This window comes from Prunus persica, chromosome G2 (genome assembly GCF_000346465.2).
Source record: "Prunus persica cultivar Lovell chromosome G2, Prunus_persica_NCBIv2, whole genome shotgun sequence".
Taxonomy (NCBI): Eukaryota; Viridiplantae; Streptophyta; class Magnoliopsida; order Rosales; family Rosaceae; genus Prunus; species Prunus persica.
The window spans coordinates 28,312,892-28,441,649 of NC_034010.1; the positions used below are offsets into that span (position 1 = coordinate 28,312,892).

Genomic DNA, 128,758 nt, shown 5'->3' on the forward strand with positions numbered 1-128,758 from the left:
TGACTGAGTACCATACCATTCGTCCTCCTCCTCCTCCTCCTCCTCCCTTCACAAGTAGTAATAATTATAACAATTTTTTTTAAATTTTCATAACCTATATACCTCTCTTGGATCAAACCACAATATTAACAAAATGTAGTACGTATAATATTCTTATCACAAAATATAAATATAAATATATGTACAGCTCCTGTGACAGAGAAATTCTTGTATAACATAACATATGCAGCCTTATATATATGTGTGTGTGTGTGGAGTTTCTATATATGTATATATGTTAAACCTTAAACCATCATGGATCAGAAGACTGTTTACACAATCCTAAACAGCGTTCTTCACTGTCACAGGGGGGGGGGGGGGGGGGGGTTAAATAGTCATGAACACTAATTTCCATAAGTTTGAAGCTATACATAATTATGAATACTGCAAAGATTGTCAGTATATTACATTTACATAGAAAACATCCCAATTTTTTTTTTTTTTACTTTTCTCACACACAGGGATATGAAGGTTGTTGGCCAGTCTTTACCTTTTTTTTATACGTACCATTGCTAAGTTTGGATTGTTTGTATACACAACAAGTACGCAGCAGAGCCTATATATATATTGTAAAACGACCCAAATTTCGTTTGAAATTAAAATCATGCACTGTGACTGTGTTGTTGCTATAGCCACTCAGCCACTCAGTCACTGAATGAACAGAGAAATCTCACCCGACATGGGAAGGGCAGTGGAGGACAATTGGACAGATGAAACCAAACCATATGGCAATGGCTGCCATCATGCCATGGATATGGACCCCAAAAACTGTGCATAGAGATCCCACTTGACTCAGATTTTTCGGTGACTGGCCAGAGCGTTTTCTGAGATGTATTTTGGGGACCACAAGCATGGCTTAAACCTAAAATGCTTCTATTCTTTCCTTGACATGACACCTGGCTTTTTTACGTACTGAAATTATTCAAGTTAATTTTATGTTGCAAGAGAAAAATAAAAATAAATCATATATATATATATATATATTGGTCTTACCCAATTATCAGAATTCTATAAAGATTTACAATGTTATCATCAAAGTTAAAAATGAAGTTAATTCAGGCGGGCCCTAAAATCGCAGGAAGTTATTTGAAGCATCGCTTCATTGTATTTGAGCTCTCTATATAAGTGCAGTGAATTTATATTGACTTTTTTTATAATATTCTTATGGTGTTTAACAAGATTAAAATTACACTAGTATCAATGATGTGTTTAAGAAATGGGTTTCGACCAATTTCAGGCTCACATGCTGATGGTAACATGATTAGCACAATGATATAGTATATTTACTAGGTAGTGGGAAAAGTAATTTTTTATTATAAAGATTATGGATATTACCTTATCCTATCTAAATTTTGTAAGAGTATCTGGTAAAGGGGTGAGGTCATCTGATTCAGATTTTGCGCAAAACTTGGTAGATTCCTCTCCTACATCATATTCCTGACGACTTACCTTTGCTCTAAATTCTAAATTGAATCAATCAGAGACACACAGAGACACAGAGAGAGAGAGAGAGAGAGAGAGAGAGAGAGAGAGAGAGAGAGAGAGAGAGCTATTTCAAATTCAAAGTGGTCCTCTTCCCGGGAATCCACAAATATAATAAAACAACTCAGTCCCTGCCTGTCACATTTAACTCAGAAAAAATAGGAAAAAACCAAATTCAGTGCCTAGCTAACTAGGTCATATGATTATCAACTATGTCTATACTCTTTAGTTAGACAGAGAGGAGCGACTGGTGAATGATGAAATGGTGATGGTGGGCTTAGCGTTGGACAGGGTAGCTGGAAAGAGTAGTGGGGACTTTTCTATAGGGTTGTTTGGACATATTCCATATAGACAGACAAAATAAAAAAAGAAGCTAATTATTGAAGATGGGAAAACAAGGAGAAACATACTGTGACGGAGACTTAGATAGAAAGAGGTCCCATTCCTTTTTTTATTTTTGTGCATGTCTAAATCATGTTGCAGCAGGCAACCATTATTAAGACAGCGAGAGAAAGATACCCAAATTTCCTCTACGAAATTCGACCCATGTAATGTAAGATATGAAATTAGGAAAAAGGAAAAAGGGAAAAAAAAACTCATCTAAGCCCCAAAAAATAGTTCTTATCAGTTGTGGTTTGGATGGATCTGTAAATATAAAACAAAGAAAATCAGTGCAGTGCAATTCCAATCATGCATGAAGCCCAATTTGAATGAATTTTAACAACTAGCTTTTGGGCCAGCCAAAGTTATAGAACCCAACCAATCCTCTTTCTTTTTAGGAGGTAGGTACAAAGCTAGGCAAATCATTGTCATGAAGTTGAATACAGTTATATATAATGTTACAACGTCAAATTTTGCAATATATACATACAGGGTGAAAAAAGGAGTCGGAGGAAATCAATTCCTTCCTGGATCTTTTATTGTTCGACCTTATTATTTGAGAGCACGTCCTACCAAAGATGCGTGATCCATATTACATTATTTTCTTGTTTATTTGTAATTTTGATGGCATTGTCTAGAGATGATTGACGAGCATTAATATTATTATTATTTTATCTGATGTTGACTTAAAAGACGATTGGGCGGCTGTGATCTCTCAACAGCGCGTTACCGGCGGTCCGATGAACAATTCAGTCTCCACCTCAGAACTCAGGCTACTTTGACTCCAGTAGCTCACAGCTCCTTTTTCTTCAACTGAAAGCTGCTGCTGCAGCAGCAGCTGCCTCGGCTGTGCACCAAACTATCATAATAATGCAGAAAAATATAAGACAAAAACCAGAAAACTCACAAGGGACCATGGTGGTGACGGTAGCAGTAATGTAAAACAACGGTTCAAATTTGAAGGCTCACCTCTTCACTTAACTTTGCATTCTCTTCTATGAGGAGCCTCTCCTGATTTCAGAGAGATAAAGATATTGGTGTTAATTAGAACCAGTGAACAAAGTACTTGAGCGCTATACGTACAAATTACTATTATTAGTCTGTTGCACTTGAAATAAATACCTTTGCCCTTAATTGTTCCATCTGCTCCGCAAATAAATGAGCCTGGAATGGAAATCACTTCCAAGTTAACTTAACCTCTCCTCTCCTATTGAACTGATAAAAATGGCAAGAAATAAGTGAACAGGTGAAATATATATACCTTTCTCTCTCTTATTTTGCGTACACTTCGCTCCAACTGGCCAGTGATCTCTTGGAGCTCCTCGACAGAGCAAGAGTCCAAGCCATGTCCCAAAAGCTTCCTGAGATATACAAAATTCAGGGTTTAGGAAGACCTGTCTAGTTAAATGTTAGATGCGTAAAAAAGTACAGGAGAAGAATCAAACTAAGCAATAAACCGTTGAGAAGCTTCTAGGTTCTCTATCTTCTTGGCCATAGCAGTCGATTCATGCTTCAATTGCTGCATGCAAATAGGTTTAACTTGTCAACTGTAAACAAATAAAATGTCATGAGCGACGTGCTTAACATGTGATATAGGACATGCCAAAAGTTAACCCAGTTCAACAACTTGAAGCCCCCCTTCTTCCCTCCTCGACTTCTCTTCTTTTACCCTATTTGATTTGATGATCATTTATGTACCAAGTGCCATTGTTGATAAATAAACATGAATCTTAATTACATGTAAGAAGACGGACGCGCAGGTGTAGCTGAACTTATGAAATCCAAGAAATTATATTTCACGAAGCAACAAGTCCATATTTGTACATAAACAAATGTGTCTGCATGTTTTTAACACTACATATGTCTGGACTAATAACTAGGTATCAGAACCAAGTAGGAAGTAGGAAGAAAAAGTAAGAATAACCCCAGAAATTCATTGGCATAGCCTCTTTCACGCTTACCTGTGACAATACATGATTCCCAGAGCCAAAATACTTGCAACTTGTTCAATTGTATGCCTAATTTTAACAGATTTTGACATTTAGCATCTTGTTCATTTACTCAACCGGAGCATCTTGTTCATATACTCCTCCGTTACTTTTGGGAAACACTACTTGGTCGCATTGAGTGGAATGCTCTAAGTTTCAGTCTTTAACTCATGTATATATCATATATTCTTCTTTTTACACCATGCTTTGACACACCATTTACAACCCTTTTCTCTATCTATCAAAGGATTCCAAATTAATTTTTGTGAATCTAAAAGGCCGACTAGGATCCCTTCATCATAAATAGGTGTAGAACTCAACTTTAGGTCTGTAATTATAAGCTTCTAGCCTGAAATAAATCATTTCCGCTAAAGGAGGTAATTGTCATGAAAAATAAGTTGTAAAGTTACATACTCGTTTCTATTTAATAATGTTTACTCATCTGAAAAAGCAAAAAAATGTAGAAGTTTTGTTTTTACCCTAATATCAATATGACTAAATTAGTCTTTACATCATACTTGTTTCTATCTAAGTTACTAAGGGTCCGTTTGGTGAGTTGTAGTTGGATAGGATTCGTAATCCTAGTCAAAATGTTTGGCAGCTTAAAAACAACATGGATTGTGTTATGTCTAAAGAGAATTGTAAAAACTGAATTTCTCATTATGCAATAATCATTACAAGGAGGCTTTTATATAGCCAATGAGTGAAGCTTACATTAATAACTAAAAGGATTCTCTTCTAACTAAACTAACAGCTTAATCCTAATCAGTTAAACAATCACATGTGTATTAACAATCAGACTGGTCATGTGTATGTTGATTGAGCCTATGATCCAAAGGTAACGATTGCTCTAGAGATGTAACAGTGGAGGGCTGTACGGCTTTAATGTCTAATCCTACTAGAGCCAAAAGGTTGAGATTAAGTTAGATTGGAATATGTCTAATACTAAGTCATGTAATAGCACATTTCAATTAATCCAACCTCTTAATCATGTGAAGTATCGAACACATCATTGGATTAGTGTTATCATTTCCAATCCAATGGAATCTAATTCTATCTCCTAATCCAATCCCAATCCCAATCATCAAACATGGTCAAAGATTATTCATCCATCTGTTTTATAACAACTTCTCAAAGATGGATTAATCCAAATTCCAAGATAGAGTTTCTAACCTCCACATATTCTTCCACTTCAATCTTGTTGGTTTGCCCAGCCTTTGCATGTTTGTGGTATCGTTTTATAGTATCTTGCATGCTGTATCAGAATACAAAAAAAGGTCAAAATCAATCAATGAACATTAATGAAATTAAATATAGTACTGTAATCACAAAATCCCTAACATGATATTTTCAAAAAATTCAGCCTTGTTTTTTTTTCACCATCAATGATGATGTTCTGTGATTATTCAGGTTTCCCATATAACAAGACGATTCATTGTGTTATGCTCAATGCCAGAAGATAGAGTGTATAAACTAATAGGCACATGTACTATGAGTCTATGATCTTAACAGTACTGGGGGCCGGAAAGAAAGAACTAATAAGAACAACAATTTTGTTTTGGACTGAGAATTAGCTAGCTAAGAAACCCCATTACACTTTATACATCAAAGAGAGATTAGATGTTGGGACTCAAGATTCCACATTGAAAAATTAACATATCCTAGAGTGGTTTAAGACCTCTTGGGCGCCCTTCCCTTACAAGCCGGTTTCTAAGGGCAAGTTCTACATATGTGCTCTTAACAATTGGTATCATAGTCTAGTTTAACCACCCAACATGGCCTAAATCCACGTGAGCTCTTAAACCACTCTAAGGATACACTATTTTCCAATGCCCGCCAAACAAAGAAAGATGATCATATCAAGTAGCTCAACAAGTATAACCAAATAGGAACTTAAAATTTTTATTCACCCCACATAGAACCTCAAGGAAGATTTGTATTGCAAATAGAAATGACTGAAATATACCCCCTCAATTTGAAGCTGCATATAAGAACGATTATACATAAAGATGTAAACATGCTCCCCAATTCAAAATATAGCTCATTCTGAAGAAATAAATATGGTTAAAACCATGACAACCATGTTCTTTACCCCAATGACCATGCTCATGATAGCGCAGTTTCCATCTTTGGGGACCTCTACGGTAGCTCCGTCCCTCTATAGATATGGTCCTTGCTGTGTGTGCAAGACTTGACTTCTTCACCATAGGGGCTTAAGATTTTTGGGTTGAATTCATCTTCTACTCCTTTATTTAACAAAACTTAAAATGCATATATTAAGTGATGAACTTGCACATGAATACCTACAAATCTAGAAGAAGTTTTAGAATTAGTTTTAGCTGTTTTGTCAGTTGTTATATCATGAACTACCAATGAGAGCTTTTTGCCGTGATAAATCCCCATATTGGGAAATTGAAAAAATAAAATACAATACATAAGTGAGTGGTTCTATACTAATAGCACCAAGCCCTAGTATGATAAAATGTCACACACATGTTGAGTTACACAAGTGATTAAGTTGAAGAAAATATCTGTGTTGGACCAATTAGTAGTGAATATTGATCCATTCCCTAATGTAAGCCTAGGTTCAATTGTTACAGTTCTTGATGTGGCAAAAGCAAATGAACATGGGTTGAAGTTTGAGGTTTGAGCATATAAGGGTTGCATGCACAGACAAGTAGTCCATGAAATGATGAAATATTGGATAAAATCATTAGTTAGTAGAATGAGAAGTTGAATTGCCAGAAGTTAAGCACAAAGGCATTAAAACAAAGAAGCACTAGTTTCAATATTTTATTTAGGCAGAAACGCTAAGTTGAAACTTGAAAAGCCCCATGAAATCTCATTCAATATTAATGCAAACATTAATAAAGCGTACATAAATTGTTAGAAAAGACATAATATTAATCCCCTACACTCAATTTGATTGGAATATAAACGAGCACTCAATTTGATTGGAATATAAACGAGCACTCAATTTGATTAGATTATAAACGAGCAGATGTGTAACTTGTAAGATGCGGATGGTACAAATAAAACATAAAATAGAAAGTCAAGTTTTGATTTAAGACCAGAGTGGATAGAAAGCTAGAAATCTATATTATATATATATATATGTATCATCGTACACACTGGCCTCAAAACCAGTACAACAACCCACACCTGCTCATCAACACCATAAAAAGTAAATGATGTTTCCATCTTTCAGAAACAAAGCATATAGACAGAAAAAAAAAAAAAATGGGGCTTCAAACATATATATATGAGGTATACATAAAAAAAATACAGAAACATACTCAGAGCTGGAGAACTCATATAGCCTGCCTTTCTGAGAGAAGATGATGACGGAAACTTGAGCATCGCAGAGAACTGAAAGCTCAAAGGCTTTCTTCAACAACCCATTTCGACGTTTGGAGAAGGTCACTTGCCGGCTTGTGGCATTTTCAATTCTTTTCATCTCAATCTTCCCTCTCACCATGTCCTAGCCTAGATCATCGCCATCATTAATTACAAGATCATCTTGAGATAATAATAATAATAATAATAATAATACCATCAAAATTGGTAAAGATGCGCTATACATATATATAGCTCAAGAAATAAGCTAGTAGAGAAGAGTTACACCTGGAAACCCCCTCGAAGATTTGAAGTGCTCGAACACTAGCTAGTAGAGAAAAATGTAGAAATTTGTGAAGGACCTTTGACAGCCGAGCAAACCCAGGAGAGGTTTAGTTTAGAAAATCCAAACAAAGTATCAGACTTTGGCTCTGAAGAAGCAATTAGCAGATGAAACCCCAGGAGGATTCATAAAAGAAAGCCCCCAAAAAAGATGTTAAATTAGGTTTCTAAAAATAGAACCCAGAGACGCCACCCATGGACATGAATTACCCAAAAAGAGCAACAAAGGACACAACACGAGGGTATAGGAGGATGATAGAATACAAATATGGAAAATAGATCAGAAACCCTAGAAATAGTCCAGAGTGCAGTGCAGAAGGGAAGAACTTTCTTTTTTTCTGATTGTGGATGTTCCAATTTCTTTATCCTCAGGCCACCCGACCCCTTTTTTCCATATTGATCGATAGCTCACTTCCATTATTCTCTATGCCTTCTTTTGTCTTTAAAATTCTACCCCACTAAAAAAAAAGGGATAAGAATTAGAGGAAAGAAACACAGTCAAAATATTAGATAAAACACTACTTAAATGCTCATGGCTTCTCTTTTTTGGCAAAATTAAGAAACAAAGAAAGAAGTAAAAGAGGGAATATATTTTTATTCATCTTTTTCGGAACCGCATTGGGAATTAAAAAATGGCTTTCGATTTTATTCATCTCTCATTGTCTTGAGATGCAGCAATGTCAAGATCATCGTACAATCACTTTGCGTGACGGGCTAATGAGAACGGGACAGCACATCGGCTTTTGTCAGCATCCCATCGTCATATTTCCCAATGGGAGACGACAGTGTCACGTGGCTAACCTTGAGTGGCGAGTCTAACTTTTTTCATTTTCTTATCATTTAAATTTGTTTAGTTTTTGGGTGCTTATTAGTTAATGAAGCAAGCAGGCTTATAAGGTTGGAAATAAAATAAGTGGGAAAGAGAGTATTAGCAACGAGAATAGGACGTGTTTCCATTCAAGGAAGGATTAGCATTGACTAATGATAATCAACCGAAAAAATACTGGCTGTGAAGCCTGGAATCTCCCCTCGTTGTCAAGCAAGGGCAAACACATCTCTTGCCTGAAAAAAGAAAACAGAATACTCATTCTAGTTAATTATCTTAATTTTATCATAGTTTCTTGTCATGCAGATTAGCTCTTTTTATTTGAGTATTGTTAAACGAAACCTAAAATTAATTGAGTACACTTTATGATCTAAATGTATCATATTATTTAAATCAAAATATAAAATTAACTAAGTACATAATATTTAATTATCGAAAATACCCCTTATACAAAATTTACCACCCAATAAAAAAATATTTCACTATTTGCCACCTAAATTTCAATTTTGGTGCTAATCTAACACCTCCATCAATTTCCGTTAAATTTTCTATTAAAGGTGGGTATGTTTTTATTATTAATTTTAATTCATCTAAAAATTTAAATTAATAAACAAATTCTTAAAATAATTCTTTTTAAATATAAAAATTAAAGATAGCCTGTCCGTGATCTCCCCCTCCTCCCACGGCAGCCCCTCCCTCCTTCCCCACACTTGCACTCTTCTTCTATGGCCTAATCCCACAAATTGGCTTGCCCATTTTTCATTACAGACATTCCTACAAGTCCATAACATAATTTAGTCTAGGAGCAAAGAGGAGATATATTAGTTTATGGAAAGTATGAAACTCCATAAACTTCAAAAGAAAAGAGGAACGACGGTGGTGCTTTCAGGAGGGAGGGAGACGAAGATGTAGGGGGAGAGAGAAAGGCAAAGAGAGATGGAGTGGGGGAGGGGAAGGGGAATTATGGTGGGGATGGAGGAGGAAGGGGCTACCGTGGGTGGAGTGGGGAGATTAGCCCATTTAACAAGCCCGCATAATTTTATTTTAGGATTTTTTTTAGTATTATTAAAAAATTTCGCTTACGTTTGATTATGGTTGAATATGATGAGTTTGTTATACTTATTAAAATTACATTTGTTTCACAATTCAATATATCCTTTTTTGTTATTTTATATAAGGGTAAATTAGTAATTCACTAAATAGTTTAGTAGTATGATGTACTCAGTTAATTTAGGGTTCGTTTAACAACACCCTTTTATTATGTACTAGCCTTTTCACACGTGAGAACAAATCTTATTCATTTTACTTTTCTATTGCCTTTTTAAAATTATATTTATATTTTACTAGACTATTGTGTTACATATTTGTCTTTTGAAAATGAAGTCGTTACGTTTGAAATTTTTTTGTGAGGGAGGAAATCTTGCTGTTTTGATATAGAACAAGGTGTGTATCATTAAGTTCCAAACCTTTAGTGTTTGATGATCAATTCCTAATCCTAATTTTGATTTTTTTTTTACACACAAAACCCTAACCGCTAATAGAGAGAAAGCTTCAGATCCGAGGGGTTTTCCTCTGGATTCCGTCGGATCTTCGATGTTCTTCGGCTTTTGGTGGACCTATGTTAATCTCCTCTTATTTTGGCATATCTATTGTATCAGATCTTGGTTGGCTTTGGTTATACCTCATCTTGCAATGTTGCTCTTGAGGTGTTGCAACTTGGTTATGGTAGATTCACTATTCATTGGTGCGGTGAGGCCCTGGAGTAACTATGTGGCGATCTTTATGTCATGTCTTAAATGACGATTAGTGGCGGTTAGTTTTCCTTTTACCGGCTTAGTTTTTTTATTTTAGTTTAGTCTATTTAGGATAGTCATGCCAGTTGGCGGCTAGTTTTTATTAGGAAATAATCAGTAAATGTTTTATACTATAGGATCACTATATTATTGCACAACTCTTAAAATATAAACAGTAGCAAAATTACGAAATATGTATAAATGTGCAAATATAAATTAAGTACAGAATACTGACTTTTATTGAAGATAGAGGCTTGCGTATTCGCAATATCCTAAAGATAGAATTTTGCCTCTTCTCAGTGCTTGAAGTTCAACATGCGTCTATCTCCCAGGATTCAACTATCTATAATTCAAGGGTCCAGCACCGGATCCTTGAATTCTGGCGAACGTTGGTGTGCTTCTTCTCTCCAATATAGTAGGTAACTTTATAATAGTATGAGATAGTTCAAGAAAAAAGATTATTTGTATTATGGCCTAGGACTTGTGGTTTTATAACAGAATTACACCCCTTCAAAATAGCAATTAGTATACAAAAAGATAAGTCTTTCTGGTTTGAATTTAACTTCTGCCAAAAGAAATCCGAAAAATAAAAAATAATTATTTTATTTTCGGGCTAGGTATATTTCTTTTATTTTTCAGAGACCCCAAGAGCCCCAAAGCCCCAGACCCAAGTCTTGATTATTTAAATATTAATATTAATCAAGCAAGCCAACCATGATAGTCTTCACTACCAAGCCCATCAGCCCACCAACCTTTATTTAATTGATGTTAAGGTTTCATGCTTATAAAGCATATGAAACCTTTTGTTTTTTCCAATGTGGGACATTTGCTTTCAAACTTCCAACAATTTTTGTCATTGATATCATTGGACTAGATTTGGAGAAATTATGGTGGTTGAAAGGGATTATAGAAGTTATTTTCAAGAGTGATTTATTCAAGTCGTTTTAGCTTTTTGGTTGGCTCATATCATTAAGGAAGTTTTACCCATGTATGTCATATGGTTATGGAGATTTGGGATATAGGTTTTGATGAATAAAAGAAAAAGGATATAGGAAGATTTCCTAGCTATCTAGTGGCAAAAGAAAAATAGAGAAACACTAGGCTGTGATCTGGGATTTGATGATTGTGGTGCTGATGGTGAACGATGCTAGGTTGCAATCAAGTCGCTTCAATTTATGGCATCTGAAATGCGCAAATAATCATTGTTTTTATTTTTTATTTATAATTTTTTTAAATATAAAATCCTTCTAATTATATTTGCTACCGGCAATGCAATATTTTACGGATTAATATTTACTTAGCTGGGCTGAAATATACTAACCTTGAAAATTATATCCCTTTGGCAAAAAATAAAAAATAAAAAATAAACTCCTGGGGTTTCTATGCTTTAGCTATAATTAATATTGTTTTATATTCTTCTGCAGTTAGTAAAGATCGTTCTCTTCGCTGTTCAGACCTAAGTTCGAAAAAAAAGTTTTATATTCTTCTAAAAAAATGTTTTATATTCAGTAAATCACTTAGATAAATATGGACAAAATTAAAGCGAAGGATCCAGATCCAGTTCCAGTTCCGTTGCATGGTGATGGTGTGTGGGTCGACAATGCATATATGCACGGTGGTGTAAAAAGAATAGGCAATGGACCAAATGGTTCATTGGACGGTAAAAGTAAGCTACAGGCTCAGCCCAATTACACCAAAGCCTTGACAGGCCACAACTCGAGAAAATGGGCCTCGACAAACCCATAAAACAGAGTAGGCGAGAAAAAACAGAAGGGCGAGCCATACTCGTATCGTATGGCTGAAACACGAACAAACAAGAGGAAAATGGGAGACAGAAGAGAAGCTGATTCCAGCAAAACAGCGTCAAAGTGGCCAACCATCAAAACAAAACCAAATCTTCAGATAACTTGTCTTAAAGATACTTATCTCTTTACTGTAAGAACTGTAAAAAGATTGCATCTTTTTGAAATTCAGTTTTTCTTCTGATATTTTGGCATATGGGTTCTTCTTAGATGGATACATTTTCTCTAACCATTGAACATTTACGCGTCTGCAAGATATTAATTGAGTCATGGTTGTTAATAGTTAGGCAATGTATTCAGGTGCAGAATTTCCTCACATCTGCAGAATCAAAGGCTTTCGTTAAAGCTGTAGAATCTGTTGGGTTTGTTCACCAGGGGAGTCTTGGCCCAACAAAAGGCGAAGCTTATAGAGACAATGATAGAATCTCTGTGAATGATCCTGTTCTTGCAGACACAATTTGGGAGTCTGGTCTTGACAAATTATTTTCTGATATCAAAATTCGAGGGAAGGCTGCTGTTGGCTTAAACCCAAATATCAGATTCTATAGGTTGGTAATCTCATTCTGTGAACACAATCGAACCAATTCAAAAGCTATTTCTAACTTTGGGCTGGTCCATTATCTGATTTCATTCATTAAGGGACGTGGATTTTACTTGTTCTTTGAGAAATTCTTCTCTGATTACAAACAAAAATAGAAAGGTTGAATTGGCTTGTGCACCTTGAAACTTAATTATTTTGGTTGCCATGTGTTTTCAGGTACAAGGTTGGGCAGCGCTTTGGAAGGCATATTGATGAAAGTAATGATCTTGGAGACGGAAAACGCACCCATTATACTTTGTTAATATACTTAAGTGGCGGTTTCAAACCAAAAGCTTCAAATGATAAGAGAAGTCCTAAGGATTCTTCCTCAGAGCCTCTGGTTGGAGGAGAAACTGTCTTCTACGGTTCGAGGAATACTGTTGTGGCAGAGGTGGGTTCTGTTTTTTGTTCATACCATATTGCTTTTATTCTCTATTATTCCCTATCATTTTTATCTTCAACTTTTTTCATGAATTAAAATCTTCTCTCTTTCTTGAATTAGTTTTATTGTAGCGTTTTATGGAATATGCAGCGCCCGTTAATCCTACTTAAAAATTCTGTAGGTGCCTCCCACTGAAGGAATGGCTCTTCTACACATTCATGGAGACAAATGTTTGTTGCATGAAGCCCGAAACGTTACTAAGGGTATCAAGTACGTTTTTCGTTCCGATGTAGTATTTGCTTGATGTGCTAAGTGCTTGATCGTTATCTGATATAAACATGTAAAAGCTGAAAGCCTTCTTAAGGTTTCTCCATAACTGAAAAATGTAGTAGCAGAAATGTGTATTCTCTTCACAAACACTGCTTCATTTTTTATCTGGAATTTCTTTGTTCTTAAGATATTACATGCTTCCAAAGAAATTCACTTGGAATACCAAGAAGCAAAGAAATTGAAAAAAAAATGTAAAAGATAGGATTATCTATCGGAATACCATTTGTCTTCTGGCTGATAAACCAGAAAGAGAAATAAATGTAGGTACATTCTTCACTATAGAAGAAAATGTTATTTCTGTTTTCTTACTACATTAAGAGATGATAGAACCAGAGTACCAGATCCTCCGCACCTCGTCTGGGCAATATAGGCTTATTTTTCTTTTCTTTGACAATTCTTATTTTAGTGAGGTTGGAAAGAACTTCTCTCGCCTGGTGATATATGTGTCTGATGGGTGGATAATCTCTGCGTGTGATATAGCGGATTGGTAAGGAATACAGATGGAAGCACATTGTAAATTACCAATGGGGATTTCACCACATGTTTTCCATTTTTCCATGTGATAGAACCCAATATGATTGGAACCTGAGTTATGTGTTGTCCATTGACATCCACACAGAACGAGTTCTTCTCTCCAATATCAGTGAATGAAAGTACAGATGGTTCCACATTAACCTTTATAGAATCAGGCATGACAATGCTGACATTGTAGGTTGAGTTGGGTTTACCAACATTTGTAACAGTCCTATGGAAATTGCCCTTGATCTCATGGCCATCTCCTACAGCTAGAGAGAAGGAGGGGTAGTTGAGGTCCCATGCTCTAGCAGGTTTGATGCCCCTGCAAACACTTTTGTCACGTGTAATTTTTCTTGCCGTGGTGGTGTTGTAGCTTTGTTTGCAAAGAAAGTCAACATAATCTTTCTCAGATGCATCAAAAACTAGCCCAGGATCAACTGCCTTGGTTGGGTTGAGGAGACCCGACCCGTAAGCAAATTCTCTTTCATTTTCGTGCTTTTTTGGGTCCACAACGTATGCTGTATTGGAAAAACATTAAGGTGTGTAAAGAATTTAGGAAATCAAAGAGTAGATTGTTTGACATACCTGTGGTCATAAGTGCAGATTTAATTGCTGTTGTAGACCAGCGTGGGTAAGCAGCCTTCACAATGGCTGCTGCTCCGGTTACGTGTGGGCAAGACATTGAGGTTCCATAGTCTACATAGTATTTGACACTCCTTGTGTCCTCACTGTAAACTGAAGCTCTTCCAACCGGTGACCAAGCCGCAAGGATATTTACACCCGGAGCAATCAGATCAGGCTATTAATTTGATTCCAGAGATCAAATTGTGAGAGTAGATATAAATTGAAAGTAGTTTATAGGGCAAAACAAAGCAATACTTTACCTTCAGAATATCAGGCACCATTAGGTTAGGTCCTCTGGATGAAAAAGAGGGTACATATGGTGCGTATAGATCCTTCCATGTTTCACTAACTAGAATAGTTGCCTCTCTGGATTCCTGAGGTTTTAGTGGTACAAAATAAGAACGAGTACCAAGTTATATATGTTTATAAAACTTTCCATAGGTCGGTTTGTTGGTTATTTACTTGGAAGTCTTAATGTAGTCCAGTACTTTGGGAATTTCTTCTGGACTGATGAGTGTTGTTGCAATGCGAAACGACAAGGCAGGATCGTCAACAGATTGAAAAGGCATTATAACTCCGACTCCATCTGTATGGAGAATGCCAGCACCGTTTGATCGGTAGTTACAGAGAACAATTTTCCCCTTTATTTTCTGTGAATCCAAATCTCCAGCATTGCAGTATTTTGATGTCTTGGAGTTTTAGTTTGAAGCATCTCCTCCTCAAATCAAGGGAAACATGTCTCCTTTAAGATCAAAGTTATTGATAGCACTCCCCTTTGTATCATCAAGAAATCAAGGGCTTGTTAGCTTGAGAAAAAAGTTTTAGAGATGAAAGTTTCTTGGACGACAAAAGTTAAAGAGTAGGGTAGGTAAGAATTGCTCACCATGAAGGTTTTTCCATTTCCAAGAGCCAATTGTGTCACAAACTTCCTGTCAATAGTGCTAGCCCCCACAGTAAGTAGTCACGGTGAGACATTACTGATAGAAGCACGCAGAGGTCCATAGTTCCCTGCAGCAGTTATGGTCAAAATCTCTTTCTTTAATGCATGAAAGGATCCAATTGCAACTGGGCCGTCAGTGAAGGTGTAAGCTGCAGACATCCCAAAAGAAGCTGATATGATATCAACTCCATCAGCAATTGCATCATCACAAGCAGCCAAGATATCTGCAATGCTACATCCCATTGCCCAGCAAACTTTGTACACAGCAATTCTTGCATTTGGAATTCCACCCCTTGCTTCCTTGAGCCAAACCAAAGACACTTGCTCCTGCCACTTCTCTACCTGCTGCAATGGAGGCTGTGTGAGTCCCATGTCCCTCAGAGGTATGATGTCCGTAGTATCGTAAAAGTTTTGGCTATTATAGTATCGTGCTCCGATGATTTTGCTGTCAAAATGTTGTACATTAGATTAGTTTCAAAGATAAGGACAATTAGTAAGAAGGACAAACTAGAAAAAGGGTTTGTTTCTCACTTGTTGCATGTGAAAGTTTAATTAGTATTGCACATTCCTTCCCAATTTTTTGGTGGAGGGCCAAATCCTTTGTTACTGAAACTCTCTGATTCTGGCCAACTTCCTGAAAATTAACTCTAAGCTTTGGAACACAAACACCGAAAAACTGAGCCTGAAAATGATTATTGGGTGTTAAAGAGTTTTGTTTGCTGTTGGTGATCATCACCTGAATCCATCATTCCAATGATTTCATCTCCCTCTTTTCTATGCTTGACATGGGACGGAGGTAATCCCAGGAAGTCCCATGATCTTCTTGTATGAAGCTGCAGCAGTGCGTTACTGAGGCAACGTCTTCCATCTCTGTAAATGAATGTGATTTTATCCAAACTCAAATAATATTCACAAGTAGTGACTCTTTTAATTGTTTATATTTACTTCACCTCCTAGTATTGTAGCTTCTTCATCTAAAAATTTAGCTACAAATCCATTAAAACTCCTGCTATAGCTGTATATCAGCGATTCCTTTGCAGCTAGAGTACTGCACGATGAAACAAGTACATTATAAGTCTTAATATATATAAATTATAGATAAATAAATAAGTGGTATTTTTTTATACGAAAAGATACTCCATTAAAAAAACCATGAAACAGTGCAGAGCATGTTAACATGTGGTTTGAATAACCTTTCAAGAGCAGTTTGTAGCATGGAACGATGGGCAGATTGTTGCTGTCTGAAGCCTCGTAAGCACTTGGGTTTTCTCCAATGTATACAACATAGACCTGCATTGATTTAGAATGGCAACCACTAAACAAAGGAACTGAAGAGAAGAAGATCATTTTTTATATATCCATTTCTTTCCTCAGAATCACAATTGATTATTAGGAGGAGAGCTGCAAATGAAAGGTAGAGAAAGGTGATAAGCATCTGTGGCTTGGCCATGCTTATAATAATAATTTGGGTTTTTCTGCCTCACTGAATTTCAAGTTTATTTATAGTTGGCAATTTTGAGATGAAGTATTAGACCGAAGGTTTCCTCAAATGGCTTTTTTCTGCAGCGTATGACTAATCACACATTGCCATTTTGTTGTTTTCGGTGAGTTGAGATCGTATGTATAATTATTTTAATTAGTTGGTATGTGTACGAACTATGTGAATTAAAGTGATCAAGCTCAGTGTTCGACCAAACAAAAATAAAAATAAAAATCTGTGATCGCTCAGGGGAACCTACATATCTTTTTTTTTTTTTTTTTTTTTTTAAATCATTAATTTTGCCTTTCATGAAAGGAAACACTTACAAAGTGAATTCGTGATTATTTCTTTAATAACAAAATTTGATATTTCAAAAAAAAAAAAAAAAAAGGCCTTTTAAAATGTGAAAACTTTGGATCTATAGATGAACAAATAGTTAATCAAACTTGATGGAATTTTAATTAATTAAAAATTAAAAGATCGTAATTTAGAGTAGTTTAGACTGTAGATTATATAAGAAAGAAACAAAGGACGTAGTACCAAATAGTCACCTTCTTTTTCTCTCTCACATTCAAAGACTTACCCATGTAGTATAAGGTAAATAAATAACATTCTTGAATAGAGTTTCATGTCACTAACCATTGTTGGGTTACTAAGCATTTTCCTTTTATTTTATTTTTAAAACAAGAAATCAAAGTTACATCATTGGTTATCAAATTGGGAACAATATAGTAAGAGAAAAATCTTTGGGTTATTACTCACTCTCTCTCTCTTTCTCTCTCGTTCTCTCTCTGTGATCAGTTCACCACTCGGCAATTCAGTCTCACTTCACCATCCTCAATCACGCCAGCATTTCCAAGTTTCACCATAGAAGCTGCAAACTCCTTAAAGAACAAACTTTGATCCTCAGCAAATGATTCAACAATCCATCTAGTCCTGTAATCACTAAACAACGCTTGATCCGATCCAAACACGCCCTTTCCTGCCACTACTTGCTTGTAATAATCATTATCAAACGTTGAGGAAGTTGAGTCCAACAACTCTCCGGCAGTGCGATCCCTGTTTGGTTTTGGGCATTTCTTTCTTAGCTTTTGAGCAAATTCATTGTTCATGCTTGGATCAACATCATGCAATGAAGTAAAATTTCGAAGCCGGGATTCAAAAGAAGAACAATGTGAGAACCCAAGAGTGTGGCCGCCAGATAGGGCAACCAATTCTTTAACACCCAAGCCCCTCCTAGCAAAGCTTTGGATCAATTGGGATACGTTGAAAGTTGGAGCTGGTAAGTTGATGGTCTCGTTAGCTCTCGAAACCCTGCCATCTTTCCTCCCTTTTAGCACATTCCAGTAAGGACCTCCGGACTATCAAGAAATAAACAATGTACATATTACTCTTGTATACATAAACATTTGTCAGGCAACATAAATTTAGTAACATAAACGTACGGGACGTACCATGGTAACTACGTCTCTTGCGGCAATGCCAATGATATCAGCACAAGAAACAGTGCGTGGACATGCCATTTCTAGCTTAGCTTTGGCATCGTCGATCACGTAGAATGATCGGACTGAGATATTGGGAGGACCATCTTTTTCTGCTTGGTTCCCTGGGGTTGAGTCTAGCAGCAACGATGCATCACATCCCTAAGTAACCAAAAAGCAAACACAAGCTAATTATACACCTAACCCTACATTAATATATATATATATATATATATATATATATATAGAGAGAGAGAGAGAGAGAGAGAGAGAGAGAGAGAGAGAGAGAGAGAGAGAGAGAGATTATACCCTTATGAAACAATCATGGAAAAACATCCTTAAGATACGAGCTGGGATTTTAGGGTCATGCATGAAAGCGTTATATACCGTCTGTAATATGATTTTCTCAGCTTGTGGACATGTTTGATGATAATAGTTGGAATTGAGCGATGCTTTTGATTGTGAAGCCATAGTTAACAAAAGACAGATTAATGTGTGGAACAAGATTGTTTTTGGTGCATACATTGCCATTTTGCTAGGGCAAAGATACAAAATTCCCAAAACCAAGAGATGTTAATTCGAGTGTGCTGAGAAATTCAATGGAACCAGTATATATAGTGATTTTAATAACAAGTATATACACATTTAAGGAATATTTTGTGTACATTATATATTGATCGTACTTTCAAGTTACTCAACGGAGGAACAACCTCAACCTGTATGTACTCCAAAATTGACCTAGAGCTTTTGGCCTGTGATCCACCTAATTATTAGGGCTACCTAAGCAATTTTTCTAGTAGGATCAACGTCTAGGACTCTAGTTGATTGATTCAAATTGAAGTATTCCAATTTATAAATATAAGAGCAGAAAGAAGCAAAACTCACATGTTACCATTAATGTTAAAGTGACTGTTGGCTTATATCTATCAAGTTTGGTTATGCTTATGCGTGGGGTTGGTGAGAGAGAGTACAACATTTTGGTACTGCAAATTACATTATATACTAGACTATTCTTTTTTTCTCTTTTTTCTTTCCTCATGGGAATTGGGAAGGTTCTTATTAATTTCTTGAGACTCACATAACTATATCCTAATTCAAATGCAAACAAGTTTAAAAAGAAAATAAGATATTGAAGACGGTGAAGTTGGACTTGAGATTCATTTTTTCATATCAAGGACAAAGCCCGTTTTAGGAGCCTCGAGACAAAAAAATATTGTTTGTATATATCATGACTTGTCAAATTCCATATCTACACCAAAAAATACCCTTTTCTCAAGCAAATTTCTTGTGTGTTAGTTGCTACATTAAAAATCAGGAAATTGAAAAGAAAATAAGGAAATGAAATTCTTGGAAAAACATCAACCAGTATGTGACCAAATCTGATATCATTCAAAGATACGACAATTGCTTACGAGCGTGTGTGTGACTAGTTGTCAATCGTTAATGTAAGTGGATTCCACCAAATTGGTTGCCCTCTCTAAAGAATCTTATGCGTGGTATGTGTGGGGCCCACAAGTGGATGAGGATGACTTTTGAGGGTTCTTGATGATGACTAGGTGGCATGACATGATTAGTAATATTCATCATCAAATGGACCGCGTTGCAGGCGATCACCTCTATGTAAGGCCCAATCCGGAGGTTCCGAACCCACAAAATCACACCGAGAGAGCAAATCACCAAGTTTTAAAAAACGTACCTTCTTAAACAAAATAGGACCCATCACGTGTCACCATCTCCATGGCCCAGGATGTGTGTGAAGAGTCTCGAACCGTTGATAGGACCCCCATCCGCTATAAATAAATAAATAAAGCGCTTGAGGGTCCCTCTTGGTGTTGGTAGGGCTCGCAAAGAGAAAAGAGGATAAGTGGGGCTCTTCTGATTCTCTAGGGTTTGTTTCTCTCTCCCCTTTCTCTGTTCCTTGATTTCATAATTGTTTTACATTACCAACAAATTTTGTTTTTGTTTTTTTGCTTTCTATTTGTTCAATTAGTCCCCTGCTCTAATCCTCCCCCTTAGTATGAACAGAGATTCAAAACCCAGTCAAAGTATCATGCCCTGTTCTTGCTCTGCTTCTGCAGCTAACCCAGATTTACTGATTTTAAATTCGTGAAATTTCCTCGTTCTTTTAGCTTGTTTTCGTGTGATTTTTTCTGGGTTTTCTTCTGCTTTCCAAAAATTTCTGAGTGTCTCTGCGACTCTTGAAATCCAACAGATTTTTTCTCTGAGACTTTCGTTGAAGATGGAACCGAATCAAAGGCAGAGCCTTGAAGAAAGCAACGAGCTTGAACAGCACAGCAATAGCAGTAGCAACGACAACACCACCTCAGCATCCGACCCATCAGTGGCGGACCCTCCGGAGAAAATATTTCCGTTGACGGCGCCGACGATGAAAGAAGAGCTAACGGACACAGTGCAAGAACTGGACGAAGGATCTCTGCCTATGGGTCTTATTCAGGTGCCGGTTCCTACGTCGTCGGAGAAACAAGTGGTGGCGGCAAAGAGGTCGTCGAAGGACCGCCACACGAAGGTGGAGGGCCGGGGCCGGAGGATCCGAATGCCCGCCACGTGTGCGGCCAGGATTTTTCAACTGACCCGAGAACTTGGCCACAAGTCCGACGGCGAAACCATAAGGTGGCTGCTCGAGCACGCCGAGCCTGCTATTATGCAAGCCACGGGCACAGGCACAGTACCCGCCATTGCCGTCTCCGTCGGTGGCACTCTAAAGATACCCACAACTTCACCGGCGAGACCCAACGGTGAGATTACTGAAATACCCAGAAAGCGACGGAAGAGAGGGTCGAACAGTGAGTTTGTTGATGTGCATGAGCAGAGCTCTGTGTCTAGTGGGTTGGCCCCAATGAGCTATGGCGGCGGTGGCGGTGGCAGTGGCGGTGGGGCACATGGGTTGGTGCCCATGTGGCAAGTTGGGGCAACTGGTGCGGCTGGGCCTTTCTTCATGTTCCCAAACAACGGGGCTATGAACACAAACCAGCCCCAGCTTTGGGCTGTTCCAGCTGCGGATGCTGCAACCCCGATTTTCAATTTCCAAGCAAGACCCATCTCCAATTTCTTGTCGGCTTTTCAACCAGGTGTTCACGTTGTTGGTGGGGATGTGCAGTTGCAGGCCTCTTCGGGTTCGATTTCGAGCGGTGCAACTTCGGGTTCTGGGGGGAGCTGTTCGTCTAGTTTGGGACCCAGTTTGGGCTCAGCCTCAGGAACCAGAGCTAATAAGAACACCATTTCTACTGGTAGTGGGACTGGTGCTAGTGCTGCTGCAGCTGGTGCTACAACAACTCAGATGTTGAGGGATTTTTCTTTGGAGATTTATGATAAGAGAGAGCTTCAGTTCATGGGTGCAAATTCACAAACACCATACTCTAAGCCTTAGATTGAGCTTTTTAGTCAACAAATTTCTAGGGTTAGGGTGTTTTTAGCGTTTTAGGCCTTTTTGTAATGCACAAAAAAAACTCATCCTGTTTGGTTTTGTTTCATCTGGGTTTTACTTATGCAAGTCCCCTTTTCTTTGCTTCTGTTTTGCTGCCAAGCAAGTTGCATTACTATTCAATTTTTTATTTAAACTCTAATCTTTCGTTTGCAAGCTCCTGGTCACGTGAAGTTGTGTTGCACGTGTGAGGTGAGACCCGTTTCGGGATATAGGGCAAAAAGGAAGCGAACAAGTCCACTTGAGGTTGGGTTGCGCAAGTGCAAGGTGGTGCTCTGGTGGGTTCCACAATAGTAGAGAAAGTTTTGGTGGGGCGTGGACCAAGCCGAGTGGCTCAGTGTGGGCCATGAAGTGCGATCATGTCCATGCGATAAAGGCACGTGTCCTTTGGTATGCGGGTCCAGCTGGTTCTATTTTTACGCTGACCCCTCGTGGTGGTCCCCGCCCATCCTTTTAGGTCATACTTTTTAGAATTCCAGGCTGGCCCTCGTTACACGCGTCTCATGTGTAGCTGCTCTTGTGATTGTAATTTTGTGGATATCCTAGCCCAATTTATTAGCCGTCTTAAAGGGCTCATAAACGTAATCCAGACCAATCCTAACACAAGACAGCATGGACCGTACTATGTCAAGCCCAGAACATTTTTCTTTGTGGGTTTACAAATAAGACCAAAACATGTGTGATGAAGCGTGTGTTCAGAAGTCCAAACAAAAATTAACGAAACCCGAGGATGTTCGATGTTGCTCGTGCTCAAATTCAAAGCAATGGAAGGGTCTCATCACAATTCTGGCGTTTGGAACTCACTCGAAACTCGAAACTACAATTGAATTGGATACTTCGGCAAAGTTTATGTTCCTCTGCAAATGCCCAGTTCACCTCTCTCTTCTTTTTTCTTCTTTTTTATCCTTTCCAGTTTTGAAGTCTCTCTCAAGTCGAAACTACAATTGAGTTGGATGCATCAATGAATGCGTTCTCTTTATGAGCACTCTTGTGGTTAACAATGGAATTCTCTATGTAATGCCTTTCAATTTGGGTCACAATAGTAAAGAAAGAGGTTATCTTTTCCTATCATTTGTATGGATGGGAGCTTTGGTAATGGGGAATTCAGAGTGCTGTTTCTCGAAATGGACATTGTGTAGCTGATATGATGAGTAGTACTATGCATTCTCTTAAATGGGTTCTCTTGGATTTGATTGATAGGTGCAGCGGCTTGAGATGTTTCAAGCAAATCCATGCACAAATAGTAACTTCTGGCCTAGCTTGCAATGACTTGGTTGCTAACAATGTTGTTGGTTTTCTCGTAAAAAATGTTAATTCTGTTGATTACGCTTGTGACTTTTTTAAACAAGTTGATTGGCGCGTCAGCTCTTTTCCATTTAACACGCTGATCTCTGGCTATGCCAATGGTGACAAGCCAGGGGCGGCGGTTTTGGTCTATAGAAGGATAGTGAGAGATGGGTTTGTGCCTGACATGTACACTGTTCCAGCGGTTTTGAAATCCTGTGTTAAGTTTTTGGGGAAGGGAGAGGGAAGACAGGTTCATGGGGTGGTTGTTAAGATGGGTTTTCAGTGTGATGTCTATGCTCAGAACTCGCTTGTGCATTTCTATAGCGTTTGTGGTGATTGTGGTGGTGCCACCCGAGTGTTTGATGAGATGCCTGTGAAAGATGTGGTCTCTTGGACTGGTCTGATATCTGGCCATGTTAAAGCAGGATTGTTTGACGAGGCTATATCTTTGTTTTTTAGGATGGATGTGAAGCCGAATGTGGCAACTTTTGTTAGTGTACTTGTGGCTTGTGGGCGAATGGGATATTTGAGGGTGGGGAAGGCGATTCACGGATTAATCTTCAAGCGTTCATTGGGTACAAATTTGGTGGTAGGCAATGCTATTGTGGATATGTATGTTAAGTGTGAGAGTTTATGTGATGCAAAGAAAATATTTGATGAGCTCCCTGAAAGGGACATTGTATCTTGGACTAGCATGATAAGTGGATTGGTGCAATGTAAACGTCCAAGGGAGTCACTGGAATTGTTCTGCAACATGCAAACCTTAGGCATCAAGCCTGATAAAATTATACTTGCTAGTGTGCTTTCAGCGTGTGCCAGTCTTGGGGCTCTTGATTATGGTAGATGGGTCCACGAGTATATTGATCGTAGAGGAATCAAATGGGATATCCATATTGGAACATCTCTGATTGATATGTATGCGAAGTGTGGTTGTATAAAGATGGCATTGCAGACTTTCAATGAATTGCCTTGTGGGAATGTCTCTACATGGAATGCGTTACTGGGTGGTTTAGCAATGCATGGAAATGGGCATGAGGCACTCCAAAATTTTGAAGAAATGACTAAGTCTGGCACCAGGCCAAATGCAGTGACATTTCTAGCTATTTTGACAGCTTGCTGCCATTCTGGTTTGGTTGATGAAGGCCGTGGGTACTTTTATCAGATGATAAGTCAACCTTACAATCTTTCTCCAAGGTTAGAACACTATGGATGCATGGTTGATCTGCTATGTAGGGCTGGACTCGTGGATGAAGCTCAGGAATTGATAAACACTATGCCCATGCAACCAGATGTGCTGATATGGGGAGCTCTTCTAAGTGCTTACAAGGCCAAAGGTGATGTTGAGCTCTCTCAAGAAATACTAGACCGTCTCCTGCAACTCAAGTTGCACGATAGTGGGGTTTATGTGCTCCTATCAAACATATATGCCACTAATGAAAGATGGGCTGATGTAACAAGGGTAAGGACGTTGATGAAGAAGAAAGGTATACAAAAGTCCCCCGGGTCTAGTGTTATAGAGGTGGATGGTAAGGCGCATGAATTTTTAGTTGGGGATACTAGCCACCCTCAACATGAGGATATCCATGTACTATTGAACATCCTTGCTAATCAAGTCTATCTTGAAGGGATATTCTCCATCCATTCCTGATAAGATAAGTATATACCTTCATGTTTTTCTCAGTTGAGGCCATTTCGTACTTTTTTGCATATTACTCTTTAAATCAGGACAAGTAACACTCCTGACATTATTAGTATCCTAATTTAAAGGCCCATGCATCATTTGTACAAGAAGTAGATTTGGATTTCCCCGCTATCTGAGCCTATGAAGATAATTTAATTCATTCCAACTCATAGCTGTAATAAACTTAAATTTGTGCAAGGATAAGATTTAGGTAACCAAATATAAGATTGCATAACAAGCTAATGAAATCTTTTGAAAGGTTCTGAAACTCTTATCTCTGAAAGAATGAATGAAACTGTACTACATTTTTGTTTTCCTCTTACAGTTTAAATTCCATATGTACAGAATCTTGTCTGTGAGGATGTTTAATTTTCCATACTTGGGGATCAATTAGATAATAAACAAATATATAAATATATGTTACTTAAACTTCAATGGTTTTCTGATTAAGAGCTGTATATCTCCATCTCTCCTTCTCCACAAAGTCTGCATCCAGGAACTGTGCAACAAAAGCCCAAAGCCTGTATGTGTCTTCAAAACTGGCTAGGAATCCAAGTGCAGCTGTAACCACGGATACTCCTAGATCAGATTTGGCCTTCAACTTGTTTGCATCCATTCCTTTCACTCCACCTTCTCTTCTCTCTAGGATTCTCCCTTTCTCTTCTGCATACTTATCCGAGAACCAGATATGATGTAAGAATCCATAGCTAAGAGAAATATTGTTTCTATCAGCAAGTTTCTGTACAAGAACAGGCTCAACCTTTTCTCCTTTCCAATCAAATACATTGAATGCCAGAGCTGGTCCCCTGTCAAATTTGATCTTTGGCCCATATATTTTGACCAAAGGAAATCCCTCTGTGTTAGGATGTTTAAGCTTTCTCAGTGAGCTCACCAGCCAATTGATGAGGTACCTTGCCCTGTTAGTGATCATCATTAGCCCCAGTGAATCCACTTGATCCAAGCCCCTGCATACAACCTCTAGGCTGTCCCCATTTCTGCTGCTTCTGGAATTTTTATCCTTTATTAAATTGGCATGTGTCTCTAATTCCCGTATCTCTGAAGTTTCTAGTCCTGTCCGGTTTGCACCTTCTTCTGCACTCTCATAGCCTTCTCGTTCCAATCTTCTTGTCTGTGTTGTGTGATTGGATATCAGACCAGAGAAAGAACTTGCTGTGCCCAATGCATCTAGTTGCAAGCCAAGTCTAGATATCTGTTCAAGCTCTGTGTCGGTACCAGAAGAATCCCCTGCTATCTGAAGCAATTTCTTTGCTGGGACAAGATTTACAATTCCTGTACTTGTAGAAGATTCTAGAGATGAAATAGCAGATTTCTTGACAAAGAGACATGCAAAGCCAGATGGGTTTTCCCCATAAATCTTGTAGAAAGAAGAAATGAGGAAATCTGGTTGAAAGAGAGAGAGGCCAAAGCTATCCATGTCCTTTGGCCCCAATGCACAAGCATCAACTAGGACATGCCACCCATTTTCCTGAGCCATGGTCATCCATACATAAGGATATCTGGAACCAGTTATCCTAGAATGCACTGGGAAGACAAAAAGACCCCTTTTCTTTTTCTTCTTCCTCTTACTCACAACCATCTTCCTCAACTTCGCCGACTGAATCCTCAGCCTCGGCCACGAAAACTCTGCTGACATGACTTTGGCTCCTCTCTTTTCTGAGTTATTAATCATTCCTTCCACTGCCTCACTCTCGTAGTCATAAACTGTCAGAAGCTTTCTACTAGTCTTGTACGGGTAAGATTCTGCCACAAGTTTAAAAGCTGATGTTCTGTTGGCTGTGAAAACCATGCTGTAATCATTTGCAGAAATATTAAGAAAATCCATGATTCTATTTCTCATTGCAGATTCCAGTTCTGATTCTTGGCCGCCATGAAGTAGCTGTGTCTTCAGATTCCCGGTCTTGTAGGATATACTAAAGAAGGGGAAATCTGAATTCAGTTGGGAAGAAGATTCCTGTTTGTGCAGCTGGGAAGAGGAGAAGAGGCCGATGCCAATATAATCAAGGCAGGTGTGGTTTGACTGTGAGAGATGGTAGTATTCTTGAGCTCTTATTTGGTCCACTAGGGCAGTCTCCTGGTATCGAGGATAAACTTTGATGAAGTCAGAGAAAGACTCTTGCAATGACGGGAGAGACTCATGGTTGGTGAACTGGGTGTTTGGGAAGATGGATGATGAAGTCGTGGCTGCAAAGTCACGGCGGCAAGCTGCTGAAGTGCTTCTGGACTTGGACATGGCATCGTGATGCGCCGACAACTTAAACAAGGGGGCGGGGCAGCAGCTGCTAAGGCAGACTTCTGAGACCTCTTTCAAACAAGGTGACTGCATCTCTCTGTTTTCTGTGGTATTTTTGTGGTTTTGGTTCAATCATGAAGCAATGGTTTATATTTATAATGACTCTTCTTCTTGTTAGAAACAAAGAAACTGCAGAAGTTTTACTTTGTCTTACATGTATGTTTTGGGCCTGGTTGGTTTATAGACATGGTATGATTAGTTTGAACTGGTCAGATCAGTCTAAAATACGATGCTTAACAAGGTGGCTTAGTTGACATTTTCTATCATTAATTGCATGCTTAACCACGCATTAAGCAGCAGCATGGTTTACTTTGCAAACTTGTCATGGGGGGGTCAATTGTTTTGGACCAGTCACTCAGTCAACAAGGTGTGAATTGAAGCACTAATTGCAGAGACTCTGAGAGGGAAAGTTCATGATGAACATGTGCATGCGGAGCAAGGACACTGGTAAGTAATTATGTAAAATGGATTGATTATAAGGAGCTCTCCAATTAAAATTAGAATTATGCAGTGTTTGTTTAACTTTAATGTAAAAACTAGAAGCACTAAAATTCTAATTGGTGTATGTCTTTTGTGAAAAGGAGAGGGTGGAAGAGAAAGCAACAGGCAAAAGTGGACGACAAAAAGCGCTTTTTGCATTGTGGCCGGCATTATTGGTGCTGGCCAACTTGCTTCAGGCTTAAGTTTTGAAGTTTTCTTTAAAGCCCCATTGATTGTGCCGCTATCGAAATTATGCATGCCAATTGTAATTGCCAATTTTATCTTTTTTTATTTTATTAAATGTACCAACTGTCTTTGCCTTCTTATTATTGTGTAAATCTGAGGCCAGAAATACATTAGCTCTCCATTATAATTTAGGCTAAATTTTGAATATAACAGTTTATTATGTGTAGGGTTTTATTTTTTTAAGGACTTTTTTTATGGAGAGAGACAATAATACCGAAACTTACACATACAACACACGAATGTTAAGACTCAAATCCATAACCTTGTCTGAATGAGAAATTATTTCAAATCATTACATTAATGAGTCTTTTGCATATGTCTTGGCATGGACTATGCTTAGGGACTGGTTTAGCTTGGCTTGGCTTGGTCTAAGTTGAATAACACTTATTCTGCGTTTGGTGTATGCTTGGACTAGGATTAGAATTTTTTTATTTTTTCAAAAATATCTATATATATGTATATATGTATTTTATAATATATATAACAGTCCCCTTCTATTGAGAGATCCCTCAAATAATTTTATTTGAGGGACGCCCTTTAGGGTACCCTACAATTTTTTTCCCAATGATCCAAACCATTTATTTTTTAGGTCTTCATTTATAGATCATCCTTACAAAAAATTAGACAAATCGGAAACCGTTTCGACATCCAATTGTGTCTTACAAAATCAATGAACACGGTACTTCAAGAAAATGCTAAAATTTCAATAACTTAATTGAGTGGTCAAATGATATCGGATTCAAGTGATTTTTTGTAGAGATGATCTTTGAATGAGTATCTATAAAATAGACGGTTTGGATTAGTGAAATACAATCCGGAGTGGGGCCTACAAAGGGTGTCCCTCAAATAAGCTTATTTGAGGGATCCCTCAATGGAAGCTCTCTGATATATATAATATATATGTGTGTATACATACATATAATATATATATGTATATAAGTATATTATAATAATATTATATATTTTAAATAATATAAATGTACATACATATATATAAGTGTATATAGGTGTATATATGTATATTATAATATACATGGGTATAATACATATACATATATTTATATACAATCTCCTTCTATTGAGGGATCCCTCAAATAATTTTATTTGAGGGACGCCTTTTAGGGTACCCTACAATTTTTTTCTCAATGATCCAAACCATCTATGTTTTAGGTCTTCATTCATAGATCATCCTTACAAAAAATTAGACAAATCGGAAACCATTTCGACATCTAATTGTGTCTTACAAAATCAATGAACACGGTGCTTCAAGAAAATGCTAAAATTTCAATAACTTAATTGAGTGGTCAAATGATATCGGATTCAAGTGAGTTTTTGTAGATATGATCTTTGAATGAGTATCTACAAAATAGAAGGTTTGGATTAGTGAAATACAATCCGGAGTGGGGCCTACAAGGGGTGTCCCTCAAATAAGCTTATTTGAGGGATCCCTCAATGTAAGCTCTCTGTATATATATACATGTATATGTATATATACATGTATATATGTACATTATAGTATATGTGTATGTAATAATAATAATAATAATATATGTTATTAGTATTACAATATAATATATGCATCTTATACATTGGTGAACATAGGACTAGTTAATTCTCCCTTTCTACATGGGCTTAGTAGTCTCTTCTTAATGAGATATTTTTGGTGGGCTCGGTATTAGCAATCTCATCTAAGACTAGAATTAAATGAAATAAACATGGTACTAAATTTAGTCCAAGCCAAAACTGTATACCAAACGACCCCGTAAGGTTTTAACTTTTAATGTTCAAGCAATACCAATAAATTAATAGTGTGACGAAGATGATGTAAATGTAAATTAGAAGATTCGATAAAACAAAAATTTGACATTGGGTTAAGAATGTCGGTGTCGGCAATCATCATAATTGTCTCAAGTTCTCAACCAAACAGTGGTTTAATCTTTATCTACAATTTTTAACGAGAGGTCCAAATTGAATGGAAACCTAAAGAATGATTATAAAACATCATTTTCAAGCCAAAATGATTAGAGGCATGATGACAGTGAACATTACTTGAACACTCTAATGTTTCATCCGCAGGTCGTTCTAGAAGAAACGACATCTACAGCTAACTTTTTTTTTTTCTTTTCTATAGAAACTTATTTAAAATTTAGAATATTTAAGATAACTGCTGAATAATTGTTGGGTTTTTAAATATAAATCATGTGCCAAAAAAAGTTGGAGCGTAGGAGCCATTCTTTATATCGTGAGGGAGAAAAGCTCAACTGAAAAAAGAGATAGCCAGTAGTTGGAGTGTCCTGGATGTTTTGGAATGAGGCAAAAAGCTATAGATAAAAAGATAAAATAAACAGGGAACAACAGTGGTGATCACACGCTTTACACTTCATTAAAATCTTTGATGGGAAAGAGTCGTACAAAGATTTTGTTATATCTCGCATATATTGACGGTAATGTACCCAAAAGAAAATGTCATATAATTGACTTCGGGCTGTCCAAGTTCAAAGATCACAATTTGAAAGCAGGAAATATGTGCTTGGAGTTTGAGGATTGAGAGAAGCATTGAATTGATCAACTAATTAAATCACTCATCGAGAAATTATTGAGCGATACAGTATTACTGCATCAGCCAGTGATATTTTCATCTAAAAGTTGTTGCATATATAAAATTTTGACAATTATCTCAGTCGTTGATCTTTTTTAGTGAAAAGAAAAATTATCATGAATTCTCTGGTAATTTCCAGTTGAAACTGCCTCAACTTGAAAAGTCTCCTAAGATAAACTAGCACCGATTTACCCCCTCTGATATTCCCAATGATATGTATGGCAAGTTAAAAATTTATGAATTCGATGGCAGCAGCAACATGTGTAGGTTGGGTTGCTGCCGTGCTACAAGTCTTCAACTTGTGGAAAGAGACAACTTATTATTATTGGGGGGCATTGTCTCACATCACATTCAAACTAATAGGCTTGTAATTTTCTGGGCTGCCTCGTGATTTATGGAGACAGGGACAAGTAGTCTACAAAATAAGAAGAGAGTGTGATCAACCTAAAATAAATAAAATGGACGAATGTGATTGCGTGTGAAATTAATTGCAAAGCAAAAACGACATGAATGAAAGGTATGGTTGCTTTGCTTACAATTGGGCCACAAAGCATATATGTATAGTCTTCTTATCAAAATATATATATATATATATATATATATGCGTAGTCTAATTTTTCATTGCTTCTATACATATAAAATTAAACAACATTTGTATATAAAAATGTTATGTATAATATACAAAGAAAATCTTAGTTCAAAGTTTCAAACTGATGAAGAATATGAACCTTAATTATGGTTTACCAGTCAATATTCACAATTTCTTAAATAAATGAAATAACGTTCACACTATTGGAATTATATCAGTCAGTATTAGGTTCAGGTTGCAGTTGAGATGTGGTTGTCTCTTCGCTAGACTATGGCTCCATTTGGGATTATTTTTTTTGGCTAAAAATCTGCTTCATTTTAAAGTTAAGCAGTTTAAGGTGTTTGGTAAAAATAAAATATCTCGATTATTTTAAATGCAATGGCCTTTTGACAGCAGCTTTTAAAAGCAGGTTATGAGTTGCTCTTCAAAGCTGCTTTTAAAAGAAGTAGAGATGAACATTTAATGAATTTTTTTAATTCCCAAAATATCATCATTAATTTTTAAAAATGACACCACCTCCACCTCCACCACCACATCCTCCTCCTCCTCCTCCTCCACCACCACCACCACAACCTCCTCCTCCTCCTCTGCCACCACCACCTTCACCTCTATCTCTTTCACCACCTCCTCCACCACCACCATTACCACTATATGCGCATAACGCTTTCAACATCATGTCTATTTTAATCCTTATTCACAGTTACAATAATTTTATATTCAAATTTACCAAACAGTTTTGAAACTACTTTTTATATTAACAGTACTTTAAAAATATTGTTTACCAAACATGGAGTTACTTTACTTTACAACTAATTATTTTCAAAGCTCATCATAAACAACTTTTTTTTAAAATGATAGCAATCCCAAAGTGGCCATATCTATCTAATTCTGATATCTAACACGAGTTTGGGTTCTTGATACCTCTGCCTGCCTTCAAAATTAAAATTCATTCATGAATCTTTGCAATCCAAGCCCATTTGGAAGTTAAAGTTTTATGGTGAAAAGAAAACCCACTTGTAATTTATGGACCTGGGTTGTTATGAAAACCCATCATCTTTTATCCCTTTGATCTTGACAAGGTCAAGGCCCATAAAACAACCCCATATGTGGTTTTAAAAGGACCCCATCAATGAAAGGAGATGCTACAGTACGGGGATTTAGTTGAATGAGGGCTTCAATCCAATCATTCAATTACTAAAAAAAGTATTAAGTTCAATATTTTCTCCCTCTTATTGGATAATGGGATTGAACCCTTTCCACAACTCCTTATTATAGTATTTCTGATGAATAAATGATGAAGGAAAAAGATTTTCAAATATGACATTTCGAGAAACAAGAGCCCTAAAAACACTTTCCAGACCAGGAATGAGGGATATCTGACTATGATCACAATTATGTATCCCAAACCAAATTGTATTTTGCTTCTTTGCTTTATCCAAAAAGAAGCAAAAAGAAGTCCATTACTTTGAAAAAGTGGCTTCATTGGTCGGCTAGACTTCCCTTCGGTGTCAAAAATAGCTGTAGAAAAGAAACCTCTACTGGTCTTTTATACAGAATTGTTTTATTTTGATATGCACTGTATAAGCACATAGCAAGAACATCCTCTCAGACAAAGCTATATCTGGCCACAATTGACAAAAGGGAGAAGGGAAACTAGTAATTGCTTGTATATATGGCTTCCACCTTCCATTCCATCTATATAAATCACACTATTTCCCAGCATTGTGCAAAGTCACTTTGCCTACTTGCTTAGTCATAAAGCAAAACAACTTTGTACAACAAAAATAACTTCAGTATTATAGCTCTACCTCTACCATTATTTTCAAATATGACAAAACCTACGTATATCCTTGGCTGGCCTAGCCTAATATTATACCTTGCCGTATATGTTTTGCATGACAGGGCTCTACTGCATGATCAGATAGGCTGCAAATTTCATTAAGCCAAAGCAATCGTAGGGCAACTCTTCTTTGGCAGGTCAATGAAAGTGATTGTACATTTGTAGCTGCATCAGTCACCAGTGCCTGCCAAGAAAGAGGAGCCCTATGACTGCTTTGCTTATTTGACAAGTATACTTCTTCTAGTATGTATAGCTGCTTCTGCTTGTGTTTCAATGATGGCCCGGCACAAGTTATATAAGGGCTCAAAGACTCCAAGAGATGGAATAAACCAGTAAGCACAAATGGCATATCCTGAGGATTATGCTGTGAACATCCATCAAAGGCTGCTCTTCAGGGATTTTGTTGGGGCCAGGGCTCATTCTGCTGCTAGATTTTTCTCCTCCTTATCCGAGCCTAGAAAGCGCTCTTTCCTAGCATATGAGATTCTTCCACTCTCTGTGTCCATGTAAATGTGCAATGAAGTTGAAAGCAGGAAAAAAGTAGATGGAAGGAGATGCCTCCCCATATAAGGGACTGAGAAAGAAGGGCTAACAGCATATCCTAATCTTATTCGTCTTCTTTTCTTTTTTGCCTACGTCTGTATACTAGTAATTTCTGTCTTGAATACAAAAGAGTCTCACTTTTATAGTGAGCCATCATTATAGGATCTGCAAATTAGTTTGACTTTAGTTAATCTGCTGCACTTTCAGTCCTTCTGTGCGTATCTCTTTCTAACCATGCCATGATTGTGCACAATGCCTCATTCGTTTATTTGGTAATCATTTTTCAAATATTTCTTTATCGAACGATGTACCCAAAAAAAATCATCACAAGTAAAAAAAAAAAATAAAGCCTAGCTGAAGGACTTCATGAAGTTAGAGAAGCCCATGTGATAAAAAGTTCTAAAAGTGCTTGCAGTTGTGTTGTGTCATCCTCACCTCCTTACTAATTTCCTTCCTAATTACGCTCTTAACAAATAAACAAAAACTAACTAATTATTTTTTAAAGCTAATTCAGTTTTAATAGTAAGGCATATATTTAATCACAGGAAGGCTAATCTAGTCAAGCAGAGTGCAGACAGTTTTGCTTGAACCAGGTAACCATACCTGATCTGATCAATTGACATCAACTATATAGATTTTAAAATTTTAGGTTCCAATATCTACAATATTAACCAAATGTCTCAGAGACATATATTCCAATAATCACTAATTGACTTCATGTTTGGGAAACATAAGTGACCAGATCAATTTTTCTTTTTTGATCCATGGACTATTCTGTCATGCAGAATCCTTTGCCCCATGTACCTGCACCACATGCACAACAAACAAAACCAAAATGAAGGTTTAATCAGCAATTAGTATAAGCTTTTCGAGAATATTATGTATATATGATATGTTTTCCAAGTATACTTGCCTTCCAAGCATCATGACAGTAGCTTGGGGATTAGCACCCGGGGTGTGATAAAACGTTGAACCATCAATAACCCTCAGAGAATCAATACCAAGAACTCTATATCCTTTATCAACAACCCTCCCAACTTGACACCCTCCATGATAGTGCCATATGGTCATCACAGTGTCTATGCAAAATTGTTCCAGCGAAAACGTGGCATTCGCGTGCTTTCGCCTCCTGTTCACCGGCAGAGTCAACATCAGGTCAATGAGAGCTTCCACTGGCATGTTTTTATAACGGAACTTTGAGTAGGCTTTTGAGTCCACAACATCTATAATGGTCCTCATGCCCTCAATGCACTTCCTTAGGTCCTCTGGTTCTTTGAAGTAGTTAAATGTGACAAAGGGATTGTCATCAGGGTTTGTGTTCCTCAAAGCAAGATGACCTGTGGAGAGTGGACCCATGATTTTTTCAAGTATGACTCCGGCTCTGATTGTTCTGTTCGCAATTCCATGTACCATCTCAGCAGCTCTGGCTATGGCTTCTGGTAAAACTCTGAAGGGCGGGTGCTCAGTCTGCAAGTGTAAAAATCAAACCCTCATTGATTAATTAGTTCCCTTTTTGCATATCTGTGCACATCAAATAACCCACATGGTTAATTAGGTCTCAATTAAAACTATGAAATTCATGTGGCCTGACCACATAGTTAACAACTAATACATGTGTGATGTGCCAAAAATGCATATGGTGGCAGAGAATGAGAGAAGTGAGAAATAGGAACCTGGCTCAAGAAGCGCTTGAAGTTATTGGAAAGCCTATGAGCCAAAGAAATAGAAAGGCTCAGTCCGCTAGCTCCTTCAATGTAGCTATTGAACTTTGTGATGCCCACAACTTGAACCAGGGAGACCTCAACTGGGATTGGTGAGGGAATGAGCAGAACATTCATCGGATTATCAGCCATCCCCTGGCCCACCATGGGGTGGTCCACCACCACCTTGATACCGTGGGCCCGGAGTTGGTAAGCGGGCCCCACGCCACTCAGCATCAACAGCTGTGGGCTCCCAATAGCACCAGCTGATAAGATTATCTCATTCTTATTGGAGTTCCTCTTTAGGTATGCTTGGTGCCTAACCTCATATGCATCTTTATATATCACACCATAAGCTTGTGGACTTGCTCTTCCTGCATCAAAAATAGATGCACATATATAACAAGTCACACCATAATTAAGCTCATAAATATTAAACCCAACAAAAATTCAAAACCAATGGTAGCTAGCAACTAAACATATATCTGCTTTCTTCTCAATTAAAAATGTGATTTTTCTAGAGTACAAATTCGCTTACCAGGAATATATCTAAACAAGATTTTCTGCACAGTTGCATGCAAATAGACAGTGATCTTTCTTGGGTCTGCATACTGAAGCAAATCTGCAGCAGTGTGTCTATGACCCTCTGCATCAAAAATAGTCCCTCCAACTTTAGTCCCATACAAATGATCATAGGTAAACTCATTGTTGGGCAACACTCCCACTTCAAGCAAACCATCTCTCAAGGCATTCTCCCACTGCAGAATCTCTGGTTTGAAGGCCACCACTTTCTCAACCCATTCATAAGACTGGTTGACCAAATTATGGTTCCAACCAACCTCCTTGACGTAACGTGTGCTGGCACGGGTGTAGAACCCGGCGTTCACTGCTGAGCCACCTCCTAGCACGCGTGCCCGGATGTTGTGAACTCCGTCCTCGGAGGTGAATTGCTGGGCTGGGGACGTGGGAGAGGTGTCCAAAAGAGTGGGGCCAAAGTTGGCAATGTTGGTTATGTTTGGATTGCCATAAGGCGAGCCGCCTCGTTCAAGGACTAAAATGGTTGCACCATGAGACAGAGTTGCGGCCAATGGACAACCGGCGGTGCCACCACCAATGATTATGTAGTCATAGTAAACCACTGCCGGAGCTGATGTTGCTTCTTTGACAAATGTGTAGTCTGGAGCTGCATAAATGAATCAAACTGGTGATAATTAATTAACAGTCTCTAATTAAACATTTGATCTGCACAACACAAATATGATCCTGTTTACCTTTATCTGAATAAGAAATGGGAAGAAAGAAGAGAAACCCAGAAAGAAAAGCTCCAAAGAATGTGATCATGCATGATCCCAAACCCATTGTGTGTGTTTCCAATTAAACCACCTTCCCCAAAGACAATAAAATTTATTTTTGCAATGTATTTGTGATCTGGGGTCTTGTTTGAATTAATTATCCAAAACCACACCAGCTACTCTCCTTTAAATAACCCTAAACCCTAAGGCCTAGTGGCCTAACGTTCTTTGTGCACACAAAAGACCTAATTAAAGAGGTCATGCATTTATAGTTCAACAACATTAATTTTTTCACCTACTCATGCAAAGATACAACGGCCCTTCATGAAGTTTGATAATACGAACACCCCATTTCCAGTAGTGCTCACTAACTTGGGATTAGCTAGCTAATCGTATCTAATTAGTATAATCAATATCATTGTTTTTTTTGAGGAATTTACAAAGGCAACAAGTAAAGTTGACATGATATTAAATTATTAATGGTATGGTTTAGCTTCTATTCCATACATCTTGATGAAGTCTTATTCAACAGTTAAATTTTTGGTGCCGGCCCAGTGCCTATTTTTGCATGCCTTGACATTCAAATGTTTACTGCTAGCTACTAGTGGCAATTGCAGATAAATTTTTTCAAGTTGCTCAACTGCCCAAACAAGTATTGGTTGAATCCAATTAATTCAAAGAAACATAAATGGAGGTCTTTTTGCATGCTCAATTGCCTGGCTTGCCTTGATTCTAATGGAGGTCTTTCCACTTCTGGGGAAAACAGAAAAGAAGCCTTCCTTTTCCAGCTCAATTGCGTGCTCGATTGCCCGGCTCGAAAATTTTGTTGGATAATTGAATGATTTGAGAATTAATCAACATTATGACACTCAACAGTAACATATAGGCACATTCATTACATGACTTGAGGACGCAAATCAAAATGATCCAATAACATTGATATTCAAAATTCATGATTAGGTTGCTTATGATCTAGTGTCAAATGATACTATTCTTTTGGTTCGGAAGGATGCATAAGTATTAAGTTAGTTAGCATCTCATCTCACGAACCTAGTTAATATAATATTACTTCTCTCCTTAATTAGGTTAGGTGACATTTGCATCTGGTCGTTGAGTGGAACATCCAAGGCTTTCCTTTCCTATATGAGACAATTCAACTCTTGTAAGTTGTATCTATCAGTATTAGCTATTAGGAGGACAGTGAAGAAAATGGCACATCGGAGAACCCTCGCCGAACATGTCTTGTTTCAGCGATAAGCGCCTAAGATCTTGAGTTCCCGTTCTCATCTCTCTGCAAAATACATACAATTTAGGAAATTCTTGCAAAAAATCTACATGGGAATTCTGAATTTCCACAACAATCATACCTTTGGTGCGAATAAACTATCAGATAGAGAATAGAGAGCAAAATCTTCAAAACAAAAACAAAACATGAATCTTGGGCGGGAATCACAGACAACGATTCCAACACTATTTAAAACTCCCACAAATTATTTCAGTTGTTCTCAAATGATCCATAACTCTAATTAACAAGCACAAAATAACATACATATGGGAATCACAGACAACGATTGCGAAAAATCGGCCGCCGAGCGCCTAGGCACCGCCTAGCCCCATTTTTCAATCACTGTTTAGAACTCCCACAAACTATTTCAGCTGTTCTCAAATGATCCATAACTCTAATTAACACGCACAAAATGATATATATGCATAGTTCGAGTATGAAATTACCAAAATGGCATCGATGTCATCCTCAGGTGAGAGCTTCTAGTCTCTCTGTGAGCTCTCTTTTCCTCAGATTTCGCTGCTTTCTCTTTGCCTTTTCCTGGCTTTTTCGTCTTCTTCCCCATGTCTGGATACACAGCCAAAGAGGCTCAAGGCAGACTCGGCGCGAGGAAGAAGAGAGAGCTATCTAGACGACGCTAATAATGACTGTGTTGCTTTCAGCATCGACGTCGTTTATTTGGGGTAGTAAATCCGCTGGCAGTTGGGTCACGAATGCACGTTGTCGTTTTTTAAAGCTGAAGCCGGACAAGAGGCCCAACGTTTAAAATATGTCGGACAGGATTTATCCAGCCAAAAATAGATACGGGTCTAACCCCATGTCCGAGTTTGTGGTGTATGCCTTGTTTATTTGACTAATGGGCTAGACCAATTTTTCCTTCTTTTTTTTTTTTTTTTGGGGGTCAATGGCCAATTTATCCTTCTATGGTTGTATAATTTTGTTGATTATATATGACACATTTTCCCACTACAAAAAGATTTCGAAACGAAAAAATTATTGTGTGACGGCTTTACTAATATGTGGTGTGTCGATATAATCTTATCAAAGGCTAAAGATGGAGAGAGCCCTATTGATGGCAAAGCTTGTCTAGAAGCACATCAAAGTTAGCTAATCGGCGGACGTTGCGATAACGCCGGTGGCAGGAGGTGCTAGGTTTGGTTTCATTTTTTTGTTTTGTTAATTTTATTGTAAGGGTATATTTTAGACTTTTAGCATGTTAAAATAAAACAAAACTTATGGCAATAGCTTCTAGTTTTCCAATCATATAATGGAAGAAGAGATTGTAATACTTAGTACGCTTGACTTGTCCTATTGAAACTTTTTCCATCATGCTTTTCTTGTAGAGTGGCACTTCCTTTAAATAATGAACATTTTCTCTTTTTTCTCTTTCTCCGCGTCACTTTTCTCTCATTCCGTTTTTTTTTTTATTTTTTCCAAATCATCTTCTTCATGATTCTCTCTTTTTTCTTTGATGCATATCTCTCTTGTAGAATTTGGGTTTGTTCTGATAAATTGAATTTATGGCTTGTCGAATTAGGATTTCTTAATTGAATTGGGGCTTGTGAAATTAGAGTTTTGAATTGTGAATTAGGTTTCTCAATGTTGGAAAAATTATCTGATATGTTCTTTTAAGCCCAAAAAAAATGGTTTTTTCTTCTTTTTTTTGTCAGAATGGTTTATTGGGATTCAAATGAATGTATGCTTCTTATTTTTTTAAGCCCAAAAGTGATTTTCCTTTTTTTTCTAAAAAAAAAAATTACATATTTGGTGTTTAGTGTATGTGCAGAGTGGGCCACAATTTAGAATTTGGGCTTGGGCTTTAGAAAACTCTTATTGACTTCGTTCACTCATGTCGTTGAGTTTAATGTGTAAGTTTATCCCAGCCAGTTATCAAATCCTGAATCCGCCTCTAATCCCTATCCAAGTTATAGGTTGCTGATAGCTTTCTCTCTATGTGTTCCCATTAAATATTTATATTTATTTTTGCTTGCTTGCTTGGTTGAGCCAGTCAACTTTATCCCTAGTGTACGTGGAAGTTTGAAGCACATAGCACGTCGTTGGTTTTTGTTTGGATTCAGCTATCAAACATGTAACATGTTCATGGGAGACTTTAGAAAATGACAAAGGAGGGAGAAATTTTTTAAAAGAAGTTAAAATAGACAAAATTGCTTTTATTTATTTTTGAATTTCTTAATAAATTCTTTACATTTGCATGTCTTTGATTTGAAAGTTGAGAGGTTTTTTTGTCTTTTTCGAAAAAACTTTGGCTTTTTCTAAAAGTAAAAGTTTTTTTGTGACTAAAACCTAAATTTACTTTTAGATTATTATGCGTGTAAATATAAGTTTCACAAAAAGATTGTCAACCACGCTAATAAATTATAAATGTTGAGGTGTCCATTCTTATGAACCAATTTGAACGTTTTCCTGGATAATCATCCATCGTATTGATTCATAATTACGTAATTAAAAGAGATTTGAAAGAAACATTTTACATAATGAAAATATAGTCCAATCAATTTTGATGAACATGTCAAGTCATGGTTATTAGGCGATATGGTCGGCTGAGTCGATGGCTGCTTAACTTTAAAAACAAAAAGCATACGGCAAACGTGTAATTACAAACAACGTAAAACGAAAATTTGTAATAGTATTAGAAGCGAATTATTATTTTCAATTTCTTGAAAGAGGTTGAATTCTTTCTTGGTTTAGAGACAAAGTTGGTGGCTGCTCTGAGCCCAGTGTCGTCTTCCCAACTGCATCTGCATGCCATACCCTTTTCGTTGCTACTTACTTTACTTACCTAATTTAAAACTGTTTTTTTAGTTGTGTACATTATTTTCTTATTCACAAATTTGGTTCTTTCTTCTCTCCGAAAGATGACTCAAAAACCTGTCCCCAGGCACAGAGAGCCAAAGACAAAGGAATTAACAGGAAGGAAACAAAAAGTCGTTAATTAATGCAAATTTCCATATCCAATTAAATTCAAGTTTTGACATGAGATTTCCTTATCAATGAATCTCCTGTGAGTAAAGCCATGGAAAAGCCAAAATATATGTGAAGCATGGATGAGGATAAGAATAAAAGCAAATACAAAGAGCTTTAATTTTCTGTCGATTTCATTCATTTCATACAGATGATATAAATATATTACACATGCCAGCTGGGCTCATAGAGTCATAGGGGACCTGTTCATTTGAAAAATTAAGAAGAAGAAGAAGAAGAAGAAGAAAAAAACTGGCAGTAAATTTGACTTTCTATCAATGAAATGAAATTCATGATTGATCTCTGTATGTGTTACAACTTACAAGTTGCTAGCTACTGCTATAGAAGAAGAGAATATATATTTAAATATATAGTCTCTCAAAATATATACTAGTGCCTGAGGAAATTGATCAAGGTCTGGAAGGAGTGATCTTGATGACGAGGCCAGGGAAAACATCATCCGGGTCATGGATATGCGGGTTGCGCTCCACGATAAAGGGGTCGCTGCACTTGTCACTGATGGTGTGGAGGGTCTCGCCTTCTCCGACCACATAAATTTCATCACAGGGCCGGTTGATCACAAAGTGTTTAGCCCCTCGAACCGGGTCGTTGTCCGGCATAGAATCGTTCTCTCTGATGGAAGCAAACAAGATCAAGGCCAATAGGATTGTGGCGCAGTACCAAGAGGCTGCATCAGCCATAGGCTTTGATGCCATAAAATGAAAAAAAAAAGAGAGCTGATGAGGTTATGGGGTTTTGTTGATGAAACATAAAGAAGGCTGGGTCTTTGTATATATAGGTACATGTGTGCAGCAAAGATATGTTAGCATTTATGTGAAGAAAGAAAGAGAGGTTTTTGGTTGTTTGCGTGGGGAGGGGAGTTGGGTTCAACGTGGACTTGGCTTATAGAGAGACTGCTACTATATTGAATTACTGAAAAGGACAGGTTTAGTTTCTAAGGTTTTATTATGAATTTTATAGTTTAATTTCATGCATGGTGTTTCTTTTTTAATGGTAGAAAGAAGCTCTGTTTTAGTTTTTACGACAATCAATCAGTATATATTTTTCAATTCTGGCAGGTGGGAGTTGTCTATTAGTCAGAGAGGCTGCAACTTAGGTGTTGAACATGAACAACTTTTATATTCTGCTACAGTGCGACTGCTACTAGAAGATATATATATATACTCAGATACCAAAACTTTATATTAATATAGAATTTGTGTATGTTCTAGGGGAATATCAATTTGGACATGAAGGTAATTATTAGAAATATTATGCTGGTCATGGGTTTTGATAACTGAAAAGAACCAAAAAGATCAAGAAGAGAAAGATAGGTAGTGGCGGAAAATGTGGGGTGGCAAATTGTGTGCTGGGGAAAGTGGCAAATTGCGTGAGGAATTAGAGGCGGGCCTTCCTCCCCCACTCACCGCCTAGAACAAGGTAAAAAACCCTGTAACTATCATGTAAAGACTAACGCAAGCAACTAAAGAAGTTCAAAAGTTGTGCTTGCTGCCATTGCCTAGAGTCTTTGACGTATTCTTTTGCCAAATGGGTCTTGAGAACTTTTTGGACTTTTGCCTTATGGCGTGCTCCAAATGCTTGGCTTTATGAACCAGCTGACCAAGTCATCAGCCAACCATATACATTGGCAATATAGACGGACCAAATTATTAGCTCTTTTTTTATTTTCTTTTGTTTTTGGTGTAGGGGTGGACCAAACCATCGTTCCCAATTTCCCAACGCACAACCAAGAGATGAGAGGTTGACATATTGGAGGGTTTGGAACTTTATTGGGGATGCTATAGCCACACAAGTCGGGAATTTTCATCGGAATGCATTTAATCAGTCGGCGGAGAGTGTCCAGGTCGGTGAACAGTTGAGATGTATGATTGAAAGAAGATAGTCACAGCCAATGGGAGTAGTGGCTTCCCCCTCCCTCATGGCACCCCAGTTCGAACCCACCCCAATTAAAAAAAAAAGAAAAAAAGAAAAGAAGATAAGTCACGAAAATAATATAATTATTATTATACAAGTAGCCTATTAAATCAATAATTCATTTTTGTCTAAGGCGCATTAATATTCTCAATAATGCCTTGCTTTGGATGTTAGCTTATGTGATATTGTATCCTTTATTTTCATGTATTTGCTAATCTAAACATATAATCCTTATTAGCAATGGTCCCACACTCCATGCTTTCAATGTACTGTTTGGCATATGATTGTTGTCATATAAGTATAACATCCAAAGATTGATGTATATAATATACTGTTTGGCATATGATTGTTGTCATATGGGTACAATTTTAGACAGATGCTTGCCTCTACCATAACTACTCAGCTAGGCGGCTTGTAAGTTGTAGACTTGTAGTGTAATATGTTCATGAATGGTTTAAATTTGTTTGGTTGCAGTGGCACTGGCAATGCCTAATTGCCCATCCTGTTTCAATTTGATCAATTTTTGTTCAATATTGCTAAAACATTAGTTTGGTTTTCAAGTTTTCTCTTTTCTTCATCTGGCATCTTACCAATAAATGTTCAATCCAGGGCCATCTTTAGGGTTCGGTTACCTTATGTGTATGCATATAAATATGAACTAATTTCATAGAAAAATAGTATACTCTATATGCAAAATATGACAGTTTTTACAAAGAGAAACATCTGATTAGCGACGGACATGAGTAAAGCTTCTCCAATGATAGCAAAAATCCTATATAAAGGCAAGTCAGACTAAAAACTACCAACTACATAACTACCAAATGTTAATTTATGATATCTTCTGTGCAGATAAGATTCATAATAAGGTGCTTCTAACTATGCCATTAATTAGCCAAAACCCTATAATTGGCGTCACCATCCACCATTTTTCAGAGAAAACATCTCCAACATGGTCAACCAATTGAATTGAATTAAGTGATGGGAAACACAATTACGATTCATTTATTTTAATTGGTGGACAAAGTCGTAAAGTCAATTATCTTGAAACATATTTCAACCACATTTGAGCACTAAACCCTTTGGAAGTGACATCACGGTAATAGACTTATCACTCCTATCCTATTCTCCACGACAGTGTCACAGCATTAGCGCATAATCACCACCATCCCTCTGTGCTGTCTGTGGAAGACCTAAAAGAAGGAAAGAAATTGTGAAAGCACAAGCCACAATGCCTTCCTTCCATGAATAAACATTTGTACGTGCTTCCTGGAAGATGGAACTTTGGATTAAGTTGGTGGCATGGCAGCAGAGAGGCCCATCCCATCAAGCAAGTCTATGCCAAGCTTGGACCCAAACCAAAACTCGGGTTTTAGCCCTGGGACAAGCAAAGGGATCCGATTGACCCAAAAGAAAAGGCCCATATTGAAACGCTCAACCCAGCACAACGCAAACAAAAAGGCACAAGCAAGGCCAGTGGCGGGAAAGTCGATGGGCACGTATGCATTTTGATCTTTCACCTATGGTGACCTGAGAACTTCACTTTCTGCCCCAAATCCAAGTCAAAATTTAACCAAAACCGACGCCGCTCGTCATGAAACTCGCAAGACCCATTAGGCGCCACTTCAGCACCTACACAGCCAGCCAAAAATCAGAGCGTGTGGCCAACAACAGACCAATCTCCTTGACTCAAATCAAAGAGCTTCACGCACACCTTATCAGAACCCAGCTCGACAAGGACCCGTCTTCGGTCTCAGAGGTTGTTAGATATTACGCACTATCTCCTCTGTTTTTGGAGAAAGCCCTTTTAGTCTTCAATCAAATTGAGCAACCCACATTGTTGATTTGGAACCATATGATCCGTGGACTATCACAGAGTGGCCAATTCAGTGAAGCAATTCACGTGTATAATCGTATGTACCGCCAAGGATTGGCTGGGAATCATTTGACCTTTATATTCATTTTCAAGGCTTGTGCTCGAGCTCCTGATATTGTACATGGCCAAACGGTCCATACCCATGCACTGAAACTTGGCTTTGAACCGTATCTTTTTGTTTCGAATGCCTTAATTCACATGTATTCATCTTGTGGTTATTTGGGTTTTGCTCAGAAAATGTTTGATGGAATGCGGGAAAGAGATTTGGTCTCTTGGAATTCTTTGATATGTGGATATAGTCAGTGCAACAGGTTTGAGAATGTTTTGGGTCTTTTTAAGGCAATGCAGGCAGCGAATGTGAGGGCTGATGCGGTCACAATGATGAAAGTTATTTTGGCGTGTAATTACTTGGGTGAATGGGAAATTGCAGACTCTATGGTTAACTATGTTGAAGAAAATCATGTTGACATTGATGTTTACTTGGGAAACACTATGATAGATATGTATGGACGTCGTGGTTTGGCGAATTTGGCTCGGGAAGTATTTGATCGGATGCATGAAAGAAACATAGTTTCATGGAATTCCATGATCAAGGGATATGCAAAAGCGGGAAACTTTGTCAATGCAAGAAAGCTTTTCAATGAGATGCCGAAGAGAAATGTGGTCTCTTGGACTTCCATGATCACTGGTTACTCTCAAGCTAACCAACATGCTGAGGCGGTGAGCCTTTTTGAAGAAATGATGGGAGCTAATGTGAGAGCAGATGAAATAACGGTGGCTAGTGTGCTTTCTGCTTGTGCGCATGTGGGTTCGCTTGATGTGGGAGAGGCTGTCCACCGCTACACAAGGAAGAATGGTGTGAAAGCAGATATCTATGTGGGAAATGCTTTGATAGATATGTATTGCAAATGTGGGGTGGCTGAGAAGGCATTGGAGGTGTTTCAGTGGATGGAAGAGAAAGACTCTGTGTCATGGACTTCGGTAATTTCAGGCCTTGCTGTGAATGGTTTTGCAGATTCTGCACTTGAAATCTTCTCGCGGATGTTGAGAGAAGGTATTCGACCAACTCATGGAATGTTCGTCGGGATTTTATTAGCTTGCGCTCATGCTGGATTGGTAGAAAAAGGATTGGAATATTTTGAAAGCATGGAAAAGATTCATGGACTAATGCCAGAAATGAAACACTATGGATGTGTTGTGGATCTGTTGAGCCGCTCTGGAGAGGTAGACAAGGCCTATGAGTTCATACAAAATATGCCTATTGTTCCCGACGTTGTAGTGTGGAGGATATTGCTGAGTGCTTGTAAGGTTCATGGAAATGTGGCCCTAGCTGAAGTTGTCACAAACAAGCTTCTTGAATTGGATCCTTCTAACAGTGGGAATTATGTTCTCTCATCGAATACTTATGCAGCTTCAGATAGATGGGAAGATGTTATAAGAATGAGAGAACTGATGGATGAGAGCAATGTGCAGAAGCCATTTGGCCGTAGTTCCATTGAAATAAATGGCAAATTGTCAAATAACTCTCAGGAGCCAGGACTCACTTGTAAGAAGAATCGATGAATATATCTCAAATTGATCTTAGCAGACCAATTCTTTTACTGCATGGGCTTACAAAATTGAACGGATATGAACAGTAAGAATTGCTTATCTGACCCAGCTGGTCCTGGAACAGAGAGGACAAGTTGTGATGCATTGGAAGCTATCATCATCTCAGATGAAAAATGGGCTGCTTCTAGAATTGGGGTAAACTTTAAAACCTTCTGATGAGATATAAGCTTTGCTGATGTACAGATCACCATTATATACCGCTGTAACCTAGTAAAATACACTGAAAAGATTCACGACAAGAGGAGATTCGAATTTGGGATATTTTTAATTCTGAAAAAAGGAAAAAGCATCACGAAAGAAGAGTTAGTCGATTGTACACAAAATAATATTTGTTCATAATTCTCTCAATTTGAGAGGCATTAAAAAATAATACAATTATCTTAAATTGTCATTATATGTCTCTGTTTAGCAATTGAAAAGTATGTAAAGCTTACGGTAAGAATAGCATATTCCACTACCTGAATGAATCTCATCATTGTCATTTGAGCAAAAACAAAAAGAATCTCATCATTGTATGGGCTAATATTTTGGCTTAAATTTTCCCAACAACGCCTTTCATGAACACAAATAGATGTTGGCAAAAATCATTAAGAAAACACTTTTTTCACGAGAATAATGTTTCTTTAACAAAAGGGACAGTTGTTGCCTACGCGAATCTGAGTGTACCTGACGTGGAAATTAGTCAGCGATTTGTGGCGTGCCAGAATAAAGGTTGGCAACAGAGAGCCCATCTAATTTCTAAAGCTGACAACATGGAGCCCATCTCGTCTAATTCATATTTGATTTTGAGTTCAAATCCGGATGTGTATATATATATATATATATATATATATGATAAGTTTTTACTAAATTAACCCTATACCATAACTACATTATATCAAATGTCTGATTTATCACTCAATTACTTAACTATATCTAAATCGGATCAAATGTCTGATTTATCTATGAGTAACATAACTATATATATATATATAAAAGATCAAATCAATTATCTCATTTATCACTTACCTAAAAATGTATCAGATCAAAGTCTGATTTTATCACTCACCTAAAATTAGTACCTAATTATGTCTCCCGATATGATCTCAAATAGCAAAACAGGTAAATAATCTACTTGGATCCACAAACATAAGTGTCAGGTAAACTATCCTTTTCTGTTTTTCTTTTTTCTGTTTTTTTTGTCAAAGTTAACTAGCACAAGATATTGTAGGAATTTGAACCCATGACCACTTTAAAGTATATCAAAAGCTTGGGTCAATCCAACTAACACCTTAGGTAAATTATCTTCAAAACTATTATATGGTCTAGTCAAAAGTAAATTAACTTAACTAATGTAGTCCATTTATGCAAACTAGACAAGGCATATAAGTTACTACAAAATAAAATATGCTTGTGAGGTTCATGTTGCTCTGGTGAGAAACACTTATGCCAAACAGGTGTTTTGTAATTCCCGATCACGGGATGCCAAGAGAAAAAATTATCACACATGACATACCGTGAGTAGCTGAGAATAGCATACACAAGTTTTTCTGATAGCTGAGATTGTAACAAGCAATAGCTTCTGGAGTTGGATCCATCAAATACTTAGGCAGGTCAGATGAAATGATGGGATGCAATGATGTTTATAAAAATGAGAGCAGAGCAACGTGCAGAAACCATTTGGTCGTACTTCCATTGAAATATAATAAGTGGCAGATTATCAAATAACTCTCAATTGCAAGAAGAAATGATGAATCTATCTAAAATTGACCTCACCAGACCAGACCAGACCGGAACAGAACAGAAGAGAACATACCAGGCCAGAACAGACCAGCACAAATGTTTCAGTGCATGTGCACAGTGCATGGCCATATAATAAAATCGAATGTGGAGAGATATATGAGCGGTAGCAGGAAGTGCTTATCTGAACCTCAACATCATCAGCTGGTCTTTCAACAGAAGAGAGGTCTTTCAACTGAGGTGCATCTAAAATGTTGCCATCAAAGCTTCTGCATTTTCAGAATCCCCCGAGTGGACAAGTTGTGATGATTTCAGCTCAGATGAAAAGGGGCAGGTTCTACAGTTTTGGGAAGCTGCTGATGGAGATGCAAGTCAGCTTGGTGACTATTCTATGGCTTATATAAGCGAGTAAAATAGACCGAGCGAATAAATAAATAAAAATCAACCCAAAAAAGTCATCGAAAAAAAAAACTAACAATAACGGCATAACCCATATCTTATCTTAAAGATAGTCAGCATAGTTGATTTTTGTGTTTTCAGTTGAATTTTCAGTTTGATTTTTGTGCTTAATTTGACAAATTTGCTCAATATAAACACAATAAAGAAATGTGAATTAGACCAATTAATCGGGATAGCTGATGAGGATAGCGACTCCAACCCAAATTGAACTCCCCGATCCTGTTAGAGTAAATTTTAGTATAATGATGATGAAAGTAGCATTTCCCCTTCCACTTGAAGAGTCTCATAATTCTTGGTTAACTCTTCTCGTAAACAGTTTTCACTCAAAGACAAGACAAGATAGATATTTGTGGGAAAAGTATGAGTTGATGAGAAATGTCCCAAAATTTAATCACAGAGACTGGTCCCAGGAGAATATACTTGTTTTATTTTATCTAAGAGACAGTTGTCTCCTACGCGAAGCTGACTGTATATGTCGTGGCGTCCAATTATTATCCTCTATATTGGGATCCAATTATAAATCCGTACCACGAATCTCTCTCCTCCGTCCCTCATTTTTCACACAAACATACAATACAAGTGCACTTTATAAACTTTAAACCTAGCCAGCCAACGTCCCAAATTCATCCCACCATTCGTCTGACGTGGAAATTAGTCAGTGCCAGATACCAAGGGCTGGCAACAGAGAACCCGTCTAACTTCTAAGGCTGGCAACAGAGAGAGCCCATCTAAATGACATTTCAGCTTTATTTTATTACATGATTAGGGGGTAATTATATTACTCATTAAATTCTTCTTCTTCTCTTTTTAGAAACATTAATTTTATGGATTTGATAAATCACTCACGTGATACGGTTATGTCATTGATTCACAAAAAGGTTTGATTGGATAATCACTATATCTGAATTATTTTATTTAGTAAATAGTTAATGGAGAAAATTAACAACTAACCTTCTCTTTTATACATTCCTGCTCTACCTTCTGATTCTCACCTTCTAACTTGGTGCACTTATCCAATTAAATTATCTATCTTTTAGGCTATCCATCCAACGTCATCTCTAAAGAAAAACCAACCAAATAAGGGAATATTTAGTCATTTAATTTTCATGAAATAAATAATTTTATAAAAAAAAAAATCAATGTTTTTTATTAAACCCTAACTTAACGGGAAGGATTTTATGTTAAAGATTAATTACGAATAAATAATAAATAAATAAATTCAGTGTTCTGATTAAACCCTAACCACGGGAATGATTTTATCTATCTATATATATAAAGCAAAAGGCAGAGAATGGTGAAACATTCAAAATACCAGAAAATATCCTTAGTTAATGCAAACATTAAAAACTAAACTTATTAATTAAATGAGGATAATATGGTAAATTCACACTTTTTATAAAAAAAATTAAAATTAAATAAAAAATAATGGATCCTATTTTTATGGAACACTTTTTAAGTCTAAAATTTTAAATTTTTTTTAAAAAATGCCTCTCGCAAGCGCGGAAGCACATGCAGAGAGGCTAGTGTTAAGAACTGGATAAAGACTTTATTATTATTTCGTTGAGAAGATAAAGACTTGTAATCTCAACTAATGAATCCCATGTAAGGTACATATTTAAAAAAATAACAATTCAATGCAGTAACATATAATTCCTTAACTAGTCTTTAACACAAATATCCCAACTCTAGCATAAGATATTGTTTATAAATGGCAAAACAATGGCAACTTAGTTGACATTTTGTACTACTCACTGTTTTGATTGTATGTAACATTGAAAGATAAAACCAAAAAGAATAAAGTAAAAGAAGAAGATACATAAAGAACGTAGCTGGTGTTCCTCATATTTAAATTTGATAATCAAATAACATGCGTTCTCCTTTATTTGATAATCAAATAGATAACATTCCCAATATTTGATATTCAACTATATTCAACTTTAGATGAATAAGATAATTAGATTGTGATTACGATCTAAAATAAGAAATTAGGTAATAATCTCAACTTGCTCTAAACCCATTATTCTAGTACTTATTAGTCAGCATTAAATGTGGACCATAGACAGGATAATGCGGACGGTCTGTCTACGTGAATCTGACTGTGCATGTCGTGGCATCCATTCACCAATTCATAATGGCCGTTGACGGTTCCCAATTTTTAGGCATACTTTTATTCGGATACTTCCAAAGTCCCGAAATTCTATCCCGAAATTTGTGTAATGTAGAAAAATTTGTTACTGGTGTTTGAGGCGTGAGAAATTAAGCTAAGAATATACCCAGCCATTGCAAGCCAAACCTAAACACCCAAAGAAAACAGAAAAAACAAAGCAAAAGAGGAAAAAAAGAAAAAGGAAAAAAAAGAAGAAGATATCCAAAAGTGTGATTGTAACAGATGGGTGAGTATAAGCAGGGCAGGCAACACCGTGCATGAGATGAGAACAAATCACCCACGTACAAAATTCCAAATTGGATAAATACTTCATTTCTGGATTTTTCCTGGATATAAAATAAATAAATAAATAAATTTTTTATAAAAAAATGTGCACAGATATCATATTTCGCTGTGACCGCAACCAACTTGACCAAATCATAGTATTTTTCTCCATCGACATCTCTTGTTCCTCTCCACACCCTTTTCCAAAAACTAATATAAATACCACATCGTAGACACACTCTGCTCATTCAGAAAGTACTCATCGTTTGTCTTTCTTACCTTCAGGCCTTCACACACCCGTTCTCTCTCTCTCTTTGTTTTTCAAGTTCTTCTCTTTCCTTCAAGTTCTTCTCTTTCTTTCAATTTCTTGCCTTTCAAACGCCCAGATTCCCTCGTTTCTCTTCTCTTTTCTTTCAACCACAAAACAGAGCAAGTAAAAAATGGGCAAGGGAGGGATGTCTTCTCAGGGAGGGGCTCTAGAAGCCCATGTTGAACAAGAAAACATGGCTGCTTGGCTGGTGGGTGTGAACACCCTCAGGATTCAACCTTTCAAGCTCCCTACTGTTGGTATGATTTTGATCTCTGTTTATGTTATCAAAACCTTATACATGTATGACATTCTTTCACTGCTTCTGTCAAATTGTTCTCAATGATGCTCCTGCCTGACATTCTGTTTCCTTTTTTCTTGGGATTTCTTAATTTTTAGGTCCCAATGATGTCAGAGTCAAGATAAAGGCTGTTGGGATATGCGGAAGTGATGTCCACTACCTTAAGGTTCGCCTCCCTCTCCTGTCTTTTTTCCCCCTGGTTCTGAATCTGATGCATATTCATTGTTCCGTTTTGGTTTGGTTTTGAAAACCCGTATGGTTTTAGAACCAAAATTTGGTTTTATCCAACAGATCAGTACTTAATTCTCCTGTTTTAATTCTTTTCTTTTTTTGGCCATTTTTCAGACCATGAAATGTGCAGACTTTGTTGTTCAAGAGCCAATGGTAATTGGGCATGAATGTGCTGGGATCGTTGACGAAGTTGGTAGCTTGGTGAAGAATCTGGTGCCCGGAGATCGCGTGGCTCTAGAGCCCGGCATCAGCTGCTGGAGATGTGAGCAGTGCAAGGGCGGGCGATACAATCTCTGCCCTGACATGAAGTTCTTCGCCACCCCACCAGTCCACGGCTCATTGGCAAATCAGGTAACAAAAACCCACCCATAAAGTTTTCATCTTTCTATGATCTCTGTACCAAACTGGAGCCAGTTATTGATGGGCATTTTTTCTTTTTCGGTTTTGGGTTCAGATTGTGCACCCTGCAGATCTGTGCTTCAAGCTCCCGGAGAATGTGAGTTTGGAAGAAGGCGCCATGTGCGAGCCTCTGAGTGTTGGTGTTCATGCCTGTCGGCGAGCCAACATCGGCCCAGAAACAAATGTCCTGGTGATCGGAGCAGGGCCAATCGGGCTTGTGTCGGTGCTCTCTGCTCGTGCTTTTGGGGCGGCCAGAATTGTCATTGTGGATGTGGATGATGAGCGCTTATCCATTGCAAAGTCTCTCGGCGCCGACGACGCCGTCAAAGTCTCCACAAACCCTCAGGTTTCTATCTTTGCCACGGTCATAGTTGATTTTAAAATTCTTAGATTTGATTTTGAAAACCATTTTTTTAATTCTTAATTTAAATTTATCTCAACAGGATTTAGAAGATGAAGTTTCTAAGATAAGTAAGGCCATGAAAGGTGGAGTAGATGTGAGCTTTGACTGCGTGGGTTTTAATAAAACTATGTCAACGGCCCTCAGCGCCACCCGTCCGGGCGGCAAAGTTTGCCTCGTGGGCATGGGTCACGGCGTCATGACTGTCCCCCTCACACCTGCCGCTGCCAGGTAATTAATTAATAGTAAATCACTTGTTTAATCCCCACTAATAAGGACAAGTAAACTAGTTTATTAGGCCTAGTGGATGGTGAGGGTGTTTGATAAATGTCTTTTCTCTTGACACAGGGAAGTTGATGTGGTTGGAATATTCCGGTACAAGAACACATGGCCGCTGTGCCTCGAGTTTTTGAGAACCGGTAAGATCGATGTGAAGCCCCTCATAACGCACCGTTTCGGATTCTCCCAGAAGGAGATTGAAGAAGCCTTCGAAACCAGCGCGCGTGGCGGAAATGCCATAAAAGTCATGTTTAATTTGTAAAGTTGAGAGAGCTACTACAAGTTTTTACCTTATCCAATTTCTTATTAGAAAGGTCGGCGAGAACATTATCCGTTAACAAGGCATTGTTGAATAAGTGCCATTGTATGAATTAAACAATAATAAATATTAATAGTATTTTTTTAGTTCTTATTTGTAACTCGTATGGACTTGTGGTTGTGTTGGTTGACTTTGGATGCGTGGCTAATCTTTTTCTTGGGCATACACGGAGAAGAAAGGAAATTTCTTCTAGTTATAGTTGAATGTCGTGATCATTAACTACCCATTATCCTTTTAATTAGGGTAACATAAACACTCATCTAGCCCAATATCCATGGATGAGTGTGATCCAATCCACTTAATAAAATATCAGAAATTGCAACAACTTAAGTCAAACTCTACCCATTTGCCTCCTAAATACCTACATACCGTCCAAGGTGAGCAAAATTCTCACAAATTACATTTGTCATCAACTCTCTATACGAAATGACGTATTGATACATGCCATGCCAGAGTCAGGTTCAAAGTAAATTTTTTTAAATTACTACCGAATGGAAGATTGAATTCAAATGTAAAAGGACGGTTGGATATAATATACCTACGGAGAAAAAAAGAAAAATATTTCGGGTAGTCAATAGTTGCATCTCGTCATCATCAACTACCCAATAAATTTGGACATTACTTTTCTCACCACTCTTAATTAGGGATGGCCCATTGATGAGTGTGATTTAATCCACTTAATAAATATCAGAAATCGTAACAATTTGAGTCAAACTCTATACATGTTAGTCTTATTTCTTAAAAGTAGGTTAGGTTTAGAGTCCTCCTTTTAAACAATATGATATTTTAAACTATTTAGGAGGGGACAACATTAAGGTGCAAGATGCGAACACACCGACTAAATCAATTGATATATCCTTTTCTTTTATTTATTTTATAGAAAGGATAAGAATATAGTTATAATAGACTTTTATAACGGGTCAATAAATACACAACAAGCTCATCACAAATATATATTATTATCGTTATCCAACCAACGATAGAGAAAGACCAAAGGCTAGTTAGTGACATGAGGCATTACAAAGTGGATTCAAATTTTTTTGGTTACAAAGTGGATTCAAATTTAAATGAGGAAGGAGGGATACATTATTTGGTAAAGAAAGCATGGCGAAGAGAGTTGGTACCACCATACAAAAATGAGTCATGCTCCCACGTGGACTTGGATTCTACAATTTTTATTTATTTATGAAGACTTGGATTTTACTTGATACTTGAAGAAATAGCAAGAAAAGAAAAAACCCTAATGCTTGGGGTCCCCCTATCCTATAAATTTTTGGGCTCAAACTCTTACCTACTCACTGAATGCAACCTTCCCTCACCTACTCGTTAGAGCTGACTTTTGTTAGGTATTAAGGATGCCATTGGCTGAGGTTGACTCAGATTCTGGGGTGGGCACCGTGTGGGTGGGAATTATGCAACAATATTAACATGGAGTTAGGCACGTGTGTACAAGTGCAACAGGACAACTTGGCCCATGATTTCTCCCTTGTCAAGGTAAGAAGGCTGCACCAGCACATGCACATGCACATGAACATGAGGTTGCCGACCTTTGTTTTTAACCTATGGCCCACAAACAAAAAACAAATGAAAGGAAATAAATGTATAGTCCTCTGCGTTTACAGAATATACGAATATGCTTTTAGAAGTAACAGTACACAAAATATATACCATTACCCAAAAATAAAAATTACATTATCTTTTAGAGCCCACAAACTCATCGAAGTAAAATGGACTTGTCAATGTGCTAACTTTTATTTATTTTTTCTTAAAAGACGACCAGAGAAAAATTTGTCCTGCGTTTACACTCCAAAGTCTAAAACATTAACGCATACAGATGATCCATAAAGCTCGCTCTCTAGGGAGATTTGTCCCGCAGTCGGTCGCAACTTTGCATGGGCCAAGATGCTTTCTTTACGTCCATGGCACACAGTAAAGGGCGGACTGCGAGCAGTGCTGCTGCTGATGCGACTAACTCCTACCTCTATAAATCCAAAAGCTCTCCAACCCATCATATCAGTCTGACCCCAAAAAAGAAAATAAAAAAGAAGCATAATCTCTTCCTCGGACCTACACTTACAAATGAACCCCAGAAAAATGAAAATCAAAAAAGAAAAAAAAAATTAATAATACATTGTGGCCTGTATAAATAATCTCCCTCCTTAGGCGGTTGGAGCCGGGTCAGCCACCCATTTCCATACTTTCACTTGACCGGTTCCATCACCCGTGAAAAACAAGCCACCAGGGCCTACCTGGATTGATCTTATCTCCTCTTTTGAAAAAATTTTACCCCTCTCGGAAAACCTAGACCATATAATAGAACCAAAGAAAACAATTAGAGCAAAGTAAGATGCTTGAAAAATATGTTACCTAAAAAAGAAAAGTAAAAGAACTAGGGCAGAGAGGGGGTGTTGAAATCTCACGCTGGCAAATCATAGACGCGGACAGTGTTGTCATTGCAAGCGCACAGCAAGACGGGCTTGGCTTCTGAATCATGCATCCCGCACAGTGTAATCAAACCCTACAGCAAGGTCATAAGCATTAAAGACTTGACATTTCACGTCGGGAATCGAAATTCATAGATAACCTATAATGATAACGGGTCCAGGAAACTGAAAATTAAGTACTAGGTGAAAGACTTTATAGTGGGGAATAGAACTTATGATAACAGGTCCAGGAAACTGAAAATTAAGCACTAGGTGAAAGACTTTATAGTGGGGAATAAAACTTATGACTACGGCTTTCAAATCAAACTACCTGCATAACACGCTAACAAAGATGACTACATAATTCTAACTAAACATAATTTGCTACACAAACAGAACTTGCATTAGAGCTTCTAAATGGTAGGCCATGGAGTTTCAGCCTTCAATATTCCTCCGGGAAAACTTAAAAATGCCTATCTTGTTCTTAATCAATGCAGGAATAGCAATATAACTGAATAATGAAGACATGTATTGAAACATAAACAACATACATGTTCTTCCTTGTGAGTGTATGTTACTTCCAAGTTTCCACTTTGAGTAGCAACCCAGACCTGCACAAACCAAACAATTGGAACTAAATAAGTTTACAGTCCAAGCGCAATACACAGTTACACATACACACCCACAAAAATCCTTATAAATCATAGAAGTGAGACAAACCTTTAATTGTTGATCCAAAGAACATGATAAAAGAAACTGATCCCAGCAAAGAACAGACATCACAACTGAAGTATGCTCTGTTAGTGTTTGTATACACTGCAATGTTTCCAGGCTCCAAACCTAAAAGAATACCACATGAGCATGAGCATGACATGACTGAACTACACTTGTGGAGCAATTAATGGTCTTCACGAGTGTTCCACCAGCAAGCGTTTATGCTTATTGCAGAATACGTATGATACTAAATCCAACTTACCCTTATAGAATGGTCCATTGAACCAGAGTAAAGCCTATTTGCTCCAACTACTAATGAAACAACTGCAAGAGTGTGACCTTTCAACGATGCAGCTGGTTCGAAGCAATTAGTAACGGCATTAAATTTCCATGCCAATATAGAACCATCCTGCATCAAAAGAAAATTTTGGCTAAATATTAAAAAAAAAATGCTGATTCCATACATGCATGCACAAAGGAAAATGGAGAGGGAGCAATGGAGGAAGTAGTAGATGCAAGCGCCTTCCACAATGGGATGCAATCTGCTTTTTTCAAGATTTAAATATGATTATAAAAATAATAAAAAACCAGCGTGCTCCCTCAATATGGTCTATAATTGGATGGTTCACACAACGATGCTGCTGTGAGCACAGAAATACTCACAGCTGAAAGCCCCTAACAAGGAGAGGAACCAAACATAAAATTAAACCATAAAAGTGGTCAAGGAATTACCTGCGTACCAGCAAAGAGCAAATCATTACCCACAACCAGGGCATAAACTTGTCCTACAGGCCCACTAAGACTCAGTTCAGAGTTAGTTTGGGTGTTCCATGCCTACAAAACCATATCCACAACCGAACGAGGCAAAATATCATTATAGTCTGCTGCTATAAGCTTAATTTTTAGGAGATTCGTCCTGCCTACCTTTACAACATCTGGTATACCAACAAATACCCAAGGACCTTCACTGATCATACAACCTACTTCACCGCCAAGATTAATTACTCCCAGGCACTGCAAAATGAACAAATACAAGCACATGAATTATTTTCCTACCCCTCTGGATTGACAATGAGACATGTGAAAAAATATTATCCAACTATCTAAACTGAGCACAAGGAACTGGTGATTAAGAAAACAAAATAATTGAGACATGAGAAAAAAATCTCTAGAAAGCTCTCCAGTTCTCCCCATAAAATCTCTCAAGACCCTTCTATGCATCCTATAATACAAGCCATGTTTCCCTTCTACAGTTTTTATCATTGCCACTCATAAGTCCCCACACTTTACTCGCTGAAGTAATCTCTCCAATAATTTGACTACAATTTGAAAAGGACTGTGGTCAGCTGCATTTTAGTGTTGTTGATTACTTTCTACTTTCTTTACAGAGATATTACCTGGCATTACAATTTTCACATTCCTATCAGGGGATGACATCCTTAAAATCATTATTGGTAGGAAATTCCCGTGTCCAGTGCTTACAAATCAACTAAACTAAGCCCTCATCTAAAGTTTATAAATGGGATACGCTACAGGAGTTCTTTTGCCCATTCCAATTAAAGATTGAACTTTCGGCTACCAAATAGAAAGGGAACAGAACTATATCTTACTTAACTATAAATTCTTAGGAACCAAACATAGAATTGAAAATTGGTGTTGCCCAAAAGTGAATGACTACCTGACCAGATTGGCAATCCCAAACCCTCACAGTCTGATCCTTACTCCCAGTATAAAGCTTATCAGAGCCAGACGGCAATGCAATCCCACTAACGACCTGTTCACGAAAAACACAAGAAACCACATCAGTTGACAAAACATAAAGACCAATAAAAGGCCAAAAGTACACAAGAGTAACCCCATAAAATCAATGACAACCCGATATATATAATCTAATCACCTTCTGATGCCCATCAAGCTGTGTCAATAAGCTGAAGCTATCCCCCATACTCCAACAATGCAAGAACTTACACTTATCCCCATAGCTACAATTCCCCTGAACCCAATAATTACAGACTTTCTCCATCTTCCTAACAAAGACCCTAGTCCCTCCAGTGCGGCCCCACGTCGAAGAAGCCCCGCCATTGAAGTTATTTGGACCCCGGTTCCGAGCCGATGGACCGTCGGTGGTAGCAGCAAAGGCGTGATGGCGCTTAGACGACGCCGTTCCGTTGAGACCTTGTTGTGACGGTGGTGGCGGTAGCTCTCTGTGGAGGAAAGGGCAAGGGTGGCGATTGCACTTGCCTGCCCTCCAATGGAAGCATACCTTCTGGTTCTTGGATGGGTCGGATTGGGGGCCGCCTAATCTGTGGAAGACCCGTTTGTTGCCCCCTCCATCTACATCCATTAGCTACGAATTTGAATCTCCCTGTAGCTAGACTTGAACTCAAAGCTTCGATTTTCCCCTTTTTGTGTGTGTGTTGTTTAAAGATTTTCAATATTGATTGGATGGATTGGTCGATTGGAATCTGATAATGGAGTTGGAGAGAATCGGAAACCCAAAATCCCTCTCTCTCTCTCTCTCTCTCTGGGTGAGGGATTGGGAGATTTGAATTTCACAAACCCTAATTTAATTATCGTAATTTGGAGGAGGGGTTTTGATTTGCGAGACTCTCTTCTGTCTCTCAGTCTCTTTCCCTCTCGGTAGGGAGGGAGGCGATGTACAAAACTGGAATTGCGTCATGTGTACGAGAACGTCGAATTACTTAAATGCCCTGTCATAATAGGGTTTTCTTCGTCTTTTTAGACACCCGAGCAATTTTGAGGCTATCATCCTCATCCTCTAAGAAATTTGCAAAAAAAATAAAAAAGAAAGGTATCAGGCCCTTATGCCAAAAGAATTAGTAAAAATATAAAAATGACTTGGGCATCACGTTTCATACTTTCTGTTTTCTTCGTTATTGTTATTTATGTTCCAAATCTTATATATGGCAAATTAGATAAGTAAACTAACTAAAAAATGTGAATTCATAAACGCATGTATTTGCCATATTGTTTCCAAACAATCCACATCAAATCACTCATGAATATTTAGGACCTTTGCCCTCTCCCTCTACCAACTCATGAATTCTTTAATTTAAACTTTGAATATGTCGATTATACTTAATTTATAGTGTTTTTTTTTATATATACAAACGATAGTCTATTTAATTTAATTTAAACTACGATGATGATAATTTTAACTTGAGTGCACAGTAAAAAGAACATCCGATCTAACTAACTTGGTTAAGCCCATATTGATAAAGTATCACACTATTTGAAATACGTGGTCACATGTGATACTATATAGTAAAATAAACATTAATATTGTTAGTATATTCTTTAGAACTAGTCCATATAATATTATACATCAAAATCTTATGGCCCTGCAAAAGCTGCATGCCTCTCAAACTCCCACCTTTGGAAAGCCATGCAATTTTGGTCTCAAAAGTTCACCTCATCAAAGGCCAAAGGGGTCATATTCCTAAGATGAAGACAAATGAAGGTAGATTTCGTTTACATTTGGCGGATAAGAAAAGAAAAAATTGACTGTCTCAACTTCCAAAGCCCAAGTAGTTTAATATATACACCATATCATTTGGGTTTTTACCAAATTAAGGAAAAGTCCATAAAAACTTATATAATGCATTTTCATCATTTGACAATTCTATCTCTCTTAACAAGTTGTCGTTTTCAGCTTCTAGAAGAGAAACATTTCTACATCTGTGTTCCCAACAACCTCTTTTATTTTTCTCTCATCGATAATAACAGAAAACAGAAACAAGAAGAAAAAAGAAGAAGAAGAAGAAGGTTTCGTAGTTGATGACGTCCATACAAGAATATAATGAAGTGGGCATGAAGTCAAAACTTGCATGCACGTTGTTTCTTGTTGCCAGGACAATTTCTCACCAACTGTTTAGTTTTTGGGAGATTTTGAAAAAGGTCAAAGGAGATAAATTTTTTTTTAAAGAAACTAAAATAGACAAAATTGTCCTTATTTATTTTTGAATTTTCTAAAAAATTCTTTACATTTGCATATTTTTGATTTGAAAGTTGAAAAGTTTTTTTTGTTTTTTTTAAAAAAAAGCCAAAGCTTTGGTTTTTTTCAAAAATAAAATTTTTTTTATGACTAAAACCTAAATTTATTTTAGTTTTTAGTTGTTCTTCTCGACATTAAAATCTGCCATTAAAATGGTTTGGTTATGAGTTAACCTCATGTCAAAACTTAGTTTTATTTTTACTTTGTATTTTCCTCAGTATAGTTGGATTGAAGTGCGTATATGTTCAAATTGTCCCAAGTTTCTCAGAAAGGAAAGTTAGTTTTGTTTCCTCTTTTGATGAGGGAAAGAAAAAAGGAAAGTGGTTAGGAAAAGCGAGTACGCGGTATTTTAATTAAGCCAGCGAGTAGAGAGACCCGTATTTGGAAAAAAATTATATAAAAGAAGAAGGAAAAAAAAAGAAGAAGAAGGCAAATTGCCAATATTGATGAGACAGTAGAGTAGAAGTAAATAAACAAGGGGAAGAGCCAAACATCAGAAGCAATAAGAGTTTAAAGCACACTCGGAGGAAGCCAAAGCCAAGGAGAAAGAGCTCAGCCCACAGGACAGGACAGTTCTGTCTTGCGGAGCTCAACTCAACCACTGCTCCAACGGACTCCTTCGTCTTTGCCTTTTCTTTTTGGTTCTCTCTCTTTAAACAGGTACGTTTCCATCTCTCGCTCTCTCTCTCTCTCTGTGTCTCTCTGTATCTGTTTGAGTGTGTGTGAAGTTGGGGTTGTGGGTTCGCTTGTAACTACTTAAAAATATGGATCTGGGTCGATTTGTTTTCAACTGAAATTGGAGGGCTTGAGTTGAATTTGGGTTTTGTTCGTGAAAGTTGGGGACTTTTTAGGGTGATGGGTTTGGGTGCTTCTGCTTTTGCGAGGTGGATAAGGAAAATTGCGCTTGTTTGCAGATGACTAGAGCTTGTTACTGGAGATTCTTAATTGATCTGTTCGTAAGCGTGGCGAAACTTTTTTTGTTTTTGTTTCTATTTTTGGGTGGTGTGTTAAAAGTGGGAGATTTGTGTCTAAATTGAATTTGCATTCTGCTTTGTGCTTGATTTTGAAAGTTGACAAGTCCAAAACGAAAGAAAATGTTAGTAGAAAGCAAAGAGATAGTTTTTCCTCTAAATAGAATTTGCTCCAATGGGTATTGTTTATAATTGCTTTTAGTTTTGAATTTATTGCGTGAGACTGAATTTTGTTAATTCTTACAGTTTGATTTCCACCCAGATCCACGTGATCCAGTCACGTTGAAAAGGAGTTCCCCGTCGAAAGTTTGAGCTTTTGTTGTTCTGATGGTTTAAGTTCTAGAAGCATCATTGGCAACCTTAATTACTACTTTGGAAGAAGCTTCTCTTCTGATTCTGAATCCAGGGAATACCTGTGCAAGCAAAAGAATCGAGATATTGACTTCAAACTTCAAAATTTTCTTCTGTTGGAATAAAAGGTTTTGAAATAAGCCACACAAAGCCGTGAAAATAGAAACTTGTGGACCAAGCTTGTGAATAATATTCTGGGTGGTTGGGGGAGCAGAATACTGGTATGGCTGTTGCCAAGAGCAACAGCAGCAGTGCACCATCAACATGCCCATGCAATTGTTACGAAGTCCAAAGCTTGACTTCCTCCGTTTTGGATGCAAACCAGACAGCAAATCTAAAAGATCGGTACATTCTTGGAGAGCAATTAGGTTGGGGGCAGTTTGGTGTTATTAGGGCGTGCACAGATAAGTTGACCGGAGAGGTGTTGGCATGCAAATCAATTGCTAAAGATCGATTAGTGACCTCAGATGATGTGCGAAGCATCAAGCTTGAGATTGAAATTATGACCAGGTTATCTGGACACCCAAATGTTGTAGATCTCAAGGCGGTGTATGAGGAGGAAGAGTATGTTCATTTGGTGATGGAGCTTTGTGCAGGAGGGGAGCTTTTCCACCAGTTAGAGAAGCATGGAAGATTCTCTGAGTCTGATGCCAGGGTTCTCTTTAGGCATCTGATTCAGGTAGTTTTATATTGTCATGAAAATGGGGTTGTTCATAGAGATTTGAAGCCAGAGAACATCCTATTGGCCACAAAAGCCTCCTCATCTCCAATTAAATTGGCAGATTTTGGTCTTGCAACGTACATCAAGCCTGGTACTTCCATACTTCTTTACTTTTTGATGATTTGCTTTTTTTGTTTTGTATTTAAATTTTCTGCAAACTTTGTGTTCAGTCAGATGTTTGACAATATTTTGGTTGAAGCAGGGGAAAGTTTGCATGGGTTAGTAGGCAGTCCATTTTATATAGCTCCTGAGGTACTTGCAGGGAGCTATAACCAGGCTGCGGATGTTTGGAGTGCAGGGGTTATTCTTTACATTCTTCTAAGTGGAATGCCACCATTTTGGGGAAAGACAAAATCACGGATATTTGATGCTGTTAGGACAGCTGATCTGAGGTTCCCATCTGATCGCTGGGATCGTATTACTGAATCAGCTAAGGATCTGATTAGAGGAATGCTCTCTACAGATGCTTCACGAAGGCTCACTGCTCAGCAGGTTTTAGGTAGGTCAAATGCGACCATGTGCACGCACACAAAGTTTACTGAAATGCTATAACTGTCAAATCCGGACGTCCCATTTTTGTATTCTGGTTGGCATATTTGGAATGTGGAAGGTAATAATTGGATGATTGTTAATATATTATCAAATTCTCTAAGATGATCTTTATTAGAAGAACCAAAGGAATTATCCATTTATATTGACTGTAACATTAACAAAGATGGTTGGTAGAGGGTTTGGAACTTTGGAGAAGGCCTACTCTTAGGTTAATGCTTATATAAAGATACATGTCATCTTTTTGTGGTCATTCATGAATACATGCAAAAATATAGTGGTTATAAATTGATACAAGATTGGAGTAAAATAGACCTTTGATCCTTGCTATTTATCTACACACTGTAGTTCTTCTGAGAAAGCAACATAGTATTATTATGGACAGATTTTGCATCAATGACTTTTCTTAACTCTGTACTCTGTGGTTTACTGGCGAAGTAATGCAGTTTATCTGTGCACTTGACTAATCTAGTAGGCTTCAAGTCCAAGAGATGCAACCCTTATGTTTCTTGTTTCTTCTTTCAACTCATTATATAATTACTCTGTTTTTTTTAAATAAAAAACTCATTATCTAATTACTCCGTGGTCTTTGTGAACTTTCCTTTTGTAGATCATCCTTGGATGAGTAGTCAACTGAGTCAGTGTGAAAGTGTAGGCTGTGACAATGGTAGCTCATTCTCTACCTCATTTATGTCCAGGAGTCGGGACATCAGCTTTGGGACTGGATCACCTAGTATATGTGATGCCCAGTCACCTGCATTTACTTGCAGGTCATCTTTTTCTTCTTTCATGGCGGAACCATTTACTCCATGCATAGCATCCAGTGGGTTTTCATTCTGCGGCAATGGTGATTCTAATGGTTTGGAATTCTCCTCGCCTGTTCCCTCAATGCCAAGCTTTGCATTCTTCAGCCCTGGCTCTTTGGTTGAGGAAAGTAGTTGTGCGTTAGAGTTCTCAGCCAGCATTTCCAGAGTAGACGCAATTCATGGAGGTATTTTGGGTTACTTTTTCTTGCTCCCTGCACCAGTATCATAGAAATCCCATCTCAATCGTATCAATGTATTGTGATGCAGAGACAAATGCAGGGAAGCTGCTCTTATTGCCAAATTCCCTTTCATTTGGACTTGAAGCTAGAGAAATGGTTAACAAACCAGTGGAAGCTAAAAGGACAGGTGGAACAATTGGATCCAGGACATCAGCTATTCACAGCAAGAGGAACCGTACAATCGGACTTGGTGAGCGTGAACAACTAGATTTCATGGTGACCGAATCAATCATTCGTTGGTCGTCATGCACACATCTTCCTACTTCTCTTAGATCTTCTCTTGTCTGTTAATTGTGTGGACCTGAAACAGTAAAAGATAAGGTGGAGGGGGTCGTGATGAAATATTATGGTTTGCAGAAATCAAGGTGCTCATGTGAAGTTTTTGATCCTCTATATTGTATCAAGTCCACATGCCTCCATTCAGCTGATTCCTAATGCGTAGTGCCAATTTTCATGTTACTTTCAAGTAGCTGGGGGTATGATGATAGGTGTCTTCCTGATACAGAGAGTGAATTTTGGATTTTACTGGTAGGTAGGAAGAGTAACAGATAAGGTGGAGGCTTCTGGTGAAGTATTAATATTATGGTGTGCAGAAATTAAGAGGCTCGTGTGAAGTTTATGAGCTAATGTGTTGGATCATCATGCTGATTCCTGATGTTTAGTGCCACTTTTCATATTGGTTGCAAGTAGGTGGTATGATGAGATTGATGTTTCCTGAGATGGTGAGTTGATTTTGTTTTTCAGCGGTAGGTAGGAAGAGTGCTGAGTTGTGGCTAATGAGCTTGGCCCTTTTGTATAAAGTAATTGTTTACAGAATGCTTTCCGAGTCGTATGATATATATCTATTGGGGGTTTTCTGTTCTTTTCTTCTTTCTTCCTATATATCAGTTTCATCTGTGAATAGTAAATTATTGATCCCAATAGTTGTAGGTTTCTGTTTTTTTTTTTCCTCTCTTGGCTTTGAATAACAATTTTCATGTTTGGGTTATTATTCTTCTGGATAAATTAAAGCCAAGTGATTTGGAGTGTGAATGCTAGAATGAATGGGTCTGGGTCTGGCAAATTAAAGGGCTTTCAAGAAGATATCTGCATTATCACCTGTCTGTTAGAGTGGAACACAACACTCATTTCACTAATTAAGCAAAGAAACACCATCTCATATTATTTATGCCCTTCTACCCCTACTTTAGGAGACAGCAATCTACCATTATCATCTATTGGCTTGCCCCATAGAAAAGATGATTATTTTATCATAACCAAAAACTATTAAAATTAATTATCAATAAAAGCTTGATTTGACTTTTAATCTTTTTTTATCTCGAATAAACTTGAAGTTATTTGCATAACGTAAGTATTATAAGTTGACCAAGGCCATGAGCATCCATCCATTACCAAATTTGATTTTTTTTTATTCTTTCTTTTCTTTGGGCGGTCAGTCACCCAAATTGGGGTTGTGTTTCTAGAACAAATCTCCAACAGATGACGCTTGTCCATGCATGTGTCAATTGCACAACCAGTCATCATAAAGGATAAGGTTTAGACTCAAAACCAGCCTCAAGTTTTGCAATACATAAAAAAGTGGGGCAGAAAAAAACGATTAAAAAATAAAAGGGACTAGCTTTCAGTTAATTCTACCTTCACAACACACAAGAGAAGTACCCGCCAAATGGGGTGCAGGATAAACAACTCAAATCCTCCTCCAGTTCTTTGGAAATTCTCAACACAAAGGCAAAGGCCTATAACAAAAACCATCTCCTTCTCTTCCCCTTCCAACAGTCAAAACCAACAAGAACTTGCTCCCATCACTGCAGCCACTCAAACCCAACACCCAAAATCGAAACTTTATACTGTTAAGTTCAGGACTTTGAGTGCCTGCAAGCTTGGCATATCCATATATCCAGACTTTGAATACAATGCTGAAGGTGGGAAGGGAACTGGGTCTGGTGCCAAGGTCGCAGAAAGCAACTTGAGCGATGAAGTTTCGGTGTCATTTGATCTTGAAACACTCTACATCCCACCATTGAAGAGTGCAACAACAAGGTTCTTGGGACTGCCATTGCCACCATTTTTAAAGATTGACATTGTCCCCGAGCTCTTCAGTGGGAGCATCAATCAAGAATCTGGCCAGGTAAAAAAAAGGAACAAAAACAAAAAGCTTCAACAAAAACCATTGTGGCATCCTTCAAATTCAGCTATATATTCATTTCATGACCAATTTATTTGGTATTTGGTATTTGGTATTGTTGTGTTTGTAGGTTGATCTTGAATTCGAGGCAAAGTTCTGGTTTTCTGTAGGGAGTATCTATAAGGCGGCTCCGCTGCTGGTGAAAACGGTCTTGACATCTGAAGAATCAAAAGGATCAATAAAAAGTGGAAAAGGCAAGAGGTTGGATGAACAAGGAAAGTGCAGATTGGTTGGGGTGGCAACTGTTGATCCTATTGATGACTTTCTGATTAACTCCTTCCTTGGCCTACCCACTGAATGCCTTGCCGACCTCAATGCTATCATTTCCTTGTCTTAGTTCTTAGTGGTTTCAAGAGAGACAATCATTCCTTTTTCTGTAGTAATTTTGCATAATCAAAGCCAAAGGAAATATATATATATATATATATAGAGAGAGAGAGAGAGAGAGAGAGAGAGAGAATCAACACTGAAAATCACGTTTTTTCTCTAAATTTCGAAAAAATTACCCACTACATAGGTTGGGTTGCATACAGAATTTATACTGATTCCTCTAATGATGATTATTAAAATTTATATCTGTGAGTATTACATAGCCTTACACTAAAATGTAGCTGAATTTGACTGTTTTAACAAGTGCTGATAACAAAACTTATAGCTATTTTATGATGTTCTTTTTTCTTTTTCCTGTGTTGTTATCGTTCTCTTTCTGCAACTATATAAACATCATTTGCTTTAAGAAATGGTTCTGTGACTTCTGTCCCCTGCATGATGAAATGAGAACTCAGCATGGAAGTAAATATGCTGCCAGAACAAAGAAGCAGCGATACCATGTATAGTGTATAGTTGTACAACTCACTTGTATGCTCCGTCATTGGGGACATGTCTAAGCATTTTCCAAATCATTCAAATGCCAGCCTTTGAGTGCCAACCAATGAAGCATATTGACCTTTCTTAGCCAATAATTCGGAGTGTGTACCGAGTTCTGCTATCCTCCCATCAGAACACAGTGCAATTTGATGGGCATTCTGAACCGTGCTTAATCGGTGAGCAATCACCAATGTTGTCCTTCGCTTCATCAGATGGTTCAGTGCACCCTGGACTAGGCGCTCACTAATTGCATCCAATGCACTGGTGGCCTGTGGAAAATAACTTCAACAAATGAAGCGTAAATCGAGGTTTGGGCTTAGAAAATTCTAATGCTAAAAATAAAAGCTTTCAAAACAACAGGGAAGCACAATGACGAGACTTTGATGTATCCAGATTCATTTGTTACCAATATCAGGATCGGAATCAAGTTTGTTGTTTGGAACTAGAGTATAGAAGCAATAAAAACAAACAATGCTTTACCTCGTCAAGTATCAGGATTGGGGCATTCTTAAGCAGAGCTCTTGCAATAGCGATTCTCTGCAGATTGAAGACAAGAACAGAAAACTATCAAGTTTCGCCACCTCCCTAACTTTCTCCCTCTCTCTCAACTGATTTTTCATACCTGCCTCTGGCCACCACTAAGTAGGCCTCCACGTTCACCAACTAGTGTATCATAACCCTTCAAAATCAAAATAAGCATTTCGTAAAAAAAAAAACCCAGGAACAAGCACAGTAAACACAACATATTTGAAAGACAACCAACCTGTGGAAGTGAAATAATAAATTCATGAGCATTTGCAGCTTTTGCGGCCTTGATCACGTCATCCTTGGATACATGATCATCTGGAAGCCCATAAGCAATATTTTCTCCAACAGACACCGAAAAGAGAACAGGTTCCTGTATCATTTATAAATGAAGAAAATGGTTCCAAAGAATAATCAATATTCAGTATCTCTTAGCTCATATTCATATTCGTTTTGGGTTGGATAGGTTTGACAACAATACCCAACTGAACCAAGAGCAAGCATTTCACTAGACTTACCCAACCAAACATTAAGTCTTGGTCCTACCACCAACCCAACCCAAGCTCAAGCATCAAATGTAGTTGAGCTATGTTTGGACCCAGAAAAGGAAGGCTACCAAGTTTGGACATGAGAAAATAAAAGTTCATAGAATGCTTTAGGGAAACTATCATTGATCTAAATAGATGCACATTCCTCATAAAAGAATCTCAATATGCAGTCATAAAGTATAGGTATGCAAAACATAGGTTAGTTCCTTGATTGGGTGGTATAATGACCAAAATCAGTCAAGACCACACCACAAGTTGTCACCCCACAACTAATGAAAGACAAAAGGAACCTGAAACTACCAATCCAAGGAAACTTGGATGGTTACATGTGGTCTACAATCTGCAGCACAAGTATTTTCACCACTAGAATTGGATGCTCAGGTAATCAAGTATGAGAAGAACCAAGGGTAAGAAAATATAACGCGAGAATTATCCAAAGCGTAAAGTGTTATAACAGATGTATGGGGATTTGAGAAATTACTTGATTCACTAAAGAGACAATCTGTGCCCATTCACTCTTGTCAAATGTTCGGACATCCTCTCCTGCAACTGTTATACGACCACTATTTGGCTGCAGAAGTTAGACATTTAGCTTATTTATAGGTTTCATCCGCTCAAGACAAATAAACCAAAATTGATGCCTAAAACATATAAAGAGAAGAAAAGCAAACCTCATAGAAACGTGCCAATAGCTGCACAATAGTACTTTTTCCTGCACCGCTTGGGCCCACTAGAGCAGTTACAGTTCCACATTTTAGCGTTAGATTTAGACCATTTAAAATTTCAACATCAGGTCTCAAGGGATAAGAGAAATGCACATCTGGATAACAAAATCAGGTTACTCATTAGCACATTGGAACACTATTTATGCATAATCAGACAGAGATAATTCCTCCCTCATGATAAAAATTATCATGACAACTTAATTTACAACGCAATTGGTATTAGAACCCATGAAAAGCAAGCAGATCATGTTAATAACTACATGGGCTTATTAGATGGTATATATTATAACCAAAACCACAGTGAGGAATAAACAAAAAAAGAAAAGTTGGTAATCACTGCACTTTAAAGACAATGCATCCATACCTTCAAGACAAACATCACCAGACCACGCTAAGCGACTAATGTTACTAGCTGACTTCAGAGCTGACATGTAACGTGTATTTACTGACTGATTTTTCTCACTTGAACCATCAATGAGGAACAATCTGTAATTTTCATCAAGTAATTTCTTTTGTTGCATCTCCCTTTCTAAACCATAAGCAAGGGATTCATCAATTTCTACCCCAGACAAAACAGAGTTAATCCTCTCCACAGCAGCAAAAGTTCCACGAAGATCTCCAAAAGTATTAACCAGGCCTTGAACCTAGTTAGCTCAGACACTTAGAAAAAGCATTGAGAGGATGGAAATAGTAATAAGGTAAACATACAAAAGAAACTTACTCACAGCGAAAGTTAATGTGAACGTGTAACCAATAAAAGAAGCCACAGTTCCAACAGAGAGTTCACCCTGCAAGCAGGAAAAAATTAGCAAAATATGAATTTAGATCAATCGTAGCTGAAACCATGAAATGTTCTGCCCAATTGGTTGCTGACAAAATGAGGTAGTGCGAACACAGATGAATAAATGATGGGAGATGAGGGACTGAATCTGAATTAAGCTTTAGAAGGGTCACAAGTGCTTACCGCCTTGACTTTGCTTCCTCCAAGACAATATAAGGCCATTAGAGATATATAAACAACAACTCTAGTCAAAGATTCATTAAGGGATTTAAAAGTCCCGAGCTTTATTCCACTGCTCTGGTAAGCTAGCACCTGCCAAGCTCATGAAGAATATGCTAAGTGCATTGAATGGCTTTCCTTTACAAGAAAAAACATTCACCAGCTTGTATTACTTTACCTGTCTGCCAAACATTAACATCTGGCGCTTTTCCCCACCGAAGGATCTTACCTGCAACAGCATGTCGTTACCAATATAATGATCAAGTGCACACGATCTTAAACCACACTCAATTGTGAATGACAAAGATTGGCTTCTGTGGCTGATAAAGAAATTATTGTGTAACCAAGAATTTCAAAAAACTTACAGTGCGTATGGCAGAAAATGTTTCTGTCACACAATCAGATATGGATGCTTGAGCTAATCCATAAGCCTTGAAAACAGGCACAGTTGATCTCTTGTATACAGCTTCAGAAAATTGATAATAGTCATAATCAGTGAAAAGAAAATGTTTCAACAACATACCATATTTCCCACCTACAGGCTACAATGAACATTAGGCAACCATCAAAAGGACAAATACTGGCAGTATTGGAAGATGTGAAGAACCTAATCTGATACAATTGGCAATTTCAGATACTAATATAAACAACTACTATTTGTGAAATATCACAAATTAGGAGCTGGTTATGATGTATAAAGTATTCCAAATCTTAGAACAAAAAGTCAATAATCCGACTTGTATTTCTGGTATCTTTTACCCCACTTCCAAAGGAAGCTTAAAACATGACAAAAATGATGATAGTTCAACCGTGGTGCTTGTTACTTCTACTGTAACCTATGCAAGAATCAATTTTAAAACAATCATGAAAGTAATTATAAAGCTCTATAGTTCCGTGAGATTTTCTACAATGAAAGCAAATGAAGAGATCCACAACCATCCTCATGTGAGGAAAAGCATACAATATCAATTTCAAAACAGTCTTGAAGATAAGATAAATACCAACTAAAATAGACACGGTGAGCATCAGCACAGCCAGGATTGGTGCAAGTTGGGGAGCCAAAGCAAATAGTATGCATATTGTCCCGATAACCTACAAGGCACAAAGAAAACAGGAGATGTATACTTGAGAACATGAGTGATAAATGGAAAACGAATCCGCCAATAAGATTCTGCTGCAAAGGGTTACTTCTTAATTTCCATTTTGTAATACAACAATTTGATTCATATAATTGTCACAAACACATTTGGAAGCAATCACATGATGTCAGTAAAGTAAATCTGAAAATCAATAAACCTTTTAGTGCTCTGGTGGTGAAAACTGAGTGAATTTCAAGATAATCAAAACCAGGTATCGCATGCGTAAATGGAGGCAACATAAAGCTCACTTGTACTTGGTGTAGAGTTGCTTGCCTCAGTAAGTGCCCTGAATCCACGGTCCCTGGAAATGTTTTCGCTCACAACGCTTTTAATAGAACCCAAATCGGATGTTAACAACCCCGTCAGTTCACCAACCTACATGGAGCAAATCCAACTCAATCAAAAAGTAGAAAATAGATGGTATCATATACAATCCTCAAATAAAAACGTGACCTGAACACACATAATTTAAAATTAAAATAATAACATTAAAGGTCAACATACATACCTTGTAACGGTCAAAAAACTCGACCTGCAGGGATGAACAAAAGAACAAACCAGTATCACAAATTAAGGAGAGAGAGTTCAAGTTTGTATTAATTAACACTACTGCAAATGAAATAACTGAACTTTACCTTTTGAATCAAAACCCTTCCAAAAATCTGAGCTCTGAGTGTGGACATAACCTTTTCCCAAATAGTATTCAGGTTAACAACGAAAATTACTGTTAAAATTGGCTCCAAAACATACAAAACACCAACTTTACTCAGCAGTTTCCACAATGGCCCTGGCCTCCTCCCAATGAGTACTTCGAAAAACCGCCCTAAACAAAAAACAAGTCAAATACATCGATTTCTTTCCGTTCTTTACATTCATTTTTTCTCGCCAACCAAACAAAACATATAGAAAATATGAAAATTTGAAGTGAAATTCTCTCTCTCTCGCTTTCGTTCTGTTAGTACCTGAAAATATGGGCATTGAGAGAGTGCAAGCGCTGCAGCCAATGAGGGCGAAAGCCGAGATGGCGAGCCTGAGTTTGTGCTTGAGCAGAAGGCTCAACAAGAGCCCCCAGCTAATCACGCTCGGGGACTGGCCCTTGGAGTCCGGCCCATCGATTTTCGGGTCGGGCTCGCTGACAATCGGGTCGGAGGCGGGCCCAGACACGTAGGCGAAGGAGGCGGTGATGGTCTTTGGCGGCGGCGGCTTCGGGAGACGATAGTGTGAGAAGCGCGGGAAGGGATGTGATTGGATGAGAGAGAACAGCGCGAGTTGCGGTTTGACTGTACGGCTGGGCGTTGAGACGAGAGTCGGGGGAAGAGGGAGTGTTAGAGAGGTCATGGCTGTTGCTCTGTTGGTGCTGCTCTCTACTCGAGAGATTGTGTATCGATCAATGGATACAATAGGAAAGCTCCGGCGAGTACAACAAGTAACAAGATATGAGGCTGATTGAAGGGAGATGTAGAAGATTCATGCGCGATTTGGAGCACCAACAGATTGCTTCTTGGCAATGGGAATGCGAGATAACGGTAAAAATAATTTGGGAACAATATCTTTCATCCCCACGCGCGAAACTACCAAAGTATCTCTATCTAACAGGCTGGCAGGGCTCGCTCCAAAACCTTTTTTTTTTTTTTTTTTTTTCTCTATTTTAAGAAATGTGAAATTAAACAAACTCAATTTCATATTAGAAAAAAAAAAATCTTGGCTTTAGGTCATACAATAATACAATATAAATAAATTGATCGATTTTTTACCATATACAGTCTCATGTTCAGTGCTTCACGAGCAAAACAGAGACTAGAAAAAGAAAAGGAAAATAAAAAAGAAAGCTGGAGAGAGAGAGAGAGAGATAATAGAATAGAGGGAAAGACAGCATCAGCACGTCCAGTGTCACCCACGTGTCTCCTCGAGAATCGCCAAGAGTTGAGACCCTCACGAGATTCTGGTCTCCGCCCCATCGCCTCGATTCACCACCCCCAACCAAGCCCCCCAAAACCACAACAACAACAACAAAACTCAACTCAACTCGCTCACTAACTCCGTCCGTCCTCAGTGAAGCTCTCTCCTTGTCTCTCTCTCTCTCTCTCTCTCTCTCTCTCTCTCTCTCTCTCTCCCTTTCTCTGAGAACTGCTCTGAGAGTCCGTGGGAGCCAACCAGTCGCATCTCCACACGAACATTCCTCGCCGGCTCTAGAACCCTCTAGAAGACCACCTTCTCTGTTGACTTTCTGCTTCCCAGAATCAGATGGCTCCGCTTCGTTGCATTCTCTTCCTCGCTGCACTCTGCTCTCTGATTCCTTCTCTTCACGCTAGCGCTGGCGATGCTGATCCGATTTACAAGTATGCCTTTTTCTCACATGTTTCTGTTTAATTTTAAAACTAATTTGCTGATTGGAATTTCCCTTTCGTTGTCTTTTGAGTCTTCCCGAGTTCGTATCAGTGGTATTTGATTTCTTTATCCTATAATAATCGAACTCACTGAGTTAAGTATTTGAGTTCGATAGAATGCTCTCGCTGTTTGACTGATAAGCTAGGTTTTACTTATAATCCGATAAAGTCTTCATCTTTTAGAGGTCGAAAACTCTAAAATCTGGAAAGGTTTCGTATTTCCGTACAACGATTGGTGTCTTTATACATGTGATGTTTTTGTTGCTTTATGACGATAATGATGATAATTCTACAATCATTTAATGCTAGGAAAAAATTTAAAATTTTTAATGAAGATTAGTGACCTATTATTATTAGTGATTGGCATGCTCTGGTATTTATTCGAAGGAAAAAAGATAAAAGTGTTGTGTCAGGAATTATATGCCAGGAACATAGAGTAAATTTGTTCTGCTCTTTGATGTGATTTCATAAGTACAAAATTTATATCTACAGGATTTCGTTTGTCCTGTTCTCTTTCTCGTGGCTGTTAGAATAATATTCATTATGATTTTGATGGGGTTTTCAGGTCTTGTGTGGTGCAGTGTGAAAAATCTGGATGTGTAGGAGAGAAATGCTTTCAACACTGTAAATTTTCATCTGATGGGAAACCTATTGATGGTCCATGGTACATGCAAGAACCGCTTTATTTGCGCTGGAAACAATGGGACTGCCGCAGTGACTGCAGGTATCACTGCATGCTTGCTAGGGAGGAAGAGAGAGAGAAACTTGGTGATAAGCCTGTCAAGTATCATGGAAAATGGCCATTTCAGCGTGTTTATGGCATCCAGGTTTTTCTCTCGTATTTACTACAGCACATTGGTTATTCATCTGATTTAGCTATTTTTACTTGCGTATATGATGGCCTAATCATTTTGAATGAACTTGCTCATGTTTTCATGTTCATAGGAACCTGTTGCTGTTGCTCTTTCTGCTCTCAATCTTGCCATGCAATTTCATGGTTGGATATCTTTTTTCATCCTTGTATACTACAAATTGCCTTTGAATCCAAATAAGAGGACTTACTACGAATATACTGGCCTGTGGCACATCTATGGGATCTTATCAATGAACTCTAGGTTTTGGAGTGGTGTATTTCACAGCCGGTAAGTGGTTTTGAATTCCTTTACATCAAGAATGATTTCAACTTTAGGCCAAAAGAATATTGGTAGACCTTCCCTCTGCTATAATTTTTCTCTGTTTTCTGTCTTGACTTGATACATTGCAACAGAAAAACTATGCTATAACTTATAGTACTGATACACAATTAGTGCGGTGATTGTGCCGAGTGTGAGGAAGAACACAATTTTGATATGTTCATGTTAAACGTAATGTTAATTATTTTCAGACAGTTTTTAACCTTTTTTTTTAATATACAATGTAGAGATGTGGAGTTAACAGAGAAGCTAGACATTTCTTCTGCTGTAGCACTACTTGGATTCTCACTCATTCTAGCATTACTTCGAGCTTTTAATGTGAGAGATGAGGCTGCCAGAGTCATGGTTTCTGCTCCGCTGATTGCATTCGTGACCACACACGTACTGTACCTGAACTTCTATAAACTTGATTACGGTAATACATTTGCCAAAAACCTCCATTGATTGAATGACAAACCATAGTTTTTGTTGCTTTTAGTTCACTACTTGCTGTGGCATAGTAGTGGACTCAATCCTTGGACAATGAGCTTATACAAGTTTTGCAGGTTTGAACATGAAAGTGTGCATGGCCATGGGCATTGCTCAGCTTCTTACATGGGCAGTTTGGGCTGGTGTTACTCGACATCCGTCACGCTGGAAGTTGTGGGTGGTGGTGGCAGGAGGAGGCCTTGCCATGGTCTTCGAGATATATGACTTCCCACCTTACCGGGGTTATATAGATGCGCTTGCTCTCTGGAATGCAATCAACATACCTCTTACATACCTTTGGTGGAGTTTTGTCAGGGATGATGCTGAGTTTATGACATCGGCCCTCCTGAAGAAAGCAAAGTAGCAGTTCTGGACCTAAAGCATGAGTGATCGAATGGTGCAATATATCAAAGTACATGACATGCGCACCCCTGTTAATTTATGAAGGTTCTCTTTTTTCTCATGTGTAATGCGTTTCTTCTTCGAAATGCTTACCATGATGTGGTTCCCTTCGTTTTTTGCATTTCATTGGTAATCCAATTGTTTCCACTGTATATGTGGGATGGGATCCAGATTTCCAGGTCTTTGTGTTGGTGCTTTTTTTTTCCCTGGAAAATCTCAGTTCGCATATGTAAGAATCAAATAACCAAGTTACTGTATTTTGCTGTAAATCTTTTGTGGAATACCATTTAGCATGTTGTCTTTATATGCAGTTGTGGCATATACGTTTTTATGCAGAAAGGGTCACAATGGTGGGGTTTATTATGCCAAAACATTTTACATGCAATTCGGATATTAATCTTTAAATACAATGGCTGAAAATCATACCAAAAAGGTAACATTGGGAAAATTCAATTTTTGTAATATCCTTTTTCTCAATCAAGCAAATTCAATGTCGATGAATGATTTATTTTATGGTGTCCAATATTCATGTTCTTTTTTCTTTCTTTTTTAACCTCGTGGTGTAGCCTGTAGGGTATCATGGCCACAACTGACATTTCATAGACTCGGTGTATATTTTAAACTGGACGGATTTCGGTAGGCATTTCGTTACAAACACGTACTCGAAAATTTCCCGAAATCTGATGGCATGTTCAATTTTTATCCTTCATACTTGAGTCATTAAAGATAAAATTCTAAAAATCTTTGACACTTAATTTGCCCTTTTTTTTACATCAATTAAACAGTAATGGCATGTTTAGTCATCCATAATCATATTAGGAGGAATTGAATTAAGAGGAGTTGGATTGAGGAGAGTTAAATTTTAATTTTATATTGAAGTTGTTCACTGAGGCCCGGTTTGGGATTGTTTTTTTCTCCAAAAACGGGCTTTACTTTAAAATTAAGCAATTTAATGTATTTGGTAAAAATAAAATATCTTTCAAATTAAAAAATATATATATCTCGATTATTTTAAACAATGGCCTTTTGACAACAACTTTTAAAAGCAGGCTCTGAGTTGATTTTCAAAGTTGCTTTAAAAAAAAATTGAAATAAACCTTTAATGAATTTTTTAAATTCTAAAAATACCATCATTCATTTTTAAAAATGACACCACCTCCACCTCCACATCCACATCCAACTCTACCACCTCTACCACCACTGTCGTAGCCACCACCTCCACCTCCACAACCGCCATCCCCACCACACCACTACCACAACCACTACCTCTTTAACCACTATCTTCACCTCCATCTCTTTCACCACCTCCACTACAACCACATAATTAGTGCATAACACTTTCAACATCATATCTATTTGAGTCATTATTTACAGTTACAACAGTTTTAGATTAAAATTTATCAAACAATTTTGACACTGCTTTTGGTACTAACAACACTTTAAAATAATTATTTACCAAACATGGAGCTGCTTTACTTTATAGCTTTTTTTTTTTGTTTTGTTTTGTTTTTTTTGTGTGTAAATACCATGAGGTGTCCTCACACCTGAAGGGTGGGATTAATCCCCTCTAGGGGTTCGGCTTGCCCCAGGCCACAAAATACTTCCAACGCAAAGGGTTTCGAACCCCTGTCATTGAGGCACCAAGTAGCTCGCGAGTTGGAGGTGGCAGTTTGCCAACCGCACCACACATTGTGGTTACAGCCAATTATTTTCAAAGTATAGCATAAGCAACTTTTTTTAAAAAGTGATAGTAACCCCAAACTGGCCCTTAACCACATGAAATTGGGGTAGGAGTGGTACTAAATTACTAATTATGAAAATGTCCTCATTGTTGGGTTAAAGTATATGACAAATTTGAAATTTGAAATTGTATGAAGATGTAATGGATAAAAAAGATGAATTCCTATTGCATTAGTTCTCCTGTAAATAGAATACTACCTCCACTTAAGATTGAATTCCTTCAAAATCAGGAATTCAATTCCAATTGTGTGTGAACATCACTTACTTTTTAATTTTTATGTGAAAATAGGAATTCTATTCCTAATTTCAATTTTAATATCTGATTGGTAAGAATAATATTAGTCTTACCATATTTTTATACCATAATTTCATACCACATGATGTGGCAGCTGATGTATACATACCATATCATGTAAAATAATAGTTTATATTTTCCTAATTTTATTTATTAAAATACAATTCATTCATTTTATTGATATGGTATATGATATGGACATGTCACATTATGTGGTATAGAAATATAGAATAAAAATGTGATAAGTGTAGCATTACTAAACACACTAAAAAAGTAAAATAAAAATTAAATTAAAAAGGCCTATAAAACAGGGTCCCAAAGTGGTTATTTTTGGCCCAAATTGAAAATAAATTTCTTCAAAAGTGTTCTCTTGTGACTTCTGGGAGAGGTGCTCGGGGACAATGTTGCATCAAATTTAAAGAAGAGAGTGGCAGACAACAGCCAAACGCACATATATGCTTGGAACCCGCTTTAGGGTTTTAGCGAAGCCGCAATCCGTTTACCACCTCATCAGCAACCCGATCAAACTTGCAGCGCCAAGCCTCTTCCGTCATTTTCACATTAAGACTCCTCTTCAATCTTCTCCGGCCAACAAAGCTGAGGTATGTAAACGCACCATCAAACCCCACAGTTCAAGCGTTCCTCGCTTCCTCACTTTGTACTCTATGTGTGTATATGAATGGATAGTTGACAGTGTTTGAAACAAGGAATGGCTTACGATTGTTCAATTGTATTTCTTGAATGCCACAGATGGACGGTGGACATGAAGACCCAGAGAAGAAAAAGAAGAAGGAAGAAAAGGTTCTCTTATGAAAGATTGCTTCTTGTAAATTTGAGCTGAGATTTCTATGTTTCGTGAACTATTTGTTTGCCGAAGAAAATTAATTTTATTGTTTTGTTCTTTTGGCAGGCAAGAGAGAAAGAATTGAAAAAGCAAAAAGCATTAGAGAAAGCTGCCAAGCTTCAGGTAATGATGGTTAATGTATTTTGGTTTAGTTTTAGATTAAATTTATGTTTTCTCAATCACAGTTTTTTGTTGCTGTGTGCTGTCGCAACGTCATAGACTGTCAATGCCTCTGATAATGCTATGATGTACTTATTTTTATTTTTAAAAAAAATTTGGTTTTAGGCGCAGCAAGCATCCAGTTCTTCTAAGAAGAGTGAAAAGAAGAAGGTAAAGCGTTCCAATGAGGAAGAGGATAATCCAGAGGACTTCATCGACCCTGAGACTCCAATGGGCGAGAAGAAACGGATGTCTAGTCAAATGGCGAAAGGGTACAGCCCAAGTGCTGTAGAGAAGTCGTGAGTGTGATGTTTGCTTTCCATCATTACTCTCATCATTTTCACTTCTATTTTCTCCATAATGTATATGCTTTCTGATTTAGGTGGTATGAATGGTGGGAGAAAACGGGGTTCTTTGTGGCAGATGCTAACAGCTCCAAACCTCCATTTGTCATTGTGAGTGTCACATTTGCTCCATCAAACTTGTTCTTGGGTTTGCATTGATTTGGTTGCCAAAAAAAAAAAAACAAACTGGTTTTCACATATATGACAGGTTTTGCCGCCTCCCAATGTGACTGGTGCCCTTCATATTGGACATGCTCTTACTGCTGCTATTGAGGTAACATCCTTACATATATTCCTGAAATTGTGTTATTCATTGGTGGCTTCCCAAGTTTGTTTTAAAAAATTTAATCAAAGTTTTATTTTATGTGATATTGTTATATGCAGGACACTATAATTCGTTGGCGGAGAATGTCTGGATACAATACCTTGTGGGTGCCTGGAATGGACCATGCTGGGATAGCAACGCAGGTTGTGTTCTTTTTCTTTTAACAATTGTTGAATATTAACTGTAGTTACCCTCATAATTTCCACCATACATATGCACGTATATACATTGAGTCTAGATTATGTTCATTTCATATGTTGACATATATACATTGAGTCTAGATTATGTTCATTTCATATGTTGTTTGTTTTCAGGCTATAACATTATGTGCTATTTATAGGTTGTTGTAGAAAAGAAGCTAATGCGCGAAAGCCAGTTAACCAGGCATGATATTGGCCGGGAGAAATTTGTGTCTGAAGTGAGTTTGAACTGAAACTTGCTAGAATTAGGTCCATTAATAAATTTGATGTTCTAAAGTTAACGATCCATTCATACTTATTCACACTGTTGGCTGGCTATCTTGGTTGTGAAAGGTTTGGAATTGGAAAAATAAGTATGGTGGCACCATTTTACAGCAGCTCCGCCGTCTCGGGGCTTCTTTGGATTGGTCCCGTGAGGTAAGGGTTTGAGTTTCCTGGAGCTTGGTTTGGAGCAAAATGTTGTCTTGTTAAATTGCATCTTCTGTTTATTAGACCTAGTCATGAAGATCTCTCTCTTTCTTACATGTATATATTAATTATTTCTTTCATTTTGCCTATTTTTTTCTTCTTCTTAATTTTAGTGCTTTACAATGGATGAGAAAAGATCAAAGGCTGTGACTGAGGCTTTTGTAAGGCTTCATGAGCAAGGGCTTATCTACAGGTATGCGTTTATCCCAATATTGAACTGCTTCTTTGATTATTTGAGTTTTTCAGCTCAGAGCACTATGATATAAACTTATAAGCTTCCTTGCTAAATACGATTTTATGTGATAGCTTCGAGAAAAAGTTAATTTGCTAAGTTCAGTAGGAGAAGATACAACTGTGCTGTTCTAGGTTTAACATTATATGATGGTGGAATCTAGCTTTATTTTTCTGTTTCTTGTTTGATTTCGCACATATACATATTATTTATTTATTTCGTCAGCTGGTATAAGGATTGGGTGATAATAGTAACCAGCAATCTACCTCATCAGTCATCCGCACCCATAATTTCCTCCTCTTGTCTATGTCCTTTTATTCACCTTAGGACACTTTCCGGATTTTTCTTTACAGGGATAATCGCCTAGTGAATTGGGATTGTGTCTTGCGGACAGCAATATCTGAAATTGAGGTTAGCCTTCTCCTTTCAGTGTAATACTAATTAATATTTTCAGCATTTATTGAATTTCTTTGGTGTGTGTAGGTGGACTATATTGATATAAAAGAAAGGACATTTCTAAAGGTCCCTGGGTACGAGAACCCTATTGAATTTGGGGTTCTAACTTCATTTGCCTACCCTCTGGAAGAAGATTTAGGTGAGATTATTGTGGCCACAACTAGAGTGGAAACTATGCTTGGTGATACAGCTATTGCTGTACATCCTGGTGATAAAAGGTATCAGCATCTTCATGGAAAGCATGCCATTCATCCTTTTAATGGAAGAAGAATCCGTATAATATGTGATGCGATTCTCGTTGACCCAGAGTTCGGTACTGGTGCTGTAAAGGTAAAGTTTAACGGATAAGTTGTGTGCTCACATTAAAGTTTATTTTTCTGGTTTATGTTTCAGGTTAAAAATATCTTTAATCTCTCTCTCTCTTTTGCCTCCTGCAGATTACCCCGGCTCATGATCCGAATGATTTTGATGTTGGAAAGCGCCATAATCTTGAGTTTATCAACATCTTTACTGATGATGGAAAAATAAACCAGGATGGTGGAGAATTTGCAGGGATGCCACGTTTCAAAGCCCGAGAGGCGGTGACTGAAGCACTAAAGAAGAAGGTATCTATTTACAGTACTACATATGTCTAACTTATATATCAACACTGATTAAAAAAGACACTTATGTTCATCAACGTACCATGTCATTGAATCTATGCGGCTGTTAAATGCTCATGCAAGAGAGTATATTTGTTGTTGGTGGTGACCTCCTGAGCTGACTCCCAATGCTATTCAAGTAGCACCTCTAACACTATCACTGACTCTCTCCTTCCACACTTCTTTAATATTCTTTTCAACTTAATACTCATTCAAACAATGAATTTCAAAATGGAATTTTTTGCATTCCCTTCATTCCAAACACTCAATACAATTTGACATAATCGCTTGTAATTGTGTAACTTGTCAACATCACCAGTTTTGCGTTGCATGTGCATCAACCTTCCTTGTGTTGGAGGTACTGTCTATCTCTGTGGTTTATGGATGTTTCAGTGACCTTATTCTCCATGCATTTAGGGCCTCTTTAAAGAAGCTAAGGCCAATGAGATGCGCCTTGGAATTTGCTCTAGAAGCCAAGATGTTGTGGAGCCCATGATTAAACCCCAATGGTATGTTAAATGCACTGGTATGGGAAAAGAAGCCCTTGATGCTGCTATAGATGAAAAAAAGAAGCTTGAGATCATCCCGACACAGTATACTGCTAATTGGAAGAGGTGCTTTTTTTTCATTCTTTACCTTCATGTTTGAAATTTCTAGCGTATGCATTGTAAGTAATAATAAGATCATAATTCCAGGAGGTATGTTCTATTTTCGAGCATTTCCAAAAACAGAAGTTCAGGTTTTGAACAAGATTTTAGTGGATGGGAAATCTAGTGGTTATCCTTGTATCTTGGCAATTTACTTAACTGGCTCTCCGTTGTATGAAAAGTCTGTTGTCATGTACTGCTACCAGTTTGTAAAAAGCGCATCAATTTTATTTACGGAAAGGGGAAAGTACATGGAAATTATTTTCGGGATTTTTCTAGCTCTGGTTTTAATCTACTTGTTTGGCAAACTATTCTTCTACACGACTTCACTTTTCTTTGTTCAAACTTTATTTAGTTTATCTAGTATTTATTACTGCTAAATGTATTCAAACTACTTGTTTGGACTTTTTTTGTTTTGCGTGTTGCCTGGTTCTTTTGATCTTTGATTATCAGCCTTTTATTGATCCCCTTCCCTTGTTTGACTGCTTTTAGGTAACATAGATAGCTGGTTCACTTTGTCTGTATTAGTTCCTTCTCAAAAATATATACTCTTATCAGTTTATATGAACGAAAAGGTTGAAAATTTTACTTAGTTCTTGTCTCAATTATCACAGATGGCTTGAGAACATTCGTGATTGGTGCGTCTCAAGGCAACTCTGGTGGGGCCACCGTGTTCCTGCATGGTATGTTGTCTGTGAGGGTGATAATCCAGACAATTTTGGTGCATCATATGAGCGGTGGGTGGTTTCAAGAAATGAGGATGAGGCCCAAGCACAGGCTAGTAAAAAATATGACGGGAAGTTTCAATTAATTCAGGATCCTGATGTGCTGGATACATGGTTTTCTTCTGGTCTCTTTCCCCTGTCTGTGTTGGGCTGGCCGGATGATACAGAAGATCTGAAGGCATTTTATCCTACTTCAGTTCTTGAAACTGGGCATGACATTCTCTTTTTCTGGGTTGCTCGCATGGTGATGCTTGGAATTACATTGGGTGGTGACGTACCTTTTACAAAGGTGGGTAAGAATTTTACATTATAGATTTACATTGGGTGGCAACGTACCTTTGGCCGAAAGTATAATTTACCAGTTGCCTGACTATTAAATGTAATAGCATATTTTACTTAAGGACATGGAGTGTTTTTCTGGTAAAAGTTTGAAGGAAATGAAATTTTGTGGAATCTTACTACATTGTTATTATGAGATTCCAAATGTTACATGTCCATATTATATTAACTTGTTAGGATGTCCAGTGGGTGTTTGTTAGAGACACGTGGCTTAATCTACCATTTTAATGTTTGCAAGATGGTTGTGAACACACAATTGAAGGATGTATGCACGTTCTGCTATGTATATCTTCCTGTGATGATTTTTATATTATAGTTTGAGTACTGAAGTGAAAGGTGGAATTTGGTTTTTCTTCAGGTATATTTGCACCCAATGGTTCGTGATGCACATGGGCGTAAAATGTCAAAGTCCTTGGGGAATGTCATTGATCCACTCGAAGTAATAAATGGTGTTTCCCTTGAAGACCTACACAAGAGGCTTTTGGAGGGGAATTTGGACCCCAAGGAATTAGCTGTTGCCAAAGAAGGGCAAGTAAAGGACTTTCCTAAGGGTATTGAAGAATGTGGAGCAGATGCTCTACGTTTTGCTCTTGTCTCTTACACTGCTCAGGTTTAGGCTTCTATCTTTCTATTTTTTGCAGGTAACTGTTTTCTTCCATGGATCTTAGTAATATATCTGATTTTCTCGTCTTGTCTTTTCAGTCTGATAAGATAAATCTGGACATCCAAAGGGTTGTGGGTTATCGTCAGTGGTGTAATAAATTGTGGAATGCAGTACGATTTGCTATGAGCAGGCTTGGAGATGATTATGTTCCGCCCAAGGATGTAAATCCAGATGTGCTTCCATTTAGTTGCCAGTGGATTCTCTCAGTACTAAATAAAGTCATATCCAAAACTGTTTTGTCACTGGAATTGTATGAGTTCTCAGATGCAGCCACTTCAGTGTATGCTTGGTGGCAGTACCAGTTGTGCGATGTTTTTATTGAAGCTATCAAGCCTTACTTCTGTGGTAACGATCCAAAGTTTGAGTCTGAAAGGGGTTTTGCACAAGCCACACTATGGTTATGTCTTGACAGTGGGCTGCGGTTGCTTCATCCATTTATGCCGTTCGTCACAGAAGAACTGTGGCAGCGCCTTCCATCACCAAGGGATCACAAGAGGCCAACATCAATTGTGATATCCGAATATCCATCCATTGTAGAGGTTAGTTTGGTCCTATAATAAAAGAGAAAGCCACTACTGGATAAACCATTTGGTAAATAGCTAGTTTCTCTCAGTAGGTGGATACAGAGTGTGTCTGGTTACTTAATGGGGTTCCTGTTAGCAAAACACAGTTAATTTATCCTGAATCCCTGATGATATCAGATAACAGTGGACAAAAATCATTGGTTGATTTTACAGAGCCCATTCTTCATGACCCTGCATGTCTTTTGCCCTCATTCATACTGATCATGTTTTTCTTTAAGTTCTTGCCCTTATCAGTTTTTTACCGTATGTCGTAGTTTAATAAATTGGGAATTGCTCAAGTACTTTGTCTTCAAAATGAAATATGGTGATGGTGATCAGCCTAAAGATAGAGGCATATGGTCATGCAAAATGTACTTGCATCATTGCTCTTCTTAGGTCATAAAGGATTACTCAGAGGAATGGTGGTTTTCATGCATGACCTTGTACCTTTGAAATAAGTTGCTGGAACAATTGTTTGGCTGTTGACCCTAACCTAATATGCGTGTCTTTCTGTCTTCTTATTCTTCCAGCGCTGGACAAATGAAAGGGTGGAATCAGAGATGAACCTTGTAGATTCTGTTGTGAAATCTCTCCGTTCACTTGCAAAAGAAAGTCGTGAAAGGTATATCTTGCTAGTGCAGTGTGATATCTTTTGATTTCTAATGTTGTGAATTGATTTAGCTATACTTTCTCATCCAATATGTATTGTTTCTTTTAGGCGGCCAGCTTTTGTGCTTTGTCGGACACCGTTAGATGGGGAAATACTATGCAGCCGTCAACTGGAGATTGAAACTCTGGCCAATCTGTCATCTTTGACGGTAAGTGCTTTGCTTATGAAAATCCGCTCTAGCATCATTTCTTTTTCTTTTGGTACTGAACAAATGAGGGCGTTAGTTATGTGAATTTTGATTAACTTGTTCTGGGCACGGGAACAAAAAAAAAAAAATATCATAAGAAGGAAAGTGATTTCCTGTTGACTGCTTCTTGTGCTGTTTAGCTAAAGTTGTGTTTCACATAAATTTAGTAGACGTGTGGAACTTGGATGATTGTATTTTACGCATGATGTTCCCTATTACATCAAGTTAAACTTGGCGTTCCAGTAGTTCATTAGATGTTTGGATGTGATCCAAATTCTTGCCCCTACAGGTAATCAGTGAGAACGATGCTGCTCCAACTGGATGTGTGGTGTCTGTTGTAAATGAAAACCTTTCTGTCTATCTCAAGCTCCAAGGAAGTCGTTCCATAGAAGAAGACCTTGAAAAGATCCGGAAAAAGATGGAAGACATTACATTGTAAGCTCATCATCTAAATTAAATTACCTGGGGACTGAAAGCTGAGATTACCAGTAATATAATATCTGTAATATATAATTTGATTCAGGTGAAAAACCCCTGCATGTTTATGAGTTCTGACAGCTGATATTTATACCTAACAGGCAGCAGGAGAAGCTATCTAAGGCGATGAATGTAGCTGGTTACAAAGAAAAGGTCCCTGATAAGATTCAAAAAGCCAATGCCGAAAAGCTCGACTCGCTCGAGAAGGAAAAATTGTCGCTTGAGGAAGCAAGCCAACACATGGAAGCACAGATATCTTCTGAGCAATGAACACGAGTGACTTTCAATTTTGTCCAGTGACCTCACGTACATGCAGGGACACCTTTCCTCTTTCAAGGAGAGAAAAAGGAAACCCCACAAGGATGAAATTTCGCGTTGCATTGTTTTATACGTAATACATTTGGAGAATTAAGACTACAAATTCTTATACAATAACTTAAAAAATAGTGCCTTTTTATCTTCTCAATTATATAATTACATCTTCATGGTATATAATATGTTTGTCCCCGTACTAGTCAAAAAGTTACAGGTACGGACCAAAAAGAAGTACAAAATTTAACAATTTCTCACAACACATAAGCTGCTTTCTTTTTACATTGTAGACTAAAACTAAACTATTAAGTAAATTAAATCGAATAACTCCATAGTGGCACGTCAGCATAAAATTCCACGTCATCGTCATCCTCGGTGTAAAGAGGTGGAGACAACAGCATCCCTTCGGCCATATTTGCGAGGAGTCCTGGCATCCCAAAAACAGCCTCCTCATCCATATAAAACACTTGTTCCGATGCTGACTTGCTTTCTGACGCGGCCACCGCCGAAGCTCCAGAAACCTCAACCGACCCCTCCGCAGGTGGCCGAAACGCCTCAGCAGCCTCGGAAGCTGTGGTTTGAATATCCTTGGCGTTTGCTGAAGCCGGGACAGGCAGCCGCCACGCGGAGTCGGCAAAGTTCAAGCAAGCAGACCGACCTCTGAGCTTGATGGCCGCCACGTCATGAGCTCGCGCTGCCATTTCGGCTGTGGGGAAAGTCCCGAGCCAAATCCTGGTCTTCTTGTTGGGCTCCCGCACCTCGCAAACCCACTTCCCGGAGTTCCTTCTCCTGACACCGCGGTACACGGGGTGCCGAGTCTCCTTGAACTTCTTCCGACCGGCCCGCTTCTTGGGATAAGTGGACGCCAGCAGGAGCTCCTCGTCCGAAAAGTTCACGGATACAGGGCGAGCACTGCTGTTGTCGGAAGCGGACGAAGATTCCGGTACCTCGGAGGAGGCGCCACAAGTTTGTGGGTCGACGTAGTAAGGACAAAAACCATCCATTTGTAGGTAGGACACAGTTTTATCTAAGTAGTAGTAGACTAGTGTTAGTCGAGAGCTTTCTGAAAAGTCGCAGAGATGTTGAAATGGAAAATATGGAAAGGTGGATTTTGTAGTTAGAAACTTAGTACTGAAAAAGCAGTGTGATTGATTGTTGGTTTGGTTGTGTACTTTTTTTATGGTTGATTTGGTGTGTATATATATTTTTGGGGGGGTGGGGGGGGTGTTGGGGTTATGTGCAGTATAGGTGACTTGGCATATCAAAAACGCGAACACGGAGTTGGGTGGTGATAAGGAGCCAGGCTGGGTTTAAACTGAGAGGGACTACTGTATGTATCTGTATAACAAACAGCTGTGGTTTTGTCCCCCCCAACCAACTTGTGTTGCGGGATTCTTCTCTTTTGCTTGTTTTATTTGTGTGTGCCAAGTGTGTGGCTTTTCGGTTTTGAACTTTTGACTGATATATTATATTCAATATAAGTGAATCAATGAATCTTGGGCTCCCGCTGTGCTGTCAGTCAGAGTCAAAGGGTCGGTCTCACTCCTCTTTCTTTATCTTTCATCCGTTTCTATTCCTACCTGCAGGACTTGGGGGAGACAAATTATTCGCCGATTATTTCTAATTATATTTCCTTCCTACACTATTTTTGTGGTTTAGAATTCAATCTTTTTTATTTTTTGGTTGCCAATAACATAAATAAGTTCGTTTTATTTTGATCATGTTGTATTTGAATTTGACGAGCCTTTGAATTTATTCTAGTTAATTGTAACTCCTCCTTTTTTTTAAATAAAATTATATTGTCTTTCTTATATAATATATAAAGGGAAATAAATAATTAAATAGACCAAAATAAGAATCTGTCCCTAATTAAAGATCGGCGAGGGTGAAGTCCAATCCAAACAAGGAGAGAAGGCTGGTTCCCGGGAAGCTGCTAGCTAGTGGGGAAGGGGAAGGCGGTGGTGACGTGGCCAGAAGTACAAGCAACTTACCTTTTGATATGACGTCACACAGTTCCCAAAACACGGTTGACAGTTAATAGGTTAACTGAAGTTTGCTTTTCGTTGGATTTTATGATTACACAAAGAAATCCAGTGGATTTCCCGCGTAAACGCGTGGACCACGTGGGCTATTATTAAATGAACATCTGGGCCGCCCCCAGATTTTCTTAAACTAAAATGTGGATGAAGAATAAGCTTATCCTTGGGCCCCCTCTCCTCCTTTGTCTTGTTCTGGTTGGTTTCAAATTCAATGACTCAGTCTGGCTCCGGAAGCAGGAAGCAGGAGAGAGGAAAGTGAAGGTGTCAATGTCTTGGGGTCTCTGGAAAGTGCCACGAGCCCAATTATTTAGGCTTCTCCCTTCAAATTGGACTTGGTAAACTATTATTATTATTACAGTAATAATAATAATAATATATAATTGTTCCTTCGTCTATAAGAAATGGCTTCTTGGGACAACGAACAGTATGGCTTCTTGTTCTTGTTGTTTGATAAGGACATGAAACATGATTGGGCCTTTCAAGTTTCTAGATACATATGGATAAAGAGGACCTACGTACCTACGTAGTCAAAGGGTTGGCTGGACTTGCACTTGGACTTGGAATTGGAAGTTTCATGCATGCTTGGTGGTTTTGTAGATTACTAGAAACTTGACCAAGGAATTAGCATCGGGTTTGGATAAAATTAGTTACCTACTGAGTTCTACGCTTTAGCTAAGTTGAAATGCACTGTTGACCATTTTACCCCTAGTTACCTAATATGAGATATTTTATTAACTAGTCTTTAGTTTAGTGACATTTTCTTCAATTTTAGTTAGAAGATGTCACAGGTTCGACTCACATTGATCACGATGATGATATATATACATGTGTGATGAGTTTGATATTAAATTTTTGCCTCGTCCTATTGTGGTGGTGTAGCTTTGTTTTGTGGCGGTCTTGTATATTGAAAGAACTAGCCCAACTCCTAGCGTTGTTTCATCTCTTTTGGGGGAGGAGGTCTTGTACCCTCCACCTTCCCTACCATCACTGGTTTGCTTCTCTCTCTCGAGGTTTCTCTCGATGTATATGGGTACCCCCATTTTGCTGAGTCCGAATCACTCTCCTTGTAAGGAGATGGTGATGTGCTCGAACTTTAAAATGCTCGTTTCTAGGCTTTATGCCTTCTTTTTGGTTTACTTCTCCATATCTCCCTCATTCTAATCCTCTTTCCGTTGTTCTTTGGCTGCCCTCCGATCAGTTCTTGCTTTCCTCCTCTAGGTGTACAGGTGTTTACGGCTCTGGTGGAGATGGACATTCTTGGGCTGACCATTACTCAGACCCCCTCTCTCCCCGCTCGATCTGGTTTCATCTATTGGTTACTACAGCGATCTCGCAAAGCAAGAAATCTCATACATTGTGGAATTTGTGTAGAGCTACGGCATCTCTACTGCTCGGGTGCTTGCACCACCTCTTTCCAGTCTCATGGTACTGTTTCCCTTGCCTTGGGGCTGCTATGATAGTGGTTGGCTTATGGTGGCTAATTTGTGATGGATTAGTGTTTCATTTGAGTTTGATGTTGTTTTGCTTACTGGGTTCTTTTGCTCCTTTTAATCTAACTTGCTTTGTCTTTTTTAAGTTTCTTTATCTGATGATATCATTATCTGGGACAGTATCTGATATTGCAGATTAGTTAGTTTCTCTAACTTCCTCACTGGGTTGTTCTATTTGTTGTTACTATGCCCTCCCCGTTTTGAGTGAGGCTTCATCTTCCGACAAAAAAAAAGAAAAAAAGAAAAAAAAAAAAAGAAAGCTTTGTTATGTGTATATTGTAGTTGTAAAAGTAGTTTGCAAATATCCCACGGTTTGTCAAGCAAAACATGACATAGTAAATAAATTAAGAAATTACAAGTTTATAACACAAAGTCCCCATTCTCATCACTTTATCACATGCCATGTTAAATTGCAGGAGGGCAAGGATTAAAGATGTCACATTCCGGGATCGGTTTCGCCGTACGTAGCACGATATTGTCCGCTTTGGGCCCTTCCTCTCTGGCCCTCACGGTTTTGTTTCTGGGAGCTCACGAGCAACTTCCCAGTGGGTCACCCATCATAGGATTGCTCTAGCCCCCAACTCGCTTAACTTCGGAGTTCCCATGACTCCGAAGCCAGTGAGCTCCCAAAAGGCCTCGTGCTAGATGGATGCGGGTGTGCACATATAAGGCACATTACCCTCTCTCCATTGGTTGATGTGGAATCTTACAATCCACCCCCCTTAAGGGCCCGACGTCCTCGTCAGCACACTCGCACCACACGGCAAAGTGGCTCTGATAAAAAAACGTATATATACCTGTCTGTACATTTGTTAGTTTTGCGGTCAAGCTTCTTCAAACCTACGTACAAAGCTTGTACAGGGATGACGAACTACATATCCCCAAGATGTAATTAAGTGGTGGTGGGATCAGGATCAGCCAAGCATCCATTGGAAGGCCAACAACACCACTAGAGCTAGCTAGTGCTCTCTTCCTCCGAGAGCCAGCCGACATGGGAGACTCCATATCGAATCAACATCCATTTGTGTGCTCCTCCTCCTTCTTTACTCAAATTAGAAATCTAAGGGGTGATGATTTTGTCTCTATAAAGTTATAGGTCAAATGGTCAATGTAGCCATCTTGTATTATATTAGTTCGTCGCATGTTCAAAAAGGTTATCATGCACTCTTTACAATGAAATTTATCCCTTGTATATATTTTAACAATGAGAGAGCACAACAAATCTTTTTTTAAAGTGCCAATAATAGTTTCATATATGTAGTATTATTATTCTTTTAATACTGGTACATTTTGTTTTTACCTTACCCTTATATATATATATATATATATATATCTTATTATAGAAAAGGTAAAGCTAATCCCGCAAGCTTTCTGTTGTTTGGTTTTTGATATAATTTTTGTAGCCGCTTTAGGAACAGTCGTCCTCCTGATGCATTGAATCAATCCATTTCCATTATACGATCCGACAGCATTCGCAACTTTTTAAAGCAGATCTAGTCGCTCGCACCACCACTTTTTCATACCTCTATTTGTACTAATAATTTCAACCTATCCTGAGTGTGTCTTGAGGACCGCCACTTTTTCATACCCTAATTTTTAACAAGTTGATCTACATTCTCGCTGTTTCGAGAAATAGGGAAAGCCAATCCCTTTTCACTGTTGTTTTGAACGCAAAGCTGAAATGCTAGCATAACTAAGGCTGCAAATAATTTAATCATGCGTCTTAACTGCTTGCCGATTCTCATTATTCGATTAAGATATGTCATATTTAGCATCAAATTAAGGAATTTAAAAACTCTCTCTCTCTCTCTCTCAAATACCAAGGCAAGTTCGGCAAGAGGGTTAAAACCGTGCGCTCAACCCTAGATGCTGCTTTGGTTTAAATAGCAACCAGAAGGGACTCAGAGTCAGATCGAGTCAGATGGAGAGGAAGAGTTTCATTATTAAAGAGCAAATGCAAGCATCATTGTGGATGCATTTAAACCAACGGGCAACGGCAATAAGTTTTCTGTAAGTAGAAATTGATCGCATCTTTTCTTTTTGTCAGAGAGAGAGTTAAAAGAGATCATCACACAGAGAGAGAGATTCCAGGAGAAATACTTTTGCCATTTTTTGTCACACGCATTCTTATCTTTTTTTGATAAATTACGCTATCGACAGCAGGGGCTAGAGCTACATTTCGAGGTAATTTGTGCTTGAATTTTATGTCAAAATAGCTCTCGCTACCTGCGGGCATGTGACGCTTATTGACATGCATTTATACATATTTATTGTAATTATTACTTTTAGTACTCCTGTTTTAATTTTCTTAATTTTGCTCACATTCTTTACTCCCTTTATCAACTTTGGTTAAATATTGAATTTCCTCAATTTGAATATCTTAGGGTCAATATGTAATATTTTCTTGTCCAATTTCTCTAACTCAATTGGAATATCACCAATTTCTCTCTAAGTAAACCTAAAAATCTTGGGTTGCATATCTCTAAGTTTTCCCCAAAGCTGTATTCTAACACTTAATCTAGCTCTTCCAATATTGCATACAAAGTAATATGTTATCCGCGCACCTGACCACCAAATTATAAAAATTGAAGAAAATTGAACATTTGTCTAAAATTGATCAAGAAAGTAAATCATAAGGGTAAAATTAACCAAATAATACCTAAAGTGACAATTACGGTAAACTAAAAAGACTATTTGTGACTTTTAGTCTCTTAAAATTAACTGTGACAAAGAAGATGAATATATACATTTATATAATTATTAGTTTTAAAAAATAATGTAAAAAGTTCATTTGCTTGTTTCACTACCGGCCAAGAAGAGTATAAATCAATAATAATAATAATAATAGGATGTGTTTATGAAAGAAAAATTATACCTTATAAACTATTTGCAAAAGTTATTATTGAAATCCCAATCTCAAATGCTCTAATCCCCATTGATGAAAACAAAAATTCCAAAATTGCATGTTTTGTCTTAATTTGTTGGCATTGAAACTTCATTTATGCACCCAACCTAGGAGTAGTGTCGACTGGAACCCTAGAGATGATCTATATGTGGAGAAGATATAAACCAGCTGAAACTAAAGTCCAATACATTCGTTAAGCTCATCTATGTTGAATTTTGAGACTGATTCCATCGATTGGCTTGCTTATATTCCAAACTAAGACCGATATTTCCCCCATTCTTGAGTATAGAATTGATACAACATATATACCAGATATGATGTTTGATTCCAAGAGAAAGAATCTTTGTACAAATCTTTCCAGTTTTGGATGGATATGCGAGACAAGGACAAGGCCGCACTGATTGTTAGTTGACAGGGGCCGCCCCGCCACATAGAGCGTTGCCTTACACATGTAATTGCTTCTTCTTCGACCTAAGCCACTAATCTCTCTCTCTCTCTCTCTCTCTCTCTCTCTCTCTCTCTCTCTCTCTCTATATATATATATATATACACACACGAACGTACGGAAGGCGAGGAGTATACTAGCTATATACCTACACATGGGATTAATCAATTGCCATTGCCTGCTTCTCATATCTCCTTTCTCCTTCATATTTACTAATTCTCATCTGAAAACCAAACCCAATTATTATATTCGCCCCACTGCCTAGATATATCTATAGCTAGCTGTGAGCCTCTGGTGTGTCTGTAGCCTATAACTTAACTGATTCTATGGAACTCAGACTGCAACATATAATAACTAACATGAATTCTGGTTCTGCAGACTTTCAGTCAGTCAGTGAATTCAGTTCTTTCAAAGGTTTCGATCAACAAGTCCAATCATGACCAAGAATTATAGTTAAATTTGTTTTGGTTCGGGTGATAAAGTATATATGATCAGCACAGCATGCCCTAAAAGTTGAGTTGAGGTACTAATCACAAAGAGAAACAAGGAAATAAGAAAATTGAGGAGCAGATTTTGGAAGATTTTATACCATCCATCCATCAACATGTAGACTAGTTACAGCAAGCAGCAAATTTTCTTCCTTCTTATAGGGCAAATTAAGGATAGTAACAAAATCGACCAGTTAACCATTAATTCCAAGAGCTAGTACAACACAAATCAGCTGCAGTAGAGATGAAGCTAGCATCTAAATGCATATATCGTTGTACAAAAATTATTCCACAAAAATACACACACACAGAAGAGAATCATACCCTTAATTTTCGTCCGAATTAAGCTCAAACCACTGATGATATCCACCAACAAATTTGCTTATTGATTCCTGAATAATAATCCAAAAAGCATTCAAAGAAAACTAAATCAATTAATAGCTCCAGAGATTTTCTCCTCCATCGGAATTCCCAGGCGAGTCCTCGGAAGAGATTCTCGGGGGGCTCACCAGCATTCCCTCCGCCATGTCCACCAGCAAATTCGGCATATTTAAAAGCGCTTCCTCATCCATAAACTCCTCCTCCTCCTCATCCTGCCCAACCCTACCCTCCTCAGTTTTTACCCCACCCGGCTCCGATCTCCCTCCGCTCTCGCCAGCAGATATCATCTCCGCCCTCGACTGAGCTGCCCTAGCCGCCGCAGCGCGTATGTCACTCGCAGCAGAGGAAGCCGGTATCGGATACGTAAGAATCAAGTTGGGGAAGTTCAGCGCCGTATCAGGTCCTTTCAGAGCGATCGCCGCCACGTCGTAAGCAGCAGCCGCCATCTCCGGCTTGGCGTACGTCCCAAGCCATATGCGCGTCGTCTTACGCGGCTCCCGAATCTCGGACACCCATTTCCCGCTCCGGGACCGGATTCCCCTGTACACGGGGTGGCCCCTGGGCGATGACGATGTGGAGGCGCCCGTGGGCCCGGGTCTGGGGGAAGATGAGCAGTCTCGATCGTGTGCTGCTGGAGGAGTAGGATCAGGAGGAGCAGGAGGAGGAAGTAGTATAAAGGCAGGGTTGGAAGAATTGGAGGTTGGAGTTGGTTGGTCACTTTTGGGCACGTTACGATACGGATCGGCCATAAATAATATATCAACTACACATACAAGTTGTGCATGTATGATGTATATATATATTTATGAATTCATGACCATGGTCCCGTCATGAGAATGCATATATAAACGGGGTTTTTGTTTTTGTAAAAAGCGTGGGGCAATCGCGGAGATGACCTAATTGCTTTTTTTGTTTTATTTTTTCTGACTTTTTCTATGTATGGGTAATGGTATGGTGGTGTGACAAAAGAGTGTAAATAATTAGTACTTTTTATTAACGAGTGAGATGGTGGTGATGTGAGATGAGGTGAGGTGAGGTGAGGCCACAGAGCGCACACGTATTAATTTAGAGTAAAGTTAGCTAGTGATTAGCTGGTGGTACCGATCTGGTCCGGTCAGTCAGACTCACGTATCAAATTTGTTCTTCATCTCCCTCTTTCTTTTCATAATTAATTCATTGATTTGCTTTTGTGTTGTGTTTGTGGGCTTGTTGGGGTGATATTTATAATTTAATTGCATCATGCTCAGCACTCGCTCAGCAGTCAGCACAACACCACCCTCTCCATCCATCTCCGTGTTTGGTGTTGACTGTGCGGATCTCTTTCTTTATTTTTCTTCTTTTTCCCCGATGGAGATTCGGATCCTTTTTCTTTTTCAGATTGGTAATATCGTTATTATTATAATACGATCACATATGCTTTTCAATAAAATAATAGTAATTTCAACAATTTTAGGGATTTTTAAGATTTCCTTTTAACACGGGTTGAATTTAGGTCATGCGCAATCCAAACCTGAGTTTTTGTGAACCAAAAACTGGAAAACAAAGTGTTGTCATGTTTCATTTTTATAAATTTTTTTTTTTTTTTAAAAAAAGGGTACTTTTTCTACCCTAGCAAGCCAAGTCATTATCCACAGTACTTTACCTTGAATAGAAAGAAAGAAAAAAGACCTATTAAGACCCACATCCCTTTTTTTATGGGCACAAAAGACCCACATTTACTCTATACATAATAAATAAAATAAATAAATAAAGCATATTTTCTCTGTTTCTCAGTGTGACCGTTAAATCTTAGTTTCCTTATCTAAAACTGTAGAACTCTGAGCAAACAGCGCACAGTTGTCTCAGATCATCCATGGAGACCATTCGATCAACCTTCCCAATTTTCCAAACCAACCCAGTTTTCCTCACTCCCAAGCCTCTAAAACCCTTCAAGGTTTCCATCAAACCTCCACCACCAGACTTCAATTTCAGGTCAGAAATTTCAGACCACTCAAAAGCCACAATAGCCAAAACTCACCCTGAGTTGCTTGATTTGGCTGAAAATGGGACCTTGTTCTTCATCGACAAGAGCCGGTTTGGTCCAGTTCCGGCCTGGAGGACCGAGTTCGTCGAACCGGAGGCCATCTGGTTAGTTGGCACCACTCATATTTCTCAAGACTCTGCTCTGGAGGTTGAGCGCGTAGTCCGGGCAGTGAAGCCAGACAATGTGGTGGTTGAGCTCTGCAGAAGCAGGCAAGTTACTTGGAAATTAACGTTAAAGCGTCACATAATTATAAGATGAGCAGTTCTTTTTTTTTCTTTTTTTTGGATGATCTTAACTTAAATTGTTGCAGAGCCCAATTTCAGAGCTGGGATTATGTATGCTAATGCCTCCATGGATGGTGAGGCAGGCCAACAATTAAGGTCAAATATGTTCTCTTTGACTGGAACTGGGTTTTTTGGCGCCGTTGGTCGGAGCATAAACTTAGGTAACAAAGCAAGTTCGATCCCCTCTCCTCTCCGTACATTAAAATAACTCTTCGTAAAAATAAAAAATAAAAAAACTTATTTCTTGTACATTAATCTATTTGACATGAAATCAAGTTACTTTGCATTGAATTTTACGTGACAGGGGGTCAAACTGCTCTGGCATTACGAGTACTTTTGGCGGTTTTCTCATCAAAGATCTCGTCAGATACCAATCGTCCGTTTGGTGATGAGGTAGTTGAATGCAATTAAATTTATTAAAGATGTGTAATGTACTGCTGAAAATGAATGTCATTGTGATATTAATTTGATTAATTGCAGTTCCGTGCTGCTCGAAAGGTCTCTGAAGAAGTTGGTGCTCAAATAGTTCTGGGGGACCGGCCGATTGAAATAACTGTACTATGCTCTGCTGCAACAGAGGACTGTATTTGACCTGTACATTTCTTCATTCCGTTGAAAAATGTTTAACTTGTGTTTGCAGCTTGAAAGGGCTTGGAATTCTCTGAATTGGACAGAGAAACTGAGCTTGGTGGCCTCAGTTGTTCGTGGGATAACCTCACCATCTGATATGTCCCAAAAGAATCTCAAGGTTTTCTTTGCTAATGCCTTTTGACATCTCTGAAATTATAACAGGATTAATGGAACTTAAATAATGTAAAAGTATCCAATAACTTCTAGATCATCATAAGTTTATTGATTCATTCAAACAGAACATTTGCAGTGTCCTGAAATTTTCTTTCTTGATACATTTTTGCTGCAGGAATCAAGTGCAAGTGATGATGGCACATTTCAGCTTTATGAGCAGCTAAGTTCTTCATATCCTTCACTCCTCCAGCCTCTGATACATGAACGAGACACTGTAAGTAATACGTATCGTAATTTCAACCTTATTAATTAGTTTACTGTCTATATATATAATCTTGATTCTTGAGTGACTTGGAACTGTGCATGATGAGTGTCTAAAGTAGCTAGTAAAAATAAAGGCCCCAACTACCTAGTGATATTGTGGTTGCTTGCTGGTGTTTTCAGTACCTTGCATGGTCTCTAAAGAGGAGCAAAGCTGTGAATAAGAGTAAGAGAGTGGTGGGGGTTATTGGAAAGGGACACATGAATGGTGTAATATATGCATTGCTAGCTGATCTGGGAGATCTGCGGTTTAGGGACCTTGTAGGACAGAGGCCTTCAAGTCAAGGTACCGACGCTAGTTCTAATGGCAAATGGGTTGTCAAATTGGTCCAGGACTTGGTCAGAGACACTGTCATTGGCACCCTCCTGTGGGCATTATATGAGCAGATAAAAGGTGGGCTATAGAGTAGAGTAGATTTGAAATCTCAAATGGCTGAAAATACAATCTTTCTTTTTGTATACAAATTTGCTCAGTTGCTCAGAGGCACCTCAAAAGAATTACAACTGGTACTTTACTTTGTTGTTAAGATTTTTACTGCTTGGGTAAGGATGTCAAACCAGCTTTATTTGTATGGTAAACTAACTCAGGATTATGTTCAAATTAAACATGCCATTGCCAGCCCTTTTGTAATTAATTAAGTGATAAGGATGTCATTAAACGAAATCCACGACAATTTAGCTAATCATATCTAAAGGAGGTGAAATTTTTGGAATGTAATAAATAGTTCTGGATTTTGATTTTCTTCCTTTAGTGGAAACCAGCCACTGAAAATGTTTCACCTGTGTGCGCTAGCTATTGCAGATGCATGGCAGGGGGTGTGCTTGATGCATGAACACCACGCTAAATACAGAGGCAATATTGTCATTTACATGACTTAATTGCTTGTAAAACAATGGACTCAACTCAACCAAGGAAATTAGTGGTTTCAGAAACGAGGAGCCAATTGCCTAATCCTGGTTTTGGTTCTGAGATTCTGTATTGATGACAGTAATTATCATATGAACAAATTAACTTTAGTTTTAATGGTAACTTAAGCCAGCCCTATTAGGCCACCAATTGGCAGAGTTTCTCAGGTTCCAGCCAAGATTTGTCTGACTTACATAAAAATCCATTTCCCTCCAATTGAAATAAAAAAACACCTGAGGCTGTAAAGTACAACAGTACAAAATCCAGCAACATTTACTAGCATTTATATTCAAATCTGGGAACTACTAAAAAACAAGTGAAATTTGTCCACGTTTCTCCCGACGAATTCTGCTGTAACGGACCTCATTTTCAACTTTTCATTTTTGATCAATAAGAGTTTTTTAGTTTTCATTTTAGAGATCTTACATGAAGTAGTTCTGAGTGAAACTAAAGAGACCTAACCCTTATATTTTCCTTCCTTTTGTCAAGCAATCAACATAATAACACTTGAAGGAATTCTTTTTCCAAAATAAAATGCATTTGGTAGTTCTTGAACAGTTTCGGTTTCTATCAACACGTGGTGACTGATGCTAGCACATTCATATCAAACAAATGATTGGCCGTTAATCGTTAGATTAACAAACAGTTATTCGTTTGATCAGTTAATCGTTAGGGCATTAATAGTTAGTTTAATAAACAGTTTCTGGTTAAGTTGTTAGTTTGTTGAGCAGTTGTTTTAAGACATTCTACATTTCATTAATTATGTGATCGAAATAATTCTTCAATTAAACTTCAACTAGTAAATCTTCAATACAAACCCCTAAAGCCTAGCCACTCTACATTCTTAAACACAATCTAGAGATGAGAAAAAAAGAATAACTTAAGGAGAAGCTATCAAGTTTGATATAAATTGGCTAGCCACTAGAAATGTAATAGAACATATACACATATTAATTCAATATGTGACAAGTAACTTGTCTGACTATAAATTGGAGCATTCAAATGTTGTAGAAGTTGAAACTAACAAACATATATGTTAACTGCATAAGTGTATGAAGCATCTTAAATTAACTAAACGAATTAAATACTCTCTCGAACACGAGACAATTTTTTAAAATTTGAATTGCAAATAAAATGATATTCATTCCGTTTGAAAACTCGAAATTATAGTCCAAATTGGAAGACAAACTTCCGTGGCATGCTATTAAATTGAAAGATTGTGAAATCCTCTTCACTAAGAACTCTATGTAATTAGAACCTCCCATGTTTGGTAAAACAAAATAAATGTCTATTTCACTCTAGATATTTCCATTAATTAGTGTGAAATAAGGGGGCGATGCATGTATGTCATCTTTGTAACTCACATTTCTGCACTGCATGCAATTGTCTGAGAAATAGCGAGAGAGGGAATTTGGATAAAGACAAGCTCCCTTTCTCTTTAAATTATAAGCCTTTTTCTTACACATGTTGCATCTTCATTTGATGTCACTGCTGACTTAACCCAGAAGCATCTGGTATTATATATACCCCCTCTCAGTGTGCTTCAAGACACTTCATTCATTCCTAGCCATGGATGCGGCTACAGAGAGGTCTGAGTTTAGGCAATCTTCTGCAAATACCAAACCCTCTTTCGTAGATATGATCAATATCTTGGTTGTGGACGACGATGCAACCACTCTAGCTATAGTTTCAGCAATGCTTAAAACATGGAGTTACCAAGGTATATAGATTCGTGCATGTCCTTTTTAGATCTCGTGTGTATGGTTAGGATTATGACAAGACTTTCTATGCATTTACGTTTGTTGCTCAATTCCACGACAAGTTTCATTTTTATTAGTCAATTTCTTTGCATTACAAGAGTGGAATTACATGGAGTTTTTTCTAAGACTTTTTGCATGTCTTTTTCACTATAAGTGAGAATTTAAGTTGCGCTTGTTTTCTTATTCCTTACATAAATTGAAGTCTCAGTTATGTTTTTTTAATTTTGTTATTTGTTTTTTAAATCCAACCTTTTCCCTTTCAGTAGATCTAGATCTCATCCTGTACTAGGTAAATTAGATCAGGTTTTCTTTTGTTTCGATGGATCCAAGAGAATTCTTTGGACTTTTTCTGCAGCTTTTTTCTGTAAGAATGGTTGATGAGAAAACTAAATATATGTGATATGCGATTAAGGTTTTTGTGTGTGTAACTTTCCCGACTCAAACAAAAGGGGATGAATGTGCATCCAATTAGACAATTTTATTATATCTTGTATATGGTGATGATTATTGATTTCCTTGGCAAATAAGCGTAGCTTTATTTCTGAATTTCTTTTATAATAAGAAACGGCCCTTATAAGTCACAATTTTACTCCTTTGTTGGGTATATTGGTTTCCCTATTTGAAATCAAAGGGTAGCAAATTTTTTTATTTTTTTTATTTCCACTCCTTCATTAGGTATATATTATATATAAGGTCTTAGAGTAAATCCTTGATTCATGCATATATGTGTGTGTGTGTTTGTGAGGGTCCAAATGTGATTTCATTAATCCATGTTATATATATATATATATATATATATGTATACATATAAGAACGTTAAATGTTTTACTACATCGTTCATTAATTTTCCAAGATTTAATTAATTCCTTTATTCAACTACATATATACTACACTAATTACATTCGGTTGTTGATTTTCAGTTGTCTCGGTTAGAAACCCTATCGATGCTTTGGCTACCCTTCGAGCGAGGAAAGGCATATTTGATCTAGTTGTTACAGATCTTCATATGCCTCAGATGAATGGGTTTGAATTGCAAAAGCATGTCCATGAAGAATTTAAGCTACCTGTTATTAGTGAGTGTTAATTTTAAGTAGTAATTAAATAAACTAATCTCACACATATCCTTAATAAAACTAACTTTGTTTAATTTTCTCAACGCAGTGATGTCCGCAGATGACAAAGAGAGTGTGATACTAAAGAGTTTAGAGGGTGGAGTTGTGTACTATATAGTAAAGCCTGTGAGCAAAGATGACATAAAGAATGTGTGGCAGTATGCTGTTGCTGCTAAAAAGGGTAAATCGGTTACCATAGAGGAAATAGAAAGTGCTCCAGGAGAAGCACCTGGTGAGGTCGAGGATGGAAGTTCTGAGACATCTTCCGATACTGACGAAGAAAAACAGGATAAAAAGGCCGAGGCCAAGGTCAAAAGGGCACGTAAGAGGCACAGGGAAGATGATAATGAAGAGCGTATGGTTGCCCCAAAGAAGCCAAAAGTGGTGTGGACAAATTCACTTCACAATCAGTTTCTGCTGGCCATCAGACACATTGGCTTGGACAGTATGCGACTGCTTATTTCCAATTATCTCATCTTTTCTTTCCTTTCGAATTATATGTGTTTATACGTATAGCTTACATTGTAAATATTTAATCTGATAACATTTGTATGCCTTTTTTCTCCTTTTCCTTTTGGGTTCATGCAGAGGCTGTGCCAAAGAGGATTCTCGAGTTCATGAATGTGCCAGGCTTAACTAGAGAAAATGTAGCTAGTCATTTGCAGGTTTGTAGTTGTTATTCAATTAATCTATTAGAATTACTTATTATTATCTAATTTTATGTGATTTTTTTTATTAGGAATTTTTAAAAATATTAAGTTCTTGTTAGCAACGATTCATCACTTGATCACATTCCATGCAAAGAAAGAAAACGTTATCTATATATAAAAAGCAAAAAACAGAGAATGATGAAACATTCAAAATACCCGAAAATATCATTGGTTAATGTAAACATTAAGAATTGAAATTATTAATTAAATAAGAATGATATGATAAATTCATATTTTTTCATATTAAAAAAATTAAAATTAAAAACAAAATCAGTTAATATGTCCTACTTTTATGGAACATAACTACTCATATTATTTTTTATTATATTAAAAATAAAATAAAAAATAAAAAAGAAAACCAATTGGCACATGCGTGAGCATGTGCCAAGGGCTAGTTTTATATGAAGACACATCTTTTTGTAGCTAAATATATGGTAATATTAATGATTATTCTAGTGTTTTTTGAAAACTATATTATATGTATGTACTAAAAACCTTTTTTTTTTTTTCTTTTTAACCTTGATGATCATCTTGTTAACGATGGTTTGCATGAATTTGCAGAAGTATCGTATCTTCTTGAAACGAGTTGCGGAGAAAGCCAGGCTATCCAAGTGCTTGTCCGAGAGGGTGTTCAGGTCAAGCTTTGCATTTGGCCATCCAGCACTAGTCTTCAACAATGTCCAACGAGACCAATATTATTCACAACTCCTCAACCCACAGCAAATGGGAACATCAATTGCCTCTACATTTCAACCATCAGCTGGAAATGGAAGCACCCTAGCTCTCACTGCTGCTGCTTCCAATAACCTTGGCTCCATCCAATTCCCCAATTACCATCAATCTTCAAGCAGCAACAGCAGCAGATCCTTCCCTCAACTTATCGGTTCCGGCCAGTCACGTCTATTGAGCAATAATCAAGCTAACATTCTGTGCCAGCAACCAATGCTTGGTAATGGTAATGGGGATCAGCTACTTTGCCAAGCAAACCGCCGCACGGCAGCTTTTGGGGTGCAACAATTGATGAACACTTTTGGCAATGGAGGTATGTCCTTTGGCCTAATGAACAATAATATTGGTACAAACAGTTTGATGCAAGTATACCCACAACAAAGTCAGCCAAGGCAGAATGGAGTTTTCACTTTCACCAATAACCCATTCAGCTACAACTTTGCTACATCAGGAAACCAGAACAGTTCAAGTTATACTCCATTGTCTTCAAGCTTCGAGAACATGGGGTCTAATGTTAACAATGTGAACCAGCGGGTGCCAAACTCCAGTCATCAGCTGGTTAGTAACTTTGCCGTATCCCAGATTATGAGCAGCAGTGGCAGAGAGCTAGTGGGATTAATGGGTAGTCAACCAGCTGGTATGCTCAATAATATTACTAACGATATTAATATTGGTGTTGGATATCCAAATGTGAGTCTCACTGGTGCATCAATTGGGAACAATAATGGGATTTTTAATTCTGGTTACATGGCTCAATTGGGAGCTTCTTCATCGTCGATGTCTTCTTCTGCTGGGTTTGAGATTAGTGCTAGTTCTGCATACCAATTTCCACCAAGTTTGCTTAAGAACAATGGTGATGATCAGCAACAAAATGTTCCAGTGCTGCCACCGCCCGCAGGGAATATTAATGACCAATGTGGTCTGACAAATATGAATGTTGGGGGAGGAAATGTTGAAAATTCCCATAGTGGTGTCATGGATAATACTATTACTACAGATGCTCCTCCTACCTTGATCAACAACAACAATATTTCTCATGAACAAGAATTGGTCGGTGACATTGATGCCTTGATGCTCAGTAATCTGTTTATGGATCAGCAGAACAACTATGAACCTTCTCCTCCTCCTTTTGAGGTGCATATAATAAACCAGAAATTAATGATTTTCCTTTCATCCTAGTTAATATATATTATTTCAGCTATATATGTTGCTCTCTCTCTCTCTCTCTCTCTGTGTGTTCCCCCACAGAATTGTTTATTTCAATGTGTGCAGCAACAAGATGGAGATCAAGATCAACTTCCTCCCGACTTTGCTAGTTTCTTATATCAAGTTGAAGTGCCGGACCCTTCTGCCGACCAAGTTCCAAACCCTGACTCTTACCATGTCGAAGATAATGCAGCTAATGAACAATCTTGGAACCAGGCATGCCTACTGATTGCATACTTTATCTCTCTCTCTCTCTCTCTCTCTCTCTCTCTCTCTCTCTCTCTCTCTCTCTTTCTCTCTCTCTCACAGACACATATTATATTATCATAATACTAATTACTGGCAAATGTGTGACTGTGTGCAGCAGCAGGAGGGTGGTGATCAACAAGTAGTCAACCCCGAATTCGGTGGCAACGTCTTTGACTCAGAGGACTACAGCATATTATTTGATCCAGAGCACCCTTTTCAGGTAACTCAACAATTCTATTTATAGTCATTTGTAGCAACCACGCACTTATATGATATATGAAATGGCTCTTTGATGATTTTTGCTAATGACGTACTCATTTTGTTTTACTTAAATTCTTGCAGGATTGTGACGATGATTTCTTAAATGCCATATTGGATGCTGATATGTAATTTGTATTGAAAGCAGTCAAAAGCCGAGCAAGGATCGATCCGAATCCAGTCCTTTGAAAAGTTTCTTAACTTAGTTTGATTGGATTTAGATTAGATAGATTACTTGTTAGCTATAGTAGTAGACACTAATATTGGTACATAACTTTGGCTATCTTGCTAGTTTGTCTTTTGCAAATTTGAGACTTTTTGATATGGTTTCCTTCCTTCTAAGACATTATAATTTGACATGTACATGTTTGCTCTCTCTCTCTCTCTCTCTCTCTCTCTCTCACACACACATTAATTTGGGCCTGGGCAGGGCCTGCACCAAACACCATTGAGTAAGGCCTTGCATCAGTTCTTCAGAACAATTAAAACAAATCAGATTTAGTCAACTCTTGCACCGTTAGCTTCCCAAAAATATATAATGGGAATGTTCAATACCAAAGCTTTCGAATGGAAATCTTGTGATAAGCAAAAAAATCTAAAATGAGAAACCAAACGCTAATTAAAAGTCTACCATTCTATTACCATCCCAATCAAATTTCCTCAATCTTCTTCAATTTGATAATAAAAAACTAGCCGTTGGAGAAAATCCTTTCCAAAGCTAAACGCATGGCCCCAATACAAATAGATTTCTTCTTCCAAAAAGATTTAGACACCACAAATCAAATCTTTTCTAAGATTTCTTCTTCCAAAACGATTGAGAAAATCTATTTTGGTGAGATTTTGGATCATGATCTCTGGTCGTTGTGCAGCTTGCAAGTATCTGAGAAGGAGATGTCCTTCAGATTGCATATTCTTTCCCTATTTTCCTCCCAATAATCCTGAAAGATTTGCCTCTGTTCATAGAATCTATGGTGCCAGCAATGTTGCCAAAATGCTCCAGGTAATAATCCTACAAATTAAAGGTTCAAATGATTTTTTCACGACACTTTTCGATTCGTGAAGATTGAGTGTCACTAGACAAAATCTTTATTATATGTAACTATATCGTGTATTAGATCGATACATTCTTCCTTAATTACCAACTTGTGAGAAATTTATTTTGTATTTATATCATCTCTAACTATGATTTCTTCCCTACTTATGACTCTTCTTCAGCAACTACCACACCATTTGAGAGGTGAAGCAGCCGATACTTTGTGTTATGAAGCTGAATGTAGAACACAAGATTGTGTGTATGGTTGTGTTAAGACTATTTCACAATTACATCAAGAAATAAACAAGGCAGAATGCCAACTAGCTAAAACACGAGCTGAGATTGCCTTCATTAGCTCTAGTGGTGGACAAGGAAGGACTACAACAACCTCAACCTCAACCTCATTACCAATTACAAGTTCAACCCAACTTTAATTTCTCGCCGGACCAAATCAATGTTGGGGACACCCAATTTGGTTCTTCCTCTGAAGCTCCTTGGTTTACTTGATTTGATTTTTGTATGAAAAAAAAATATATATATTGTTAAGAGTTTATTTGTGTATGATGTTGCTGGAGTAATACATAAAGAGACAAGGTAAAAGTCAATTATCTGTACAAACACTCCAACAATATTGGGGGAGGGAGAAGAATCAAACCTAAGACCTCAGGTAAAAAAGTACATATTTTTAACCACTCGAACAACAAACTCCTTGCACATATTTTTAGACGTATAATTTCTGATTTTTTAAAGTACTTTTCAAATTATGAAGTGAGGGTCCAGAAACTCAATCAACCCAAACTAGTGGGCCAATAGTAATGAACCCAAGATTCCTAGTCCAAACTGGGCCGTCATGTTCAGCCCAGACTTGTAACCGGCAAAGATATTTTTGGCAAACCGACACTGCGCACGTGGTGGGTTCAGATGATAAAAATATCTTATTTTCCCCTTATTTTATTATTTATCCAAATGACTCGATCAATAAGAAAGGACCATTTGTATAAATATACTAAAATACAGGGTCCTTTTCAACAATATCCAAAACGTTATTTTCCTGTACTATTTATTACACTCACGAGGGCTTCGGTTCGGTCAAATCAAAGAAACATCACCCACTTCCCTCACATCGCTAGGGTTCGAGGCTCCGTTGCTTTTAAATCGTCGTCTGTGAAAGAGAAGGTAAGAAACATTCTGAAACCTGATCATCGTTTTCCTATCTAAAAGCTTCATAGGTTTCAGCTTGGTTCCCGAGAAAATTCGAAAGAAACGAAAATTGTGATCTGGTTACTTCTTGCGTTGCTGTTTCCCAATTTTTTTATTAGCTACCGTTTCTCGGCAACCGAATGGGGATCTGACATTTAGGGTTTCTATAGCGGTAGATCTGACTGCTCTGCGACTTTGGTCTTTGTTTTCTGGTTTCTTTTCCTTTATTAATTTATAAATTTGTTGTCTATTTAGCGGTATTTCACCAATTGGAAATTCTTTTGGTTATCAATTTTATTTTTGTATTCTTTTTTCGCTAAATTTGAATTGGAGATCTTGTTTTCGTGAAATGCATAGCCGATTTTTTTTCTTTAGCTAAATTAGGTCTGAACTTCTGGTTTTAGTGAAATGCATAGCTGAATTGCACCTTTTTTTTTTCAGTAATAGTTGATATTACTTGTGATTTCTAGGTCTTAGTTTCTGGTTGAATATAATGGTTTGAGATTAATGCTCCTTGTATGACAAAAGACCCGAGCTTTTTGTGAGTTTTGCCTATGAACGTAACTTAGTTACTTTGAATGTAAGCGCCTTGTTGTTTTTGCTTCTGAAGAATGTTTAGTGTTCAGTGGTGTTTTCCAAACTGGAATGCTCGTTGTTTTTGTAAATGTGAGAATTTGGTGATGTTGGATTGTTAGTTGGTACTTATTGCATTTTAAACATATTTGTTCTATCATTCTTATTTGGACAGTGTGAAATATTATTTTGCATGTTTACTAATAGCTTATTCTCACTTGTGCCAGAAAATGAGGCCCATTTTTTGTGGGAATTTTGAATATGATGCTCGACAAAATGAATTGGAGCGGCTTTTCGGTAGATATGGGAAAGTTGACAGAGTGGATATGAAGTCTGGTGAGTTATTTTTGCTCACCTTGTTTTGATTGCATTTCTATTGTTGTATCTGTATGAAGCTTATTATTGCGTTAACCTTCCTCATCTCTATGTTGTGCTTGTTTCCCCAATGACACTAGTTATCCATCTCTTCTCCCCAAATATCTTCAAACATACTATCTCTCAATCAAATAGCCATTGCAGCACATCTACCCAATGCCACCCCCATCTTACTCCCTCCAAAAAACTTCTCATAGGGTAAAGCATGACAAACCTGGAAGAGACCAACTCAAATGTTTCATTAGAATTCATTCTCTAATTTTGATCCCAAAAGAGTTATAAATAATTTTTTTTGCCGAACCAATTATGTGGGAATACAAATTTGTGACTGAATTCACTAAATTACTTAAACACCTGAAAACTGACTACACAGTTCACAGCTTGTGTGTGGTAATATTTGGTATTAAAGTGATTTTAGTGCATTTAGTCATCATTTTGTATTTCATTGCATTTGCTTTGGTAAAATAAATGATTTATAGTTCGTTTGTTGAACTAACAGAAATTATTATAAACATGAACTAGCTGCCGCAATCTAGCATTCCTTTCTCACGCAGTTTTGAGTTTGCTACCTTGAAGGAACTTAGTGTAGAGTTATTTAATAATCTGTCCGGAGACTCTGTTCATGACCAGAACAGGAGATTAAAATTTGTGCATATGTGCATGTAATTTGCATTGATTTTAAATTTGTAATAACAATCACATAAAAATTATTATACCCTGTGAGAATGCACTGGGCCTTACAGCAGAAAAGGCAATTCAACTACGGCACGTCTGCATCTGTAGTGGTGGCATTTCCTATACGTTGTTTCATCGGCAATCACATTGAAGAATCATCCAGAAATCTCTCAGTGACAGCAGTCTTCCTTTGTTGAGTTCCTGTGGGGGTTCCGGATACGTTTAAGAAAAAAAAGCATGTATATTTTGACGCATAAACCCCCATACTCAACATTTTCTTTGACGCAGGATTATCTTGGGATATCCATTCTCTTCCAGGCTAGTGGATGGGCTCTTCAGAATTCCTTGTCTTGCCTGTGACGAGCTTCCTCTTCTTGTTTTCAAGAAGAGTCACTCTGATCTGCCATTGCACTACCGCCATCCCACATTTTCCACAGTCACAATTGCCTTTCATTCCTCATGACTTTCGCCCAGCCCTCAATTTCAGACATGTTTCAAGATTGAAACACTGCCCAATCCCATGGCAGAGGCAGCAGATTAGATGGAGAAGGCACTATCTTTACATTGACCCACCATGAGACATCCACTTTTGGATTGTTGTCCCTTGACATCACTTAGTTCATAATACAAGGTCTGTTACTAATTTTACTGGTCACTTAGTTTGTAGATTTCCCGGAGGTTGCCAAACTGTTTAATTAGGATAGAATTTTAGGTGGTTTGTACATTGCTGAACGGAGGAATGCCGCCTCTTATTGAAGAATCCTTATGCAGGGAATGCTTACCTTTGTTTGGTAAAAACACATGGAATTTGTTTTCAATCTATTCAGAATATTTACTTTACGTTTTTTACAGGGTTTGCTTTTATCTACATGGAAGATGAGAGAGATGCTGAGTATGCTATTCGGGGACTTGATCGGAAAGAATTTGGTAGAAAAGGACGCAGGCTTCGTGTTGAATGGACGAAGGTAGCAAATGTAGGCAATTTCTATCCTTATTTTGCTTTGTTACTGTTTGTCAGGTTTTTTTTCCCAGAGTGTACAGGTTTTAGCACTTCTGTGTTTGTATTGCAGCATGAACGTGGTACTAGAAGACCGGGTGCTTCAAGAAGATCTTCGACTAATACAAGACCTTCAAAGACCTTGTTTGTTATTAATTTTGATCCGTATCACACTAGGACCAAGGATTTGGAGAGGCACTTTGATCCATATGGGAAAATTGTGAGTGTTAGGATCAGAAGAAATTTCGCATTTGTTCAGTATGAGTCACAAGAAGATGCTACTAGGGCATTGGAAGCTACGAACATGAGGTGGATATCTCTCTCTCTCTCTCTCTCTCTCTCTCTCTCTCTCTCTCTCTCTCTCTCTCTGAGCAAGCATTGTGCTAGATTTTTTAAATTTTGTGTGTCATTTTGTTATTGGCTGATAATGTGTTTTTGCAGCAAGCTGATGGATCGAGTTATATCAGTGGAGTATGCAGTTCGTGATGATGATGAAAGAAGAGACGGCTTTAGTCCTGATAGGAGAAGTCGTGATAGGTCACTAGACAGAGGCCGTGATAGAAGAAGATCCCCAAGTCCCTACAAAAGAGAGAGGGGTAGCCCTGATTATGGCCGTGGCCCTAGCCCTGGTCCCTACCGCAGAGAGAGGGGTAGTCCTGATTATGGCCGTGGCCCAAGTCCTTATCGAAGGGAGAGAGTAAGTCCAGACTATGGCCGAGGCCGCAGCCCAAGTCCCTATCGAAGGGAGAGATCTGATCATGGCCGGGTCTCTAGTCGCAGTCCCCGGAAAGAGAGGGTGAGTGCAGACCGTATCCGTGATCGTAGCCGTAGTCCTTATGGAAGAGAGAGGCCTGGGGCTGACAATGGCCATGCTCCCATCCGTAGTCCATATAAGAGAGACAGGGACAGTCCTGAAAATGGTGCCATCGAGAGTCCATATAAGAGAGATAGGGCCAGTCCTGAAAATGGCGCCATCCAGAGTCCATATAAGAGAGATAGGAGTAGTCCTGAAAATGGTCGGGGCCCCAGCAGCAGTCCTTATGAAAGAGAGAGGGTCAGCCCTGAACATGGTCACGGTCCAAGCCCCAATTCTGTGCCTGAAGCTAGGGGGGACAGCCCTAACTATGGTGGGCCTGAAAGCCCCATGCAGGAGAGATATAGCAGGTTTGAATTTGGATGACTCGCCTGGATTATTATTAATTGTGTTATTCATACTTGTAAATAAATGTAGTCTTGTCTTTTGTTGTTAACACATGTCTTTTTGTTGTTCACTGCAGCCGTTCACCACCAGCTGAGGAATGATGATGATCTTGATCAGTGGTTTGGATCTGTCTGGTTGTGAGATGCTGCAGTTTGTGGTTCCCTTGAAAACTCCCTCTGTAGAGTCGAATCGTAATACAGCTTATGTAGTTTCTTGTAGCCTTATTTCTGAGTTGTAGCTTTTAGAGATACTTGTCTGCAGTGGTTTCTACCCAAAACTTTATGGAACTTATTATTGCTATTGAACAAGCAACTTGATACAGAATTTGGCCCCCCAAGTTGTTGTTTACAATTTCAATTTCTTGATTGTTCCGTTCGTAAGGCAGCTTATTTTGTGCTTGGAAATACCTCAATTGGTCTTTGATTTATGTCTAAATTTCTTGGCCGGCCTTGATTTCCGTCTGCTTACAGCTGTGTGGCATTTTTGTTTCCTGTGTTGTTGATTTGTCAAGGGCTCAATGCTGGCATGGCTCAATGTTCATGTCCGTGTTTGAATATACAAATGCGCCGTGCCCGTGTTTGTTTTGTTCCTTTTTATCGGTTTTTATCAAGGGAAGAGAGATGTGTCATTTTAAAATTTTAAATAAATAAAAAAAATAAAAAAAACCGAAAAGAGACGTCATTTGAGCTTGTAGGTTGAGCTGTTGTTAGTATTTTTTTTAATTAACAAAATAAATAAATAAATAAGCTACTGGTTACCCAAAAGAAAGAGCCCCATGATTGTCGATGGAGTTTCACAGAAAATGACTTAAGGCATGTGTTGCGATGATGAATCAATTCGATGATTATATTTGACAATAACGAATCCATATACATAAATTAGGTCTTTCGGCATAAACACCGTAAAGTCCAATCCAATGGCTTTGATTGAACGCAGTTTTTCTGAGACCAAAATTTGGGTTTTCTGAAATGCTCACTGCCTAATATTTTCCCGACCGTTCAAAAGCAACACACCACAAGTGGTAAGATGGGGACAGTTATCCCATCTTTTCGTGGGCAAACTTGATGATCCAAGTGGAATTGGAATCTCAGTTAACTGTCGGCTTTTGTTTTGGTCTCGTGCTAAATTTCATATCATTCTGGTTACCACACTTACACTGTCCATATATCAGCCGATCACTATGTGAATATGACAAAGCAAAAGACCATTTTTGACGCGTAAAACATTCGGATAACATAGAATATGACGTGTATGGAGGGCTGACACGTGTAAATTGTTTTCCACACTTGAATATACATGTGTGAACATGAAGCTAATTAATCCCTCACTAATCTCTAATTCAAAGTTCAAACCCTGTTTCTGTCTCTTCCCACACTACCAACCAAATGGGAATGGCTTTCGGCGAAGTAGACAATATGCAACAAGGTGACATCAACAATGGCTTTTAGGGAGAAGACGAAGTCAAAAAAAGGAATTTTAATATGCTTCTCTCAAAAGTGCTTTCTTAGTTAAGAAGAGCTAGCACCCATCAAGTTTAGTTTTGAACTGATCTATGGGTTGGGACTGAAACTTTAAGAAGTTGATCTTAGATAATATCCCTAATTCATTGACCAATCAATGTTCAACATATAATTACATCCTAATCAAAATCTTCTTGACTACAATAAAGACTCATTGAATTTGGATCCTTAATTCGTTTTTTGGGTTGGGATTAGAATGTGAACGGGTGGATTATATATGGTAATAATGACTCGTGACCCCCCACCCCTTAAGCTTATCATCTCGTTTGGAACTATGTGTGTGTGTATATATATATATATATATTTACATGTAACTTTTTCGACATTTTAGATGGAAGGACAAGACTAGGACATTATCGTTAAAAGGGAGTAGCGGTTTGTACAAGAGCTTTTTTGTTTTCAAAGTATTGGTCTAAATACGTACAGCTTTGTAAAGCCAAATTAACTAGGTTTCCTTAACTTTTTTCTCCTTTTGTTTTGTACCTGTTTTCTTTTCAAAGAAAAAGAAAGCCAAGATTACAGCTGATTACAAAGGACTGAGTTCACTATTGCAGATTTCTTTAGATTCTGTTGAGATCAGCCAAGAACCAAGTTTGAAACTTGGTCATTAGTATCAATGTCTGAACTTTCTGTAACTTGTTAGTTTTATGTTGTTTTCATCTTTTATTTATGCAATAAGGATCCTTTGTGGTATATATTGTCTTGGAATTGTTTGATTGTGATTGATAATCTGGCTACGTGAACCAACTAGTCAAAAGTAAAAGAAACACAACTAACTTTGAGTCATCATGTACATGTATGTATGCATGTGCTTAATTGGTATATAATAAACAATAAAGTTGTAAAAAAGTCTCTTCATTGTCAACACAGATTATAAGAAGTTAGAAATTTCAAGCCAAATCCCAACTTCAGTCCAATTTGTGATTTTGAACTTTTTCTTTGGCGGAGGGAGGGGGGTGAGTTTGAGTTCTAAGTTGCACCTACAACATAGTCCAAATGCTTTTATTGCATGCCGAAGAATTTTGTGGCATGCATGTTAATTGTCGGCAAAGATTCATTATGTTCTGTATAACTTTGTATCTCACTTTCAGCCCACATTAGAGATTTAGTCGGTGCTGGATCTTAGCCTTAATTATCAACATAAAATTGCTTTATGAGTTTCGCAATGAAAAATTTCCTATCGTGATGAGTTTGATCAGTCAAGACTAAAGCAGTTTTTAAATAGTGTAGTTCAAGTGGTTAAGAACACTTATCCATGCACTCAAAGTCATAGGTTCAAATTCACCTCTTTCATATCGCTTGTATCAACAAAAAAGAAAGAAAAATAAAACTTCCTATTGGAAGAGATTGTTTTTCTCCCAATCGTTAAGAGTACAAAGCTAACATGACATTCGCTTCTTCTTTAGGCATATATTCACACGGTTGGGTTGATTGCGACTCTTTTTGCAACATCTAAATACTATCTAGTCGGCTGTTCTTTTTCTTTCTTTTCTTTTCTCCCAACTTTGGCTTTTGCATACTTTTTTTTTTTTTTTTAAATAAATATTTTTAATATTTGTTTTTATATGTCTCATTTTAATTTGATCTGCGTAGCGTCTTTTCTTGGTTCTCATTTTAGGGTATCTTGTGAACCTTCACACTCATGTCGAAGGTTCCACCGAAAGTTGGACTCATAAAAATGACAAAAAAAGGTTCTCCAAATAACTACAAATGAGTTTGGATGGGCAATTTGCTCAAGTTATAATCGAATAGTCCAAAAGGCAGGAAGGAGTAGTCGAATTGTTGGGTCAAAGCACAATTGTGAACCAAAATATCAAAGCATGCAGACTTCTTTTTTGTGTAGAATTTTCTACACGTTTTTGTGACTAAATCGTTGTCTTTGTCCAAAATAATTTGACTCAGAATGAGTCTTTGCGCCTTACCATGGGCTTACTTATGGGTTATGACCTTTTGATACGGGTGGGAAGAGAGCTAAAACCAGTAAGGAGACCAACCCACTCATCCGTGTGGGAGTCTTGGAACCATGGCTGCCATCCACTTGGCAATGTTTCACTCAAATGAGCTGTGACTTGAAGCAACAGGACTTTCAACGGCTTACTAGAAGAAGAATAATTTTTTTTTAAAGGGGCACATTCAAAGGAAAAATCCCAACAAAAGTTGACCTTTTCCTTTCCAAATTGATTTACAAGTGAGAGTTCCCATCATCTAGAGGAGAAACACTTCAATGCAACGGGTCCTTTCTCAATAATGTAATGATATATAGAATAACTTTTCCACGTGTTATAGTATTATTGATTAGAAATAGCACATTACAATTAAGTTTTTCTCATTCAGAGAGCTTCCCTGTTGGGCAATGGCCTACGGCCTATGGAACTTGAACCAAATGGTGCCCTTGGAGTTGAGAGAGTTGAACCCAAAAGACTTGTCTCCTACTCTCAAGATATGATGCCCAAAATTGGCAAGTTTTGAATGGAAAAGGTTCCGTAGGAGACCCAAGTACTTGTGCCGCCCGCCCTTGAAACATATGCCTGCTACAGTTGAAACATGGTTGAATTTAAATTGATTGAAGGCAAATTACAATGCATGCGATCATGAACAAGAAGAACGATTTAATGACGGCTTCTTTTCTTTTCTTTGGACCTATCCACAAGCCACAAACTGTTGAAATAAACAAAAAATTAAAAGCTTTGAGCCGTTTGTGTAATATCCATGAAGCAAACAAGTTGTCTAAGGCTGGCATTTGCAAAGGGTATCTCATATTTTAAATTAATCTTTCTCTTCTCTTCTCTGTCTGGCTCGAAGTTAAATGTTATTGAAAATTTCTTTGTATCAAAGACACGGCATAGGTGGGGTGGGGTGGGGTGGGCCCAAATGGATGGGCTTTTGGAAGGATTGAAAAAGTTGAGTCCATGTATAACTGGCCTAGACACTCCAAACAGCAAATTTTGTCCTAGCCTCTGTATATTATGGCCTCTTAACCGAAAACGTTATGAACATTGACTGTCTTTATTATATTAATCCGGTTGTTAATCTGTATATCCGTCTTCTCTTCTGTCTCGGGGCTTTCTTTAATTTAAGGTTTGGGGATAAGTTTAGAAGAAGAAACAAAATTAAACTAAATCTTAGTTCTTGAGAATTGAAAGTGGATTTTACACCCATCTCTCACTAGGTTTTGCTGGCCGGTCATCACAAAGACTCTATAGTCCCTCCAAAAAAAGTTTCCACTAAATTCTAAGCCCCATAAACCCCCTATAAAAACCCCTCCACTTATAAGATCCCAACAATCTCAACTCTCTCTCTCTCTCTCTCTCTCTCTCTCTCTCTCTCTTCCCCCTCCCTCCCTGTACAAATTAACTTACAGTTGATTGATCCTTAAGCGCATATAATAATGTGCAAGCTGACATCTCCTTCTCCCTGCTGCAATGGCAATTCAGACCACCCTCACCTTGTCTCCATTAAAGACTCAGAAGAGCCCAAAACGCTCACTACCCCATTGATCTCCAAAAGCACAACATCCGAACCAGAACAAATACAGAAGAAGCTACAACTAAACGCACACCACCAAACACACAAACCCCACCAAAAATCCCATTTCTCCTTGGCTCTAAAAGAAGCCAATTCCATAGCCAGCATAGCTTTTCCCATGATACTCACCGGCCTTTTACTTTACTCCAGGTCAATGATCTCCATGCTCTTCCTCGGCCGCCTCGGCGAGCTCGCTTTAGCCGGCGGGTCCCTCGCCGTCGGCTTTGCTAACATCACCGGTTACTCGATTCTCTCTGGCCTCGCCATGGGAATGGAACCCATTTGTGGTCAAGCTTTTGGTGCCAAAAGGCATACTCTGCTTGGCCTCTCTTTGCAGAGAACAGTACTTCTTCTAATATTTACATCCTTACCCATTTCTCTTCTCTGGCTAAACATGAAGAAACTCCTCCTCCTTTGTGGCCAAGATGAAGCAATTGCCTCTGAAGCTCAACTTTACCTCCTCTGTTCTCTCCCTGACCTTCTTGCTCAGTGTTTACTGCACCCTTTGAGAATTTACCTCAGAACTCAATCCATTACCCTGCCTCTAACATTTTGTGCCACTTTAGCAATCATCCTTCACATTCCCATCAATTACTTTCTTGTCTCGTACCTCAATTTAGGCATCAGAGGTGTGGCTCTAAGTGGGGTTTGGTCTAACTTCAATCTCGTAGCTTCTTTAATCATCTACATCATTATCTCTGGGGTCCACAAGAAAACCTGGGGAGGGATTTCAATGGACTGCTTCAGAGAATGGAAGACTCTTCTCAATTTGGCAGTGCCAAGCTGCATTTCTGTGTGCCTAGAATGGTGGTGGTATGAGATCATGATTTTGCTCTGTGGTTTGCTGTTAAACCCAAGAGCCACTGTTGCTTCAATGGGCATTTTGATCCAAACCACTTCTCTGATCTACATATTCCCCTCGTCCCTAAGCTTCAGTGTGTCCACAAGGGTTGGCAACGAAATAGGCGCAAACCAACCGAAAAAAGCAAGGATTGCAGCCATTGTAGGCCTGTGTTGCAGCTTCATGCTAGGCCTTGCAGCTCTGATCTTTGCAGTCATGGTGAGGAACATTTGGGCAAGCATGTTCACACAGGACAAGGAGATAATAAAATTAACATCAATGGTTTTGCCTATAATTGGTCTCTGCGAGCTTGGAAATTGCCCACAAACAACAGGGTGTGGAGTTCTGAGAGGCACAGCGAGGCCTAAAGTTGGAGCAAACATAAACTTGGGGTGCTTTTACCTCGTGGGAATGCCAGTGGCTGTGGGGTTGGGTTTCGTTCTTGAGTTGGATTTTCAGGGGCTGTGGCTAGGCCTGTTGGCTGCACAGGGATGCTGTGCTCTGACCATGCTGGTGGTTTTAGGTGTTACAGATTGGGAGTTTGAAGCTCAGAAAGCCAAACAGCTGACCGGGGCTGAGGAGGTGGTTGATGACAGCGAAGAGGTTGAGGAAGACAAGCCAAGCAAAGCTAAAATCAAGGAAGATTGTTTAGATTACGCTAATAATAATACTAATAATAACTCACATGTTTAGTTTAGTTTTTAATCACCTCTTTTTTGTCTTTGATTTTTTTGTTTCTTTGGGTTTTGTCCTAAGCTGTACAGTAGTGGGTGGGTGCAATGTGCATGTAGACGAAGAAGAGTTAGTTTTTTTCTTTTTTGGATTTGGGAGGATATTTCTATTGGCAGGACTGTCTTTCCAGGAGTTTTTTTTTTCACACTTCCACTGAAATTCAACTGCAAAATCTGTTGTACGATGCTGAATTTCACAGGAAGTAGCAAAATTACAACGTGGTCAGGAACAGACAATCCCAACCCTTTCTCTGTATTTTGTACTCGGATACAAAGATAAATTGAAACAAGATTTATTTACCAGACCCAAAAATTTCCTTAAATTTGTTTTTTCTTGATTTGCTAATTAACTATTGTTTCAAAGATCCATGTTAAGGTTACCAAACCCCGCAAAAACAGAAAAGAAAAAACTAAAATCATTTTAAAAGGGTGAGTCTAATTCACATTATCATGATATTCAATAGTACTTACTGAAATTTGAGTGAGTGCATTGATTGGCCGGACCAAAGTAGCTACGACGGCTGGCTGCAACTGCAAGTTCAAGACCTGGTCTTATATATGCACGTTTTTGGGCAACATGGTGATGTGTTAGTCATCAGTTAATGAGTGATTAGTGAGTTGATTATGAATGATCACATGCAATGCAATTAATTGAGTATAAAGTAAGGAGAGTCCTGCTGCTGAAATTGGGAATCTTACTAATACTGTTGAATTGAAACAAAAAGACTAATTCTAATTAAAGAGCATACACTCACACCACATAAAAAACTGCAACTTGCACCTCAACTTGCGTAAAATGATCCCTAAACCACCAGCCAATTTCACTCCTTTTAGGCAGTCAGTTTCAAGACTCTGAGCCTGACATGACCTAATAATTCCTATAATTTCCAAGCTAGCTCTCTCTCTCTCTCTCTCTCTCTCTCTATATATATATATATATATATATATCATCTGCTGCGGGCTGCATGCATTGCTTTGTTACAAGAGATTTCAGAAATCAGAATTGGAAATTGGAAACTGCAGGGAATCATATCCCATTATTTCTTATTAGCTTAATTCATCATCATGATGAGCACATTATCACATGAGCAACAAGTAAAGGTTAATATTTTAAATTAATTACCTCCAAAATATTCCCATCACACTCATAGAAAAGGTTATCATCATAGATTTGGTTTGTTTTTCTTTAATTTCTTTAGGTTTATATTCCACTTATTATTCTATATGTTTGATTGAACCCGTAAAAATTATTCAAAAGAAAGTTATTCTACATGGAGCTGAGCAGCTAATAACGACAACTGAGTTTGACTTTCCTTTGGGTTACAAAAATATAATGGTGCTTGTTTTGACTTTTGGTTTCGATTCTTTGGCCATTGACTTTTAACTCCCGCTTAACTATTAATTAAGTATAAGTAGAGCATATATTTTGTTGCAACAACAGATCAGCATCAAAATGAAACTCATCAGATTTTGGAGGGGAATAAGGTCAAAATAATCTATGAATAAAAACAGTTGTTATTAAAATAAGGGTTCGTTTAGGACTGCATTTTTAGAAAGCATTTCTAAGTTTTTCTTCCAAATGTTGTCAGAAGTGCCATTAATTATCAGGAAGCGCTTTTAGCTTTTTTAGAAACACTCTCAATAACATGCCCTAAATGAGTTGAAAACGCGTATAAAATTGTGACTTGAGTTTCTTTAAAATATTTTGGAATTAGGATGCATGCATCCAACTAAAAAGATGAATATATTTGAAGTCCTTAACTTAACTACAAGTTCTTGCTTATGCAATGCTTAATCGAGAATAAGCCGGCACGGGCACTCTGTCAAACCTCGTAACTAGCCACCTAACTAGCTAGATACAAATGTATATACGTACATAATTAGTGGTTAATTATAAACAAATTATTCATTTAGGAGTTTGAATTGCTGGAGTGGCCTTTACTCCTGGAAAATTAATTAAAATGGCAAAGGACACAAGTGCTTGAATTACGTGGTTGACTCAAGCGTTGAAGTCTTGAATTAAGTTGGCAATACTTTAGTTGCCTTGTTGGTTGGTCAAATGAATCATGCATAGAGATGATCCCCATGCAGATAAATGTGCCAGGATGCCACCAAATACATAAGACACTAGTTGTAGATGCACAGCTGGAGGGAGGGAGGGAGGCCCTGCCCCTGCCCTGCATCAAGAAGATGATGGTTGACCTCATTTTTCTTATTCTACAACTTGTCTGTATAGAGAATTGATATTTTTATAAGAGAAAATCTTTTCAGTCATTGAAATTGCAACATGTGTATTCATTTCAAGATTGCTTTAGTCTACATCCATGGGTCTCTACTGATGAAGGAATTTTGTCTAAACTTGAAGAAGAACCCTTTACACTATTTGTATGCATAACTTCAATTAAGTTGTGGGACCATCTTTGGCCATGAGGGACACGCATGCAGCTCTTAAAAGCCACGAAGGTGAAGGGCATTGTCTATGGCGTAAGGGTAGAGATTGCATGAAAGACAGCTTATGAAAGACAATGGACAGTGCGGCTCTGCGCAGGCGTGGAAATGCAACAAGTATCCTATAATTTAACATTACTGATTGCATGCATGATGATCTGCATGCTGTGGTGGTTAAGGCCATTGGAATATCAAATTATATATATATATATATATATATATATATTTGCATGGCTTGTGGGACTTAATTATATCTTATCTTATGAACAATTTAATTAGGCCGGCACAATTTATATCTTATATTTGCATGGCCTAAAATAATTCTACTTGAGAGTCAAAAGAATCTTATTTTAAAATAATGGCATTTTTATTACTAGGCGTGGCTGAAGCTTAGTGACTGCATGCACATCTTTTAAATATAATTCTGAATATTCTTTCATTAATTACTTGAAACTATATTATTATTAAGAGAATAGAAAATGACCAAACGAATATATGCCTGCCGAAATGTTAATTAAGAGTTTACTGGCTGCTGTGCCTGCCGCCCTGATTGTTAATTAAGAGTAATAATGACAATCCAAAAATCTAATGTGCTCATTCTGATTGTGATTACTTAGCTCCTTTAACCTCGTCCGGTTAAAAATCTCCTTAATTTTAAGCTTAAGGAAGATCAAGTCAAGTACATATATAATTAATTGAGAAGCCTTGTACATGAATCCAAGACTGACGTCGATCCTGACATCATTTGGGTTGTCCTAATTAACAGATGATAGTTGTTCAATAATAATGCAATATTAACGCAATCATAAAGTACGGGCAATCAACTTATTTTTCCATGCCAATAATAAATTAATTATAAATTCATGAGAATTAGGCAATGGTCACATGTCATGATTCATGAACAGAGTGGAACATAAGCATGCATGCATGTGCTTAATTAGTAAGGCAGATTTTCAGAAAAATATAAAACGAAGAATAATTATATATATATGCTGACAAGCTGGCCCAGCTCAATCCAAACAATCTATTGGTGATGCTGTTTATAATCACCATGCATCTTCTTGCTAGCTACATCTACATACATTGCAGAAATATTCCTACTCAATTTTATATGAATGTACGTACAAGTATTAATTTTAATATAACAAGACTCGATTTGAAAACGCTAATTTCAGGATTATGGAGAAAGTACAATCAGTTTGCCACTTCCCAGGTAAATCCTAAATATATGCATTGTTTTATACTAAAATAAAACAGAACCATAATCAATAAATCAAGCACGAAAAAAAGAAAAAAGAAAAAAAAGGAAAGTGCTATCTCTATCTCGAGTGCGATCAGATATGTGTGTGTGACTCAGAAGCTTATAATTAAATTTCAGAATGGTCCATGTCATTCTCCATTAATTCGTGATTCAAATTATGGGACAAGTCTGTAGGTAATATTTGAAAAGGTAAAACATTGTGCATTCGTACTCATCAACCTACGTACATTGGCGGAGTTTGAGCAAACAAGAAAAGAAATAAAATTTTAAAATAGAAAAAACCAAATGAACTGAACTTACCCCAGTTGTGATATTTGTCATCGGAATTTAAAATTTCAAAAAAAAAGTAAAAGCTGACGTTTATGAAAGTAACATTTGATTTTCCTTAGGAAAATTATTATATCTGGCTAGGTAAATTGCATATTTGCTTTTGCTTATGGGGTCAATGTCAATATGTCATGCCGCCCCACACATCCAAAGTTTATGCAGTTTACAGACCGGAGGGTGAATCATTTTTTAAGGAGCACACACATGCACATTTCTAAGGAAATTCTCTCTCTCTCTCTCTCTCTCTCTCTCTCTCTCTCTCTCTCTCTCTCTCATATATTTGAGGCTGATAGGTAAATTGAATTATTAAGAGAATTGCTGTGGAATCCTTGACTTAATACAACCAAACCAACCACTTTGTAGTTGCATGTGCTATATCCCATCCCCGTGAACATTTTAACTAGATTAGATTGTTTAATTAGCTGGCTCCATTGTCGTTAATCAATCACTAATTAATAATACTCCATCGTGTGCGATAGTAGTGGATATATATGTGATTTCCATCATGAAGGTATATAAATGAACCAATTAAGCCCCAAGATTATGTCATCATATGTTAATTCAACTTTTACAATAATACAAAATCAAAACTTAAAATAGGAGAGGAGAGGAGGAGGAGAGAGACCCTTGCCCCCGTGATGCGGCGAAGGGAGAGGGTAAGGTTTGGAGTTGGTTTGATAGCATTTTTTTAATTTTATTATAATAAAAGAAAACATTTTCACTCATCACTTTAAACAAAGTGTATCATCACCACACTTCTCAACGCTTAACAAATATCTATTAATATAATAATGATTCCATAAACACAGTCAATATTACTTAGACATGACGTAAACACAGTCAATGGCATGAGTTTCATTTTCAAATATTAATGTAATATATATTTTATATGGTCGTAAAAAGATATTTTATCTTTGAAGATAATAATGGACCACTCACACGAGTCATGCATTTCACACATTTTTGTATCCTTAATTTACTACTTACTTTACTTTAACGCTCCTTGATTAACTCGATCGATCGTATCGCATCGCATGGACAGGACTTACACTTTTGAGTAGTGAAAGTCTCTATCAGTCTTTAATCAGCTGACATCTGTACGTATAAAAACAGCGCAATTAACTAGCAACTGTGTAAAAGTTGGACCCGATCAGAAGAGAAGAAGATGGTGGCTTCCTTGGGAGGAGACAAGACGGCGCACAGCTCCAGCATGTAGGATTTTGGGGATCGATCGTCTTGCCTTTGCCCAGGGTTCAGGAATAGGCTGCCTCCCTGAAACAGTATACAACTTAATTTGTTTAACGTCATCTAATCTTTATGTTTATGTTTAATTACTTTATTTATTAATTACGATTATATTGGTACTTCTTGATAAATCTGAATGGCCACAGTTCCGTGTCAACTTCAAGTTGGACCTCTTGGAGGCCATGAAAAGGCAAATTTAAGGCCACTTTCTCTCTCTCTCTCTCTCTCCCTTTTAAGCTTCTTTAGACTAATTTCATATTCCTTTTCTCCCTTTATTAGAGGTTACGATATCGGCAGCAGTGTTTGAATACTTATAATATTTATGGTGTTGTGTTGGTTTCAAAATTGACATGAAATCCCATCCCATTACATGAAAATTTAATTAAAACGTTGTGCATCATCGAATATTAAACTCTATTTTCAATCCTCGAATTTGCAATTGTTGTCAATGTTTCATTCATGTCTTAAAAATATAGGCTTTTTTTAATATCACAAATGGTCCTTGAGGTTTATGAAATTATCACATTTCGTTCCTAACTTTTTTTGTGACACTAATGGTCCGTAAGGTTAGCTTCTACACATCAAAATGGTCTCTGTCATTATCTTCCGTCAAACTTTCTATTAAATTGATGACGTGACACATGTGTGGAATCCACACATCTAATAGATAGAGCAACGTGGTTTTAAATATAATATATTTCTAATATTTTTAAAACTTAAAATTCATAATAAAAAATATTAAAATCAACTTAATATTAAATTTTGTAAATAGCACTATGAAAATTGTGAAATGATGTCTATTTTGGTGGAAATTAAATTTGGAAATTTGATGACCAAATTTCCACGATTTTTTCGGCACGTCATTTTATAAATTTCGTGTTTAAGTTGCTAAATAAGGGAATTATATTATCAATTTCTCCTCTTAAATTTTCGACTTTTAATTCAATTTTGAGTTATTTTCCCTCATCCAAACGGAGGGTAAGTTGCTTTTAATTTTTCATTATTATGGATTTTAAGTTTTAAAAATATTTAAAATATTAAATATTATATTTAAAGTCACATTTTGCTATACCATTGGACATAAGCTAAATACAGTGACCATTTTGATATGTAGAGGCTAACCTTAAGGACCATTAGTGTCACAAAAAAAATATTAAGGATGATAATTCCGCAAATCTCATGAACCATTTGTGATAAAAAGCAAAAAAATATAGGGAGATTCACTATTATACCCAATATGGGGGCCAAAATTATAAAAATACCCTATATAAAATGAACTTTAGAAACACACCCAAAGCCCATTTACAACATAACAAAAAAGCTTTTAACTTCTTATAAATTACAAAACTGCCATCAATTTCTTAAAACAAGCCCAACCCCAAAATCTCATAAAAATACTCAAAGCACTCAATAGGGCATCAAAGTAATTTAATAATTAATATTAAATTCAATAAGGCCAGCTATCATTTTTTGGGTTTTTTTTGGGTTTGTTTATAGGAATTCAATTGTGTAGGGTTTATTTATAATATTAGTGCTAGAAATGGGTATATCACTAAATATCTCAAAAATATATGATGTGGAAGTTTGTATCCCTTTCCGATACCCAAAGGACCCTAATTAAGCTAGTGATGAGCAACTCAACTTAATGACCCCTCAATCCTATAATATAATATTACTAATCATACAAAATTTAAAAAATTTAAAAACCGAGTGTCGGAATGAATAATGTGAACACACTATTGTACGTCAGCAAGGAATGCCACGCAAGCAGAAGACCCTTAATTAAGATGTTAACTAACTAAATTGATTAGGACTCATCTAATCAAACTCTCCAAAGCAAATGTTTGAATTCAAACATAAAAATATACAAAGCAGCAGCAGCAGCTGATGATGAACGAAAGCCCCATGTATATGACTGACGACTCACTGTGACTGAGTCTGATTCAACTCACCCAGACATATGTCTATATATATGCAAACATGCAGAGACACCGAACCCACAAGAAAACACAGTGATGAAGCGCGCGCCGACGTTGTGTACTTTGTCTATGAGTGAAAGGGGTGGGTGGGTCTGTGCGTGCGCTGATCAATACAGTCATAGTGGCTGCTGCTATATAGGTAGCTAGCATGAAGGTCGTCGTTGCTGCTCAGCATGACTGGACTTTGATGAACCAAACCCCAAAAGTGTAGTGCACGCTTACTTTATTGATTGTTATTTTGTCCATAAAAGAATTGAGGTAAAAAAATTATGGGAGTCAAAGTTAATACATAGAACGTACGTGCAAAGTCATGTTTTACACGTTAGCAACACTCAAATACTGTTTAGCATATATATGTGTCCCCAATTTGGATTTGCCTTGCTAGCTACATAGATTATTCTATCACTACCCACTTGCATTCTATAATACTGTTTAGACCTAGAGGTCATCAAATACATATTGTTTAGTTATATTTACGTTTATTGCAATTAGGGTTTTTAAATCCTACTTCTCCTCTTCCGATGAGTAATATAAGGAGAGAGAGAGAGATAATGAGACAATGAAACGAGAATAAGGAAGGTTTTACACATTTTGAACACAATGATAATTAAGCCACTTAAACACCACAAATACGATTATTATTCTGAACAATCGAGACAACTAACTAGCGAATCAAACTAAATCACAAATTACATGTATATGAACCATCTGTCACATGAGACAAATTAAAAATGGGAATTTGGGAAATTAAATTAGCAATAGCTTTCAGTTATTTATTATGGTTATCAGTTTCCTTTCGGTTGGCATCAAATCTAGGAATCTGTCACATGACTTGCCTCCACTAAGGAGAACAACTTAAGGAGCCGAAATTCTCTCTCATGAGATGAGACACATAATCAGATTAACCCAAACAATCTTTATCTTTTTTCTTTTTTCTTTTTTCTTTTTTCTTTTTTCTTTATCTGATTGATTTGATAATCACGGAATTAATGCGTACATATCGTTTGGATTACAAGTATTTGTTCGGGGAAAGTTTGAGTGATGATTTGTAAAGCAAAAACAGGATTTGCTCGGGGAAAGGGGTGGCGATAGAGAATCAAAGGATAATGGTCACTCTCATAGTGGACCAAATTAAAAGGACCCAAAAAAAAATAAAGAATAATATATAATTAATTAGCGGGCATAATTACGGGGATAATGCCAACAACAGAGGTCGTGGCACCCTCCACGGAGACAATTCAAGGACACCGTACGGAACGAGTGCATAGGCTCGGCATCCGAAGCAACCCGATCCCGAGGCTCCGAGATCCAGGCTGAGGCTCGGTAGTCATTCCCTCGCAACTTGCATTGCGTTGCATTAGACCTCATCTCTCCCCATAGAATATTTCTTTTTTAAAACAAATCAATACTTAATTAGAAATTAGGATCAAGATAATTGGGAGGTGTTTTTTGGTTGTTGTGGAAAATAAGTGGTAAACTGATGAAAAAAGGAGATTACATAACATTCAGAACATCTTGATTGATTTCAGACGCTCCTCATACTAAAAAGATGGTTTATAATACATATAAAGAAAACCGAGTTAATCTACGAGCCACAAAATTAGCATAACGACCTTAGCCTACATAAGGAATAGTATTTAGTCAGCTAAGCCTAAAGTGTTTTAGTTCAACAAGTTGATGACAGTAGGTTGTTGCTGATACCATCTTAGATAGCCAAAAACTAAGTTAATTTATTCAAATTTTATTAAATTATTTTATAGCTAAGTAGTATGTTTGAACCAGATTTGTCAAGAGTCATACAAATACAAATTTGAAGCGCTGTACAGAGAGATCGAGGGAGAAACTGGATTTGCAGAGAGATTTGGAGACATACAGACAATTTGTCAAGATATGTTTGAGAACTCATAATTTGTTCAATCACTTTCCGTTAAGTTTTACTGGCTTCATTTGACAGACACACACATGCATATTTTGTAAGACTTATATATATGTTTGATATCATCGTTACCTTCTACTATGATCATAGGTTGCACTAGTATATTATATTCACGAGGTTGATTTTGAAATCTTCAATAAAGTATAAATTTGACTGCAAATTAAAGCTAGCTAGCTTCATCTTCATGCACGCTTAAAGTCCAAAAATGGACACCCACCCACCATGAACCTCTCTCTCTCTCTCTCTCTCTCTCTCTCTCTCTCTCTCTCTCTCTCTCTCACATTCTCTCTTTTGAAATTATATCATGTATGTTTACTGACTTTGGTGTCTGTGCATTTTCACCGTCTTTCTTTTTCATTTTAATGTTTTTATAGAAGCCAAAGCCAACCTAAACAAAAAAAAGCAAGCTTACCTACTACAGCAATACTGTTTGTTTGCATCCCAAAAGCAGTCAATAACTGGAATTAAAATGTGACTGACTCTCCAACCCAAAAGCTTACCTATGAGGAATTGAACTATGACTTTGATACCGTGAAACAAGTTTTTGTTTTCAAATCAACTCCGCATATCTAATTACTTACTAGAAGAAAACTCGGATTTAGTAAAGGGTTTTAAGATTTGATAACCCCTTTTGGGAGCCGGCACGGCAGCATAAGAAGAAGAAGCCCATTTTAGTTGGGCCTTACTGCTTCCTCTTTCTTTCTTTCTTTAACTATGTATTTTTAGTTGGGCCCTACCCGTGATCACTTTCCTCCTCAAGTTCTAGAATTATGTTAGTGGAAGCAGTCTGATTAAAAACAAAGTAACTAGAGGACTGTTCATCCAAGGAACATCTTTTTCTCTGAGGTAATATGTGTGGCCATTAAACACCTTCGCATGATTTGGGCTTTTTTCTTTCTTTCCCTTTCCTTGAGATTGCTGGGCTTATTTTGCTCAACAGATTTAAGAAAAACCCACTATTAGTAAGATTTTTTTGATCAAGGGTATTGGATATTGGCAGCGGACCTCAGCCCAGCCCATCCCATTTTCTTTGTGATTCTAATTTATATCAATCTTTTTTGGCCTCGTTGCTAGCTCAGAATTGTTCTTAGCTTGTGAGCAGTGATTACGAGTTGTTCTATGGTGAGGGTGTCATATATGGACAATAGATGTGGACTTTCATATTAGCCAGATAATTCCCTTAAATAGCTACTTCACTTAAGTTGAATGGAATGATTATGTGGCTAATATGAAGGTCCACGTGAGGAGTCCATATATAGCACCCTCACTATAGATTTTCACTTTCTTTGTGAGGAGTTATAATGAGATGGTCCTAATAGCCGTTTGATCTAATGCAAAGTTATTATTGGACTGTTGGATTGAACTCTCACATTGTAACCCCTCAACATAGCCCCTAATTGTAGAAGCTCCCTTTCTATTTATATTTTGTGGGAGCGGATCTGTTGTCCCCAAATTGGTGTCCCCTCCATATCCCCTCTCTAATTTACTGACACGTGTCAACTAACATAACAAGGAGTCAACTCTGTTAACTTTTTTATTTGACAATTTAAAAAATTTTAAAAAATGCCCAAATATCCGAGCGAGCCAACAAGCGTCTTTGTCTTCTCTGTGAGCGCCTTCTCCTCTTCTCCAATTGCATCATCAATTCCTTCCTTGCAAAATCCAGCAATACCCACTCTCCTTCCTCATAATCTCTGCATCTTCTCCACCATCAACTCTCAAACGCTTGCAAAACCTAATTCTCCTCCCTCCTAATCTCTTTGTGGAAACTTCAGAGAAGAAAACCAATCCCAGCCATAGGAATCAATACCTATCTCGATTAAATTAAGGGCATGTTTACATATCAATAATGGAGAAAGTAAAGAATTAGAGACTTTTGAAATCGGAGAACTACTGAATCGGTATGGGAAGAATCATTCTCATTAAGCTATTTACTAAACATATGGAATTAGCAAAGGAATGGGGTTGATTCCCATTGTTATTGTTTACTAACTTTCATGAATTAGAATCCAAATTAATTTGATTACTAAAATGCCCTACACATTTTCACCACAACAAATATATAATTCTCAAATTGGCGAAGGAGACCAAACTAATCCTGCAGCAAACCAGTAAGGTGATGTAAACATGAGGAATCAATATGCTGAACAAGATGAACAACAGGAGCCCAGTTCAATGATAATGTTAATAACACCTTTGTCCATAGCCAATTTCAAACGAAACAATAAACTTCAATAAATATATATTTTTCACCTACATAACTAGTAAATAATCAAATAATAATAACATGCATAATCTTCATACGATTAAATACATGGAACTTCTTGGAACTCAGTTTTTATTTTTTTTTAAGGGTTGGAGCGTTTTGGAACTTCTTGGCGTGAGTTTTAATTTTTTTTAGGGTTTGGGGTGTTTTGGAATTATGGTCAAGTGGTTTGGGTTTTTTTGGAAGTTATTAAGAGAAAATAGGAATGAGAATCGTATCGACTACTCCCCCCTAGTTGATCTGATACCTAGTTTTGAGGGGATGTGATTAAGAATTTTGAGGTGGGGTCCACTTATTTTTTCATTCCTGATTGCAAATAAACGCAGGGGAAAGTCAGGAATAGAAATCATTCCCTTTCCTCCCATACCCATTACTGATACGTAAACATGCCCTAATTGTTATAGTAATCAATCTCAACCAAAGGAATCAACCTTTTGATTTCAGGGACTAGTTTATTCTAAGAAACTAAAATTAGGGGATGGGGCAATGGGAGAGAGAAATATGGGGAGAGAGATAGAGACAAAGAAGAAAGGATGCTTCGCTGGTGGTGAAGTGAGGAGGCTTAGGGGCCAATGGGGAGGTGTGGGTGGGTTGTGGTTGTTGGTGGCTTGTTTGTTTTTTGTATTTTAGTTTTTAGTTTTTATGATTTTTTTAATTTTATTAACTTAACAATGTTAAGTTCGAGTTAAATAAGTAGACACTTGTCAAGAAATTAGTGGGGGGACAACATATCCCCTCCCATCTTTTGTGGCCTTGTTGGTAGCTTAGAATTGTTCTTAGCTTGTGAGCAGTAATGACTTTCGGAGATGCCAATGCCTGCTTCTCCTCGAATACAACCTTTTATACCCTACCTAGTTCTTCCATTTTGATAATTCTAATATAAGTTATAGGAGGAAATTTTTGAGCCCCTTTTCCTTTTGTACCTCCTGCAACTTAATTGCCCTGCTTTAAGGGAACCAAGAGGGAAAATAGAAAAAAGAGAATCATCAGCACAACAGGGAAGTGATTTAGATGTATTGACTTGGTTTTCATTTTAGTTTGCAGGAGTTTGTGTAGCTTACATGCAATGCCTTTGTTTGCAAGCAATCAACAATCATAAGCTGTCCAAACCAAGCTTCATCATTGGCCTATTTATTCTTGTTATATTTTCTTACTATATCTTATTTGTGTAGTAGGTATTAAATTGGATTTGAGG

At 37.7% G+C, this 128,758-nt stretch overlaps 22 protein-coding genes, 1 long non-coding RNA gene and 1 pseudogene across 31 annotated transcripts; 14 read left to right on the forward strand and 10 right to left on the reverse strand.

Moving 5' to 3' along the window:
* On the reverse strand, nucleotides 2,271-8,033 carry LOC18785169 (MADS-box protein SOC1). 2 transcript variants are annotated; one of them, XM_007219675.2, is made up of 8 exons: nucleotides 7,515-8,029; nucleotides 7,187-7,376; nucleotides 5,064-5,145; nucleotides 3,360-3,421; nucleotides 3,164-3,263; nucleotides 3,025-3,066; nucleotides 2,872-2,913; nucleotides 2,271-2,761 (listed from the first exon to the last, which is right to left on the reverse strand). In XM_007219675.2, exons 2-8 carry the CDS (start codon nucleotides 7,366-7,368, stop codon nucleotides 2,618-2,620), a joined length of 654 nt encoding a protein of 217 aa, XP_007219737.2. In that variant the 5' UTR covers nucleotides 7,369-7,376; nucleotides 7,515-8,029; the 3' UTR covers nucleotides 2,271-2,617. The 2 variants fall into 2 exon arrangements, with proteins under 2 accessions (XP_007219737.2, XP_020413101.1); XM_020557512.1 differs by lacking the exons at nucleotides 2,271-2,761; nucleotides 2,872-2,913; nucleotides 3,025-3,066 and having other exon boundaries at nucleotides 3,173-3,263; nucleotides 3,348-3,421; nucleotides 7,515-8,033.
* Nucleotides 11,951-13,562, forward strand: LOC18787060. Its single transcript, XM_007218247.2, has 4 exons — nucleotides 11,951-12,122; nucleotides 12,290-12,537; nucleotides 12,747-12,960; nucleotides 13,133-13,562. Exons 1-4 carry the CDS (start codon nucleotides 11,982-11,984, stop codon nucleotides 13,253-13,255), a joined length of 726 nt encoding a protein of 241 aa, XP_007218309.2. The 5' UTR covers nucleotides 11,951-11,981; the 3' UTR covers nucleotides 13,256-13,562.
* LOC18784905 lies at nucleotides 13,647-16,657 on the reverse strand (annotated as a pseudogene).
* On the reverse strand, nucleotides 17,435-18,890 carry LOC18787352 (peroxidase 66). Its single transcript, XM_007219382.2, has 3 exons — nucleotides 18,632-18,890; nucleotides 18,296-18,484; nucleotides 17,435-18,202 (listed from the first exon to the last, which is right to left on the reverse strand). Exons 1-3 carry the CDS (start codon nucleotides 18,851-18,853, stop codon nucleotides 17,639-17,641), a joined length of 975 nt encoding a protein of 324 aa, XP_007219444.2. The 5' UTR covers nucleotides 18,854-18,890; the 3' UTR covers nucleotides 17,435-17,638.
* LOC18785993 (transcription factor TCP19) lies at nucleotides 20,059-22,051 on the forward strand. The gene is made up of 2 exons (XM_007218150.2): nucleotides 20,059-20,210; nucleotides 20,535-22,051. Exon 2 carries the CDS (start codon nucleotides 20,562-20,564, stop codon nucleotides 21,708-21,710), a length of 1,149 nt encoding a protein of 382 aa, XP_007218212.2. The 5' UTR covers nucleotides 20,059-20,210; nucleotides 20,535-20,561; the 3' UTR covers nucleotides 21,711-22,051.
* Nucleotides 22,260-24,833, forward strand: LOC18784822 (pentatricopeptide repeat-containing protein At4g38010). Its single transcript, XM_007217863.2, has one exon. The coding sequence runs from the start codon at nucleotides 22,909-22,911 to the stop codon at nucleotides 24,697-24,699; it is 1,791 nt and encodes a 596-aa protein (XP_007217925.2). The 5' UTR covers nucleotides 22,260-22,908; the 3' UTR covers nucleotides 24,700-24,833.
* Nucleotides 24,983-27,155, reverse strand: LOC18784570. The gene has a single exon (XM_007220925.2). The coding sequence runs from the start codon at nucleotides 27,074-27,076 to the stop codon at nucleotides 25,157-25,159; it is 1,920 nt and encodes a 639-aa protein (XP_007220987.1). The 5' UTR covers nucleotides 27,077-27,155; the 3' UTR covers nucleotides 24,983-25,156.
* On the reverse strand, nucleotides 34,011-36,479 carry LOC109947604 (protein HOTHEAD-like). Its single transcript, XM_020558151.1, has 5 exons — nucleotides 36,312-36,479; nucleotides 35,579-36,223; nucleotides 35,014-35,414; nucleotides 34,254-34,807; nucleotides 34,011-34,144 (listed from the first exon to the last, which is right to left on the reverse strand). The coding sequence occupies exons 1-5, from the start codon at nucleotides 36,397-36,399 to the stop codon at nucleotides 34,084-34,086; spliced, it is 1,749 nt and encodes a 582-aa protein (XP_020413740.1). The 5' UTR covers nucleotides 36,400-36,479; the 3' UTR covers nucleotides 34,011-34,083.
* LOC109947566 lies at nucleotides 37,242-38,503 on the reverse strand. The gene is made up of 2 exons (XR_002270333.1): nucleotides 38,064-38,503; nucleotides 37,242-37,623 (listed from the first exon to the last, which is right to left on the reverse strand). It is a non-coding gene; the product is annotated as an uncharacterized LOC109947566 (long non-coding RNA).
* On the forward strand, nucleotides 43,251-46,505 carry LOC18787029 (pentatricopeptide repeat-containing protein At2g22410, mitochondrial). Its single transcript, XM_020557587.1, has one exon. It carries the CDS (start codon nucleotides 44,126-44,128, stop codon nucleotides 45,968-45,970), a length of 1,845 nt encoding a protein of 614 aa, XP_020413176.1. The 5' UTR covers nucleotides 43,251-44,125; the 3' UTR covers nucleotides 45,971-46,505.
* LOC18787602 (sorbitol dehydrogenase) lies at nucleotides 50,747-52,963 on the forward strand. Its single transcript, XM_007218097.2, has 6 exons — nucleotides 50,747-51,194; nucleotides 51,334-51,401; nucleotides 51,581-51,817; nucleotides 51,921-52,211; nucleotides 52,309-52,496; nucleotides 52,614-52,963. Exons 1-6 carry the CDS (start codon nucleotides 51,068-51,070, stop codon nucleotides 52,804-52,806), a joined length of 1,104 nt encoding a protein of 367 aa, XP_007218159.1. The 5' UTR covers nucleotides 50,747-51,067; the 3' UTR covers nucleotides 52,807-52,963.
* Nucleotides 54,516-58,685, reverse strand: LOC18784771 (zinc finger CCCH domain-containing protein 48). The gene is made up of 9 exons (XM_007217970.2): nucleotides 57,898-58,685; nucleotides 57,679-57,774; nucleotides 56,925-57,014; nucleotides 56,733-56,834; nucleotides 56,263-56,409; nucleotides 56,007-56,126; nucleotides 55,838-55,897; nucleotides 55,284-55,381; nucleotides 54,516-55,164 (listed from the first exon to the last, which is right to left on the reverse strand). Exons 1-9 carry the CDS (start codon nucleotides 58,342-58,344, stop codon nucleotides 55,023-55,025), a joined length of 1,302 nt encoding a protein of 433 aa, XP_007218032.1. The 5' UTR covers nucleotides 58,345-58,685; the 3' UTR covers nucleotides 54,516-55,022.
* On the forward strand, nucleotides 60,268-64,517 carry LOC18784654 (calcium-dependent protein kinase 26). Of its 2 annotated transcripts, none has more exons than XM_020557686.1 (5): nucleotides 60,268-60,675; nucleotides 61,233-62,149; nucleotides 62,261-62,557; nucleotides 63,218-63,598; nucleotides 63,681-64,517. In XM_020557686.1, the coding sequence occupies exons 2-5, from the start codon at nucleotides 61,561-61,563 to the stop codon at nucleotides 63,941-63,943; spliced, it is 1,530 nt and encodes a 509-aa protein (XP_020413275.1). In that variant the 5' UTR covers nucleotides 60,268-60,675; nucleotides 61,233-61,560; the 3' UTR covers nucleotides 63,944-64,517. The 2 variants fall into 2 exon arrangements, with proteins under 2 accessions (XP_020413275.1, XP_020413276.1); XM_020557687.1 differs by having other exon boundaries at nucleotides 61,249-62,149.
* On the forward strand, nucleotides 65,214-66,241 carry LOC18787055. Its single transcript, XM_007220977.2, has 2 exons — nucleotides 65,214-65,780; nucleotides 65,908-66,241. The coding sequence occupies exons 1-2, from the start codon at nucleotides 65,319-65,321 to the stop codon at nucleotides 66,172-66,174; spliced, it is 729 nt and encodes a 242-aa protein (XP_007221039.1). The 5' UTR covers nucleotides 65,214-65,318; the 3' UTR covers nucleotides 66,175-66,241.
* LOC18787574 (ABC transporter B family member 28) lies at nucleotides 66,304-72,262 on the reverse strand. The gene is made up of 17 exons (XM_007220841.2): nucleotides 71,604-72,262; nucleotides 71,277-71,464; nucleotides 71,150-71,173; nucleotides 70,915-71,016; nucleotides 70,504-70,594; nucleotides 69,868-69,968; nucleotides 69,681-69,731; nucleotides 69,467-69,595; nucleotides 69,228-69,290; nucleotides 68,867-69,146; nucleotides 68,449-68,597; nucleotides 68,259-68,348; nucleotides 67,468-67,602; nucleotides 67,327-67,383; nucleotides 67,185-67,241; nucleotides 66,694-66,973; nucleotides 66,304-66,598 (listed from the first exon to the last, which is right to left on the reverse strand). Exons 1-16 carry the CDS (start codon nucleotides 71,977-71,979, stop codon nucleotides 66,737-66,739), a joined length of 2,130 nt encoding a protein of 709 aa, XP_007220903.1. The 5' UTR covers nucleotides 71,980-72,262; the 3' UTR covers nucleotides 66,304-66,598; nucleotides 66,694-66,736.
* Nucleotides 72,329-75,395, forward strand: LOC18787442 (post-GPI attachment to proteins factor 3). The gene is made up of 5 exons (XM_007218201.2): nucleotides 72,329-72,980; nucleotides 73,594-73,855; nucleotides 73,974-74,170; nucleotides 74,449-74,636; nucleotides 74,767-75,395. The coding sequence occupies exons 1-5, from the start codon at nucleotides 72,886-72,888 to the stop codon at nucleotides 75,051-75,053; spliced, it is 1,029 nt and encodes a 342-aa protein (XP_007218263.1). The 5' UTR covers nucleotides 72,329-72,885; the 3' UTR covers nucleotides 75,054-75,395.
* Nucleotides 77,463-85,533, forward strand: LOC18784863 (valine--tRNA ligase, mitochondrial 1). Of its 2 annotated transcripts, none has more exons than XM_020556554.1 (21): nucleotides 77,463-77,728; nucleotides 77,877-77,927; nucleotides 78,037-78,093; nucleotides 78,256-78,428; nucleotides 78,512-78,584; nucleotides 78,682-78,747; nucleotides 78,858-78,941; nucleotides 79,139-79,216; nucleotides 79,332-79,415; nucleotides 79,580-79,659; nucleotides 80,052-80,109; nucleotides 80,182-80,484; nucleotides 80,592-80,759; nucleotides 81,213-81,409; nucleotides 82,057-82,456; nucleotides 82,865-83,116; nucleotides 83,209-83,709; nucleotides 84,264-84,355; nucleotides 84,452-84,551; nucleotides 84,880-85,025; nucleotides 85,169-85,533. In XM_020556554.1, exons 1-21 carry the CDS (start codon nucleotides 77,582-77,584, stop codon nucleotides 85,335-85,337), a joined length of 3,279 nt encoding a protein of 1,092 aa, XP_020412143.1. In that variant the 5' UTR covers nucleotides 77,463-77,581; the 3' UTR covers nucleotides 85,338-85,533. The 2 variants fall into 2 exon arrangements, with proteins under 2 accessions (XP_020412143.1, XP_007220778.2); XM_007220716.2 differs by having other exon boundaries at nucleotides 77,470-77,728; nucleotides 78,262-78,428.
* LOC18787317 (dehydration-responsive element-binding protein 1A) lies at nucleotides 85,504-86,550 on the reverse strand. The gene has a single exon (XM_007218250.2). It carries the CDS (start codon nucleotides 86,381-86,383, stop codon nucleotides 85,694-85,696), a length of 690 nt encoding a protein of 229 aa, XP_007218312.1. The 5' UTR covers nucleotides 86,384-86,550; the 3' UTR covers nucleotides 85,504-85,693.
* LOC18784908 (ethylene-responsive transcription factor ERF027) lies at nucleotides 92,810-94,296 on the reverse strand. The gene has a single exon (XM_007220657.2). The coding sequence runs from the start codon at nucleotides 93,874-93,876 to the stop codon at nucleotides 93,181-93,183; it is 696 nt and encodes a 231-aa protein (XP_007220719.2). The 5' UTR covers nucleotides 93,877-94,296; the 3' UTR covers nucleotides 92,810-93,180.
* Nucleotides 94,813-97,159, forward strand: LOC18787258 (traB domain-containing protein). Of its 2 annotated transcripts, none has more exons than XM_007220335.2 (7): nucleotides 94,813-95,359; nucleotides 95,474-95,595; nucleotides 95,739-95,827; nucleotides 95,915-95,989; nucleotides 96,075-96,182; nucleotides 96,354-96,452; nucleotides 96,623-97,159. In XM_007220335.2, the coding sequence occupies exons 1-7, from the start codon at nucleotides 94,980-94,982 to the stop codon at nucleotides 96,902-96,904; spliced, it is 1,155 nt and encodes a 384-aa protein (XP_007220397.1). In that variant the 5' UTR covers nucleotides 94,813-94,979; the 3' UTR covers nucleotides 96,905-97,159. The 2 variants fall into 2 exon arrangements, with proteins under 2 accessions (XP_007220397.1, XP_020413937.1); XM_020558348.1 differs by having other exon boundaries at nucleotides 95,232-95,359; nucleotides 95,461-95,595.
* On the forward strand, nucleotides 98,976-103,562 carry LOC18786941 (two-component response regulator ARR1). Its single transcript, XM_007220676.2, has 8 exons — nucleotides 98,976-99,126; nucleotides 100,087-100,239; nucleotides 100,328-100,723; nucleotides 100,867-100,943; nucleotides 101,550-102,851; nucleotides 102,990-103,139; nucleotides 103,288-103,392; nucleotides 103,515-103,562. The coding sequence occupies exons 1-8, from the start codon at nucleotides 98,976-98,978 to the stop codon at nucleotides 103,560-103,562; spliced, it is 2,382 nt and encodes a 793-aa protein (XP_007220738.2).
* On the forward strand, nucleotides 104,278-104,897 carry LOC18787277 (LOB domain-containing protein 24). The gene is made up of 2 exons (XM_007219719.2): nucleotides 104,278-104,430; nucleotides 104,646-104,897. Exons 1-2 carry the CDS (start codon nucleotides 104,278-104,280, stop codon nucleotides 104,895-104,897), a joined length of 405 nt encoding a protein of 134 aa, XP_007219781.2.
* LOC18786330 (serine/arginine-rich splicing factor RS40) lies at nucleotides 105,534-109,941 on the forward strand. Of its 5 annotated transcripts, none has more exons than XM_020557115.1 (6): nucleotides 105,534-105,639; nucleotides 106,464-106,572; nucleotides 108,139-108,260; nucleotides 108,357-108,592; nucleotides 108,725-109,447; nucleotides 109,561-109,941. In XM_020557115.1, the coding sequence occupies exons 2-6, from the start codon at nucleotides 106,467-106,469 to the stop codon at nucleotides 109,583-109,585; spliced, it is 1,212 nt and encodes a 403-aa protein (XP_020412704.1). In that variant the 5' UTR covers nucleotides 105,534-105,639; nucleotides 106,464-106,466; the 3' UTR covers nucleotides 109,586-109,941. The 5 variants fall into 5 exon arrangements, with proteins under 5 accessions (XP_020412704.1, XP_020412706.1, XP_020412705.1 ...); XM_020557117.1 differs by having other exon boundaries at nucleotides 108,139-108,251; XM_020557116.1 differs by lacking the exon at nucleotides 105,534-105,639 and adding an exon at nucleotides 105,657-105,835.
* Nucleotides 114,161-116,419, forward strand: LOC18784653 (protein DETOXIFICATION 49). The gene has a single exon (XM_007220593.2). It carries the CDS (start codon nucleotides 114,393-114,395, stop codon nucleotides 116,061-116,063), a length of 1,671 nt encoding a protein of 556 aa, XP_007220655.1. The 5' UTR covers nucleotides 114,161-114,392; the 3' UTR covers nucleotides 116,064-116,419.

What these genes read in the sequence shown, in the direction of transcription:
- LOC18784822 (XM_007217863.2), top strand. Translation starts at nt 22,909, where the DNA reads ATGATGAGTAGTACTATGCATTCTCTTAAATGGGTTCTCTTGGATTTG.
- LOC18784771 (XM_007217970.2), bottom strand. Translation starts at nt 58,344, where the DNA reads ATGGATGTAGATGGAGGGGGCAACAAACGGGTCTTCCACAGATTAGGC. An exon ending in CTTTGGATCAACAATTAAAG is followed by an intron (nt 55,898 to 56,006) that starts GTTTGTCTCACT and finishes TGGTTTGTGCAG; the next exon opens with GTCTGGGTTGCTACTCAAAG. An exon ending in CGCGTCTATGATTTGCCAGC is followed by an intron (nt 55,165 to 55,283) that starts GTGAGATTTCAA and finishes TATATGGTCTAG; the next exon opens with GTTTTCCGAGAGGGGTAAAA.
- LOC18784654 (XM_020557686.1), top strand. Translation starts at nt 61,561, where the DNA reads ATGGCTGTTGCCAAGAGCAACAGCAGCAGTGCACCATCAACATGCCCA. An exon ending in TGCAACGTACATCAAGCCTG is followed by an intron (nt 62,150 to 62,260) that starts GTACTTCCATAC and finishes TGGTTGAAGCAG; the next exon opens with GGGAAAGTTTGCATGGGTTA. An exon ending in AGTAGACGCAATTCATGGAG is followed by an intron (nt 63,599 to 63,680) that starts GTATTTTGGGTT and finishes ATTGTGATGCAG; the next exon opens with AGACAAATGCAGGGAAGCTG.
- LOC18784653 (XM_007220593.2), top strand. Translation starts at nt 114,393, where the DNA reads ATGTGCAAGCTGACATCTCCTTCTCCCTGCTGCAATGGCAATTCAGAC.
- LOC18786330 (XM_020557115.1), top strand. Translation starts at nt 106,467, where the DNA reads ATGAGGCCCATTTTTTGTGGGAATTTTGAATATGATGCTCGACAAAAT. An exon ending in CAGAGTGGATATGAAGTCTG is followed by an intron (nt 106,573 to 108,138) that starts GTGAGTTATTTT and finishes CGTTTTTTACAG; the next exon opens with GGTTTGCTTTTATCTACATG. An exon ending in AATGGACGAAGGTAGCAAAT is followed by an intron (nt 108,261 to 108,356) that starts GTAGGCAATTTC and finishes TTTGTATTGCAG; the next exon opens with CATGAACGTGGTACTAGAAG.
- LOC18787602 (XM_007218097.2), top strand. Translation starts at nt 51,068, where the DNA reads ATGGGCAAGGGAGGGATGTCTTCTCAGGGAGGGGCTCTAGAAGCCCAT. An exon ending in ACGGCTCATTGGCAAATCAG is followed by an intron (nt 51,818 to 51,920) that starts GTAACAAAAACC and finishes TTTTGGGTTCAG; the next exon opens with ATTGTGCACCCTGCAGATCT. An exon ending in AAGTCTCCACAAACCCTCAG is followed by an intron (nt 52,212 to 52,308) that starts GTTTCTATCTTT and finishes TTATCTCAACAG; the next exon opens with GATTTAGAAGATGAAGTTTC.
- LOC18787442 (XM_007218201.2), top strand. Translation starts at nt 72,886, where the DNA reads ATGGCTCCGCTTCGTTGCATTCTCTTCCTCGCTGCACTCTGCTCTCTG. An exon ending in GATGCTGATCCGATTTACAA is followed by an intron (nt 72,981 to 73,593) that starts GTATGCCTTTTT and finishes TGGGGTTTTCAG; the next exon opens with GTCTTGTGTGGTGCAGTGTG. An exon ending in AGCGTGTTTATGGCATCCAG is followed by an intron (nt 73,856 to 73,973) that starts GTTTTTCTCTCG and finishes TCATGTTCATAG; the next exon opens with GAACCTGTTGCTGTTGCTCT.
- LOC18787055 (XM_007220977.2), top strand. Translation starts at nt 65,319, where the DNA reads ATGGGGTGCAGGATAAACAACTCAAATCCTCCTCCAGTTCTTTGGAAA. An exon ending in TCAATCAAGAATCTGGCCAG is followed by an intron (nt 65,781 to 65,907) that starts GTAAAAAAAAGG and finishes TTGTGTTTGTAG; the next exon opens with GTTGATCTTGAATTCGAGGC.
- LOC18787258 (XM_007220335.2), top strand. Translation starts at nt 94,980, where the DNA reads ATGGAGACCATTCGATCAACCTTCCCAATTTTCCAAACCAACCCAGTT. An exon ending in ATCGTCCGTTTGGTGATGAG is followed by an intron (nt 95,828 to 95,914) that starts GTAGTTGAATGC and finishes GATTAATTGCAG; the next exon opens with TTCCGTGCTGCTCGAAAGGT. An exon ending in TGTCCCAAAAGAATCTCAAG is followed by an intron (nt 96,183 to 96,353) that starts GTTTTCTTTGCT and finishes TTTTTGCTGCAG; the next exon opens with GAATCAAGTGCAAGTGATGA.
- LOC18786941 (XM_007220676.2), top strand. Translation starts at nt 98,976, where the DNA reads ATGGATGCGGCTACAGAGAGGTCTGAGTTTAGGCAATCTTCTGCAAAT. An exon ending in TAAAACATGGAGTTACCAAG is followed by an intron (nt 99,127 to 100,086) that starts GTATATAGATTC and finishes GTTGATTTTCAG; the next exon opens with TTGTCTCGGTTAGAAACCCT. An exon ending in CTTCTCCTCCTCCTTTTGAG is followed by an intron (nt 102,852 to 102,989) that starts GTGCATATAATA and finishes CAATGTGTGCAG; the next exon opens with CAACAAGATGGAGATCAAGA.
- LOC18784570 (XM_007220925.2), bottom strand. Translation starts at nt 27,076, where the DNA reads ATGCAGTCACCTTGTTTGAAAGAGGTCTCAGAAGTCTGCCTTAGCAGC.
- LOC18787277 (XM_007219719.2), top strand. Translation starts at nt 104,278, where the DNA reads ATGATCTCTGGTCGTTGTGCAGCTTGCAAGTATCTGAGAAGGAGATGT. An exon ending in ATGTTGCCAAAATGCTCCAG is followed by an intron (nt 104,431 to 104,645) that starts GTAATAATCCTA and finishes ACTCTTCTTCAG; the next exon opens with CAACTACCACACCATTTGAG.
- LOC18784863 (XM_020556554.1), top strand. Translation starts at nt 77,582, where the DNA reads ATGCTTGGAACCCGCTTTAGGGTTTTAGCGAAGCCGCAATCCGTTTAC. An exon ending in CCAAACCTCCATTTGTCATT is followed by an intron (nt 78,585 to 78,681) that starts GTGAGTGTCACA and finishes CATATATGACAG; the next exon opens with GTTTTGCCGCCTCCCAATGT. An exon ending in AATATCCATCCATTGTAGAG is followed by an intron (nt 83,710 to 84,263) that starts GTTAGTTTGGTC and finishes TTATTCTTCCAG; the next exon opens with CGCTGGACAAATGAAAGGGT.
- LOC18785993 (XM_007218150.2), top strand. Translation starts at nt 20,562, where the DNA reads ATGGAACCGAATCAAAGGCAGAGCCTTGAAGAAAGCAACGAGCTTGAA.
- LOC109947604 (XM_020558151.1), bottom strand. Translation starts at nt 36,399, where the DNA reads ATGGGTTTGGGATCATGCATGATCACATTCTTTGGAGCTTTTCTTTCT. An exon ending in CTTGTTTAGATATATTCCTG is followed by an intron (nt 35,415 to 35,578) that starts GTAAGCGAATTT and finishes TTTTTGATGCAG; the next exon opens with GAAGAGCAAGTCCACAAGCT. An exon ending in ACTGTCATGATGCTTGGAAG is followed by an intron (nt 34,145 to 34,253) that starts GCAAGTATACTT and finishes CATGTGGTGCAG; the next exon opens with GTACATGGGGCAAAGGATTC.
- LOC18785169 (XM_007219675.2), bottom strand. Translation starts at nt 7,368, where the DNA reads ATGGTGAGAGGGAAGATTGAGATGAAAAGAATTGAAAATGCCACAAGC. An exon ending in AAGTGGAAGAATATGTGGAG is followed by an intron (nt 3,422 to 5,063) that starts GTTAGAAACTCT and finishes ATTTGCATGCAG; the next exon opens with CAATTGAAGCATGAATCGAC. An exon ending in AACCTAGAAGCTTCTCAACG is followed by an intron (nt 3,264 to 3,359) that starts GTTTATTGCTTA and finishes TGTATATCTCAG; the next exon opens with GAAGCTTTTGGGACATGGCT.
- LOC18787574 (XM_007220841.2), bottom strand. Translation starts at nt 71,979, where the DNA reads ATGACCTCTCTAACACTCCCTCTTCCCCCGACTCTCGTCTCAACGCCC. An exon ending in CGTTCACATTAACTTTCGCT is followed by an intron (nt 69,147 to 69,227) that starts GTGAGTAAGTTT and finishes TGAGCTAACTAG; the next exon opens with GTTCAAGGCCTGGTTAATAC. An exon ending in TTGTCTCTTTAGTGAATCAA is followed by an intron (nt 67,603 to 68,258) that starts GTAATTTCTCAA and finishes TAAATGATACAG; the next exon opens with GAACCTGTTCTCTTTTCGGT.
- LOC18787060 (XM_007218247.2), top strand. Translation starts at nt 11,982, where the DNA reads ATGGCTGAAACACGAACAAACAAGAGGAAAATGGGAGACAGAAGAGAA. An exon ending in CCAAATATCAGATTCTATAG is followed by an intron (nt 12,538 to 12,746) that starts GTTGGTAATCTC and finishes ATGTGTTTTCAG; the next exon opens with GTACAAGGTTGGGCAGCGCT. An exon ending in GGAATACTGTTGTGGCAGAG is followed by an intron (nt 12,961 to 13,132) that starts GTGGGTTCTGTT and finishes AAAATTCTGTAG; the next exon opens with GTGCCTCCCACTGAAGGAAT.
- LOC18784908 (XM_007220657.2), bottom strand. Translation starts at nt 93,876, where the DNA reads ATGGCCGATCCGTATCGTAACGTGCCCAAAAGTGACCAACCAACTCCA.
- LOC18787352 (XM_007219382.2), bottom strand. Translation starts at nt 18,853, where the DNA reads ATGGCAATGTATGCACCAAAAACAATCTTGTTCCACACATTAATCTGT. An exon ending in TCCATGATTGTTTCATAAGG is followed by an intron (nt 18,485 to 18,631) that starts GTATAATCTCTC and finishes TTGGTTACTTAG; the next exon opens with GGATGTGATGCATCGTTGCT. An exon ending in CAAGAGACGTAGTTACCATG is followed by an intron (nt 18,203 to 18,295) that starts GTACGTCCCGTA and finishes ATTTCTTGATAG; the next exon opens with TCCGGAGGTCCTTACTGGAA.
- LOC18787029 (XM_020557587.1), top strand. Translation starts at nt 44,126, where the DNA reads ATGAAACTCGCAAGACCCATTAGGCGCCACTTCAGCACCTACACAGCC.
- LOC18787317 (XM_007218250.2), bottom strand. Translation starts at nt 86,383, where the DNA reads ATGGATGGTTTTTGTCCTTACTACGTCGACCCACAAACTTGTGGCGCC.